This window comes from Cheilinus undulatus, linkage group 21 (genome assembly GCF_018320785.1).
Source record: "Cheilinus undulatus linkage group 21, ASM1832078v1, whole genome shotgun sequence".
NCBI classification, from domain to species: Eukaryota; Metazoa; Chordata; class Actinopteri; order Labriformes; family Labridae; genus Cheilinus; species Cheilinus undulatus.
In genome coordinates, this window is record NC_054885.1 from 9,551,751 (window position 1) to 9,656,243 (window position 104,493).

General features: G+C 39.7%; 2 protein-coding genes across 3 annotated transcripts; one reads left to right on the forward strand and one right to left on the reverse strand.

Annotated features, from left to right (window-relative positions):
- Positions 1-2,730: 2,730 nt before the first annotated feature.
- On the forward strand, positions 2,731-60,783 carry ppfia3 (PTPRF interacting protein alpha 3). Of its 2 annotated transcripts, XM_041778348.1 has the most exons (31): positions 2,731-2,856; positions 3,842-4,500; positions 17,319-17,420; positions 17,574-17,813; positions 17,901-17,960; positions 19,733-19,861; positions 19,975-20,067; positions 25,290-25,342; positions 25,435-25,528; positions 25,750-25,884; positions 30,481-30,564; positions 30,813-30,944; positions 31,947-32,009; positions 32,100-32,179; positions 34,336-34,504; positions 35,084-35,277; positions 35,838-36,075; positions 37,328-37,452; positions 37,537-37,691; positions 37,776-37,875; positions 37,965-38,046; positions 38,131-38,331; positions 42,716-42,781; positions 43,279-43,305; positions 43,466-43,641; positions 46,798-46,895; positions 50,678-50,853; positions 53,281-53,349; positions 53,459-53,621; positions 56,568-56,629; positions 56,884-60,783. In XM_041778348.1, the coding sequence occupies exons 2-30, from the start codon at positions 4,165-4,167 to the stop codon at positions 56,618-56,620; spliced, it is 3,693 nt and encodes a 1,230-aa protein (XP_041634282.1). In that variant the 5' UTR covers positions 2,731-2,856; positions 3,842-4,164; the 3' UTR covers positions 56,621-56,629; positions 56,884-60,783. The 2 variants fall into 2 exon arrangements, with proteins under 2 accessions (XP_041634282.1, XP_041634283.1); XM_041778349.1 differs by lacking the exons at positions 46,798-46,895; positions 50,678-50,853; positions 53,281-53,349; ... (1 more) ...; positions 56,568-56,629; positions 56,884-60,783 and having other exon boundaries at positions 42,983-43,305; positions 43,466-43,585.
- Positions 60,784-64,584: 3,801 nt separating this feature from the next.
- Positions 64,585-80,995, reverse strand: LOC121503525. The gene is made up of 2 exons (XM_041777984.1): positions 80,562-80,995; positions 64,585-66,626 (listed from the first exon to the last, which is right to left on the reverse strand). Exon 2 carries the CDS (start codon positions 66,605-66,607, stop codon positions 65,237-65,239), a length of 1,371 nt encoding a protein of 456 aa, XP_041633918.1. The 5' UTR covers positions 66,608-66,626; positions 80,562-80,995; the 3' UTR covers positions 64,585-65,236.
- Between the last annotated feature and the right edge of the window lie 23,498 nt (positions 80,996-104,493).

Here is a 104,493-nt window from a genome sequence, read left to right on the forward strand (position 1 = left end):
TATATAAAAGCTATGCAAATGCTTTAATGTTTCCAAAATTTAGACCTTCCAGGGGAAAATATCAATTTCCAAAATATTCAAGCAGTTTACGTAAACATTTCATAAGAACTCCAGATGTTTCCAAGAATCATCAGACAAAATTGCCATGGAAAATTTTATAGAAACTCAAATGAAAATTCCTTCAGCACTGTTTAATAATTCTTTCTTTGTGGATTCTTTCTTGATTCTTTACTCTGTTGAATCTTTCCTCAGATTTTATGAGAATGCACCTTTACTTTCACTGACGTCTGTTCTGTACGTTCACCCCCTGGATGGGAACATTACGTCACCTCCTCCTCCCTGTTCTGTGAGATACTACCTGGGGACTAAAGGCCTGCCTCCCCTGAGATGTGATTGGCTCACAGAGCAAACCTTTCACAATGGATTATCATGACTGGATCATTTTACAGACATGTTCCTCATCCTAGACATTAAATGTGTGTAAATACACTTGTATTATTTGAAATCGTCCAGATATTTGCATCCCTAAAAAACAATCTCTCACTTTGAGCACTTGGAAATTTTCACCTGCATTTAAACTTTTAAAAATTTCCTGAAATTTTACTGGGAATATCAATGAAGATCAACTCATCAGTTTTTTTCTCTGCTTAACTCTAAATATAGGCAGTTGTCTAAATTCAGGACCTTTGGCCTTAAACCTGAAGTAATGAATTGCATTTGCCTTACTTAGCCACCAGAGTGCGCCGTTGTCACATGAATACCGGTGAGTATGAGTTGGGCAAGAGTCGACACCACATAGGGAGAAATGACTGAGGATTAACGCTCTCGAGTAACTTGCAACAAAAGTGCTTTGACGTTGTTTTTAAAGGTTCAAAAGTGCAGAAAGGTGCAGATAGAGGTGAGTGGTAATATATGAGGGCTAAACTGCCGAAAGGCTGTATCTTTAAGGCTCAGGAGGAGCTATGAGAGAAGATGCACGAAGAATTGACGATGAAGTTGCACAAAACCACCACGGAAGCTCTATCTCTTCATTTCAAAATAAAAGGTATCTTAATTTTCACAGCTGCCTTTTAGAAACAGATTAAACTCTGGTACTGACAAAAAGATATATCCAGTAGCAAATTCTTCACTACTGTTTTTATGAATAATTTTCTATATTTCATGTTGACCAGTTTTCAGTCTATACAAAATTGTTTACACATTAGAGATTCTTTCTTTAGATCTTGACTCTGAACATTTTCTATTGAGGTGAATATATATTTCAATTTAAATCTCCTCAGTTGTGCATAACTCATATCTTAGCTTTCTTCGGCTTAATGATGTTGACTCAATTTTTCATGGGTTCTTTGGGATTTTGTCTTTTGTGTTGTGTTCTGTGCTTTGTTTTATCCATGCCTGAACTTATTGTCAAAGCACTTTGTTAATACTTTTTTCAGTGCTATACAAAGAAAGTTATAATTATAATATGATTTCATATCAGGGCCATTCAGAAAAATGAAACAATAAGCAGATCTTTTGATTTTCAAGGAAAAAAGTTTCAGTTTTTCAGAAAACTTGATATTTCTGATGTAAAAAGTTATACATTTTTAGTTTAAAAATACAAATGTAACCCTAACCCTCAGGTTGTGCAGTTACATATATGCATAAAAGGATGCAATATTTTTGTACTAAGAAGTTCTTGAAAGGTTTACAAAAATGCCTGCAGAAAGGCCTTTAAATTTATAATAGTACTGCTGTTGCACTCAGAAGAAGTACATTCATTTAAAAAAAAAAAAAAAGAAACCTTTTAATTTCCTGGAACTATTAAAGTATTTTGAAAACAGCACAGTAAAAACTTCACACTTTGAATGTTTTTTTTTTTTTACACTATTTGTATGTTTTGAGTTGAGACAAACACACTTCAAAACTATCTATATTCTCTGTATTTTCCTTGATAACCAAGTAAATAGACCCATGATAGCACTTTTATGTTATGTTGCAACCACAAATTAAATATTGTTCAGCATAATTGCAGTCGCACACAATATAAAAGCTGCAAATTTATGAAAAACAAAACTATTCAAAACTTTGTCCTAAAAAGGAAATGACTTTTTAATTTAACAAAAAAAAACTTTTTTTTTCTCCTCAACAAAAACTAAAAGATCATTAAATTAAAAATCAGAGTGACCCTAATACCCCTTTATGATGTTAAAACCAAAATGAACAGGGGGAAAAAAAACGAAGTGTGTATCTCTAAGAACAGTATCCATCGAAAACCGTTTCTTGAAACGGGCTCTGAACATGTTTCATTCAGTTGCAAAAATTGGCATTCAAAAGTAGGGTGTGTACGTGACTTCCGGTGCTTTTGCGAGCCATCTTTAAGTGGACAGTTGAGGTACTGCAGTTTATTGCACTTCCGGCTACATTTTATTTACTATGAAGGTTGCTGCTTTTTGCAAACAGAGCTCGAGACACCACTTTTTGACAAATTCACTGAAGGAAAACGTCATACTGTTGGAACATTAACCCTGTGGGTTGCTCGTCTGTTGACAAAGCTCCTAGATTAAACTAAAGACCACGGAAGTTTGGTAAGTTTGCGAATTTATTCGTTTTTCGTAAGCTAACACTATCAAACTGCTAACTGGCGTGTCCTTATTTTGAAAGTGCAGACCGGATGTAGCCGTTATTTTCGCGTGCACGTTCACTAAGCAGCTGAAGCCATCTTCGCTCCCTCGGCAGAGAGAGGGAGGGGATGGGGCAGGCTGGTAACCGGGCTGTAACGGGGATAAGCTGCAGCCTCCGTTTCTCAGATGCTCCGATGGAGTGAACCGGGCAACGATGCGCGTTTCTGTCCGTTCTCTGTCGATCATGGAGCGGGTAAGATTCACAAACCGTCCGGCGGCGGCTCAAATCCACGATGATGCACGGTACACGGATGTAGCCGTGCGTTAGACCATCCAGCTGTTTTTATGGGTGGGGGGGGGTAGGATGGTGTGGGGAAGGGAGGAGGGCAATGGGGTGTTGATAGGAAATAAACGCCTTGCACACGAAATAAAACCACAGCGACGCAGCGTTTTCCAACATTTAGCCTTCGTGTTTCACAGTAATTAACACAATTGTGTAATATCTTGTGTGCTTAATCTGTTAATTAGGCCTACATCATTTACAGGATGATTGGCACCTCCCACCATGATGTTATAGCGATGTGAGGCTATCCTGCACAGTCCGAGATTCTTTTAAAAATGGCTATTTCTCCCCATTTAAGCCATTTATTTTACAAAGCTAGCAATTAACCCCCATCTTAAGACCCTAAGGATAACAATTAGCCTCTTGAATCACCAGGAATATTTTAACGGATGGGTTCCGGAGCCGTAGATAGGCTACAAGAAGCCTATTTCCTCCTGGATACAGCCCGTAATTACAATTCATGATGACACCCTTTTTTTCTCACATGAATGTATGAAACAGCACCGCGGCTTTCTCCCACACCAGGCCTGCTAATTGTTCCGTGTTTGCGTGACGGTAGGCGCTAAGGTGAAGCTGCCATTCACGTTTCATTTCCGTACATCATCATGCGCCTTCATTTTCCCCCATTATGTGTGTGGACGCTGGGATACATAAAACGGAGACATGCACTGATGGATGAATTACTCCAGAGTATCGCGATGCCAGTCAGAGGAAGAGCCCAGCTGTGATAAAAGCAGTGGTTGTTCTTTCTGTGAGGTTGGAGAAATGTGCATCTGTATTTGTGCCTAAACAAGGGAGCACAACCTCCTGGAAGACTCAGTAGTAGCGTGTCTTCTGGTGTTATTGCTCATAAACAAATGTCCTTTCAATGTCTTCTTCTTGCCTTCTCTTTCAGGTTCGTCTCACGTCTCTGTGAAGCCTGGACCGGGGGTCTGAGGTGGTCCACCGAACCTGCACTTCTCCCCTCTCACCCCCTACACCCCACCCCACCCCTCCACCGACCATATCTCACATCCTTTCCCCCACTTCTCACACATCCACAGAACCACCCTTGCCCGCCCCCAGCACCTGCGTCCACCCTGTCCGCCTCACCCGAACACCTTGAGAGGAAAGCCCCCCCAAACCGACACTGTAGCCCGTTCCTGACGATCACCTGACACTGCACTCAGGTGTCTTTTACAGCTCCTCAGATAACGCCTCTCACACCCAGGCCTCAAGATGATGTGCGAGGTGATGCCCACCATCTCGGAGGATGGGCGCGGCGGCGGAGGAGGCGGCTCGTCTTCCCCTGCGGGGGGCGGCGGAGGCATGGGAGGCATGGGTGGCTATGGCGGACGGGATCCCCGTGGAGGTGGCGGTGTAGGAGGAGGCGACGAGGGTGGCAGCACAGGCAATCTGGAGTCGCTGATGGTGAACATGCTGGCGGAGAGGGAGAGGCTGCTGGAGAGCCTGAGGGAGACCCAGGAAAGCCTTGGGACAGCGCACCTACGCTTGAGAGAGTTGGGCCATGAGAAGGAGTCACTTCAGAGGCAGCTGTCCATTGCCCTGCCACAGGTATGAAGACGTTAAGACCGTGCGCTTTGTAATATTCACAGTGGAAAAGCACTCAGTTTAGCAACAGCTGTCATAAACTTCATTTCATTAGGCAGAAGCCTCAAGCAGAACTAGAATCTTGGTTGATAGTCATCTACCTTCATCGATAGAGTCAAACAGACCAATAGAATTAGGATCAATGCCATGACAGCGGTAGAAAAGCAAGAATTATAATAGAACCATGACTTATGATAGTGATAAAGAGTTAGCACAATAGTAGGGAGTCTGCTCCACCTACAAGACAAAACTCGGGGAGGGATATAAAGTTACTTGTAAATATGATATTATGCACAGAAATTGCAAGAAGCAGGAAGAAAGAGGAACACCATGTATCAGTTTCATGGGTAGACAAATTATCAGCCTGGGATAATCTGTATCCGCATTGTATTTTACTGCTAATCAAATTAATTAATCAAAAAGTGTGCTACTTTGGCTCCACAGCAAAGTGTGCCTTCCCCTCTGGCTTCATTTTCACTCTCAACAGTCACATCAAATGTCCTCTGTACAATGCATTTTAATTGGCTAGATGTCACATGGGTACACCAGCCAATCAACGCTTCAGCCTGGGTGCCACTGCCACAGTGAGCATATGGAATCACTTCCTGTTTACCTGCTGCTACTTTGTTGCTCTGTGCCATTAAGTATCCAATCCAATCCAGTCCAATCCACTTTATTTATAGAGCACATTTTATAAACTGAATGTTTCCAAAGTGCTGCAGAAAACATCATTTAAAAACAAAACAATTGGTATACCAGTGCTCAAGATAAAACCAATAAAACCAAGAGAATATATTTACAAAATAGATAGTAGCTAAAAACAATAAATATAAATACAAAATATAAAAAAAGATAAAAACAATAGAAATAAATAAAATAATAAAAGACACAGGGGACCACACAACTCACACGGTGTTAAAAGCTAAAGAATAAAAATCGGTCTTAAGACGAGACTTAAAACACTCCACTGTGGGGGGGCAGAGCATTCCATAGTTTAGGGACGACCACAGAAAACGCCCGGTCCCCCCTGGTTTTAGGTCTCGTCATAGGCACCACAAGCTAGAGCTGGCCCTCGGACCTCAAAGCGCGCGCTTGTGTATAAATCTGGATGAGGCCCGAGATGTGCTGCGGGGCCTGTCCATTCAAAGCTTTAAAAACAAACAATAAAATCTTAAAATCAATTGTAAAATTAACAGGAAGCCAGTGCAAAGACGCAAGAAGTACAGTTTGTACATCATAGTATCAGTTTTAAATATCGGTTATTGGTCTCATGAGCCAGTACACTCATGATATCGGTATCTGCCATAAAAACCAGCGTCTGTTGACAACTTATCAATTCCTCAATCGGTCTAAGCCTATAGCAGCATAACCATGAGTGGTCCTTGCTACGCCTGAACCGATCTGTACCATAAGCTCTATCAAATTAGCCCACTCTTTATGGAAGGGATCATAGCTAATATCTGCCGAACTGAATATCAGGTTCAACAGCAAGTAGATAAAGAGTTAGTAACATGTATTAATATGATATGACTTCATACCTTTTGAGACAGAAAAGAAGAAAGAGAAGCAGTGTTAATAGGTTTCTGAACCTCTCCAAGCCTGTAGCAGCAAATCTAGCCTAGACCAGTTACTTAACATAAAGTTTATTAAATAAGTCTGTTTAGAATATCTGCCCCACTGAACCAGGCTTGTAGACATTTTCACAGTATAGGTACTGATGTTTGAAGGCTCTACCTCCCATACTACTTTTGTAGATTCCAGATTCTCAAGATTTTGCAGGCTAATAACCAAGAGGGTAAAAATCTCTTTGAGGTCTTGAAGGTGTGATAATGTCAGTCTTTTTATGACTTTGCAGGTGATATTTTACACTCCTTTCTTGATATTAGAGGCATCTTATTGAGACAGGCTAATATACCTGTATTTCACACAAGTCTCTGTTATAATTAAGCGTACCGGTTCCTAATTCACATATAAAAAGCTGTTCAAGTGGAAATTAAATATTCCAGATTTCATCTTGTTAAAGTCAGACTGGAGCTTTCGGGTGAAGTAGGTTTTTACATATCAAAATATTTCACTGAAGTATCTTGAAATAACAGGTTCTATGATGTCACCAACTGTATTACATCCCCTACCAATAAATTAGGGTTGTCACAATAATGTTTGAGTTTTTTTAAGATCCAAAAAGAAAATCATGCAATATTGGTACCTGTTTCTGTGCCACAGCAACAAAACTGCAAGTCCGAGGTACCCCATATTGGGTATTTTTGTGAATTATTTCTGGAAAACCCAAGACAAAATGTCCGTATACTTTTTTTGCTCTTATACCAAAACGTTTCGAACATATCTATGTAATTACGACATTGCTTTCTCTCGTTTCTTAGTGGCAACTCTTTGTTGAAGTCGACAGAAAATGCGCAGATTTTCTAGAATTTTGGTATTTTTAATACTGTTTATCATTGAAATAACTGAGACTGTATTATTTTTAAACATCTAATTTTGACAACCTCATCTTAGATGGAGATGTGTCTGCACACTAAGCATTATTTTTCAGCTGTTACAGAGCAAATGTTTCCCAATAAGTTTATGTGCATTACACGCTTGTGTCAAAAGTGTAGTTTTTTTTTTTTCATGAAGTCCGAGTCGTGTTTGGATAGCTTATATTTTAATCGTAAATCTAACATGAGATGGTGGACTTCAATCAGTCTATCAAAGACATGCATAGATGGATCGTTACATCTCTCTCAGCCAGTATAGTAAGCAAGACTTACCTGTTAAGTTTCTTGAAAAAAAATCTAAGATATCAAAGATAATTTTGACCTTTATTGTGGCTTTTTATGTCCTGAATTAAGGTCTGGATTTGTCAGATTAATTTGGCTAACATTAAGAATATTGAGATATTTTGGCTCAAAATTAGATGAAAACAACTGGTATGGTTGATTTATGCATTTTGCAAACTAACTGGGCAGGTTACATGCTAGGTGGCTAGCTAGGATAACAAACATGGAAACTTGTAGAATAATGGCACTATTTCAACTGCAAATAGATAAATTCACTAGCTAAGATTTTTTGTTTGTTTTGTTGTTTTTGCTGTGTAGTTTGGACCTTGGGCACATGGCTTTGAATTTTCATAAACCCCAATGAAGTAAAACTTTCTGTCTCAAGTTTGCTAGCCTCAAACTCATGTATGGAAGTTGTAAACTATAAAAAACAGACTTAAATAGAAGAGAATACCTCAAAGCATAACTGCAGTTCATCATCAAAGTTTGTACAAAAAAGCTTAAAAACATATCCAGAAAAAAGCCCTTTAAGGTCTGTATCCTGCAGTTATGTTGTAAAACTGAACAACTATTATGAGGAGAATGTACTCTTGTACTCAGATGGAAAATGGTTTCCTTTCACACTGATGAATTATTGATGTGTTAACCTGTAAGAAGGATTGTAATGTTGAGTGTGACTCCTTATTATAGATCTGAGACACTGACTGAAGATTCTTTTGATAATACAGCACATTTGGATGCTAAATAAGGCTGTATGTTGAAGTCATTATGGTGAATCATGGCGGATATATGAGGCCAGTACATGTTAAGACGTAATTCTACAGAGGGACGAGTTAGGGGGTGAGGGAGCAGAGCTAGAAACACAGTCTGAGCATGGAAATCTGTGAATATAATTTTTTTTCAATTACAACGTACAGCAGTTGAATTGTGTGGGGGTTTTTTTGGTTAAAATTCAAAATTTTGATTTAGAAAATACGCCTTTTCTACCTATTGTTTGTTATTAAAGAACAGAAACAATACGTATCATTTAATTTATTTACGTCTCTGTCAGAATCAGATTACTTACATCCCCAGAGCAATTCACGCATTGCAAATGCTCTTGTACAAATTGTAATCATAAGAATATGAAAGGTAAACTTTAAGGAAAAATGTATACAAGATGACAATTCAATATACAATGCACAAGTTAAGATAAAATGCTGTGAACTGGGATCTGTAAGGTGATTTTATATAAATGCCGTAATTGTGTATGATTACATAAGAATACTGTTAAAGTAGAGCATAGTTGAGTGTGTTGTACAAAGGGACTAATAATGCCTACACTTGGCTATATATTACAAGTGTTTCTCAAAACTGAAACTTTTAAATTTCACAAAAATTTCAACAAAATAAAGCCTGAGGAAAACAGAAAAAAGACCTAGAGTTGAGCCATCTGAGAAAAAATCTCAGAAGGAGAGTATAGACAAAGTGTTTTAGGATAAAGCCTAGACGAGAGGCTAAACGTGAATGAGGATAAAACATCACAACATGCCTGTAACTCTAAACTGTTGACTCCATGTCCATAAATATTCATAATTTTAACACTGTGAGCGATCCCAGATTACTTTGCAAGTATTCCACAGTGCTTACCACTGGGACAGTTTTCAGAAAGTCATCCATGAAACAAAAAAGGTGATTTACTATTAGTAAATATGCCTTATTAAATACTATTTAATTGAACAAAGTCCGTAATTCAAAACAGGAAGTAAACAGCTCAGCTGGGTGGAGCAGCCACTATGTCCCTACTCATCTTTTTTTGTTGTTGTTTTGATGAAGGCCCTCCTAGTGTTAAAGCATGAAACCACCATTGCAAATACATCGCAAAATACATCGATAACCAACAAAGAAGACAAAAACGACCTTCAGTGTTTTAAGTAGATCGTAAAAATTTGGAGGTAAATTGGATGATTTGCTTGGTGGTTTTACAGCTTCAATTCCAAAAAAGTTGAGGCACTGTTCATAATATAAACAAAAACAGAATGCAAGTATTTTCAAATCTCATAAACTTGTATTTTTTTCACAATAGAACAACATCAGATGTTGAAACTGAGACATTTTACCATATCATGACAATATGAGCTAATTTTGAATTTGATCGCAGCAACACATCTCAGAAAAGTAGGGACAAAATCATGTTAACAGCTGGTAGCACTCCCTCTTCTTTTAACAACTGTCTGCAAACATCTGGGAAGTGAGGAGACCAGTTGCTGAAATTTTGGGAGAGGAATGTTGCCCCACCAAGCGGCAACCTTCGGTCCTGAAAAATGAAGCCAATGCGGAAATGCAAAAAATTGCTATACTGCGAGTGTCCACTTGAGGCTGGCTGCAGGAACACCAGAAGTCCCGTCTGCACACATGTTAAACAGCAGGTTTTGACACACAAAATGAACTGGTTTACAGCCTGGTTCAACACACCAAACGTAGCTCATTAGCTTGTGACTTATTGTGCTCCCACTGTATGGGGGATGGATTTTTATGTACCACGATTGTTTGGATTATATTTAGGATGAAAGCTGATTGGCACGTCTCATTTGATTGACAGATAGCTCGGCAGGCAGAGTCTCCATTTCTGTCAATTGGAATGCTAGCTAGATTCAAAGTTCGGTTGAGACCGCGATTTCAGTATGGAAGCCTCCATGAATTGGCTTCAAGAACCGTTTGAGTCCGCCTATTGTACGCAGACAACTGACGTCACACAGGGTTTGTCCAATTCTTTTTACAGTCTATGTGTCCCACTCGAATTCAAGCTGTCATAGGTCTTCTTAGCCTGAATTCTCATTTTATGATGCGCCAAATGTTTTCTATTGGTGAAAGGTCTTGACTGCAGGCAGGCCAGTTCAGCACCCAGGCTCTTTGACTATAAAGCCATGCTCTTATGATGGATGCGTTATGTGGTTTAGCATGTTCTACTTAAATATGCAAGACCTTCCCTGGAAGAGATGCTGTCTGGATGGCAGCATATGTTCCTCTGAAACTTTTATCTACTTTTCAGCATTGATAGAGCCTTACCAGATGTGTAAGATGCCCACACCATAGACACTAATGCAACCCCATGCCATTAAAGATGCAGGCTTTTGAGCTTGTGCTGATAACAAACTGGATGGTTCATCTCCTCTCTAGTCTGCAGGACATGCTGTCTGTGGTTACCAAAAAAAATTCAAATTTTGATTCATCTGACCACAGAACAGTTTTCCATTTTGCCACTTACTTTTCCAGTTTTTGTTGCCCCATCCCTACTTTTTTGAGATGTGTAGCTGACATCAAAGTCCAAATGAGCTGATATTTTCTCATGAAATGGTAAAATGTCTCAGTTACAATTTCTGTTTTTTTATGATTTATTGTGTGGAAAATATGGGAATGCAAGTCATTGCATTCTGTTTTTGTTTCATTTTGCAAAGCGCACCAGCTTTTTTGGAATTGGGGTTATACATAGGGAGCACAAATCTAAAACCTGGAGAGGATGGCAGAAATGTTGCATTTGCCCCTGCAGCACAGAAGCCAATTATTATATTATCCCACATCCCTAAGCTGGAGAGCTAATCATTTTGTAATTCCACTCAACATACAAGGGCTCCATCTCTATTTTCAGGCCAGAGTCATTGTTGGATGCCTCGGGCGGCGATGATGCCTCCCTTATTGTTAGTACCTATTTTTCTCCGTCACTACGCCTGGAAAATCAAAATGGAATAACAGATGTAGCGGTGCTGGACTGGACATTAAAGGGGGGATCAATATGGTGCACATGTGTAGAAACACTCACAGATAGAGGAACACATGGAGGGGCTGCGATACAATCTACAGTAGATGAGTTCAGCGAGTTCGTCTGTGTGTGGAGACGTTGCCAAGAGAGAAAAATAGGAGACAGGGATGGAGGGAGAGAGCGACAGCATGGCACAGAGAGAGAGGGAGAAAACCTGGTGATATGAAACACACAGAGACTAACAAATCAAGTCTATTTGCATATTGCTGCATACTAATAAGGTGGCTTCAGGAGTGTGTTTTACATGTTGTGGGTTCATGACAGAGGGAGATTGAAATGGTCAACAGTGGGAGAGAGCAGATAAGTGTGATCGTTTGTGCCACCGAAAAATGATGGCGACTGAATGAGGAGAATGTAGAAAGCGACTGGTAGCCGTGGTCCATCTTTTACATGAATTAATCCCAGAATTAGGATATCCTTTGGGCGCAGAACACACCATCTGTACGCAGCAATTTCCTCTCTGATCCTTCCTCCTCCATCTTTTCAAACCTTCCCTTCACTTCCTCCCCTATCTCAGCCCAGCAAGCACATCAGCTCCAAAGCTCGTTACATGATGTCCCTTTTTACATGCATTTTGGCTAGAAGAGGGTGTGAGGTAAGGGAGCCTGTTAGCTGCCGTCTGGGTAAACTGATCAGTGGGAACATGGAGCTCATACAACAGCAGCTGGGTGCATGCATGGGTGCACGTTCAGTGGCCTGCTTGCATTATAGCTTTTAACAAGTGTCCGAAAGACTAAAGGAACAGACTTTGACTCAAACTGCTTCATAATATCAGTTGACAACAGCATCAGAATTTTATGCTTACAATCTAGTAGCTGACCCCACAGTCAAAGCTTGAATTAACTACTCAAAATAGCAACAATTAAGTTAAAATTTAAAACATAACAAGTCTTAGGCTTATCCAGAGCCGGAGCCAGGGGTTCGCCCTGGATCACCCTTGAAATCTGACTGGTAACGCCATTGGCCAACTAGAAAATCCTTAACTCTGACTGTCTATCTGTCTTGTCTTCTTGTTTTCAGTTGTCAAAAAATGCAAGCAAACTCTTGCATACTGTCTCAATTGCACAAATGCATTGGTAAAGTTTCAGCAAAGACATGTTTCCAACATACTTTGTAAAGTTTAGACAGCTTGGAGGGCTTTGCTTGATGCATACATTCCTCTATAAGCTCCTGTCTAATGATAGCTATTTTAAAAGGGATATTTTGTATTTTTGAAGCTGGGTTGTATAAGGTGATAGTAGTGCCATTAGCCTCCAATTCATTGCCCCTTCAAACAGGATGTGCTTTTAGAAGCTAGGCTATACAGCGTAGCAGATGGGTACAGTTTCTCTGCGTAATTTAGTGAGATTTAGGTAAAAATGGGCCTAAAAAACAATGTTGGCCCATCTGTACACTACATCAAAAGCATCTGAAGTGTTTTATTAATTTTACCCAGTTGTTGCACTATTTTGCTATGCTAGCTTGGGTTACTGGTTACATGCTCTTCAGTATATCTCAGCCATAAACTTACTTGGATGACAAATTTCCTAATCAGTTCTTCTGATCAGGGTCCATTTCTCTAATTTATCTTCAGAAAGTTGAAAAATGTCAGTAAAACACTGGCATTTAGTAAGGAGGGGAACTCTGGGTGGGGAGTGATACAGGCTGCAGGAATCTATGAGCAGCTATCCTCGATCAGAAATGTCCTGAAGAAGTGTTGGAACTAAGACCCACAAATAACAACAGTAGCTCTCATGGACATGGGCTCACAGTTTCATAGGTAAGTCAAATCTGTCCTGCTAACAAGTCTCCACTAAATTTTCTTTCCCCTCTTTCTTTCCACTGAGTCTCCATTTGTAGAAATTCCTCTGTGGACTCTGGCTCATGAAAGTATCCTCTTGTATCCTCAGTAAATAGCACGCTATCATCACTTGAGTCGAAATCGCTCACTTTAGCATTGTTTTAGCTTGGTAACTTGTTCCCTCTGATGAAGTCTGAACAACTGTTCAGATACCCTGAGGTTGAAGAGCACGTAGCTGGTAGCCAAAGCTCACATTCCAAGATAGCACCAAACACAGAGGCTTACTGAGTGAAAAATATAACACTTCAAAAAAATTTTGATATAGAGTACAATTCAGCCAGCATTGTTTTTTGGTCCATTTTTACCTTCAATTTGTTAAATTATATGGAGAAACCATATCCATCTGCTACACTGTTTAGCCTAGCTTCACCAAGCATGTCCCGTTTGAAGGGGCAACACTCATTATAATCACCGAAGGCTAATGCTGCTACTATCGCCAAGTACCTTATACAACTCAACTTCAATGATACTGAAATGTCCTTTTAAAGTTTCTGCCAGTTTTGATAAGTGGATTTTTGATATTAGAAATGCACCAATTGTGAAATAAGGGCTGATACCAATTCGGATGTGTAAAAGTAAAGGTATCTTAGATTTAAGATGGCACTCTAAGACTGGCTTTACACTGTCTTGGTAGCATTGTATGATACTTTATCACCTGTCTTGGAGCTTTCCATGTTCAAATGTACGCAGTATGACTGCAATATGTTATTTACTAAAAGAAAGACGGGGAAATTCATGTTCAAGGAAAGGCTTCAAGATGAAAATTAAGGAATTAGCACTGGGAAAAAGATTATGATGCAACTTTCAAGATATGCAAAAATAGATGAATAAACTAAAATATCTAAGATTTGATGATAAGAATCAAAGTATTAACCTATTCATGATTGGGTCTCATAAAGTCTTTTTAAAAAGTTTTACATTTGATTTAAAAAAAAAAAAAAGTGCAGTATCTCTGTTTTAAGCCCTCACAGAAACAAGCCAGGAAGCTGTTACTTTGTTGTGTTACTTTTTAATGTTGAATATAAATACTGCACACAGGAATATCTGTTAGCAGTCAAAGTTGATATGTTGAGCAGGATAGAAAGAGTAGAAATTCTATTTATTCATGTATGCATGTGTTCACTTCACACTCAGGCTAACCCTGCACATGCCCATGCTCCATTTGGCCCCCCCACTGTGCCAAACTCTATTTAACCCTCATGCCTGTCTAACCCCCAGGCGTTAGTTTTAATGACAGACGACTGCACAGCCAGTCATGGTTATTGTGCAATCAAACCAATTTCAAGTGCAACATGAGCAATAAACCTGGCTGTTAAAGTTTATATGGAGGTCTGGTATGAGACTCCTGCATGTGTTAACCGTGAGCACTGTGGTAGAAAAGGCAAAGATTACACTCAAAGTATGCTCGCTCTGCCAAAATGTTGAACACAGTGAAATTCTGCTAAGGTTTAAGTTTGCAAATTAAATCAAGATTGTTAGAATTGTTGTAATTTGGGCTGTGAGGACTTACGGGAAGTATTGGCAAAACCTGCAATCATTACAATCAGCAGTGTTTGTGTTTGGATTTTTTTGATGATGGCGGTTTCTTTTCTAGGACCTGGTATTCATCGAGCTCAACAGTGAGTGCCCACTTTTTTTGATGGCTCTGGTTCCCCTTTGAAATCCTCCCCTGACATTTTACAAAATCCTTAATTCAATATTTTCATTCTGGAACCCAGCCAATCAGCTAACAGAATGCATGGACAAAAAAAATTAGAAAACAGAGATAAAGGTAAAGGTACAAGGCTGTGTAGGTACTGTTTTTTTTCCAGGAGGAACTGCTCATCCCAGAATTCACTGGGGTTCCCTTAAGTTAAAGTGAATGATAGCCTTCCAACAAGTTGCATCAAAGAAAAGTCTAGGCTGCTTCTTTCAATACATTCATGGACATTGTACATCAACCTTTACTGTAGTGTTTGTATTTTTAATAATAATGTTGTAACATATTGAAGTTTGTGTATGTCGTGTTCAGATGGTAGAACATCAGAGTTGAAGTTCACTGCGTTGGCAGACATTTCCACCAATCAGAGACATTGTCAAGAAAGTCTGGCTGCAGACCACAGATCTCAGGCAACACCCTTACAGACCACTAGGGTGAGACGCTCCCTCTGTCAGAAATACAGAGGCAAAACTAAACTTCTGAAATAAATTCAGATTAGACTTCTAGTTTAAAGTTAGGGTTGAGGTGAGGGTTAGGCTACTGAAAGTTAAACTTTTAAAAAATGACCAGGAAAACCTGATTATGAAAGTTTAATACAGCCAAGAAAACACTCTAAAACTGCCAACATAGCTAAAGCTAAAGCTCCATAAGTTACTTAAGATAATGCTATGTTTGCTAAAGCTACACCTGTTTTTAAATTAGTTACCCGAACAGTGGCTCCCTTTAGCTTTGTTAGCTTTTGCTAAAGCTATCCCAAATACATTAGTTTTCATAATAATGTTAACTATGTTGACTTGATTGACATTGATTTTAAATCTAGATCAGATGTGATCAAAAGTATTCAATATTGACTAGTTTTTAGGAATTTAACTCTTTAAATGCCAGTGCATTTAATATAAATTGTTACAATAGTAACTACATAGAAAACCAGGAAAAAGCATGCAATTACCCCTCATGCTAAGTTTGGAAAAATGGCTAATAGGGATGACAATTTTCGAAAATAATTGAAATGCAATTTTTTTTTAACCCCCAATATAATGATTGCGATTTAATATGTGATTTTTTTAAGTTCTTTATCTTGTGAATTCTTAACAAACGAGCAACAAGTCATTTGTTGTCATAAACACAATATTTCTTACAGTAAACTAAGGCTGAATCATTTGAAAATATACCTAATAGCGATTATTTTGACTAATTGCAAATCAGTATGAATTGTTATATTGAAGGGGATGATGATTTAGAAAACAAACATGCAAAGTAGAATTTTTTGCAAACTATTTTAGAAAAAAAATGACACCTATTGAATGTTTGCATGATGTGTAGAGCATAGCATCTCTGCCTCACAAAATGTATTCAGCTGGTATTTTGAAACTCATTTCTGGTCAGAGAAATATAGCTCCTCCTGCGATTTGAAAATTGCAGTCGGACATATTGCGATTTAATCTAAATTTTAATTAATTGCCCAGCCCTAGTAATGGATTTAAATGGTCACAAACACTCTGAGTGTTTACACAGAATGTGTACAGAGCTTATTATTAACCTGATGGTTCTGAGATTAAAATTTAAAAATTCGATTGAAAAGTTGTTAGCACAGTCAAAATAATAATTAAAAAAGAACAAAAAGGTTGCAAAGTTGCCTCAACACCCTTTAAGGATTAAATGAAACAACACAAATGCATGAAAAATTGAAATTAAAACATATTTAAGGTGTTGTAATAATTTTGAAGCATCTTTAAGATTTTTTTAATGTCTTGTGTGAAAGTCAGCCCTCTTTTTGCCCCCACTGTTACGCTCATGTTTGTGACCCTGCAGGATTTTTTTAAAGCAGGCTACCTGCTTCTGAATTATTTTCAGTCCACTTTACAGGACTTTCCACATGTCAGCCAAAAAGCAGATTAGTCACTTAATTACAGCTGGCTCCTTTTTGTTGTCATTAGCTTGATGAAATTATTTGAACAGCAAGTAAGGACTCACTTTACGTGAACATTTTGTGTTAATTTCAGTAGTTTATTGACTTATAATAAAGTAATTTTGATTAAAAATGTTTCTCTGCGGGGCGCAGGTGGCCGAGTGGTTTAGGCGCGCCCCATATATGCAGACGGCCCAAGTTCCAACCCAGCCTGAGGCCCTTTACTGCATGTCTCTCCCCTGCTGTCGTCCCTGTTTCCGACTCTATCCACTATCCTCCTCGATCAAATATAGGCACAAAAATTCCCAAAAATAAACCTTTAAAAAAAAATTTCTCTGCAACATAAAAATTAAACTAATCCACTTAAGTAAGCTTTTAGACCCTGAGTTTCATGAAGTTTGGTGGCATTTTTTCACTGATTTTTTTTATCATTTCATAGATTAGGAAAAAACAAGTATACTGTGCAGATTTAATGCAATGCAGTCATTAGCCCAAATGTGTAGGAGTTTTTGCTCCCATTTAGCTTTTCAGTAATCCTTCCATCTGTAAAATCAGGCAGGTAAGCTTAGTTTACAGGGAATTATCAGAAATGGAGGAAGGTACCAATGCAGGGGGAAGCTGACATATCAAGTAAAAAAAAAGGAGGCCTCTCCATGAAACAATTTCTAGATACAGTGAACCTTACAGTCTCATGAGTGTGATCATGACCTCATGCGGCAGCTTTGAGTTGTTAACAGCGCCCTCTTGTGACCCGGCAGGAGTTTGCAGTGCTGACCAAAGAGCTGAACCTCTGCCGGGAACAGCTGCTGGAGAGGGAGGAGGAGATCGCAGAGCTGAAGGCCGAGAGGAACAACACACGAGTCAGTGCTCTCATATTTCTACGCTACGTTTGTTGAACATCATGTCCTCGTATTTATTTATTTCTTTTACGCTCTGTCCAGGTTTTTCTTGCATGTGTATCCAGCTGAGATAAATTAGAGGTTCATTGTTTGAGATCAACATGTGTTTTACAGCTGCTGCTTGAACATCTGGAGTGCCTGGTGTCCCGTCACGAGCGCAGCCTGAGGATGACCGTGGTGAAAAGGCAGGCACAGTCTCCAGCCGGGGTCTCCAGCGAGGTGGAGGTCCTAAAGGCCCTCAAGTCCCTGTTTGAGCACCACAAAGCTCTGGATGAGAAGGTGAGGGAGAGGCTACGGGTGGCTTTGGAACGGGTGGCAGCCCTGGAAGAAGAGCTGCAGTCCTCCTCTCAAGAGGTAAATATGATTCCCTCTGCTTGTTTGTTTGTACACATTTAAATGTTTCTTTTGGAAAATTATGCTTCTTTCCCTGTGTTGTTGCAGGTCGTGTCTTTGAGAGATCAAATCAAACGACGGCAGCAGGGACTAGACAACGGCAAAGAGGTAAGAGGAGTGTGTTCTTTCACTAATTTTAGAAACTGCCAACTCATTTTAAAGGCCTTTGCACATCAGAAATGTTTTTCAGTGTGATTAATTTGCACATCATAATTGCTTTTTAACCTGTACTCTGTCAGCGCAAGCTGTGACACAAGCCATGTAATTTCACCAAGACATTTTGGGGCTCACTTTTTTTTTTTTAACCACAGTCAGCTTTTCCAAAGTTTCATCACCTGATAAATCAAAATGCTTGCCGTTTTAAAAACAGATCATAGTGGGACAAAACCTCCTCTCAGTAACACTTTTAGTATAATGTAAATGTTTCCTTTTCATATTGCCTTAGGGCTGTGTAATATAACAGCCAATTTTGGATTATTTTTTTTTACATATATTTATTAATCTGATAAAGTCTTAACCAATAAAAATCAACCAATAATAATGGTGTTTGTTATTTTTTTCTTGAGACTGCACATACTAAAACACTGGGTGACAGTTTATTTTCTGTCAGTGATCTGCTCTGATTAATGTGGTTTCCACACAAAATTCACAATCTGATCAGCAACATCATTAGCATACACTATTTGTCCATACCTGTTAATTATTGATTTCGGGTGTTTCAATCAGACCCGTTGTCACACGTGTACAAAATCAAGCACCTAGCCATGGAATCTCCATTTTCAAACATTTGTGACACTAGATGGTCGTTCTGAAGAGATCAGTGACTGCAACAGTGGTACTGTGGTGGATGCCACCTTTGCAATAAGACAGTCCATAGAATATAATTCCTGCTGGATATTCAACAATTACTGTACGTGATATTAATAGGAAGTGGAAGCATTTAGGAGTAACAGCAACTCAGCCACGAAGTGGAAGACCACACAAAACCACAGAATGGGGTCAATGAATGTTAAGGTGTCTGGTGTGTAAAAGTCGCCAACGCTCTGCTGATTCTATAGATGAAGAGTTCTGAACTTTTGCTGGCATAAATGTAAGCAAGAAACTGTGCAGTGCGAGCTCCGAAGGAATGGGTTGCCATTGCCGAGCAGCTGCATGCAAGCCTCACATGATGCAATAATAAAAATACAGGCAGGGCTGACAAAGAACCAGCATCAGACCAGCAGTTTTTGTCTTTCTATCAATGCTTTGTAAAATTAGACAACAATCAAAAGACATACCCTTGGCTGCTAATCGTTCACATGACAATTCCATCAACCCCACCTGCTAGCTTGCATTTCCCTGAATAGTTTCTTAGTCAAGTCTGCTCCACCTAACTTCATACTGGGAGCATACATTTTAGATGATCTTTGGAAATGTTTTAAGAGTTTTGTATGTGTTTAAAAACAGTGTATCCTGAAACACCTTATTCAACTTATGCTTATACATTAGTGCTCTGACATCCCCCTGATGCTCACATTTAATTTCAGAAGTGCTTTAAATCCTGACTTTGGACTCCTTTAATTCCTTGAGGAATTAAGCCTTGCACTCTTGTGTTGAAAAGTTCAGTATGTTTTCATGAGTTTAACATCTGTATGAGAACTTAAAGTTTTCTGCCGAAGTGGATATGATTAGCTGAGACAGAAGCGGTGAATAAATGCTCCTTATTTAAGTTGGTGTGCACACATGCTTGATAACACACCTGCATAAATCAGAGCCCCAGGTGGGCCAACCCAGCTAAAAAAGTCTGGACATGGCCTCTCCTCCAAAAACCAAAGTTTAGGCCAAAAGAAGAGAATTATGAAAAGGATGAATGTAAAGTAACCACTCGTGTCTCCATTCAGCGGCTCCCTAACGGACCTTCCTCCATCTTGGACGATGGTGACATCGACCGGCAGAGAGAGGGCGAGATCGAACGGCAGAGGTCGGAGCTGGGGCAGCTGAAAGAGAGACTGGCCCTCATGTGCAGACAGGTACTCCACTCAGAGGTGCTCTTATGGTCTACTGCCCTCACCAAAACAAACAATAGGTCTGGAGCCAGAGATGCTCGCTCAGCCTTGTATCCCACGCTGTCACTTTCTGTCAGGTCGGGGAGATCGAGGAGCAGCTGACGTCCAGCAGGAGGGAGCTGGCCCGATCGGAGGAGGCCAACCAGAAACTCCAGAGGGACGTGAAGGAGGTGAGAAAAAAAACGGCCATTGTGTGAATCTGACACAGCGGTGTCTATTCTGCTCTTACTCACATAAATTTGTAACAGTTTGCTATGGTAACAAAGTCGTTTGGCTGCTCGGCGGCTGTTACAGTACGCACAAGAGAGTCTGCACTGTAGCCATGGTAACAGGGACATGGACAGAGCTGCAGGTGCTCTCACATGGCCAATCAGATAGTGTGAGCATGCTGGTGGGTGATTGAAAGATGTGTGACAGTTTACTCAGCAGGCATTTATCACTGCAGCTCACTGAGAGCTGCCACTTAAACAGAAAACCTGGACTTAATTTTATGTTTGAAGCACAGAGAGTTAAAAAAGTTATAGACACTCTTGCTCCCTATGTGGAGCAATGGTCCCCAAACTTTTTCTGTCAAGACCCCTTTGGCACCCCTCACCATACACATCAACAAAAATACATACAGTATGGATCTTCACAGAAAAACGTATTGCCTTCAGGAAGGATGTGACAAAAGGAAGGAGTTTGTCTTACTCTTTAATACCCAACAGTGTACAGGTGGAACCACAGGTGAGACATGACTCATCAGATTTTCTTGTCTTAGTTTTGGTAGTCATGACGTCTGTGTAGATTTATTCTTAGCCTTACATTTACCTGGAAGTCCTCTCACAAAATTTGCTGAAAAAACAGTACATTATCATTTGAAGGCTCCCCCTAGAGGCCACAAGCCCTACTTTGGGAATGACCAAGTTAAGTCAGGTGTATAATGTGCGAATTTCAGCCAATTCAGACACAAAGTTGGCCCAAGTTCCAGCCTGATTGTGTGTTGTATGTCTTGCAGTATGCAGGGACCAAGGCTTGTCCAGCTGCTCCTGACTGGTCAGATGATTTTCTGTCATGTTTGTCATTTTGGTTATACAACTGCACATACCCTGCCAGTGAGAGCAGAACCACAAGCAGATTCCAAATCTTACAGGCGTATTTGTATGTGAGCTGTTGGACAGTGTCTTAGATCACCATTATAATAGCAGAAGGGTCTTTGATGTGCCCTCCCTGGCTATTATAAAGGAAATAAACAAACAGGAAGTAGGCTTATATGTGGGCACATTTGTTGCAGCTGGTTGTGTTTGCTGGGGATACTGTTTATTTTGCTTTATGTGGATACTGGTTTAGCCTAGTTGGTAGCTAAACCAACTATATGGGTCAGTTGGCGGTTGGCCCGTATACAGAGGCTATGTGCGTTAACGCACTGGTTGCAGGATGGACTCCAGGTCTTGGCGTGCATGTCTTCCCCCCCATTCTCTCCCCATACTTCCTGTCTCTTGAAACTACTGTTACAGTTTGATGAATGAATATTTCTTTAAGATGTTTACATGTTGCAGTGCCTTCTGGCTTTTTGCTTCAAGCTCTCCCAGAATACTTTGTGAGTAGCCTGTGGCCTGAAGGCATCGCCAGCAGTTATGAACCTTAAAGGTTAGCTAGCCATCAACCATGACGTTTCAGAACCAGGAGCCTTTGGTTGATTTTTTTGAGTAGCATCAATTGTAGTGAGTGCTACCACAAAGACAAGAAAAGCTGTGCTGCTTAGAATATACTACTGTTGAAAAGCATTAAAAACAGCCCTGTTTGAAATAGAAACAAGATATTATTGAGTATTTATTAGTGATGCACGATAACTATTTATCTGAACCGATACCGATAACCGATAATTTCCTACTCCTTATGGCCGATAACCGATAATAACCGATATTTTTTTCAATTGTTGATTTAACAAAAGAAGTTTATTTGATGTGTGCACATCTGGGGGTAAGAAGGGGTTAATATGTAGTGAGCAAAGATATTTATAACTCATTTTAACTAATATCACTCATGTTTTTCAAAAAACAAAGAACCATTCTGACTTTATAACTGTTATTACAGTTCACTTTTCTTGGTTAAACATCTGTGTACCAAGTACAACATACACAAACAACTGACATAGGTTTTCCCCCATAAAACCAAATGATAACAGGCTGTTATGCTTAACAAATGGAGATTTTTGGGGGTCTTTTTTTTTTTTTTTTTTTTTTTTTTTTGCTTTTTGCTTGAGCCAGAATTAAAGCAAGCTGATGTTTGACATAAAGATTAAAAATATGCACTGACATAAGTCATATCAGAGATAGGTTAAGAATGTAAAGTCCACCGTGGTCTGTGGCTAATTTCTGTTCATAACGTTGATCAGACTGAATGAAACCACATCAAACAGAGCAGGCAGGTTTACGTCTATGAAAGCAGCGATTGATCAGAAGACTGTCAGACTGATTTTGTTATTATAACGTTGCGCCTTTTGGCTCTGGCAAGCTTTCTGCAGTTTTCAATGCCTGCTAATGCCTGCGGCTGAGGCTAGCGGCTGCTGCCGCTTTGTTTTAACGTTGTTAGGATGATGACTCTTAAAGGTGCAGTGTGTAAAATTGGGACTATCAACATCTAACAGTCAATTCTGGAGTGTGATGATCATTTCTGTGGTGATAACTGTGGGAACCAGTGAAGTTTAAAAATCAATACATGCTTAGCTGTTATTTGGTTCCTTCTATGGTGCCATAGAAACAGGCAAAATGCAAAAATCCAAGATGGCAGCGTCCTTGGAGGGGACCCTCCCTATGTATGAATAAAAGGCTTATTCTGAGTTAATTTAAAACATAAATTTAAAAAATGTGTTATCAGATGTTAACACTAATTCAGATCAATCTACTTATAAATGTTATGTTTCATTTTAACCAAGCTTGTTTTGCTAAATGCTACTTGGCTAGATATTACACACTGTACCTTTAAGTGACTTATGAGATCCGTCGAGGACTTCTTTCTACTCTTTGCAACCTTCGCAGGGCAAATTCTACACACAAGGTCGTGTTATCCTCCCCGTAAATACTGAATAACGCCACTGTGTTGTTAGCATTTTAGTACAGGGGCTGCTACTTTCTCTTCTTCTTTGGAGCTTTAATAGCAGGTCGTGTACTGCGGCGCCACCTGTTGTTTCAGAATGTGTAGTCTCCTGAGAACGAAAACAAACGGCAGCACTGCCGTGCTGACAAAAATATATATGTCATCGGGGCTCTTCGTAATGATATCGGACCGATAAGAATGACGTAATAATTTCCTGTTATCGGCCTGATAACTATCGGCCTGATAGTTATCGTGCACCCCTAGTATTTATCAAAGTTGTTCTGATTCCAATACCAGTTTTGGAAATACGTCTGATACTGCTTAAAATGCAGGTACGGGTATCGGCAAGTATAGGAGTTTATGCACCAATCCGATTCTGTTTGGTTTAACTTTATATTTTGCTTCGTTTAGCGCTTTAAACTGGAAATCATTTCTTCTTCACTGCTGGAAAACACTGCATGCATTAGCTACCATTTTTAAAGCAGTGAAGAGTAACCAAAGGACCCACTGCAGCAGCAAAGAACGGTGGCTGCCTGACATTTTTTCTCTGAACATGATCGTGAAAATGCCTTTCAGACCGGTGCTGTCGTACATGACAAGAAGTAAGTTAATCAAAAGTTAAATAACCATTGAACCATAAATAGTTGCCTCTTAGTTGTTTTTCTTCTTGGAGCTAGCTGTTGTGCCTTCCCATAGATGCTATTGATGCTTTTGAATCCTGCAGCATTTTTAGCGAGTCTGGAACTTCTGTGACTTTTGGGGACTTCAATGATTAAATCCACACCAGTACACCTGAGATTGATTGATTGTCTTTTTATCCATTTTAATTGAATTGAAATCTTTCATTACCACTTGCTTGAATGCTAACAGTCATAATGTTTACCCTTTGTGAGGGTCTGTGAGCCAATGGCAGGCTGTTCCATCATCACGTCATGCTGCCCGAATCGACCATAATGGAGAGAGAGCGCCTGTGATGCAGCCCCCTGTGTTATTGTTATTTTGATATTTAGCAGGAAAACAGTAATCAGCATGAAAAACAACTTCACAGAGATGCATTTTGATTCTATTTGTTGAGCCATGTTCTGAGTCAAAAGTAGGTCTAAAATAATTTGCTAGTCTGCACAGTCAGTCAAAAAAGTTCACACTGGTATTGGATCAGTATTTGGTATCAGCTGATACTCAACACCTTGATATCAGAATTGGTATCGGGAAGGAAGAAATGGTATTGGAACATCTCGTATTTATGGTAGGGTATGTTCTCGTTCACATCTGCATCACGATGAATCTTGGAAACACCCCTTGTCTCTTGTGCATTTGTTGTTGACTCAAAGCCAAGTAGTGATAAGTAGTGCAATTAAGCTGTGGCTATAAATGGTGCAGTGTGTAGTGGAGTTGTCATGATTTTTATTTGATTTTTGTACTATCTTTAACTAAGGCTGATTAACATCCTGTTTGGATTTAGAGCTGCTTTTATTTTGGAATAATGAACTTTAAGAAGATCAAAGACAGTGACGTGAACTTAAACATGGAAAAAGGAACATGTTATGGACTGATGCGGATCCGTAAAAAGGGAAATGTTTGATCACACAAGGTGACACTTTACTGACACCACTGAGCTGTCTGTGAGTATTTTACATTGAAACAAATGATTAAGGAGCAGTGGTAGACTTGTTTTTAATCACTGTGGCTGCAGAGAGACATTGCAGTGGCTTAACCAAAGCGTGCCGAAGTGGAAAATAGAGCATGATAAAACAAAATAATGCACTAATTCTGGACCTTAATTTTTCTTGATTAATGCATTAAAGCTGACAAACCTGGATTAAAGATAACCCCCTTGCTGATAATCAAAGATACAAACCATCTTAATGAATCAAGATGCATGCATTGTGATTTTGAATTAGATTACGATACAGGCAAAGATGCACGGCTCTTCTAGAGTCAGAAAAAAACGTACAAGTAAAACAGACAGAACATTATAGGATACAAGCTACCAAACGATGAAACACTGTAAGACAGGAAGCACAAAATCATACATGACTACACAACTAAGCCCTCTTCAAAAACAGTTACTTTTCCCTTTTGTCTCCCCCTCTGTCTCTCTTGAACTTGTCCAGCTGCTTAAGTGGCTGCTTCTGAAATCTGTCAACAGCTATTAAGCTGTCATTATCATTCTTCAGTTTAAAGCTGTCCGAGCCAAGTTGAACTCCCTTTGATCGACACATGTACGTGTGAACTCAACCTTCATTCCAAGTCTGGTCGCCTTTCTTTCTATGTCTGGATCAAATCTTCACAGTCCTCCTTTTATTTTTCCCAGGCTCTCTGTCAAAGAGAAGACATGGAAGAGAGGATCACCACATTAGAGCGCAGGTTTGTGTTTCTCCTCCGGTGTCTGTGAACTCTGTTTGCCTCACTGGAAAATGTGCCTTGCTCACTTTCTGCCTGTTTGTTCTGGTTTGCAGGTACCTGAGCGCCCAGAGGGAGGCGACGTCTCTCCACGACATAAAAGACAAGCTAGAGAATGAGCTGGCCAGCAAAGACTCCCTCTATAGACAGGTGGGGAACCTCTCTTTTCATCTCTGTCTGTGTCAGTGTTTCTGCTGATGATTGGCAGCTTGGCGGCGCTTCACGCTGGCACGCTGATCGTGCCATCACTGCTTTTTCTTGTCCCCCATGGTGGCTTCAAACACGTCTGCCTCCCTCCAGCTCCTGTGTTTCACTTTCCCCCCTTCTCTCCTGTTTTTTTTTTTTTTTTTTTTTTTTTTTTAAATTCGCAGAGTGAGGAGAAGAACAGGCAGCTTCAGGAGCGTCTGGATGATGCCAAGCAGAAGCTGCAGCAGACTCTGCAGAGGGCTGAGACGCTGCCGGAGATCGAGGCCCAGCTTGCACAGAGAGTGGCTGCACTCAACAAGGTGCGTGCAAACATACCAATCATGTTAGTCCATTTTTAATCACCTGACAGGACTCAGCTCAAACAAGGAAACGATGAAAATTCAGCCCAGGCACTCTTGGATCGAATGGTTTGCAGAAGCTTTGTGATGAGGCATAAATGAACACATTGACAATTAGATGACAAATACTCACCTAAATTCCCAACTTCCAAATATTCTCATTTAGGTATTAAAGTACCAGAAATGACACCTGGTTGGGGAACAGAGTGATAGCAAATAATGCTATGACAATACTTTTTTTGCATTTTTAAACAAAATGTACTTATATTTTGACTTAGGAGTAGCTAAGAAGTCAATGTTTTGTGGAGTTAAAGTGGTGTCTGAGAACATTTAGAAACCACTCCAGATTTGCCTTAAATCACCATCTGTATATGCATGGAAGCTGTTCAATCCAGCGTCTGTTTAGTTTCAACACTTGTAGGGTTTCCATCCACCAGATTTTACACCCAATTTGCATAAAACAAAAAAAAAATGAGTACAATCTCAGTGAATTTAGAAAAAAACTAGAATGCTGCATAAATGTTTCTACCCTTTAAAGAGGTGGAAAGTTGGTGTACCAATTAAAGAAAGCAACTTTTTGCAGCGGAAATCCATTAGCAAAGATGCTGCTATGGCTGTTTGTAGAACTTTTCCTAAAGCTGAAAGTTTTGTTTGTTAAAATTCTGTTTCTTTGGATAAACTCCTCCTTTATTGTCTTTATCTTTTCTCTAGCTTCTTAGATACAGTATAGCGCCTTTCTCAATTGATTTTTTTCCCCCCTTGTGCCCATTACTTGCATCATTTTCACACATTTTAGCTTCTCCTTGATAGGAATTGAAAGAGATACATGAGGAAGAGAGACAAGGACAGAGGAGGATACTTCACCAGTCAGCCTAGTACAGTGGTTCCCAACCTTTTTTCCATTGAGTCCCCCCTTCACATATCTGAGAAGAGCTGTGGCCAACCACCACCCACAAGAAAAAAAGTGGCTTATTGCTGTCAAAAATACACATCATTTAGAGTTGTTTTCATCATTTAAAGCCAGACAAAACAGTGTTATTACTAAAAGACGTATGTATGAACCATTCATATGTTTTATCATGATTTTAGATAGCTTAAATAGCCCTTATTTTAACAACCTCAGAGCAGACAGACCCTTGTGCCCCTCCTGAAATCTCTGATGCCCCCCCGGGGGGTCCCGGACCCCATGTTGCGAACCAAGGGTCTAGGGATGGGACCGCCCCATGTACTCAGCCGGCCCGGGCTCATGTCCAGCTTGTGGCACCTTTCCCACATGTCTCTTCCCCACTTTCTTGTCCCTATTTCTGTTTCTATCCACTTTTGTCCTTTATCAATTAAGGCCAAAAAGCAAAAAAAAAAAAAAAAAATGTAAAAACAAAACAAAAAACTTCATTTTACAGTGTTGGTTAAAGCAACATCAGGTACTGATGATGATGAGACACTCAGCCTTTTAACCTCAAACCCAAGCAATTTTTAAAAATGTATTTTAAGGTCCTTGTAAATTTTTTCACCTAAATATGGTGTGAAACTTTAGTAATGAAATGTATTAAACAAGTAACAATTGTTTACATGTAGCCTTAATTGTTTAACTTATCTGATTACCAGAGGTATGACTTTGGATGATAGACTTCATCATTTAACCTTCCTTTGAATTTTCTCTCTGTATGCACTGATCCTTGCAATTAGTTCCAATAACAGAGGCTTATTAGCCTATTACTTTTGTAATCATGTTTATAGAATAGAATAGAATAGAAACTATAAACAAATGGATGCCTTATGTAATGCCGCAATACTTTGACATTTCTCCTGCATAAAGTTTTAAAGTGGACAAGGGTAGATTGGCCAAATCCCATGTCTGCCATCAGGCAAATCCATTTTGCAGAGCTCCAGTCTGACATGATTGTCCCCAGGTCTGAGAAAGGACCTGACCAATCAGTGTTATTGTGAAGAATGAGATAGTAGTCATGCTGGAAGCAGGTAGCAATGGCTTGGATGTAGCTGTAGTTTTATCGGAGCTTGACCACATTTCTTCACCAAATAAAGACCAAAGAACATCACTGAATGCTTTTCTTGATGGAAAAGATGTTCTTGCTTTTCTCCGGACCTGCTTTGTCATGAGTTTACAATTGCTAAGAGCAGGGTACAGTTATACTATGAGCTGGTAGCCGTAGTACAGCAACATTTTTATCAGAACTGGGCCATGTTGCTTTATTAAAGAGGAGCAAAAAGCCACACTCAAGGCTTCTCTTGGCACAGAAGATGTTTTTACACTTTTCCCAATTTGCCTCGGTATGCGTTTTATCCACCAACAAACTTCAATGTTTGCGGATTATGGCAGCCCCAGCCTGTTGAGCTATGTATGCTGTGCAAGCGCTTTCCAGATGAATGTGAAATATACCCATGCAATAGATAAATGAAACAGTCTAGTTATCTATCATATCAGGTTAGGGGTTTGCACCACCATGCCCTTCAACTGCATCGCACGTAGATGATTGAAAGACTCACGTAGGGCAGGACTCCCAACGCTGCAGTTGTTAGATGAGATGTGCGTAATGTGAAGGCAGCCAAGAGCAAAGCCCTCAGGACTCTTATCGCCACACTAGGAGGAAATCCCTGTGCAGCAAATGAAGGTTGAACGTTGGTGGTAGTGCTGAGGTGTCAACAACCTGTTTTCAATTTGAGGCAGCTCTTGAAACATGACTTCACTTCTCGCATTTATGTGGTCAGCTGGGAAGTTACCTGGAGGTATGGGGCATGGGCTTGGCGCAGGCCAGCACGATGACCATCAGGAGACCAGAGCAGCACAAGGACAAGCTTGACATGGCAAAGTGCTGAATCAGCATACACAACCACACCTGATCTGAGAGTTGTAAAGTGTTTCAACTGTTATGTTTTAAGCAGATCAGTGCTGAGAGAATAAACTTGTTAAAAAACAAGTAATGAACTTTTCAGAGGTTTGGCTTTTGCCTTCAAACTAACCTCCGCCAAAAGCGTCCATCCTTACCTCCTTCAGGTGCCTTTAGGATTTCCTTGAGAATTGTCCTCCCTCATGGTGGAGCGAGAACTATTTCCAGGTCATTTGAGGAGAGAGGACGCAAGAATGCGCAAAGTATTGAAATGGGAAGAAGCCACAGGCTATGGACCATAATGCAATGCAGTATTGAGCCATCTTTTCTTTCTGTGTTAAGTTAATTCTGATCTTAATCCTAGTACTCGTCTACTGGTGGCATAATTTTACATTTTCTCTTGCCAAATTTAAAAATAAATTGTCTAAATTTTTTGACAAATTTGGATGGAAACCACTCTACAGGCACACTACCTTCTTACTAAAGAGACGCTAATGGTGATTACTTGAAAAATCATCATAAAACAGAGCTTGAATTATTACATAATATCATTTAATGTCAAATATTTGCCAAGATGGAAAAAGTTGTTCCAGCAAATACTGACTTTCTCTCTTTCATGCGGTCCCTATGGTCTAAAAATATTGCATCTTTTTTTTTTTCAAAGGTGTATTTTTTTTTTAAATAAATGACTGAAATAACAGTATTTTATTTTGAGGTTGGGAGAAATTTGTTACAAAATGATAATGAATTACTAATTTTATTCAAACACAAGCCTTATATTTAGTTGAAACAGATTGAAAAAATAATTTTCACTGTTTTTTTTAATTATATTTGCACAAAATATTCCATAGTGCGGTGTTCAAAATGCACCATTATATTTTGGTGCCTCTATTTTACCTACAGTATAGGTGCAGAATCATGCTTATAGTAGAGTGGCAATAGAAAAAAGGGGAAACAGTTTGTTTAAAGCCTCACAGAGTTCAGATTAGTTCCAGTATGAGCATGCGTGTGTGCACCAATCTGTGCATGTTAGAATATGCTTCTGTGCACAGACACAATTGCATGAACGTGTATGTGTGAGTGGGCATGTGTGGGCATGCAGCCTGGTGCAAACATGAGTATAATATAAACCTATATATGAGTCTGTGCTTGTGCATTTTCATGCTTGGGGAAAATGGAACATAAGATGTCAAACGACAGATGAATACCAAATATTTCAGGCAAACGATGCCAGGGATTCATAAGCAAACAATCGGAGATGAAAGCCGGCCCAGGGCACGGAGTCAGCGCAGCTATTTGATCCTTGGGCGCTCAACACGTCAAGAGCTGTAAACGCCACATAAGTTCTTCGTGACTGACTGCTTTAATTGCTCATAGGTTAACCTCTAGCATTCCTGTAAACACTGTTTTCAGCCGTGCCAAGAAAAGGCACATTCTCTTCCCCTCGCAGTAGCCAAACTGCCTCAATGGCTACACTTATTTCTTACATGTTCAGGCAAGATGTCTTCCCTGCAAGGATAAGATTAATGCCTGATGAGACGCAGATAAACAAACTTTCCTGTTACACTCTGATCTGTACAGGCAGGTAACTAATTAGACCAAGACTGGGTCAACAAGCTGTTTCCTTTGTGTGGATTTATATTGTCGTTGCAACACGGCTCTCACTGTAACCCTCCTCTAACCCAGCTCTCCTTCCTCTCCAATCATTCAGGCGGAGGAGCGTCATGGTAACTTTGAGGAGCGACTGCGACAGATGGAGGCGCAACTGGAGGAGAAGAACCAGGAGCTACAGAGGGTGAGTCATGCTTGCTTTTCCATCTTTCTTTTTTTTTTTCATCCTCCCCCTCTTTCATGCCGTTGCTTTTGTCGGGCTTTACGCAGCACAAAGGCGCACTAATTTTCTAAACCCTCTATTTGACCGCGCACACTCAGATAGAAATCTTTGTCTCTTGCTCTCAGTCAAGCAGAATCCTTGTTATTAACTCTCCCTCCCTTTTCCTTTTCTTCTCTTTCCCTCTCACTCGTCTTGACACCCCCCCCCAGGCGAGGCAGAGGGAGAGGATGAACGATGAACACAACAAGCGTCTCTCTGACACAGTGGACAAGCTTCTGTCAGAGTCCAACGAGAGGCTGCAGCTCCATCTGAAGGAGAGGATGGCCGCCCTGGAGGAAAAGGTGACCCAATCAGAGTGAAGCGAGACCTTATGACATCTCTTTAGTTTCATTTAAACTCATTAAACAGTCACTGAACATGTCCTATTCCCCTTACCATAACTACAGAAGCCCTAAGATGACATGCAGCCATACAGCTTGTTCAGTTCCCTGAGATCATGAGTCATTTTTACTCAGTTTTGATTTCGATTTGTCTGTGTCATAATCTAAGGATAGCACTGTTGGTTCTTCTTGATAATCAGTTGGCATAAATAAGTCAGAGAAAACATCTGTAAATAATTCAGAGTCACTGGGAAGTGGAGTAAGATAAAAGATGTATGGATATTTGTCGTCTTGGGGCTTCCGTGCATAGTTGCAAACATGTACAAATAACTTCTTTATATTCAATATTCCTTTATATTTTTCTTCCCAATTCCATTCTTCTTTGCAAAACCGCTCAAGCTCTGTCAGGTTGCACCGGGATCAAGCATGCACATCCCTTTTCAAGTCCAGCCACAGATTCTCTATTTAGGTCTGGGCTTTGACTCGGCCACTCCAGAACATTCACCTTGTTGTCTCTAAATAATTTCTGTGTAGCTCTCGCTGTATGCTTCGGCTCATTGTCTTGCTGGAAAATAAATTGTTTCCCAAGCAATAGTTCTCTTGCAGACTGAATAAGATCATCCTGCAGGATTTTTCCGCATTCCTTTTACGTTCTACCTTTACGAGCCTTACAGGGCCGGCTGCCATTAAGCACCCCCACAGCATGATGCTGCCACCACTGTGCTTCACAGTGAGGATGTTGTGGTGATGTGCAGTGTTAGGCGTCTTGTCTGGTGGCCAAAAAGCACCATTTGGTCTCATCAGACCAAAGAACTTTCTTTCACTTGACCATGGAGTCTCCCACATGCCTTTTAGTGAACTCTAGTCCAGATTTTATTTGTGAGGATTTCTACAAATCACAAACTGTCACAAACTGTCAATATATTTTACACATTTTTGTGTATTTTATTCTTCTGTCTTTAGAACGCCTTGTCTGAGGAGCTGTCTAACATGAAGAAACTCCAAGATGATCTCCTGGCAAACAAGGTACCTAACCCTATTTGTTTCATTTTTATTCATAACTAATTAAATTAAAAAGCCACTTTTTCACCAGCTCTGTCTTTTTTCCATTCCCAGGATCAGCTGATAGCAGAGCTGGAGAGGCTTCAGTTGGAGTTGGATCAGCTGAGAGCCAGACCGGGGGGCTCTTACTCCAGGTTGGTGCCTTTAAGATATCTAAAGCATTGCAGTGAGGCCTAATTTATGTTGTTTTGTATCCTATCTCTTAAGACAGTGGTTCTCAAATAGGGGCACCCATACCCTGGGGGGTATGTGAAGACACTCCAGGGGGTAAATACTTTTTAAAAATATGTGTAGGCTATTTAAGAAAAATAGCGCCTTTCTATGCATGTCAGGAGAGACATGATTTTTGCGAGTATATTGTGTACATTCTAAAAACACATTCGTGCTGTGAACGTCTGCGGTGTGTTTACTCCTGTCCTCTGATAAACAGTGATATTTATGGGAGCAGAAGATAAAAGGAGGTTTCTCCCTCTCTGTCCTCAACTCCACGCGTAGCGCAGCACTTTTACGTACAGCCAGGTTGTCAGTGCCGTTTAGTTTCACTGCTTCATACACTGCGCCAGCCAAGATTGTAAGAGGAGGGACCGACTTTTCATTCATTGTATGTCAAATATTATCAATAATAGTAATAAGGGTGCAGCTGAGGTTTGCTGTTACTGTTAACTCCCCTACAGCGCACAGATTGGCTCACATGTTTGTGTCACAGACTGGTCAGAGGAGTAATTCCAGTGAGCTGATCGATCCGGAGCATTTATAAGTCTTGTGTCTGAGGTCAGAAGAGACTGTGTAGTCAAATATTTCATTGGACTAAAGTCCCGTTAGTTTGGAAACAGCTCCAGCTGTGTGAGTAGCACATTTACGCTCACATGGACATGTCGGGCTGCTGGCTGCCTGTCTCCCTCTCTACCAGGCTACATGAGGTAAAAACCAACAAGCACTGGCAACAGACAGATATGAGAAGATGACAAACATCGGGTGGTGTTAGAGAGGAGGATGTTTTTGATCCTTTGTCTGCCTTAAAACTCGGCACCAGTGAGTGTTTTGATGTGTGCTGGTTGGAGCAAACTTTGAAAAAATATCAGCTGCAATTTTCGCGACACAAAATTATGTTGTAGGAAGCTTGCATTGCCTTGCTACAGGTTTGAAAAATAAATATTTTGTGCAAATAATTTACATGAAAAATTGCATCTGGAGCATAAGGACCTTAAGTTTATAAACTGGAGTTTATATTTTGTAGGCTATTTAATTTAATTACTCTAAATCCCCCTTAGCCTCCCCCATGGCAGGATGGTTTGACCCTCACTGACACATGCCTGTAAATCACTGTATTCACAATCACTCCTTTCATAAATGGGTTTGTGATTTATTTTTTGTGAAGAAATGTTTATAACCAAGTTCCTGATTTCAGTTTGAGAAGAGGTCTCTATTATGATCCAAACAAAGGCACTAAGCTGTCTTTTTTTATAATTTGTAAATTTTTTTTTTACAGGTTTTAAGTTCTTTCTAGTTCTATGTTTTTATTTCCATATATTTCCAGAGAGACCATTGCAGCCGAGCAGTGCTTTTCACACTTTAAATGGTTTAATGCCTGTCCACTCACTGTTTTCACTACATGAGTTTAAATATCTATATTTAGTGATGAGAAGATCTGCCATGAATTTAGTCATGCATTTTTATCATTGAAAATGTTTGTAAAAAAAATGTAATATTTGTAAGTTGAAAGTGTTTATCAGTTACAAAGTTTGATAAATCAGATGGCTTTCACTGCACTGTTTAATGCCTTTCTTTTCCACTAAAAAAGCTTTGTGCTGTTTAGGGGGGACTTGGCTGAAAAAATATTTCATAGGGGGTACATCACTGAAAAAACGTTGAGAACCACTGTCTGAAGAACCTATCTATTAAAGCGCTAATCGATGCCTATTCCCTGCCCTAATCCTCTCTTGAAGGTGTTAGACTTGATATCTACTTCTGTGATTGTCTTTGGTTCTCCTTCTTGTGTTTACTCAATCACAGCAGTGCTGATACTCAGTACAACACTTCCTCTCATGTGATATTGTTTTCTTCATATTCCCTCCATGTCCTCTTTTCTGTCTGATGTTCTCTTAATTTGAGCATTTGAGTCACTCCTCTTCTACATCTTGCCTTCTTTGTTGAATATAATGCCTCACCTGTTAGTTTTTCTGCGGTTAAATGTCTCATTGTAGTTTCTGTCCCAGTCTCATTCGCCCTGCGGGGATAATTACAGTTTTATTTTATCTTGTGCCATCTCATCTTCCTCTCCACTTTCTAGTCGCTCTTTGCCAGGAAGCGCTCTGGAGTTGAGGTATTCCCACGGAGGCGGGTCCCTCCCATCGGGCTCCACCACTCACCTGGATCCCTTCGGTAACGCCTCTACAGGGGGCGTGGTCAGGCGGAGTCACCGGGCCCGTTGGAGTTCCGCCCGAGAGGACTCTACCAAGGTGAGAACTCCCAAGTTAACTGATAAGTTATGACCAGCAGTCTACCTTCTTTTGGACTACAGCATTACAATACATAATGCACAAGGACTATTTTTCTTTCATAAGGTTTTTATTTGTTGCACCTTGAAGCCTTTAGTAGCAGTTTATTACCTTCCAAGCAAACCAAAAGTTGTCCATTATTGAACAACAGCTAACATTTAGCATCTTTGTTCCCAGATGTTTTTATATTTCTCTTTCTTGTGGTAGAAATACTTGTAGCTTTTCCACTCCTTTGGCTTCTCATAAAAAGCTAGCAACAGTTAGGGGTTATAGATTGATTGATATGAAACCCAGAGAAGTATGAATGAGAACTGGAGCAACAGGAAGGTTTGCAAGTCAAGACATCCAGACAGACAGCTCCTCAACTATAGTAGTAAGTGCGTTCACAAGGATGGCCTGGTGGACAGCCCCAAGAAATTGTGCCCCTGTTCTTGGATGTCCCCAAAGCTGAATTAGTTGTCTTACAGATACAGTTGATGTATATTTGTGAGTGAGTTGATAATTGAGTAACTGGTCTTTGTTCTTTCTCTCTGTGTGCAGTATCCAGACTGGGAGAGCGGGGCGCTGCTTGGCAGCGGGTTCGAGCCAGGCCTCGATGTGGGTTGCTCTGACGAAGAAGACGAAGGGGAGCCTCGATTCGGCTCTGAGCTGCCGTCGCCCAGTGGACAGACGGACGTGCAGACACTGGCCATCATGCTGCAGGAACAGCTGGAGGCCATCAATAAGGAGATCAAGTAAGGAGGCACTCTGCGGCTGAGGAGGGAGGGAGGATGTTACAAACACCTCTCTATGGACCTCTCTCTGTCTAAAACCTTGCTACAGGACTTTTTGATAACACCACCATTAACAGTATTACATTGCAAGGAAGCCATACTTTAGCTGTGTTTCCATCAAGCAGTACAGTTCAGTTTGGTTTGTTATAGTCAGGATTCATTTGCATTTCCACCTTCAAAAGCTAAGAAAGGTACCAAAATAACTGTTATGTGTGTTCCGTCTTTTTGGTACCCTTCTGTTGGGGTACCAAGCGTACCTATCTGACCATAAAAGATGGAAATGGACACATTGCAATCCTATGGTTGATCGGAAGAATCCTTACTTCCTGTGCTATGATGTCACTCTGTTATGTAACTGACACAGCTGTGACCTTTGAGCTTACACCCCTGCCTTTAAGTTAAGGCTATGGTTGGCTGTAGAAATGCAGTATAAGGGTTTACTGTAAAACTGTACTGAACCAAACCAGATGACTGAGTGGAAATGCACCACATTTTGATTTCACTTCATTTTCCAAAACCAGACTGATCCAGGAGGAGAAGGAGAACACAGAGCTGCGAGCCGAAGAGATAGAAAGCCGGGTCAGCGTGGCGTTGGACAGCCCACCCATGCCTCCATCCACCCTGGGGAGAGACAGCACAGGCCGAGGGTTCATCCCCTCGTCCATCACTTCCTCCACCCTGGCCTCCCCCTCACCCCCCAGCTCCGGACACTCCACCCCTCGCCTGCCTCACTCCCCGGCCCGAGAGAACGACAAACAGGTATGGCTGAAGCGCAGGAGTAAACTTCTATTCCCGTCTGTACTGAACTTTTTAAATCTGGCCTCTGTATCAGCCTCGGTGTTTATGCAAACAGCTCCCCCAGACAGTGAGTCATGTAAATAAAGCATAAGTATATCATGGAGACAGGGTCAGGGGAAGTTAAGTTATTCATCAGCAGTGTGTTCGTTTCGGGCAGGACTGATTAAATACCTCGTAGATGGTGTGATGGTTGGTGCCAGACACACTGGTTCCAGGATCTTTGAAATGGGCGGATGGATTTCAAAGGATGGTGCAACAAACACAAAACATGCAGTCAGCGGTGATTGTGAAAGGGGAAATGTTGATGTGGGAGTTCAGAATGGAGTGGCAGGGATTGTTTGAATTATGGTACATCTTGGGAGTATATTTAAAGAGGAAAAAGACAGATAAGGGCAGCAACAGAGCTACAAAAACAAACAACGAAGAAAACAGAAGGGCTGCCATTGCTGTCTGAAACAGAGATGTGATGGTAGAGTTGTGTTAGTTGATGAAAATAAGACAATAGAGAATCAAAATAAGATTCCTGGTACAAGAAGTCCTTAAAAACTTGGACTGATGAAACTCTCTCATGACTGTGCATTAAATACAAAGCAAGCAGTGGTTTACCTCAAGGCAGCGACACTCCTGTCAGCCGTTAGACTCATCATTAGCCTGATTTGAATGCGATGACAGATTTGCATCACATCAGGCTCAGTTGATGACAGTTTGTTATGTGCGATACATTAAGGTAAGTATCTTAAATCTGACAGTTGAACTAATTAAGATTAAATGTATTTGATTTGTTATTCTGATATGGCAACAAATGGCAAAATCTTTTGTGTGTTTCTCAAGGGAGAGATGCAGGTAAGATTTGAACAGAAAAAACAAGATAGCAAGAATGCTTTTGGTCTGCAAGTGCACTCACATACACCAAAAATAATATTGGACAACTTTAAAACAATACAGCAGTGCTTTAACTGGCAATATGGACAATAACATCCAACTCTGAATTCATCTTCCTGTCTTTTGACTGTGTTATTGCAAACTGCTGGTTGTCATCAATATGTAAAATGTATGTGTTGGGATGTGTTTTTTTTTTAGATTCTATGACTGTCTCTTGAGCTACTTTGAAGGAAAAAAAACGCTTCTTAGCCATTTTGGGGAACTATCCACTTGCACATCATCATGAAATATTAGTTTGCTTTAATTCCCTGTTTTCAAATGTATTTTTCAGAACAACAAAGAAGATGATCGGTCCCTTGCACTCCTCGACTCCACGCCTCCTCGCGCTCTGCGCTTGGACAGGATGGCCCTCACCCACCCAGGAGCAATGCTCGATGACCCTCGAGAGTTTCGCAGGTAGGGCCGCCACTTAACAAACATAGACAATGCATCTTCTTTTCCTGGCTTTTCCCCTTTAGTCATTTATTTTGTCCCTCCCAGTCTCTCAGCAGATGGGAGCAGCTCCAACAGCAGCCAAGATTCTCTCCACAAGTCCAGTAAGAAGAAAAGCATCAAGTCTTCCATCGGTCGGCTGTTTGGGAAGAAGGAGAAGGGAAGGATGGGCCAACCTGGGCGGGATGGATCCATTTCTCTTGGTAAGGATTAAGGATAGCACAATCTACATTTTTCAAGTGTACATATCTTAAGTCATGAAATTTATCTTACTGTGTCCCTCCTAGCGTCCACACCCTCTGAAGATCTTGCTTCTGGTGATCCAATGGGGATGAACAAGACTGGGACGCTTGGTCCAGCAGACAAAGACCGCCGCAGCAAGAAAAAGTTTGTGACTTTTGCCCCCTATTTTGTTTTAAATTGGTCTTCACATTAGAATTTCAATCTCTGACTTCAGATCTTCCTTTTCTTAACAGGCATGAGCTACTAGAGGAAGCGTGTCGCCAAGGACTTCCCTTTGCATCCTGGGATGGACCGACTGTTGTTTCTTGGCTGGAGGTACTGCAGTCACAGCAACAGCAACCTAAACAACAGAGGATCATAAAAACTATATTCAAATCTATGTAACATTTTCCATTCCAGCTGTGGGTGGGAATGCCAGCCTGGTACGTCGCTGCCTGTCGTGCCAACGTGAAGAGCGGCGCCATCATGGCCAACTTGTCGGACACAGAGATCCAGAGGGAGATCGGCATCAGTAACCCGCTCCACCGTCTCAAACTGCGGCTGGCCATCCAGGAGATGGTGTCCCTGACCAGCCCCTCTGCCCCGGCCAGCACTCGCTCTGTGAGCAAACATTTATCATACCTTACAGAAAAAACACGAAGATACAACCACAAAGATGTCAGTAAAAAAAAAATCCTAGCTTGGAGAGGGATTTTAGGGGACTGTGTCTATAGACTGAGCTTTCTGTGCTGGCTGGACCCATGACCTTAGTTGAGGAGCGTTTCTCACCATCATTATCGCTAAGTTACCATAAGTACCATGTAGTATCCATAAGTTCTTTTATTAAATGGGTCTATATGCTTAATGTTTTTCTGCCAGTTCCCGGTCCTGTCACCACATTTCCTGCTTGTCATGCATAGGAACTTATTGCAATTAAAACTGGGTGTATTATGTTGGAGTTGGAGCTCATAAATATTGATCAGCAGTTGATTACACTGCAGTTATTGCGAAGAAGAAAAGAGGGAAACCATCAGAGGCGGTGCAAAGTACTGCTGCTGTATCAGCTGAGGCAGAGGATGGGGGATTGTTTGCTTTTGTTCAGACACTAAAAAAACAATGATGAGGAAATGCATGTCGGATATTTTCAGATGCCGGCAAGTAGATCGGACTATTTTTATCGTTGTCTTATCTAACACCAGGGAAGAGACAATATGCCAGCAGATGTTACTCAGAGACTGGCAGTCACCAGTGCTAACCAGCAGACCAGTCACAGGGTTTATGGTCCAATTTTTGGGACTGCACGTCAGCTAGGTGTGTAAATCTTTGTGTTTAGGGTTCAGTTGCAATGACACAAAGAATGATGTAAATTGAAAAAGACAGATAAGGTTGGGAAATCTGCAAAGCTGCAGGAGTTCTGAAGAGTAAAATCAGATGCAGGAACGTTTCAGTATATTTTTTGTGAGAAATGTTTTGGATAGCTCTTTCCCACATTTCCTCCTATAAATGAACAGAAGAGAGTGGTGTCGACACGCATCAGGAGGCCAAACCTGCTGCCAATGTGCTCAGGACTGTAGCCTCGGTATAAAGAGTTCCTGCTGTACAGGCCAAGTTAAAGTGGCGCCCCAGGAGCATATTATACACTTAAAAACATAAGAAGTATCCTGCATGTGATAAATGTCAGAAACAGTTGTCATTTTCCCCGGGAGAATGAAAGCAAAACTATATATGTGATGATAAAGTTTGACTTATGCCACTTCGAGATTAAAACAAAAAAAGCTACATTTCCCAAAGTGCAGCCTTCCCACACGGCCACAAAGACAAACCAGATGTTGAAAAGTGCAGTAAAACTCCTGCACAGAAACGCATTTCTGCTTTTTATTTCTCCATTTCCATGGAAGACAAAGTCAAATAACCAAAGCCCACAGTCTTTCTTTGGTTTGGCTTCATTTCACCTTAATTTACAGTAAAAGTCACAATAATGAGACAAATGATCAGTCACACATAACTCAGCACGTTTCAACGGCCAGATCTTATCAGTTCACACAAACCAGCTGCACCTCTCGTTCATCGAGATCACCATGGCAACGGGAAAGCAGTCTGGTGTTGTGGTCAGTTAATGCCTTCTGATGTGGCTTTTCTGGCAAAGCGGAGTTGAGTCAGTGATGTAAGAAAGGGGAAAAAGGACTGAGGAAAGTGGATTTGAGTTAAAATGTTAAATAAAATCAAGGCGGCCTGAGCCACAGTGTGTCTGACTGGATTTATCTTTCACAGGGCTGTTTTGATGTTCAGTAGTTTCACTAGTATTCAAGCTTTCTTGCCCTAAATCATGTTTAAAAGTTGTCCATAATAAAGAATAGCACACTAAAAGAAGGGATGTTGTCCTCTATGATGGCACTGCTGTGTTTCTATCAAAGTACAGTGCTGATATTCAGTACAACATTTCCATAGTCACTAGTCTGTAATCTTAAGCCCACATCCTGCCCTTTTGACTGTATTCCTTCTCTTCTTCTAAAATAAGCATTTCGTGCTGTAGGCCCAGCGTCCTCCCCATCATCAACAGTTGCCTCTCCACAGGATACCCCAGCCTAGTTCCAAACAGTTGAGCAAATTTTAGACCAATTTCCAAACTCATGTTTTTATCTTAAATCCTCAAAAAAGTAGTGTACCAGAAATAAATTCACTTTAAATTATAAATTGACTACTTTAGAAACCCCAATCTGGTTTTAGGAAGAACCATAGCACAGAAACAGCTCTTTTAAAAGTTTTTAATGATTTGTTTTTAGCAGCAGATGATCGCAACTTTTCAGTTTTAGTTCTTTTAGATTTGAGTGCAGTGTTCGCAGTAGACCACAACCCTGCTGATCTCAAGGCTTAAACATTGGGCTTGGATCCAGTGGCAAGCACTAAGTCTTTTTAAATCATATCTGGATAACATCCTCATTTATTCTCTTCCTCAGCCCTCCTTGCTTGTGGGGTTCCTCAGGGGATCTTTTTTTGCACACCTCCTGTTTTCAATGTATATGCTGCCACTTGGTGTCCTCACTGGTAAACATGACTGATTTCCAATTTTTATGCTGATGACTTACAGCTCTACGTAAAACACCACAGCTCACAGTCAAAATTACTACTCCACTGCCTTCAAGGAAAGAAGACTGTGTGGCTCAGAACTTCTTACTTTTAAATGAATAAAAAAAACAGACGCAGTCCTGTTTGCCTCTCCTGACTCCACCAGTTCTCTACAGAAAGACTGTGGCCTATTATCACCGCACCATCAACTCTGTCATGAAAGGCTGTTTTTATCATCTACCATCCTTAGCCAAGGAGAGACCGTACAAACACAGAGAAACGTAGCCATGCTTTTATCCCATCTGTAACTCCCTCTTTATGGGGGTCAGTAAGTCCTCTTTGTCTCGCCTACAATAGGTGCAGAATGCAACTGCCAGATTTTTACATGCAGAAGGGAGCACATCACCCCTGCACTCGCCTCCCTTCACTGGATCCCTGTTGATTTTAGAATACATTTTAAAATCTTATTGCTCATTTTCAAATCTCTCCATGGTTTAGCCCTTTCTATTTATCAGACCTTTTAATCCCATATACCCAAGCACTATCTCTCAGATCCTCTGAGCAGCCCCTCCTGGTCGTCTCTAGAGTCCAACAAAAAGTCAGCTAACTACTACATGGCCATCAGAGCTCAAATGGCCTTGCCACCTTCATGAACCTCCGTGCCTCTGATGAGCCCAAATGATACTGATGCATCTGTATGATCTATAAAGGCTTAGAATATTATCAGCCATAGGTGGCTTTACCATTTGGCAAAGGAAGGGAATAACCTGGAGTCTCATGCTCCAAGGGATTGCAAGATACAGCGGTAATACAATAGGTATTATGATTTGATAATATAATGGTAAATGGCTGTGCATCAAATACAGAGGCACACAGCATTTCTAAAATTAGTTAATACATACTTTGAATATAAATATATGGCCAAAGATGAATAAATATCATAAAAATAGAAATTGATTATCCAAAAAAGTCCCTGGGAGGAACCAAGGCCCATAGAGAGAGGCCCAAGCCCCTCAAAAAATACCAAAAACTACAGAAACCAGACCACACTTTTTGTTGTGGCTTTGTTGTTATAATAGACCAACGTTAAACATTGATATTATAATAAAGATTATACCCTATTATAAGAAAGACTGGCATTGAGCCATAAGGGACAACATAAACCTTCCCTTCAAGGGGCAGGAATCTTGAGCAGAACTGGACTCATGTTGACTGCTACTGATAATGTGCGCACTTATTCATGCACTGATGTAGAGGTTGTTTAAATCTGCAGCTACATCCAAATAAAGGGGTGGCATCCTTCATAACGTAAAGTTTAGACCAACTCCATCACATTGGTGCGCCATATTGCTGTCCCATTTTGAACGCCTCTTCAGATGCATTAAAAAAAATGTGTCTTTATCCCTGGTCAGTGAAAGACTCAGCCTAATGCGTCCTTTTTGGTCCAACATATCCCAAGATTCTTTGCACACCAATTCAAACAACCTCAGCGAATGTTAAATGGAATTGGAATTTATTACACAAAGTTTAATATAGTACAAAAATTGAAACAAAACAGTTTTAACGGCAAAAAAGTTGAATTAAAAGGAGAGATTAATCCTGATTAACTCCAGAAATTCTTAGATTACTTGTGATTAAAAATGTACAACCACTGCAGCGGTGATAGCCAGAATATCTTCTTTTCACACACTTCTTGATAAAGATTCTTGGTGAGCTGTATATTTGAAAGTCAAAGAAAGAAGGAAGAGCTTTTCTGTTAAGGGACCCTACTTAAATATCAGTAGGACAAAGAGGTCAAAGACAAAAGAATACTACTTTGTCCACGGAGGGCACCAAAATCAACATTATTTTGCTTTTCCAGTTTGATTTTTTTAGAGTGACTGTACAGCAGTGCATTTTGGGGTTAGTAATAGTTTGACTCTTTTTCCTGTGTCCTTAGTCCACCAGTAATGTGTGGATGACCCACGCTGAGATGGAGTCCCTAAACGCAGCCACCAAGCCTCCGGTCAGTGCCGCCTGCTGTCCAGTCTCTGTCACACAAACCCTTCTTTTTAAGTTCCTTATGATTATTTTACTCAGTTTTGAATTATTTTGAACGTCTTGTCTGGTCTGAATCATGTTGACGAGTCTCCCCTCCTTCCTTCTCCTCTCTCTGTTCCTTTTTTATAATTTCATCCTCTGTTTGTCTCTTTTTCTTTCTTTGTAGGCCCAGGCCATAGTGTTGTTCGATGTCTTTTCTCCCTCTGGTTCCTGTTTCTGTGTGAACTGCTTCCAACTAATTACCCGTTCACTAACACACTATTCCTCCCTTTTGTCCTCTTTTCCTGCTGCTGTTGTTGCTGCTGCTCCCTCCTCCTCCTCTGCTTCTCCTCTATCATCTCTCCATCCATCCACCCATCCATCCACCCTGCTCTCGACCCCTTGCTCCACTTCTTCCCTCTCCACCTCCTCGTCTTTCTCTCTCCATCTCTCTCTGTCTCTCTCTTTCTGTTGGCGCTGCAGGAGCTGAAGGAGTTCAGCTGGGATCAGGTAAGGATCAGCTGCACCTTCTTGAAAAGTCAGAATTAACACATCATGAATGTCAGTAATTTGATCTCCAGTGAGGCTAACCACAGTGAGTCATGTGCGCCATCACATATCAAGCCGAGCGTGAATCAGCGTTGATCATCTGTGGCTGTCCCCCCTCCAGATACTGGCCTATGGCGATATGAATCATGAGTGGGTGGGAAACGACTGGCTGCCCAGCCTGGGCCTGCCACAGTATCGCAGCTATTTCATGGAGTCCCTGGTGGATGCTCGCATGTTGGACCACCTGACAAAGAAGGAGCTGAGAGGACAGCTCAAAATGGTGGACAGCTTCCACAGGTAAAAGTCATCTCTTCTGCAACTTCTCCCACATCTTTCTCTGTCAGTCATTTTGCAATCCACAAAGCATGGTTTCAAAACACTGGCATTCCCCTGAAAAGATCATCTGAAGATCTTTGTCATCTCGTGAGTAAGAGTGTATCATCGGCATAAAGTAGCAGACTAACGTCACGAGAGTAAATCATTCGTAAAAAGTAGTGGACTGATCAGAATGAAAATCAAAACGTGGTTCTTTGAGAACTAGGGATGGTTAGTATTCAAGCACTTGATACGGCTGACATTACTCAAATAATGTCTCATTACTTGTGTTTGAAGACTGATTTAACATTACGTGTATTCAAACCTCCAGAGTTTGCTGAACATAATATACTTGGTAAGAAATAATAATAATTAAGCTCTGGCTTTATAAGTACACTGAGCCGGATTACAGCAGCAACAACTGCTTTACACCAGCTACAGGAACTCTTAAGGGACATGTGACTCAAAAGAGACCTGTTAGCACCAGTTAGAACATGCCGTTTTTGTTGATACCAGTCTGGAGACAGTTAATATAACTGGGAGCTTTAGAAATGCTCACATAAAGTTTAATGAAAGGAGAAGAAATAAGTCCAAAAAACATTGTTATTAATGACTGAAGTCCAGGCCCTGAAGATGGTTCGAAAACTGTAAAAGGCCTTTGATTCATAGCACTTGGAACATTAAAATTGACTTGTGCCTGCTTTAGACTGTCTTGAGTACCTGGACTTGAATGATTTCAAACAATGTCTTTTATTCTTAAGTTTTCCAACCCATGTGTGGAAAGTCCACTCACTAAAACAGCTATTATTTGAAGATATTAAAGCTCTATCTTTAACCTCTTAAAGTTTATTGTATCATATTTGAAACACACTTTTATGATACCTCTATCTAATCAACATGATCAATAAATTACTTAGAAACCTTTTCAATACAATCAGATAGATGATAAAAAAAAATTCCCTCCAGTGGATTATCGGTTACCTAAAATGCCTAATGTATCTTTTTGGTGATACAAACAAGTGAAATTTTAATGGCAATAATTATTTTTTATTTTATTTTGGTAGAAGGTTAAGTAAACATTTCATCTCCAAAAAATGTGAATTTTCTGGGGATTATTAGAGTTTTTAGGCTTTAACTGGTTAAAAATATATTTTGGGTTTTGTTATGCCTTTATTGATAGGGGAAGACAGTAGATAAAATCAGAAACAGGGACGAGAGAGCCTGACGGAGACATACAGAAAAGAAAAAAGGCCACAGACTGGACTTGAATGCAGGCCGCCCATGTACATGGGACAGGACCTAACCACTAGACCATGGGTCATCATCTACATTTGTACAAGGGCCAGCTTTTTCCTACTCTGGTTCTTTGGGGACTGAACTTTCGAATACACAAAATGAATTTTAAAAGTGGCCCAATTAACACAATTATGTTGAGGATTTTTTAGGCTCTCCCTATGAGATCAGTCCCTATTTCACAGTCAGCCACAAGGGGGCGATTGAGATAATTTAGCTGTGCAGTGATAAGTGGAAAAGCCCAAGCAGGAAAATTACACTCCCAAAATGCCTGAAGCCAAAAGTTGACATGGAAAACTGCCGCTTTTATCGAGAATAGACTGATAAATACGTGTTTAACATGCATTTTATTTGCTAGTCATGGCTGACGGGAATTTCTGAAAAAGGGATAAACATAAAACTGATAAAAGTGTTTCAATTTCAATTGTTTTTGGAGTTGTTTTAAAAGCTGGAGGGAGTTTATTAAAATAATAATAATTATATGTAATGATTTGTAAATAGTAAAAAATACATAATGATAATGTTTTGGGGGCCAGATTGAAAGATGTGGGGACCTGATGTGGTCCCCGAGCCGCCAGTTGATAATCACTGCACCAGGCCATCTGTGCCACTATAAGAAGCTTTATCTTCATGCTACCAAATGTAATTTCAGGAAAAGAAGATGTTAATTTTAACAAGAAATTTAAATGAATGTGTGTCTCAGCAATATAAAATGTAGAGAAAAACAGTTGAATTTTAATTTCTTCTGCTTGTCATTGAACTTTTCTGTATTAGAACAATATTTATAGCTGTAATAATAAGGACTCAGGTTGTTAAGGGGTATGGATAAGGGAATCGGTATCAATTAAAATTGATGCACATCCCTTCAGACTGACAGTCAAATCCTTGTGTCTGACCCCATATTTGCAAAAATTACTTGAAGAGTTAAATTATTATCACCAGCAGCATCATTATCTCATGACAATAATCTGTAACTCAATGGTTGAATCTGTCCTGACCTTTGCCATTGTTACCAGGTTTGGTAGCCTCTCATCAGGAGATAAAAAGAGGTTAGAACATATTATTAAGGTTCCCTGTTTAATCATTGGTATTAAAGTACCTGACCTGTCTCTAACTTTATACAAAAGGGTAACGTCTAAGTCTAAAGACATCCTCTTCATGCTGATTTGGAGCTCCTACCCTCTGGCAGGGGATTTAGATTACCGAAGGCAAAATCCAACCGGAGGAAAAGTTCTTTTATCACTTAAGCCATTACACAACTAAATCTGAAAAATGATCCACTATGAAGCAGTTTTGCTGCGGATGTCTGAAAATGTCTTTTGATGATGGTTTTGCCTTTAGTCACCTGTTAATGTATTTTCATATTATGTATTTCAGCGTTGTGTGTTTCCCATGTTTTTACCTGGCTGCAAAGCAAGTTCCTCTTAGGGAAAAGTTAAGTTGAAGTCAATCACTGAGGTTTTCCTTGTTTGCTCTTGCTCAAAAGTTCATGTGAAGTCAGAGTGATTCCACCAAAAAAATTACCATTCCTAGCATCAGGTTTGTCATTGAAAATAAAGGAAAAACTCAAGCTTAGAATTAAAAAAATCTTCCAGTCTCCTTCCTTTGTTGGTGCTCTTTTTCTGTGAGGAATGGGAAATATGAAGGTGTTAAAAGATGTTTCGAGTTAGCTGCTGTTGTTGTGGCACTGCTGCTCAGGTGTATTTCTCCAGGCTCTCTTTAACGTTTCTTAAAGGGTCAAAAGGAGTCGGGTGTTGTTAATGCTTTCTGAGTAGAGGTGAGAGTGGGAACACGCCCTTCAGTTAACCTGCTCTGACCTCCCTCTGTCTCTTTGACCTCTCCCAGGGTCAGCTTGCATTATGGCATCATGTGCCTGAAGCGTCTGAACTACGATCGCAAAGAGCTGGAGAGGCGGCGAGAGGAAAGTGCCCACCAGAACAAAGGTGAGCCCGACCATTATCTCATTACTCGCGCCCCTGTCCATCTGACCTTTTACACCCAGCTAATTCCTCCATTCATGCTGCGCTATTGTCATGTTCAAAGCATACCTGAGGGAATATACACCAGGATCATTACTGTTATTGATAAACCTGTTATTTTACCCTAATTTTGCACATGGTTGTAGGTTTTGTCCATCTAAATGACTTCTCAAATGTCTGAAGTTTTTATTTAGAAGTGTTTTGCTCTTATCAGTAGATGTTAAAGTCGGGTTAGGGCTGATCAGGGGGTTTCCAGGGAATCCCAATGTTTATTCAGGCTTTCAGGTGGTACTGTTTTAAAAACAGGGATGATTCTGTACTGGAAATCACTGCAAAATGGACTGAGGCCAAGAGTGCAATGACGACTCATCCAGGAGGTAACATGAGAACCTAGAACGACATCTGAAGAACTGCAGGCCTCACTGGCCTCAGTTAAGGCTAGAGCTCATGACTCAACCATAAGAAAGACATTGGGAAAAAATGGCATCCATGGGAGAGTTCCAATGCCAAAACCACTGCTGGCAAAAAAGAACACAAGGGTTTGTCTCACTTTTTCCAAAAAACATCTTGATGATCCCCAAGACTTTTGGAGAATTATTCTGTGGACTGACGAGACAAAAATTAAACTTTTTGGAAGGTGTGCGGCCCATTACATCTGGAGTAAAAATAACACAGCATTCGATAAAAAGAACATCGAGCCAACAGCAAACATGTGGGTGGCAGTGTGATGGTCTGGTGCTGTTGATGGAACAATGACTTCTGCTGTCTACCAGAAAACCCTGAAGGCCAACGTCCGGCCATCAGTTTGTGCCCTCAAGCTCAAGTGCTCTTGGGTTATGCATCAGGACAACAACTTGAAATATACCAGCCAGTTCACTGCTGAATGGCTCAAAAAAAAAAACAAAATTAAGGTTTTGGAGGTGCGAAGTCAAAGTCTGGACTTAAATCCAGTTGAGATGCTGTGGTGTGACCTTAAACAGCCAGTTCATGCTGGAAAACCCTCCAATATGGCTGAGTTAAAATAATTCTGTGAAGAAGAGTGGGCCAGAATTCCTCCACAGCGATGTGAAAGACTCATCACCAGTTATCGCAAACACTTGATTTCAGTTATCGCTGCCAACGGTGGCACAACCAGTTAATAGATTCAGAGGGCAATTACTTTATCACACAGGGCCAGATAGGTTTGGATTTTTCCCCCCTTAAAAAGTGAAATAATCAGTCAGACGCTGCATTTTCTATTTACTTGGCTTGTCTTTGTGAAATATAAAACATTTAAGTGTGATAAATATGCAAAAAAACTCAGGAATCAGAAGGGGGGAAAGAACTTTTTCACTGCACTGAACATTGTATAAATGTGGTGAGAGTGAGCCGCTCCACACCCTTTTGGCCCTTAGTAGGGCTTGACTAGCTAAACGCTGTTGCTTTTTAAACGTTGTGAAATTCACTTAAATGATACTAATGATACTGATTTGAAGTGCCTTGAGAAAAACGGTAAGGACCACTCTGTCAAGAAACACACATGATTTGCGGTTTATAGATTTTCTTTGCTGGCAGTTATTCATTTGCTGTCATGTTTAGCTGTGTGGCTGTTTCGGGACCCCCTGCCCCAAGCCTATGTAGAAAGCATCAAGCATTCCTGAGATTTCTGTGCCAACAAGGAAAGCCTGGGGAAGGTAAAGAAGCAGCACAGGGGAGCAGGCATCACTGACAACAGGATGACATTGATTAAGCCTGATACAGCATAAAGGAAGAGCTGGGGTGGAGGAGGGTTGCAGAAAGCAGCTTGTAGAGGGAGCAGCAAAGCATAGCCAGGCTAGAGCAGTTAAAATATGGCAGCATGAGTGCAGTGCCAATAGCATGCTTAGAGTGAATCAGCTGGCTGTCAGCTGATCTCAATTATGGCAGCGTTTGACTGTGCAAGCACTGAGGCTATACGCTTGATTTGTTGATGCCGCAGTACAGAAAAAAAATGCTGCTTCTGGACACAATTCCAAATAAAAAACACAATGACTGAATGTATCTATACTGCGGTCAGAGGCTGATTACACTTTCTCCTCAAAGATCTATAAAAGGAAATATAATCACAGGGATAAATATCTCGTCAGCATGTAAGGCTCTTCATTTATAGTAGCTTCATATTCTGTTTTGTTCCAAATTTCACACAAATCCAAAAAAATCTTACATTGAACATTGTGAATATTACATTGTAATCTGTGATGTGGAATATAAAAATAAAATCAATCATAGAAGATAAATATTTCACCTCTCTAATCCAGGGATGTCCTCCTTAAGGGCAGCTGTTTAGACATCCTGAAAAGTCTAATCCCAAATCGAGTGACCTCACATTTATTTATAACATTCATGGGGGGGTTCCCATCCCAAATCTCCTATGACAATGTTCTGGTTTTAGCGTCTGTAGTGAATGGGGAATTGTATTCAGAAACAGAAAACACAAAAGAGCCATACAGCGTTTTGCTGAGTGCGTCATCCCAGATCTTGACATGTGACTGACATTTTGGTCTGCAATAATCCCTGTGCTCTATCAGCAGAATGAATGCTCTCCTTAGAAGGCAAAATTATTGTATTTGTCATGAACCACTAAGAATCTGTATAGATGTCATACCTTAAAAACAATATTGTCGGTTCAAAGTCTGTATTTTAACTTGATACTTGTATACTCCTTCTTTAAAATGAATGAATGAATAAATTTAGACTCAACATTTTAAAAGATGCATTTATTAACAGAGGAATTCGTCTAGAAGCATCGTCTGTAGGTTTTTTGTGAATGCTATGAATTTAAGTATATCATCTGCATAGAGTAGAGTATGCCAGCCTCACTGTTAACAGGACTTATCCAAAGAATCTAAACTTTTTCAAAAGACTCATCTATGTCATTTTTGTTTCACACCAAATAATGACTATTTATTTTTTATTTTTTTATCCTTTATTAAAAGTGGAAGCTTTGGCTAAATTTCTGTCACGAGTTTTCACTTTTTAACGAGATCTCATAAAAGTCTGTCGACATAAAAATGGGAAGGAAAAAGCTCCCAAAACTCAGTAAACTATAAAAATAATTGGATTCTTTACATCAGATTTGGCAGTCAAACACAAAAAACTCTTTCTTACATTGGAAAACTACAGCAAACTTTACAACAGTAAACAAACGTGTTCTTTGATTCTGCTGTGTACACGCCATGTTGCTGGCTGGGAAATGTTTGGACCACCTCTTAGTTATAGCTTCTCCCCCTTCTCTCAAGAGATTATAAGCCACAGCTTTCTAGACCAATCTGGCTGGATAATGATTACATAAATGTCAACACTCTCAGTCATTAAACAAATCTCCTGCCCTCCCACCGCTCTGCCTCAGAATACACATGTTGTACATTTACAGTCCATTCATCTTGGCTGATTTCCTCCCTGAAGAATTCCCAGAGTTAGGAAATGTGTGGGTTTTTTGTTTGGCTTGACCACTGCAGACCACGTTAGAGAATACATCAGTTTAAAGGAGCTTTTCACCATTCCTCTTGATCACTCGTTAATACTTCATTGGCCATAAAGCCCCTCTGGAAGAACATTAATAAGCCAGAGCAGCCGTGCACCTTTCATCCAGCCTGAGCTTCAGGAAGCGAGCAGAATATTAAGAAACCTGATCTGGCTTATAAAAACAGAGCGCAGACAGCTTTCTGTGTGCACATGGATGCTTCATCTCCCTTCACCTCCTTCTCCTTCTTCACCTTTTCTCCCAGATGTGATGGTTTGGTCCAACGAGCGCGTGATGTGCTGGGTGCAGACTCTCGGCCTGAAGGAGTATGCAGACAACCTGCGTGAGAGCGGCGTCCATGGGGCTCTGCTGGCGCTGGACGACACCTTCGACTACACTGACCTGGCCCTGCTGCTGCAGATCCCCAATCAGAACACACAGGTAGAAGACAGGGTGTCACGGATTTTCTTCCTGAGACCTGAGCTTTTCTTTGGAATGCAATTTTTATTTCCCTGTCTTATTTGGGATAAGTAAAAGTTCTGACTTTCTTTGAAATCTTCCTGTCCAAAATTCACAGTTATTCCCTAAAATTAAAAGGAATCAAAGCCAGATTAAAGAATCGAAGAAATGAAAAGTATCTCATAATAAATACTCCCACATTTCTCCTAATATCCGCCAAAATGTTTCTGTAAAATTTGTCTTACAGCCTGAATGTGAAACTAAAAATTACCCCAAAATACCAGGTAATTTCCTGGAAAATTTTGAAGTAAATGACCCAAAATTTTAAAGCAAATTTCCCCCAGAAATTATTTTCAGAATCTCAAAAATGAACAAATTCCATGAAAGTTCTACAGAAATTTTTCAAAATTTCCCAAGCAAATCCCTCCAAAACTTCGGATAAAACTTTACAAAATATTCAAACAAATCCCAGAAGTTTTCATGAAAATTCTTGAAAATTTCTAAACAAATTCTCCAAAATATCCAAACGAACTCCTTTAAATTTCCCTGAAAATTAATAACAAATTGTCCATATAATTGGAGCAAATTATTTAACTTTAATAGGCTTGATGCATGGTGCGGGGTGACGTATTTCTGGTGGAGAATTAGGCGGCCTGCCCAACAATACTTGCTAAGCCAAAATGGAACTTACCGTCATTGTTCTCCAAAAGTAAACTGTCCTATACTGTGTTTATTTGTCAGTTTTTTAGTTTGTTTGTTTTTTCGATTGTCATTCGTGTTTGTATTTTATCATAAGGGCATCCAAACGTGCTATAATGGTGTTTCAAAGACGAGTTAATAGCACTACTCCACATCATTGCTGTGTGCAGCAATGCACGTCTTCAGCTAAATTTACCTTGTCATTGACAGTCACCTGCATACAGCAGGTAAACTGCAACGAGTCTGCCAATATACTTAATATAACTTGTTTAAAACTATTTACTTAAATTTAAATGATTGTTAGCATCAAGGAGTATGGAAGCCCTAAGAGAATACTCATCCATACTCGTACTTTTACTCAGTTTTTCTTTGATGAGTAAATTTCTGTTGTTTTCTTCAAATCTTGTCCTATTTATCTTGCTCAAACTGTGTTTTTTTCCCTGGATAACAGGATAGTTTTGAAATATTAACTCACTATCACATGAAAACCAAGCCTGCTATTGCTAGATAATGGCACAAAAGGTCAAGATCTCAAGAAAAGAACTAAAATTTACCCTCGTGTTACTGCTACTGTATGGATGTTGACTTCAGTCTTCTTCCTTTGCCTACAAGGAAAGCCTGAGGCAGGGAGGGAAGCAGCAATAAACCCAGAGCAGAGCAGGCATCAGTGACAACAGAATGACACTGATTAAGACAGAAGCAGAATAAAGAAGGAGCTTGGGTGGAGAAAGGTTGCAAAAAGTGGTTTGCAGAGGGAACAGCAAAGTGTAGCCAGGGCAGTTTAAATATGGCAGCATGAGTGCAACTAGCCAATAGCATGTTTGGAGCCAATCCCCTGGCTGTCAGCTGATGAGGGCTTGCGTGAGATCAGCCATCTCGGTTATATGGCAGTGCCTGCCTGAACTAAGGCTAACTCTAAGGGAAAGTCAGGTATCGTCAAACTTTTAAAAATGGTTCTGGATTCCCTTAGTTCCTCTTACAGCTGTGTAACAAATTATAATAGCTGCAACATCATCCATCAAAGTTCATCTAGTTAAAGCATTCATTTCTTTCTGCTGACAGTAATTCTGTTTTAATGGTTAGCAGCTGTTCTTTAGCTTCTCTTAAATGGATCTGACTCCACTGTTGGAAATAAAAATTTCCCTTTTCATAAATGAAAGTATTTGACATGTGATTTGACAGTTTTCCCAGTATAACAATAGCATCATACTGCTTTTATTGTGTTTTTTCATAACTGGGTTCTTGAAGCATTCATAACATTGTTTTATTTATTGATGATGCAAGCCTTTTTGTACAGCATACAGACTAGCACCGTAATGCTGGAGCCCTAATGATCCTGACAACAGTATGTGGTCTAAAAGTATTTTTTTGTTCTTAAACCAAAACATAACCCAGTATGTTTTGATCATCTAAAGTATGGTATGGTATAGGACCCAAAATCATTAAGTAGCTCACCAGGGTGGCCTCTTGGCTTGAAAATGTATTCCTTAACCATGAATAACACAATCCAGTGTGGCCTTTTGCATCTGTGTGCCTGTAATTTCCTGTGCGCTCTTTGCTGTCTTTAATAAAAGGCTTAAAATACCTCATCTGGTTTAAAGCAGTTCAAACATAAGCTAATGAATGCCAGCGCAGCGCAGCCGTCTTGAAAATGTGTCATCTACACAGTCCGAGTGAATCTCAGAGCTCTGCATCACCTCTCTCCTGCAGGCCAGACAGCTCCTGGAGCAAGAGTACAACTCGCTCATCTCCATGGGAACCGAGAGACGGCCCGATGAGGTCAGCATGCTAATCGTCTCGAAGAGATTTAAAAATAAAGTTTGACTGAGAGATGTGTTCTCTGAGCAGCCATGTTTTCATTCACGCTCTCTGTCTGTCTGCGTGTCAGGATGGAACGAAGACGTTCACACGCTCGCCCTCCTGGAGGAAGATGTTTAGGGAGAAAGACCTCCGGGGCGTGACCTCCGACTCCGCCGAGACCCTGCCTGCTAACTTCCGTGCCTCAGCCATCGCCACGCCCTCTGTTACCCTGAGAAAGGTTCAGAGTGATGGTGAGTATGACCTACAACCTCTGACACTTTCGCTCTCATGTTCAGCCCTTACGAGGCCCCGAAGGCGCGTCCTGAATTAGACAACGTGTGAAGAAGGACCTGTTACTCTATACGTCGTTACTCACATGATGAGCACGGCAGGAATCAGGCCAAAAGCTCTGATGTGGCTCTGCAGCAGGACAGGTTGTCATCAGGTGCTGCTGTTCTGCAGATCTGATTATAAACAAGCTGTTTTTAAGAGTTGAAACTGTAGGATTCTTTTATCATCTTTTTTAAATAATACAATATATACATTTATCAATCACCATGGGACATCGCAACAAAAAAGGAAATAAATGCTTATCCTTGTTACCTGTAATAAACTCAAGAAATACAGCAAATCCTTGCATGAAAAAGAGGAATATTTAAGCTAATATTTGATCATTATAACAAGTTGAAACATGTGAGGATTCAGGCCAAAAGCTCTGCTGTAGATAGGTAGCAGGGATCAAGAGCAACTTCTTAAGATGTGATCATAAATTGGCTACTTTCTTATAGGACCAAAGCTCAAGATTTGACATCATTGATTCATCAACTGATTATTTATATAAACAATGAATTTAATGAGCAATTCTTTAGAGGCTGAAACTCATGATTCCTGTGATTTACTCCAAAAGAATCCATTGTTTAGCCAGCATATAATCAACATTTTTCAAAAATTAAACAGTTTTTTACTCTTCCAAGAGTCCATAAAGAATGTCTGTTTTAAAAGCCACCCACCCCCAAACCCCCTTATAAATTAAAATAAGGTCAAGAACATCACAGAAATGTCACATTTTAGGAGCTAAACCTGCAAGTTTTTGCTAATTTTTGTAAAAAGCAGGGCTAGCTGTGACCAGGAACAGCTATGTTTGCAGAGACATTCATAAATTAGTGGTTCTTTTAGAACATAAAATTCTGATTTTCCCCTCTGATTACAATGCAAAATCTCAATTTCTTTAAGTTTGTTTCTATGTCCAATTACATATCTCATTCAACTAAATATAAGCTGTTTTTGACTAAAAGGTCATAAAAGTACATCTTACTTGAAGATATAAAAGGCAAAATCTTGGCCATTAGAGGAAATAAATTTTACTTCTGGTCTTCCGCTTCATGGCTAATATTATCACTAACAGTTGACTGTGGAATATTCAGCATGGATGAAATTTCACAAACTGTTATTGCAAAGGTGGCATCCATCACAGAACCACACTAGAAGTCACTGAGCTCTTCAGAACAACACATTTTGTATCACAAATGTTTGCAAATGGAGACTATATGGCTAGGTGTTTGATTTTATACACCTGTGGCAACGAGTCTGATTTAAGCTGCAAATAACAGGTGTGGACAAATACTTTTGTCCATGTAGTGCAGGGGTGTCAAACTCAATCACAGCAGAGACTGGAATTTGAATTAAGGTCTAACCTGAGAGCCTGAACAGGTCAACATTTAACCATGAACTGACAACATTTTCATCAGCATTGAGTTACAGGGGGAAAAACTAAGCACTTAAATGAGCATAAGTAATTTTGAGATAATACCAAAAGGTCAAGTGATCAATTTAAAGGCTCAAATCTGGGTTTAAAACGTCAACTTACTAGTTTAAAGGGTCAAAACACAAAATTAAAAGTCAAAATAATGTTATAAAAAGGCAATTACATGAGATAAAAATCAGAATCATGGGTTTAAAAATTCAAAATATGAGATAAATTTCAAAATCATGAGTTAAAAAGGTCAAAACATTATGTAAAATTAAAATATGAGTTCAAAAGGTCAAAATATGAGATAAAATTAAACTAATCATGAGTTTAAAAGGTCAAAATATGAGATAGAATTCAAAGTCATGAGTTTAGTATGTCAAAATATAAGTTAAATTTAAAATCATTGGTTTGAAATGTCAAAATATGAGATAAAATCAAAATAATCACAAGTATAAAAGGTCAAAATATGAGATAAAATATAAAAAATCACGAGTATAAAAGGTGAAAATATTATTTAATTTGAAATTGCAACTCTGAAAGCTCACAGTATTTGTTAAAAGTCAAAATTATGAGTTGAAGTGGTCAAAACGTTAAATAAAAAGGCAAAATCCTAAGTTTCCTAATGAAAACACTATATGTTTTTTCCCTCATTCCTGACCTGTTATCTAACTGTTTATACTCTTTTCAAATTTTGATAACTTCATGGAGGTTGTTTACATTATTATGCTGGAGGAAATCTGCAGACCTCATACTGGTGGGCCAGTTATAATAAAAACAGGATATGATCTTGTGGGCCTGGTATAACTGTACCATAAGCCGGATTTGGCCCCCGGCCTTAAGTTTGACACCCCTGATGTAGTATATCATCAGGTACTGGCAGCTGCTCAGGGCGCTACACTCAAATTATTCCAGAGTCCAGAGAAAAAATCTTACATTGCTTATTTTAGTTCAGTGATGGACCCAGAAGCCCTTATTATTTGTAACAAATGAAAGAAAAAGAGCAAATCCAAAACAAATCTTAAACATTAACAAGCGCTTTATTGAAAAAGATTGTAAAGTTGCTAATACTGTATTTTGCATAATAAAGATCTCACATCGTTATATGTGTCACCAACCTGATAAATAGAGCTGTAAAAAAGAATGAAAACAAACATTTGTTTTCATTTACCCGCTGTTATATAAGCTTTAAAGTCTGAAGTCACTGCTTAGAGCAGTTGCTTGTTTTCATGCTACTGTGCCATTACTCTGCGCTGGAATCTTCAGTCTCCTCCAGCAAAAAAAAGCCGGCAATAACAAGGAGCAGACGCTTCAAAGCACGAAGGAAGACCATTATCCCCGGTTCCCCTTCTTAATAAGGATGCCTGTGGAAGGTCAGCGCTGTTTTAGACGTTACAGTTACGATAATGACGCCGTCTGTGTGTCTGTCTCCCTCTCCGCTCTCTGACAGCCAACTCTGGAGCCCGGGGTGAATCTGCCTCAGTGAGGACGTACTCCTGTTGAAGGGCTGAGGTGAGAAACACGTTAATTAAACTGTCTGGAAATCCATCTGTGACTGGAGAAAGTCAGAGCTCTCTGCACAATCACATTGCTTTGTAGTGCCTTATTTATATTTTTATTTTGCTGTGGATTGTTCTGAGCCTGGGATTTGCCGAGTTTCCTCCTGAGGTCATTAAGCAGTGGGGTTTGATGGCGGCGATTTGGGCAAGAGTTGAATCAAGGCCGTGGACGCAGTGGCGCAGGAATAATGCTGTTTCTCTCCTCAGGGCGCTGACCGGATTGGGACTAGAGGACCCTCTCGCTCATCCACGGAGGAAGAAGCAATGAATATAACCATTTAACTAGAAAATAAACCTATCGGCCTGACCATTCTGCAATAACAGAAGCTACGAAAAAAGACGGGAAAAGGACATGAAGAATGTAATGAATGTATTTTTCCGAGCTGACAAGGGAAGTAGAAAAGGATCAGCTGTTTTCTTTCTCTCTCTCTCTCTTAGTGAGACTCTGTGGCAGGGTTATCGGAGGACAAACGCTGGTGTTGGTTAGGTTTTAGCCGGTCGCGCCGGTTTCCTCTCTCTTCATTCCTGTCTGCACACAGTCAGCACAGTCGGTAATATCAGGGCTCATTTTCCTACCTTCAGAGGAAACCACTTGCCGCCGTTTAGCTCTCCCACAAAACGACTTGACGCACCGCCTTAGAACTTCTGCTCGACAACAGGTGTTTGTAATGAGAGAGAAGTTAACCTCAGAGTAAATGTTAGGGTTTGAAACAACAGGAATGGATGGAAAAGTGGGAGAAATGGCTGCTTGGAGGTAAACTGGTTTTAGCTCTAAACAACACAGGCATTCGCCTTTCCACTAATGACTCGGCGGGTGTTTAGTGTCAGCCAATCAGGGGCGTCTACGTGTTCCCAATTGGTCGAACATGTCCAACGTTTAGCCCCGGCCACATCAGAGAGGACCCTCTTGGTGCTTTGTCTATTGGCACCTTGAAAGCTGATAGGCAGGGTAATCTCTTTTGAAGGGACCCCATTATAAAGATCAAAGGCAAAGAGGTGGAGGGGACGGGGTGGAGCGGGGCCACAGAGCCATTGTGTTCAGTGATTTTTATGATGCTGACAGCAGGAACTCCATACAGCTAGTGTCGGTACCACTTTCTGAAAAGATATACTTTAAAGGAGTTTAAGGAGGATGACAGTGAGAGAAATCTCCACAAGCTCAAAAACTCTAAGGGGGGGTTCAGGATGCCATTTCAAACCCCTTTGACTGGTTTTGAAGTCTGGATTTCGACCTGATTGTGCGCTGTTTTTCTTGCAGTGTTCCTCTCCAGTCAAATCAGGGTCCTCTGACTTTGAATATACAGATACTGGGCTTTTCTCAAACCATTTCCTCCTCACAGCTCTGTCTGATGTCTTGTGCACAAATGACTGCAACACCCAATTTAGAGAGTTGGAAGATTTAAAAACAGACGCAAATGTCAGGAAGAACTCCCCTCACTGCCACAGAACCTTTATGCAACCCTGGTTTATGATGCTCAAATATAACTTGTCCATACAAGGCAAAATTTCTACAGTCATGTGGTATGATCCCTACACTTTACAAAAAAAGTGATTTTTTTCCACAGGGAGACCAATTTTCCTGGCATGGAGGAAACTGATATCACAAATGACTGAGTACTGCAGATCCAGATGAAGGGAGACAAGATCCTTAAGGAGTCTAGCACTGAGCTAAGAGGCTAGCTATCTCCATTGTTTCAACATAAACATGCTTTTAGTTGAAACACTGATAGTTAACCAAATAACTCTTCTGAGGTAGGAGACATGTGAGTAATGATGTGCCGTTCACGAACGAGATTGTTCTACAAAACGGCTCTTTAATGTGTACCACAGAAGCCAGTTTTCTTTCCTCTATTTTTTGTTGTGATTTGATACACATTTAAAAAGACAAACTGTTACCAAATGAAGAGCTGTTTGGGAGCCTTAGAACAAAGCTGAATGATCCAGATCTCTTAAATAGAGATGGATTTCCCATCACAAAGAGCAAGCCTAGATGGACATGGGTTGTGGAAACATAGGTAAGATCAGGGTGTCTTGTGACAAACTGTACTGGACCAAACCAAACTTGGTGAAAGGGACCTAAAGAACAAGTTTTTTTCTATTTTTAGTCAGCCATGGTCTGCAATTCTGTTCAAGTTATCAGGTTATTCTGGCTTCCTTTGATTAAGTAGTTATATGGCCATTCTCAAACCCCTCCCTCCTCTATCGCACTCCCACATGGTGTGAACTCTGTCCAACGTCAAACCACATCACAGCTGACGGAAGCACCCTATGTTAAGGTGGAAGGTTTAAAAACAGGAGCAAGCTTTGGGAAGGATTACCCTCACTGCCACAGAAATAGGGCTTTTATGCAACCAAGACTTTATGTCACTCAATTCCAAAGTTGTTAATACAAATAACATCACACAGACCCATTAAAATCACTTCATAGTACACTGCAAAACTGAACAAAGTGAAATACTAAAGGTAATTTTGTAACTCATTACAAAACAGTTTTTAGTTGTGGAAATACATTTTTTGAGTTTGACTCAAGTCAAAATATATAATTTACATTTTTTATGTCTTTCACATATTTTGATTTTGATCAATCATGCTCTCAAAGTAAGCAAATAAGTATCAAAGACTGAAAGCTGCTCTTTGACCCAGAAAGTGCTTTTCTAGAGTTTAGTTAATCCTCTTTGCAATGTTGAACTCAGTCCCCACAGGCAGGATTTTTCTAACAGTGGGCAACTTCACCCATGGTGCAAAAGTGTTTAATACCCAAAGGCATTCTGGGAAAACTATGCAGATTAAGGGATGATGGTCAATAATTTGATTATAATGTCAAAAAGCGATCAATTACTATTTGCTTAACACTTAAAATGTGTTAAATCAACTCAGAAAAATAGAGCTGAAATAGCTATTTCGGATTTCTAATTTAACACAACTCGTTTATCAACAAAGCTTTACTGTTTGGTCTTACAGTGTATTTGAAAAAAAACCTACATAACCATTTGGATTCTTCTATTTTAGCATCTTACTGTTTTAATCTGATGTGTAGCTGAGATTACTAATTTTGCAGGTCCTTGTAAACATAAGACATTTCAATGTTTATCACTTTTAGGACTTGGAAATGAGTGAATATTTTTTTATTTTTTTGACTAGTGTGTAAATTTATAGGGGCAAACACTCAGAACTTTAATGCAACAAAGCTTTCTGTTGACGAACAACAAAAGGAGTTTGACTTGGTCAATATGGCTGGCCACACAAGAGATGATTTTCAAATCTTGAACAATTTTAGAAACATGGAAGACCACAAATATAGGGACAGTTTCAACCAACTTTTTATCTTACAATCCTTCAGAAGCACACACTAAATGATCTCACAGTAAACGTTCCCCACTCAAGAGATCTCACAGAAACTTGTGGTCAAATATGACTTCAGAAGAAAAACAAACATGGAGGACAACTGAAATCCTCTGCTTCCTGTTACAGGCAAAGAATGAAGGTGAAATCCTGGCTGAGACTCTGATAGGGTAGTGAGCTGTAAAATGATCTTTTTGGAACCCCGCCCTTGAGGATTTCTTTGACAAATATGTATTTGCAATGAGCCTCAATTCAGGATGCCTCCTACAATCGTCTGGGGGGCAAATCAGGCCTTACGTTGGGCTTAAACTGCGTGGGCAGCTCAGGTCATATTGTGCAGACTCGCTGTTGGAGGGTTTAATGACATACTCTTGAGGTTTTGGGCAGTGGAGGAGAGGTTGTATGGAGTGGTTTGAGACAAGCCCGTAGGAGATTGTGGAGACTGTAGCCACTCGAGCAGCTGACCTAAACCTGCCCCCGTGTCCTGTTTAAAGTGTAAAAATAGGCTGTTACACATTGAAAGCTCCCTCTTAAAGCACATTTCATTAGAAAGTGGTACCAAGGAATCTGGTATATTTTTAGAACAGCTGGACATTTCGGTCTGTCTGTTCAGGATGTTGTCGTGCCGTTTCTGACTTGTAATCATCCGCTCAGGGTCGGGGGTAATCCTGGTAATGGGGGGAGGTGACAGGGAGACAAAACAGTGACTCACAAGGAGGAATGAAAAAAAAAACTAAAAAGGATGGACAGAAGCCGGTCATTTTACTGCACACACAAGCCATAACAGAAACCAAGAGCTCTCTGGAGGGAGGGGGTGTTCAGGGGGGAGGGATTGGAGCGAGGTGCGAAAAGAGGGCGAGCCCGAGGAAGCCCAGGAAACAAAACCTTTAGCCTCTGTGCTTACGTTGCATGTCAAACAAACAACAATGACCTAAAAACATTTTTTGGTGGTGAAGATGATATAAGGTGTCTTTAAAAATATATATCTGTATGATAAACCTACAGGGGGACGGGAGCCTGGGGATCAATTTGTAAAATGTGTGTATTTTTTTCAGTTGTATTTTTTATTTTTTACGATATCTATTTATTTTTCTTTAGGTATGTATTGGATAAATGTATGTACATGTTGCGTTCCTTCTCGACTTCATTTGAACTAGTTTTCAAAGTCAAAATATGAAAATGGTCATTCAAATATGCTACTGTATGTGTACATTTTGAGAACAAATTGTGCAATGATTTATCAGATTTCCATGATTAAAGTGATAGTAATACAAATTGAAAATATCATCTGGAAAATAAACAATAATGATGATTAAAATGGTGATGTAAAAGAAAAAAATAAAGCGACCCAGGTGGATCTGCTGATCATAGCAAACTTTCTCCAATTTTGTTTTGTTCTTTTTTCCTGCAGGTGTGAAGAGGGGAAAATTTGTCTTTCACCTCATTTTAGTCCCATTTTTCCTACAAGAGAACCCATATTTCATGTATTTTATTCCATTTTTGCTTCAGGCTTTACTGCATAAAACCCAACTATAATCACCTACTTCTTTTGTCCTTAATAGTGAATGGAAACAGCATTAGCTTCCCTACAACCTCCCTAATATTCTCTAGAAATAACGACTCTTTGTTCCAGTTTTTCAGCACACCTTTGTGACCCACTGGAAAGTCTTGCAACCCACTTTTGGTTCCCTATATTCTGGAGGTCAAAAGATGAAGTCGTGGCATTTGTTCATCCCTTCTGCATAAGATTTCTACTCAAAATTCGCCAACAGAAACCACCCCAGTCCCTTCATTTTTTCCCACCACTATACTTTAGTTCAGGGGCGTAGAACTCAATCACAGCAGGGGCCAGATTCTAGATTTAGGTCAAACCTAAGAGCCTAACAGGGTTAATTATTAGGAAGGGAAAACTTAGCACTGATGTTAATTTTGAATTGTTTTGAGATTGAAACAGGTCAAAATTAAGTTTAAAGTCTAAAAATCTGAGAAAAAAACCTCAAACTTATTAGTTCAACAGGTGAAAACGTGAAATAGAAAGTCCATATAATGATTTTAGAAGGAAAATATATGAGATAGAAGGTCGAAATAATGAGTTTAAAAGGTCAAAGTGAGATAAAATTCAAAATCATGATTTTTAAATGACAAAATATGAAACGATTCATTTTAAAGGTCTTAATATTAAAACAGTGAATCTATAAGGTCAAAATATTAAACATAGAGTAAAAAATAATAAGTTTAAGTCGAAACTGTGAGATGTGAAATTGAAAATCTGAAATGAAAATACACATTTCCTTTTCCCACATTCCTGACTTTTTTCTAATTACTTTTTCATATTTTTATTTCTTATAAAGAATATTTTAAATCTTAATGGTTAAATTTACAGTTTTATACTTGAGGAAATCTGCAGACCTCATACTTGGTGGGCCAGTTCTAATAAAAATATGATACCATTATGCGGGCTGGATATAACTGTACTATGGGCTGGATTTGGCCCGGGGGCCTTGAGTTTGACACCCCTGCTTTAGTTGTGTACCTCAAAGAGGCATAAAACCAACAGGAAGGCATTCTAGTTCATATATGTATTTGATATCTATATACACTTTTAATGCATAGGACAATTACAATGCTTGTAGTTGCTTTGTTTTTTTTTTATTTTGCACCCAAATATGCAGGACTCTTACTCTTTCTGTACTTTAGGTTTATGTTGTTGCGGTACTAGGATTTCTATGGCTTTGTTACAGAGAAGGACAGTGGAGAGAGTCTGAAATACGGACGAGAGAGTGGAGAGGGACATGCAGAAAAGGAGCCACAAGCCAGACTTGAACCCAGACAGCCTACAGCCAGTGATGTAAAGCGTGGTATGTCTACTTAGGTATACCCACTTACTTTTTGGTCTCTATGGAGTATACCAACTTCTTAACCCCCTCTGATGCACATCATTTAGTTTGCATGCATTATTTTTTTCCTAGGATGGCGAAGACGTGACTTGCCTTGCTCTGCTGGCAATCGGCTATGCATAGAACTTGCAACTTTACTTTCTAATCAAGATTTGGGATTAACATGCCACAAAGGGACAAATTTGTCTCAGGTTCTTCACCCATGCTGGAGCCATAAAAGACTACATTAAACATTAAATATAAGCTTGATTCCCTCTCCATAATTTCATCTTGATCTTAACTATTTGAAGTCAGGCAACAGATGCTGAATATCAGAAAGGCAAATACAAAAGTTCACAAAATACAGAAGAGCAGTTGATGACAAGCTGGTTATGCTTTGCAGGATGGATGCTGACAAAATAAGGGGCATAACTTAGAAGTATACCCAGTTTTGCAGGCTTCACTGAGCCATCTGCACCCTCTACTATTTCAAAAGTTTTTAATCCACAACTATGTTGTATAAAGTTGTAACTATGATGTGGGTAATATCACTGCAGGACAGACTTTCACAAAAAGCTAATCAAAATGATATGAATATTTTATCAATATGATCAGGTTCATATCCATTTTGGTTGCCCAAATTTTAAAAAACTGCACAACTTTTTAACTTCACGTTCTTAAATGATATAATCTTGTATTTACTTATTGATTTAGATCATTCAAAAGTAAGGCTATGAAAAATCTTGAGTTTCTCAGTCATATTATTAACCAAAAGCAAAATAAAAAACACTAACTTCCCTGTACAAATACCTTAGCAATGAATTCACAATTAAGACCAGTTGTTCCCAACCTTTTTCCTTTCCAGCCCCCCACTTGAATTTAAGAAAAGCTTAAGCTCCCCTCAAGACCCACATGAACAAAGGTATACATGGCGATCAAAAATCAACATAAATTTTAATCATTTCACTGATCAATTCCTACAAAAATAAGTCTACACAAGATGTGCAAATGTAATCCATTTGAGATTGTTTGCATTGTTCCAGACCCCAGGATGGGAGCCAGTAATTTAGGCAGTGTGCAGAATTTTTCTTTCAGGTTTTTTTTTAGTATTTAAAACAAGACATTACTAAAGATTTTTAAATTTTGTTGCTGTTCTTTCAAGGTGTCTTAATCTTACATTTTTACGAGTGCTATATCAAAGTGTAAAGCTCTTGTATCTTGAAAACTCTTTAACCATTTGTTGAATTATTATTCTTCCAAATATGTGCACATATCCCCTAAATAACCAGGACAATACACGCCAAGGACTCTTTTCTATACCACTGATTTTAAAATTAAACCATCTGCATTATTTTATAGACCGGTGGCAGACCAGAACGTTGACTATTTTGAGTGTGTGCTTGAGTTTCCTGCAGTTTTAGTAATTAAAAAAAAACATGAAACGGCCCATTACTGAGGCTTAGGACTTGTATTTTTGTTACCTTTGAATTGAAAAGGTGTATGTCTTGTTGTATCTTATAGAAACAAGTAAAACTTAAAGAATTCTGGTGTCATGACAGTGCAATATCAGTTAATCTCATCTGATTTTGTACAGTTCTAAGACAGCTTTTCTAAATCCATCCCAGCTTTTTGAACCCACATCTGCATATTTCAATCAGTAAAGGATGCGCTGAGTACAAAGATCCTTTATTACCAAATTTGGCAGGAAAACTGAACAAACCAGCAGGTGTGAAAATTAGTTTTGGTGTCATATATGATTTAAAAACCACATGGTTTTTACATTCATGAACGAGTTTCACAGATGGAGATGTATCAGCCTGTTTCAGTGTGCCCACGCTGTAGATTCTGTATCGAATACATCCTCCTTTCATGAGACTGTTACAATATTCATGGTAATCCATATGGGAGCAATTGTGGAGCAGTAAAATAGAGCCTCAGTAGGTGGCGCTCCTTCCTCTCACAACCAAAGTGGAGCAGAGAGGCTGGAATTATCATCAGACACTGGAGAGACCTACCACTCCATGAAGACTTCTTCTATAAATACACTCAGATAAACATAGCTTCATACATAAAGGTATACTGGTGTCATATTGTACACATATATTTATATATAAAGGAATATATTAATATCAAAGACATACACATGCTTACGTACTAGTCAAAAATAACTTAGATTATGAAAGATAAGACATACAAAAACAGTACTTTTCAGTTAAATCTCTATATTTCCCTAAGATCTAGTGTTGAGGTCGTCTTGTGTTTTCAGAAGTCTTTGGAGTCATCGCGGAAAGGAAGGCAGACGGGAGAGATGTCACAGCTGTCTCTTTCTCACTCCTCCTCTCTCAGCCCCCCCTCCCCTTCCTAATCAAGGCCTCTCTCGCCAGCGCCTGATTGGTTCTGGACAGCAGCACACAAACGCAGGACGAGTCGATTCGGATCCACCTCCAGCCGGTTCTGTTGTTTGCGTCTCTGGTGAGCGCTCGGACGTACGACTGCTTGGCTTTGCACTCGCTCACCCATTGTTTTTTATCCACACCCAAGCAGCTAGCCCCAGCAACGCCAGTCCCCAGTGGTTTCGCCGGCGCACCTTTCGACCTTCCGGGACTACTCTGCTGCTCAGCTTGGCGGCAGCGGGTCTCGTAGAAGTACTGCCTGAGCGGTCCGGTTTGGGTCTGGATTTCCTGCAGGATAGTGACTCTCTGACCCTGGGAGTCGATGGCAGTCGTCTTGTTTGTGACCCAAACGCTTTCCGACTCGCACACCGACTTTTCCCCTCTCCGTCTGTCCATCAAGTGCGAGCGTTTATCCCTTCTAATAGCACGGGGAATGTCGACGGTCGCTCTGGAAGAGTCCACCCAGCTAAGAGTCCTCTCCAGTGCTCGATCCCCATGACCCTCGATGTGTCCGTCTATGTCCTCCTGCTCCTCCCTGTCGCCGCCGTCCTCCTCCAGCAGGCCACTCTCCAGCATGAGCAGATGAGGAGGGTGTTCTGGAGGCAATGGTGACGGCGAGAACAGGACTCGAGGATGTGCGTCCAGAAACATCTCGTCTCCGTCTAGGTCTTGCCCAGGCCCGAGTCCCAGCCCTGCCTCCAGGTTTAGACTCTCCTGAGTCGGATGTCTTCCAGCCAAAGTTGTCCCAAAGGTAGATGCTGTTGGTTGTGGTCCTGTTTGCGTCTTCAGATCATTAGCAGGACTTTGAGATCCAGCTGGAGAAACCAGCGACAGTTTCTCTGTAGAGTCCTGAAGGGTTTCCTTCTTGGAAAAGTCTGTAAAAGTTGAGTATTCCTGCCTGTTTGTGTCTGTGTTGTACTCCTTTGGTAGAGAATTATCCTCAGGAACACCCTTAATCCCGGGCGCTCCTCCTTCTGTGAGAACATCCAAACCAACTCCTGAATTACTATTCGACTGGTAAGTTTCTTGATTCGCCATATTGGCGTCTGAGGATTTCACGTATTCCTTAGAGTTCTGGAGGTTTTGTCGGCTGGTTTGTTGGCTAACAGGGTCAGCCATGTTGTAGTCCATTTGTGAGGCATTTCCATGGAAATTGTAGTCCAAGGGGTCAGCTGCCATGCGAGCAGCCTGGTCATGACGGCGCTCTCTGCGGTTGTCAAACCCAGGCTGGATGGTCGTGGCTGCAATCCTGGACACAGGGTTGTGAGGGAAGGGCAGGGCCGAGGCAATCACCATGGCAACCAGGGGAAGCCAGTGCATCACTCCCAAGACGTATCAGCTGGCAGAAGACAGAGAGGAAGACATTTTAAACAATGCAAACCAGGGCTTCTTCTGTTAACCTAAGTGGGTCAATTAAAACGTAAAAGGAGAGGTTTTACTGGTGGCCCACAGCTTTATGACTCTGCTGCTTTAACCACGGAGGTATGGCTTTAAAATCTTGGCACATCTAGTGGAAAAAAGCGGACCAAGCAGGGTCGCCCTCTGCTTCGCCCTTCTTCATGTGAGAAGATGGAGTTCAGCTTTAGATTCTGTCAACCTTCAAATGAAGACTCTGACAACCTATTATGTCCAAACTTAACAGCCAAAGGAAGTGGATTAAAAAGACATCTGCAGTCCGAGAAAACAAATCTTTCCTTTCAGCTTTTAAGGGCAGGATTTTTCCTTTTTTCTCCTGTTACAGCTTTCTTTGGGGGGGGGGATCTCTATAAATCTGTGGTAACAAATATGGCTTACCTCAGGCCGACACAAAAAACACACCAATTAGATGAAGCATTGTATACTTACTGAGGTAAACCTCAGGTATTCTACCTGATCAAACCTGGGAATCTGTCCATGAATCTGTTTTCTTTGCACACACATGATACAATACATCTGCTGCTTCAGATTTCCAAAGTTTATTTAGTGCTTTGATTCCATAAAGCCCTTTGAATTGAATCGAGCTGATGACGTTCAATCATCACTTTTGTAAACATCCTGCCTTTCATAACTTGCAATACTTAAACTTTGTACAGCTTGTGATCACAAAAGGATTCACGGTTGATTTTGTGCAGCAGGAAATATGAAACAAATGCAGCAGGATCTTTGTAGTAAATCCTCTTTTGGCTCTAAAGTGTAGCACTTGGTGACATTTAAGGCACAGTTTGTTATTAGAAAGTGTTGAACACAGTGCTGTAAGGACATTTGAACATTATTTTGCTGCTGCAGTGATAGTTATCGAGAAAATCTTTCACAATTGTTTAGGTTTAAGGTAGAAATGCTGAACATGCAAGACATATCCGGAACAAAAAACTACTGTTTTCTAATGTTTTATGGTAGAACTTGGCTGATATATTTAAGACTGATATGGCAATGATATGGTAAGTTTTTAAGTTGGAGTGGGAATAAACCTCTTCATGGATTGGGCAATATTTTTCAATCATATGGCTACAGAGAAATACTCAAATTGCCAGTTTCATACAGACTTAGTAAAGGGAATATCGCCTCAATATTCCGACAAATTGTCAAAACTTTGATGCTTTGTTTTGAAATGACTCTAATTTGCTCTAATTCTAATGTACTTCAGTCCCTATTTATTGATCAATGCAGTTGAAAATTAGCAAAACCTTTAAAAACTTAAGATGTTTTGTCACATTTCTAACCAACAGCAGTCACAAGCAAAAGGAGTCAACACTACCTAAATCATGCAAGTAGATAAACAATGATTTTTGTAATGATATATTGAGAGTGTATTTGAGTAATTTAGACTTGTGGAAGTCTATTTAATTTAGACTTGTGGAAGATTTGGCCCACGTTTTCACGATTCCTAACTAGAAATTTCCAGGTAATTCATGCCTAGAAACAGGTATCAGAGTTGTTTGAGTTTTACTTTAATCATATCGAACTCGAAAATTATAGTACCTTGACAACCTTGTGATGCATACCAGTGTATACAGTGCTTAACAAATGTATTAGACCACCCTAACCCTAACCCTAACCAAAGTAAGTTAATCCACAGCTGCCCTAAATTAAGAGCATTGGTAATTACCAAAATCATTTTTTTATGTTTCTGCAATGGTTAATATATCAATATGTAGAAGCTCTTTAACCCAAATGATATTTTGATTGCTAAAATAGAATTATCATTGTTATCCATGAATTTTCAAATTTACTGATTTACAAAAACTGAAAAAATAGAAAAAAAAACATTGTTTGAGTATTTATTAGTATTTATTCATTAATATGTCAAATTATAGTTATTTACTTGCATTCCTGAACAGAAAAAAATTAGTTTTAGTGTTGAATGTTATGCTTGATTCATTTTGGACTTTTCAGAGAAGCCCAGTGAGCTGGTTCAAATTTGGGTGAATTCAGTTTGAAATTCCTCATTCCTGTTCAAAATGGTAAAACGTGGAGACCTCACTGAAAATGAAGGAGTCCGCATTAAAGCGCTTCATGATGCTGGATGGTCTCTGAGACAAATATGACAGGTGGTCTAAAAAAATTTCTCAAGCACTGTATATTTAACCAACTCCAGTATGGGCCTTAACCTTCTTATCTGTGATGCTCTGCTGCCTTTGCTTCAGAAAGTACAGAGGGTGTTGTAATCATCATCAGACGGACGACAAACAAGGGATGGGCAGTTGATCACAAATGACATTAAATCACAATTGACCTGAAATGTGTCAAAACAACAGTTTGATACAATTTTTTTGCAGCAGAGATTTTATGATCTGTACATTATGCATACATTCAAATGATTTTCTTCATCAGTATGACAATAACATAAAAAGATCATCCCCTTCAGTATTGAAATTGATGTAAAATTTGCTATAAATGCCAAAATTGCAATTAGGTATGTTTTCAAATCTTTTATCCATAGTTTAATTTATCTAGCATTGTGCTGGTTGTAGTATAGAATGGTTTATTGCTTGTGTTTGCTGAACAGTCCATAAGATGAGGAACCTAAAATTTTCGCAAATTTTCTGCCCTACGACAAACTACAGGATATAAGCTGACCAATATACTGTCTTATTCATAGACGAGAAGTTTGTTTCAGCAAAGCAGCAAACTTGCAAAGTGCAAAAAAACTGCAGTTCACTTAGTGTCCACTAGAGGCTGTCTCCAAAATGCACAATCCCCCATTAAGGCCCATTTTAAAAAGCACATTTTTACGGACAAAATAAGTTCAGAGCCTGGAAATAAAAAATAAAGACTAAAATAAAGATCTGATCTCTGTAGCGTGTGTATATATTTTTTAAAATCATACTGTTACAGCCTCATAGAAAAAATGCTTCATCATTTTTTTTGCATAATTCTACTTTCCTAACACTGCTGATTCACTGTGCCTTACTGTCTATATCCTCAGCCAATCAGAGTGCTTGTCCATAATCACTATATGCCTAAGTCATCTAATTAATAAATTACTGTTTATCATCTATTAAGTCATTTTCATTTGTTCTGCAGTCCTTGTTCTGGCTTTTCTTTTTTAAGAAACTTGTTTACACATCTGGTAGAACTTACTGTTACAGTATAAATAAAAATCGTATGTTCGCCAAAATGTGTTTTTCCTTTTGTCTGAAAACCTGTTTTTTGCCACTATGCTCTCAAAACATTTCAGCTTTTGGAACACACTTGCCTCGCCAATGTAATTTCTCTCTCACTGGCCAATAAAAACAAAGTTTCCAGGTGTGCATCTGCTGCCAGCATCAGGACAGGATTCCTTTACCTTGTTTTTGTTTTCTTGGGGGAAGGAAATATATATAGCACACAAAGCTATTTAAAAGTAATGCTGTGCATATAACCATGGAAGGCAGAGGCAAACTTTCGTATTCTAGCAACAACAAACACCAGTGAGAGGGTTAGGGGCTGTGCAAGTGCTAAAAGCTGTGGACACAGGCCTTAAATTGGCAAAACTAGTGGTGTGGCTGAATTTACCTCCTAGCTTAATTGATTGATAGTTAGTAAGATTCAGAATTCTAATATGGTGACCGCCATCATTGGGTTTAAGAATGCCTCCTCAGAAACCAGTTAGTGGCATCATTGAGACATTGTCCATCCATGCAGTCTGTTGCTTTGGCACCACACATTATATTGGAGAAAAAAGTTAACAGTTGCCAAACTAATGCAAAAGGCTTGTATCAGCTCAAAAACATCAGAGAACCATTATGGCAGCTGTTTGAGACTGGTTGGGCGGCGGATGCGCAACGTCTGTCATAGCTTGAGTTTCATTTTGGTGTGCATGTATCACGGAAGTTGAGAAGCTTAAGAATAGTAGGCTTGCCGATTTTTAAAGCAAGCAATGCCTGCCTCTCTGTTGGCCAAAATAGACAGAAAAATATAACTAGAGAGCCATATTTACCTTGTTTAGCAGATTTGTACGTCCACTTTGTTAAAATGTGTCCTAGAGAAGATAAACACGGTATGTTGCGCTTTAAGCTTCTGCTTTTCCAAGTAAACCTGGTTGGAATTTATGTGGAGAAACTCTTCTTGTTTGTAAAGTATGTTTTCATTCTGAAATTTTCCTGCCTCAGCCATACAATGAATCAAGTTACTTGTAGGGAAATTATATTAAAACTTCTGTAGAAGGCAGTGTTGATTTTGACAGTTGTTTTAAATTTAGTCTTAGTCTTTAGATGTAAATACCTTTTAGTTTTAGTCACATTTTGTTAATTTGCAATATTTAATATTTTAGTCCAGTATTGGCAAAGACAAGTCTGGTAACTACGTAGAAATAATTTAGAATTTTACCAAGTAATAACCTTTAAATACAGCCATATTAAGTAATTATTTACCTAGTAATAATGTATATTAATCATTGAGTAATTCCCATAAATATTGTGGCAATTCTATAGCAATTAGGTGGTGTTTTATCAAGTAATTTCTTAGTGATAATATGATGGTTTTCTATGTAAGTTCCTTGAAAATTGCCTGGTAATTTTTTTTATTGTGGCCCACTTAATTAAAGGGAGTCCTTCCTGGATCTTTTCATGTAATTTTATGGTATATTCAGAATGACTTCATTCATTATTTCTTAAAAAACATCCTTCATAACTCATAAGTAATTTTAAGGTAATTTCTACATATTTGTGTTTTTTTTTAAATTACAGAACATTTCTTGGGAATTATGGAAGAAGGGCTGATTATAATTTAGTGGGCCAAAATAAAGAAAGCTGGGAATTACCAAGCAACTTTTACAGAAAATAATCATCTTATGTCCAAGAAATTACTTGATGAAATAACACCTAATTATTATAGAATTGCCAAAATACATATGAGAAAGAACTTGATTACTAATACATAATTACTAGGTTAATAATTACTTAATTTTACCATATTTACGAGTCATTATATGGCAAAACTCCATCCCAATTACTAGGTAATTACCACCTTATTCATGCAAAATTACTAGATAATTATACTTATTATTATAAAATTACTTTGTAATTACTCTAAATTTACTAGGTAGCACTAGGTAATTAGGGCCCACTAAAATAAAGGCAGTACATTTTAGTCTATATTTTTGGTCCACTTTTACTTTCATTCAGCTAACTTGTTAGCCCATATTGTTTGAATAACATAAATGTAAAACACTCATATTAATGCACTACCAATACCTAAACTGATTTCAAATAGACTTTTCAACATCTAACAGTCCAGCTGTCTGTAACAAAAAACAAAATTTATCTTTTCAGTGTCAGTTTTTGTCATCAACCATCTATTTTAGCTGGTCTTCCTCATGGAAAAAAGTAGTTTAAGAACATTTTTAGTAATAGTTTTAGTCAACAAAATTTACCCTATAAGGACAGGGCAGCGAGACATAGCTAACGTGCTGGGTATGGAACTGGAATAGCTCAAACCAAAGCTGACACACGCTGCAGCTGTCCCGCAGCCAACACGCACCCACTGCTGTCATCTGCCTGGCTCTGATAAAAACACAAACCGCTTTAGGTATGAAAAAAGATTAAAAAAACACACAAAACAATAAAGTGTTTAAATTACAAATCAAACTTTCTCAAGGAAGTTAAAATGGTGCTAGAATGATCTTATTTGCCAGATTTTCTTTCTTTTTCTCAATAAGAGCTCCAGGATTATGTCTGACTAAGTATAATGCTATGTGATGTCGTAATAAGTCATCTAAACAGCTGTTCACTGACAAAACTGTATATAACTCAAATAAAACCAAGTAAGCCAAATGTAAACACTCTCTGTTATGCAGATGACTTTTGATGTTTATTCCTCTGATGGATCACAAACCATGTGTCAAGTTCGACGTGATTCATTCAGATTTCAAAGCAGGCTCATCTCCGACTAACTGGTAAAATATTCCAGTCACCCAACCATGTGGCGAGCACTGTGAGATGGCAAACAGCCAGTACACAGTAGCCAAGACGTCAGAGGTGAATATCAGTCTGTTGAAAGCAGGGAGGAGGTCACTTGGAAAGAGTTAAAATAGGTGGAATGATCAGAATGCCAGTGATGCAGCTTTACTGGCGAGGCTCCTTCAAGGCAGCGAGGAGGGAGAAAAAAACTCGCAGGGCAACAAGAAGTGTGAAGGAGTGGACAACATGACTGTTTGCTTACTTGTGCCGTGTTTGTATGAATAGATGCATCATCAGTGACCATCTGTGAGTGAATGAGCATGTGAATGAGTGACAAAATCTTTTCAGTGACGGGACATGCAGTGAGCAGGGGGCCACACCCTGGACACAATGCAACAGGGAGCAATAAGGATCAGTCGACGCATCACTCACACAGCCGCCCCGGGCACTGGCAGTCCCTGCCTGTCATGCTGATGATAAAACACTTCAAAGTGCGGTGAGCTTCCTGTTTTCTCTTGCTGCTGATCGACGCGCTGGGTCTCGACAAATAAACCCAGGTGTTCTGTGTGAGGAAAGACACTTAAGTGGTTGGACACACCTCTCAAACATGGAGAGCAGCAATTACAGGTGAAAACAAAGTGCGTGCCGCTCAGGTGAACCGTGTCTAGTGACTCTAATATGAGGATCATTTCAAAATCAGCCGACTGTGGAGCGGAGGCAGAGCAGGGTGTATATTTATGGAGGATTTGTCTAATTTAAGTGTATTCTGTTGCACCAGCAGCTTCTTAAAGACTTTTTCTGGAGACGCCACACGCAAGGCAGGCAGGCCGTCCCTCTAAGTAGTTTCTTTGTAAAACAGCAGCAGCAGCACTTCATCACCATGCTCCATTTGCTACAATGACACGCATCATTTGCACTCCCTGGAAGGCTAGACAAGGACCACAGCGTTCTTCCGCCCTCTGGACCAGACCCAAGCACTCTAAATCCCCCCGTTTTCCTCCCAGACGAACACACACGCAGAAAGAATATCCCAGTCTCTTGAAATCTAAACCTCAAACCCCCCCTAATCAACGCCACACACTTATGCTAATCCTAATCTCTGTAGCCTGAAATTCTTCCAAAACGATCACAGGAAGAACACCCTGAAACCGCAGGACGGGGCCTAAACAAACAGGCAGCAGGCGACCACGTCACCGAGCAATTATCCGTGAGTAAACACAATGAACGCTGACTTTATGTGAGAGGCCTGCATGAAAAACAGTAGCATCCTGTGTATAAGTTAACATTGATTACATCAGTTTAACAGCTCTGATGTGAACCAGTCCACATGAACACTGACATTTTGTTTCATATTCCTTTATTTTCTGCAGAATGTGGTTTGTTGGAAGCATAAAACCTGCAGATGCAGCCATTTTCAACTATGAAATACTGTGTCATTCCCAAAGGAGCTTCGAGAGCATATTTAAGTGACAGCCTTACATGCATTTGTTTCACTTTTCTGTCAACGTTAACACGCAACATGCAGCAACAGTAGGAAAACGTGTTCTTTCAGAGACATCTGTTATATGTGTTATATCTGTTATAAATAGGCTGTTATGACGTTTTTTTTTTTTTTACAATTGCAATGAGAGAAATACTCTTCAAATAACCTGAGACAGACCGTCCTATGGTGCTACAGAATGCAATAGTTTACAAAAAGCATGCAAGAGTTTATATTTCTGAAGCTAGAGCATTGCAGCGTCTTCTTTTATTCACTTCTGTAGTGTAAATGAATAGCAGGTGTCATGGTACGCCTCTTTGATTTACTGGCTTAAATTAATTCAGCCCACAGACCACCGACTTTTCACCACCGACATAAATTTAGCAAAACAGACTGTAGAGATGCTGAGAAACTAAGCCACAGTTTCCACATGATCTCTGTCTGCAGAGATTTTGTGATGCAGGTGGGAGCAGAACTGGGTCTGATTTGAAAGTGGAAGGAGTTCAGCTCAGTTCGGCACAGGGCAGCTGGATCTGGAGATCATAAATTCACGCAGGAGTTAAGAGTCAGCATACAAACATTCTACTTTGCCTGTCCGACATTGATTTATTGTTTATTTGCTTCCTGTTTTGATGTATTACTGATGAGATAACTGATTAGCACTTTGCACCTGGTGTTTTATTTTGAAATTGAGTGGATACCCTCTTCATTCCCAGGTGTCTTTTCCAGTTTCCAGGTCAGTTTGCTCTGTGCAGGACAGCACCTGCCAGGGGTGTGCTCTGTAAACCAACCTGTTACGGTGCAAAGTTGGTTAACAGAATGTGGCTAAAGTAAGCAGCCCGAACACCGTCAGACTTCATTCTTTTAGCAGGAGTTACAAGTTAGGTAGGGGTGAGTACTGAATTCTAGTACCAACATGGTACTGGTACCAACACATCCGATACCTACTGTACCGAATTACATCACAGATTTCGGTACTTCATTTTGGTACCCCAGCCAACCTCCTTCCACTCCAAATGAAAGGCACAAAGAAAAGTATGTGATTTATATGAACTTGTGTGTACTTCTGGTCATTTTTCTGTCCAGAGAAGTGTCTCTGCTCTGTTTGTGATTGACACATTTACTTTATTGTTTCACTCTGACACAACACCTTATGAATCATGTTCAAGCATTTGGTAAAAAAAAAAAAAAAAAAAAAGTTATTAATCAAATTGCCATACTTTTTCTCTGAAAACAACCCATTCAGGCACCACTTAGGCCCAGGGATCTATTTAAAAATGATTGATTTAGCGGTGTTTGGCTAAGATTGTGTGCCTGAACTGATAAAAAGTATTAAGAAATAGTTGAAATGACTTCTATTTCTGGTGCCAACTACCAAGGGATCCAACTTTAACTGTTTAGCGGGCTAGTCATGTGCATCCAAGTTTACATACAACTTCATCTCCATTTTCAAGACCAAAATACAGCCAAGCTGCTCCATGCTAGAAGATACAATTCAACCACTAAATATCATCACCCATTGCTTTGGTTATATGTGAGTATAGCCTGACTGAGGGTCTCCAGATCAAAATAGTACTTAACTATGCTGCTCTCACAAGATGCTATCGATGCTATCACTTCACTGCTGTTTACATTGTATTAAAGAGCATTGTGGCAGCATGGCAGTAATTATTGGGAACAGCTGCATTGGCTATGAGCGATTACAGTGTAGACAGAGCTTTCCTGGGACTGTAGGCCAGAGCTGCTAAAAAATATCCATGATTTTCGGCTGACTTCTAAGGAATCCACCATTTTTACCTTTTGAGCCTAAATATGCTTTTTGTTTGAAACGCATATGGACACAGATAAACCCTTCTGCCCATATTCTGCATTCATTTTGTCCATTTTTCGTCCGTTCTCTTAAAGCTAACTGATATGGACCAAACCTTGCAATACCACTGCAATTTATGGGGGCAGTGTTGAGCAATGCAGCCAACAGTTCAACCCAGAGAAGCAAAACACAAAGAAAAAGAATCATTTTTAAAAAAGCAAAAATGTATCCAGTTTTTTTTTTGGAAATATTGCTGAATACTGAGTGAGCTGTAAAAAAAACAAACAAATCAGTGATGCCAGCTCAACCTGGCACAAAGATAGACAACCACAAGAGCACAGCTGAGCAGAGGACAGACTGTTCCTTTGCCAGTTTAGGGCAGTGGTTCCCAACCATTTTTCCTTGGAGCCCCCCCTACTTGTTTCAAAGTTAAGCTGAGCCTCCCCCAAGATCTTTTACAAAAAAACCTATATTTGCCAAAATCAACATCCCTTTAATTGTTTCACTGATAAAACCCTAAGTAAGTTGCTCTTCACAGATTTTTCTTACCAAAACACCATTGAATAAACTGTTTATTAAGTGCTTTATCATGATTTTACTTAATATTTGCAAATCTAATTTTGACCACCTCCGAGCAGACACCCCCCCCCCAAGATCTTCGGCACCTCTCCTAGGGGGTCCCGGGCCCCAGGTTGGTAACCACTGGTCTAGGGGACGGACAGAGAAGCTTCAAAGTAGCTCCACTATAGATGGCGACCTTTAGTGGATTAATTTTTCAGTGTCCACTCCAACATGACAGATGCACATCAGTATGAGGGCGATGGCGGTCGTAAAGTTTAAAATGTATGGATTGCTTTCACAAGAGCTTAAATGAGCCTTAAATTTTAAGTTAAAAAAACACTTCATGACACATAAGTATTCAAAAGTTGCTGATAATTTTTCCATCTCCAACGTATTGATTAAATCAGTGGTTCTTCACTGATGGGTCAGAACCAAAGTGGGTTGTGAAGGTGAGCTTGGTTAACAAAAGACAGTGCCATTAAGGCTATGAAATGCTTTAAAAACAAGATTGTTGTTTGTGTTTTGTTGTGTATTTTTTACCTTCTGAATTCCAACCTTTTTCCCATCAAACACATCTGATTGGTTTAGAATTTTCAGAAATTGGGTCCTGAGGCAGGAGCAGATGAGAACCACTCGATCAAATGATTAGAGCCTGACTGACATATCTATTGGACCATGCACCGATTCTAAAAACAGGCCGATACTAATGTTTAAAATAAAGACTAAGCTCTTGCCCAATACAAATGCCATATATTTTTTTTAAATTTTTCCTCTTTTGGTGTCCCACATTGCCAACATTTTCTCTCATGTTTGACCATCAAAGTTGGCCCCAAAGGTCACATCATCTTCCCATTAATAAACCTCTTCTCTGAATCAGCAGTCAGCTGTGCTTTACACTAGTATTAAATTGATGCAACAAAACAACTAGACACCTGCAGGTGACATCTGTTCATGCTCACATTAATTGCCGTGGCTGATGTCTGTCAAAAGGGCTGATTAAAGCCAATACGTATTTTATACTACTGTATCTGTGCATCCTTAAAGAAAACTGCTTGAGATGATTTAGAGATAGTCTCACTATGCAATTTCTATTTCAGCCTCATCTGCAATGCATGTAGCAGAGCAGCAGAACTGGGCACATTTTCCTCAGATCTATGGGTTACAACGTGATGAATAATGTTATATACTCTTTAATAAATGGGTTTTCTAAGAGAGCAACCCTCTGAGTATTTTTGCTTCATCATGCTGGTATAATTTCTGTTAACCCCTTAAAGGCTGCTGTATCATATTTGATACAGACTATTACACCTCTATCTAATCAAAATGATCATAAATTACAAAAGACCTTCTGAATATAATCTGAAAAATGATAAAAATTAACTGAGGGTTATCAGTTAACAAAAACAACTAATGTATTAAATAAGATACATCTATATGTTAAATTTTATGGAAATTTTGATTTTTTTGGATTTCAGTAGAAAGTGAAATAAACATTTCAGTTCCAAAAAAATTGAATTTTCTGGCTATAATTTGTGTTTCCAGGCTTTAATGGGTTAATGACTACCTTAAGAAATCAAAGGTATCGGTCTCCGAATCCAATACTTGAGTTGACAGGACTTAAAATTACATAACACACGTCTCAATAACTAAGAAAAAATAAAAATGCACATGAAAAAAGTGTTGTTCATGCACCAGCTGAGGAAGTTATTGACCAAAAATGTGAAACAAATAAAGAAAATTGTTTCTTCACTGAGTTTGACAACTGTAAAATCGGTTTGACTGCCGTTCTTAGGGCTGCCAGTGTGAACCGCGGGGGTTTCTTCCAGATGAGACAGCGTAAGTGAAAGAGGAATCCAGGGGAATTATGGCACAGAGGGGGGCCTCAGGCTGTGAATCCCTCACCAGGAAGCAGATGCCATAATGTAAATCCACACCTGGCAGCAGCTACTGCGCTATTATCTAGTTAACAAAGTAACCCCCCTTAAAACCACCAACCCCTAATGTGTGGCTTATGTCAGACACGTCCCTCTGACACAAGGATAATGCATTCTGTGTTAGTGTTAGAACCAGACCCCGTCCCATGCTAATCCGGCCTCTTTGAAGTAACCCAAAGAGCAACAGGGCTAGGAGATGTCTGCAGGCCTGAGGTTTCCATTGAGACTGTATGCACCTCACTTCCCATCTTTCAGCATGTTTTACGACAGACGCGGGCTGACTAATCAGTCAGAAACGTGTCTGAGTGTAAGAATAGTGACAGCAGGAGTGGCTGTGACAGCATGTGACACGGAAAACACATGCAGGTAAATGTTTGTCCTCCCTCTCTCGCTCGTCCTCTCTGTAGGAGCGGAGTAAAAGCCTTGGCCCCACATGTGCTCAATTACAAAGCCTGGCTGTCCCACTGTGCAAACAGCCCATTAATTCCAGGTCTGTGATTGTTTCATACCACGCTCAGCCTGCAGGATCCAGCCTCCTCCTCCTCCTCTCTAACCTTGGCTCCAAATGAACAGCTCTATCAGTGACATCTCTCCGGATCTGTCTTTTTTACACACAGACACACTTCTGATAAGATGTTGTACAAGCACTGGAGCAGAAATAAAGCATGCAAATACCTTAATCTTTTTAAAGCTTCACCTGGCATCATTTATTAAAGTGTGGTGAAACATTTGAAACATATAACAGCTTTAATACTGCATGAATTTATGATCTGCACCCTCCCACAGAGCCCTTTCAGACCCTGATCTCTCCATAATATCGGATCAAGACATCAGCTGCAGTTGGTATGCTTTTTTTCCTTTTTTTCTATTGCAACTTGTGTGATCTACCTGCGGGTTTGTGTTGTGAGACGGTAGCTCTCACCTCAACTGACTGCCTGCCAGTGAAAACAAAATGTGAAATAGGCTACAACTGCAGGGCTGCCAAGGGAAATAAAAGCTAAGCAGGACTGACGTGTTAGACATGCCTTTGTTTAATGCAAAGAGCAAGTAAAGGATTTTCATTACTTATGCAAAACATTAAAAACTTACAAAAAGATGCACTTAAGTTAAAAAGAGAGCTGGTGAGACGAACGTATGCAAAAATACAATACTAGAACTTATATTAAGACTGGAAAATATGGACCAAGAATCATATTTTTAAATTTTACTTATGCAAAAGGTAGAATATTAATACAAAGATGCTCATAAGAGAAATTCATGCAGAAATAAAATACTAGAATATTAGGTAGGTTAGGAACTATAGATGAAACGTCATATTTTGAAATTTTACTCGTGCAAAAGATAGAATATTTACAAAAAGATACATTTAAGTAAGAAATGATTGCAGGTAAGAAAAATCCATGCAAAAATAGATACTAAATTATAAGTAAAGGGTGGGAAATATGGACCGAAATTCATATTTTGATACTTTTAGCTAGAAGGAGTCATGAAATATATCTCTAAGCTTTTTCTTATATATAAACAATAAACTAAAGGAGGTTTTTAAGACAAATTTACAATTGCCAATGCAAACCAGGCACTTTTATTGACAGATAGCTGCACAATGTCAGCATTTTCATGCAAAATTACACAAAAATAAACAATGTTCTTGTGGAAAAAATAATTTTAAGACAGGAAATGCTCTTTAAATTAAATGGAATTAGTAAATGTATAATTCTTTACTTAGGATAAACATTTTAAAAGGGCAATAAGCACTTTTCATGAAGTGTTTTTTTAATGTAAACAATCTTTCTACTGACTATTAGGGCCAGGAATCTCATCTTATTTAAATCATCATCAGTTTATTGTTTATTGATACAAATAATACAGTTCCCCCTCTTTATTTGTTTTAAAAATAGCTTGATATATCTTAAAAACAGGATATATTGCCCAACCCTAACTTATATAAGAACATATGGCTGATTAAATTGACCCAATTAAAAAACTTAGTGGCATTATGTAACTTGTAGTCCATCTAACAACTAATTTACGTTATCAAGGTAGTAAATATGTACTTATATTAATCCTAAAACACAGTAAAATGCTGTAAAAGTTGAATTTAGAGGCCTACGTGAGTGATTTAAAGCCATACCGTTTAGGTGAGATCCGGACCCCTCGTCCTTCCAGCTGACACCACATTGATTATAGAGTCCTGTCGCCAGTCACTCAACTGGTTTCAAAAAAATAAACTCAAAAAACACCTTCGTACGGCAACCACGCAGCTTAAAACAAACATTTCTTTCTCCTTTTAATAGTCCGTGACATCGCATGTAAACCCCAAAAACTCCGACGAGTGAAAAAAGAAAAATAAAGTTACAAACCACAAGGAGCGCTTCTTCCACTTGAGGGGGGAGAGGAAAGTGTAATAAGCCCAAAAAGGAATCAAAAACTTGTCACAAACTTTGCATATTCCATGAGTTGTAACTCCTCCAAGGCAGGCCAAAAAGGGGGAAGGTGTCTGAGTTCAAATATGTGAACGAAGAAGTGAAGAGGTGAAGAAGTTGGCCAAATGTTTTAAGATCTGAACTCCGCCTGAAACGCGTTAAGTCGGACAACCTGTGAAGCCGGCGCGAGCGAGGATCACGGCTTTAGCTGCGCTCCTTCAAAGTAAAAGCAACTGCGAGGGTTTTCTATAAGGATGGAGCGTGCAACGAGCAGCGCTGCTTTTATTTTGAAGGCATATGTTGCCGCTTTAAGGCGCTTTTTCTTAACTCGGCTGCTAGCTTAACGCAGCTAACTCCGGTTTCTCTTGGGAAGCGCAAGACAAGACGAAGTATTTTTTTCCCCAGGAGGTTCGTATATTTAAAAGAGACCCATAACATTCAACGAATACCACATGTTGGAGCACACGAAGCCAGAAAATGATTTCTAAACACATGTATATAATGTATAACACGACTTCAACGGACAAAATTAGCCAAAAGTCACATTTCCTCGCTAGCTTAATTTGGTACATTCACATAAACATTGTGTGGTGAATTCGGGCTGTACATGTGCGTGACAAAACATGGGCTTTACCTGTGCCTTCCCCTCTTTTTCATCCCCGCCCCGCTTTTCCCAAGAAAACACTTGACTAAATTACCAGCAAGGTATTGGCGTTGATCCATATAATGAGGTGATCTTATTATGGGGTTGTTGGTAACAGTGCAAATTATTGCAAACAGGCCGTAGTGAAACGGATGGTTTCATACGTAAGAGTCTGCAAATGCAGGGTGCAACTTCATCCCATTTGGCTCAATCAAACTGAAGAAGCAGCGTGGGTTTCAATGCCAAATACGAGTCTTCTTTCAGATTGCTTCCGTTGCCTTGTGCCAGATTTTTTGGCACTAGCGAGTTGTCTTCTTTGACAACTAAGTGCCTCGCTCACGGGCAAAAGCAAGGCCATTTAGGCTTTATCTTGATTGTCTCATGACCTCTAAAGTTTCATACATTATGAATGCAGGATGGAAAATTATGTAAGGCATCTTAAGAATGTGTTTATGTTTCAAACTGTAAGCAAGACTTGCAAAATCATGCAAACTTCTTATATTACTATGCAATGCATTCTTTACACAACATTTATATTTATATATTTATATTTCAACAGGGGTGGACTTGTTGAATTTGGGGCCCTGGGGCAATGTCAACCCATGGTCCCCATGAATCCCACCCTCAATCATTTTCAATCCATGAAGTTTTTTTTTCAAATTCTTCACCCTAAAACAACCTTCAAGCCATGTTTCCTCTGCAAAATCTTCACAAGGGACCAGAAACCCTTGGGAAAAGTTCCACTGGAGTTACCAGGACATAAATCAAGTTTGAGGCTGGCTTTGTTACCCTTGCTCAGGGATTTTACTTGCGACCAATTTTAAGGTTGGGGTTAGGGATCTTTCTTGATGACTAATTTCAGATTTGCTTAACCCTCTGAGATCAACATTGTCATATACGACAAAAAGAGGTTATGAAAATTTAACTTTTTAAAATATATGTTTATATATCCATTTGTTTTTTATTTAGTCTTTATATTCCCATAATTTCTTAAAATTGAACTAACAGTGCTGTAGCCAGCATATTCCTAAAGCCCAGATTCTGAAAAAGGGTTGTTTTAAGCTTGACTGTGCATCACAGGGTTGATGTTTTACAAGCTTTTAAAGATAACAAGTCCAGGTGAGACAAAATGGTTAAAAAAATAGCTTATGGCTAGAAGGATTAGAAAGCATAAGATTAAATTCAGAGAAGCCAGCTAGTCCAAAAATAAGAAAACGCTGAGAAATGTTCAATCAGTTGAGTTGGTGTTAGCCTCCTGGTTAACAGTTCCCTTCTTTTGGTGCTGAAAAGTATAATAGCAGTTTTTTATTGGGTTCAAATGTTTGCTTGAAAGTTGCCTCAGCTTCATCTCTGGTGTCCTGATGTTTTGTAGCTCATGGCTTGGCCGTGAAGTCATATACTAGTGGCTAAATGGTTTAGTTTGATAAGAATAACAGCACTAAAAAAGGTCCATTCTGGTATTAGAAAAAGAGGTTTATATTTTTGTGTATTTAGTTGCTTTGATAAGATGGTTAAGGTTTAGGTAAGAGGTAACTCTGGATGCATGATATCCGTAATGACAGCTTGAAAAGTTCATCGTTGTATCAGTAGATATGAAAATTTCTGCTGATATTTAAAACCGATGTATCGGCTGTACAAATGAATATGTTTGTTCAGTTTTAGGCTGGACCAACAGATCTACATCAGCTGAAGTCTTTTTTTGTTCATCCTCATTCATAAACTTTAAGGTGTGTGTACAAAGTAGTTCTGAGTTTCACTTACGACTATGATTTAAGCTTCCCATGATCATAAAAACAAGCTAATCAAAAGTTAACGATTTCTTTTAGTGCCGTGATGGGCTCCTTTTATAAATGGAGCACACACACCCTTCCTTTAAAGTACAGCAAGTGCTCGCAGCTTTGTGCTAAATGTTCGTATTTCTGGCTTACATTTAGACATTTCATTGAAACATCATGCAAGGCAGTGGTTTAGTTAGGGCGGTCACTGATCCTTTTTTGGGTCCCTGCTAAACTTTCTTCAGAAAAAAGATAGATAAATCACAAAGCCCTTTTTACACATGCTATGTTTTAATTATTTTAATCATCAAGTCACAGGGGATAGTCATTAATTTAAGATCACACTCTCTACCTCCCTTTCTGACTGGTGAAGTGCATGTAGGGATTAAAACATATTTCGCTGATGTGCATTAATTTCAATTTAGTTTGCTACACATCTCCAAGGTCGCCCATAAGGGGGGATAGAGGGGAGAGCTTTCTGGAGCCCAAGGAGGTCAGGAGAATCATGGTCCACTGTAAAGTGAAGCTATGATAACCATTTTTAATTTTTAATCTGAATAATCACCACTCTTACCTAAACAACAAAAGATACTTTAATTTATTTATGCTGAAGTACAATATAGCCTTTTTTTTAAATGTCAACCTCATTTCTTAAAAACAGAATTACCTTTTATTAATGTTAATAATGTGGGTGGGCACACTGAACTAAACAATTTGGAAAGTAATGTCAGACTAAGCCATGTTGTGCACAAACAACAGGATGCCAGAAAGTAAAGCAAGACAACCTAAGACAACTTACATTGAAAATTGTTGTATTATAGCTAAAAGAGGGCAAAATTGGCAAAAAGTGGCTTAAAGGGCCAGGAAGCAGCAAAAATGGGTTAAAACTGGCGAACAGGAGTGATGTACCTGTGTTAAATGTGTTGAAAACGGGAAAAAGTGCTTTAAAAAAGTTTCAAAAATGGGCGGATGTTGCAAAAGTGTGCTAAAACAGACGTGGCATACATTGGCCAAAAGTAATAATGGGTGAAAAGCAGTAAAAATGGGTTTAAAGTGGCAAAAAAATTGTTAAATGGGCAGAGATTGGCCAAAACAGAAGGCTTGAGAGTGGCAAAAAAGTGGCGTAAAACAGTGAAAATGGGATAAAAGATCCCAAATAAATGTCAAAAGTGGGAGTAAAGTGACAAAACAATGGCAAACATAGACAAAAAGTGACAAGGTGTGGCAAAAATGTGTTAAAAGTGACAGAAAAGAGTGACAATCATCAAAAAGGGCATGAAGAAGTAGAAAAAAATTTGTGGAAATATAACTCCAACATCAGAACCCAGCAACAGTGCTCCTGATCCAACACATGCATTGACATAATCATGAAATCATGACTGGAGGGCCCATTTTCTGTGTTTTTCAGGGGCCAAGCCAATTCTGTGTGCAGGCCTGCACATCACTTTGGCCTTTCCTGTGTAAAATCAGTCCTAATGAACTCTAAAAAACCAAGAAATGTTAACAAATCCATCCATCCATCTTCTTCCACTTATCCGGGGCCGAGTCGCAGGGGTAGCAGGCTAAGTAAGTCCAACCAGTAAGTCCAACTAAGTAAGACCAACCGTTCCCCAGCAACGCTTTCCAAATTCTTCTGGGGGATCCCGAGGTGCTCCCAGACCAGATAGGATATGTAATCTCTCCAGTGCATTCTGGGTCTTCCCTGAGGTCTCCTCTCAGCTGAACGTGCCCGGAATACCTCCATGAGGAGGCGACCAGGAGGCATCCTGATCAGATGCCCAAACCACCTCAACTGGCTCCTTTTGATGCAAAAGAGCAGCAGCTCTACTCCTAGCTCCCTCCGGATGTCTGATCTCCTCACTTTTACTTTGAGGCTGAGCCCAGCCACCCTCTGGGGAAAAACTAATTTTGGCCGCTTTTATCAGATAAGATTAATTTTTAAATATCAGCATGTCTGTTATGGGCAAAAATACAATATTGTGCATTCCTATAAATCTTATATATGATTATAACAGCGTACCTTTACAATGGAACATGTTTTTGCCCCCCTCCATGGGCCCCCAGTGCTCCTGAAAGCTCCCCTGTTTTGCCCGTGTGGGTGGCCTTGCCAAGTGCTAAGGGTGTAAATGGGACTTTTTATAAAACCGACAAGCTCTCCCAGTCTCTAAGAAATATTTCCTGACATTTAATTTAGATGTCAGCACTGATCTTTTTATTATTTAGAATAATGGAAAGTGATCACTGTTTACTTGCAAAACATTGAAATATTTATTGACACCGCAGGCAAAGAAAGAAGTGATTAGTTTTTGGTGCGGCTCCAAAATCGGGATCCTTTAGAAGATCTGTGGATGTTGCCACACAACATTTATCAGAGTTTGTTGCTATGATTTAAAACTGCAGTAACGCAAACAAAAAAAGCCTGGCACATGTAAGCCATGGTTGTTTACCACTGTATTTGTCTTGATTCATTTTTCAGCACTTTGATTTTATGAACAAAATGACATGCTTGTGGAGGCTGAATGGATAAATAGTATTTTAAATTCTTTATACTTTGTCTTAACTTGCTGCAGATATTTGTTATATGAAGGCGTCATGACTGTTTCACGGTTAAATGCTGCAGTGTAATTTGGCGTAATTAGAAGTCTGTAAACTCTGTCTGTATGTGTTGAAGGGGTGAGTGCGGGCGGTTTCCTGTAAAGTTGAAAGGATGCAAACAGGACCTGTTGACTGGCTGCTCCGTCCACTCACAGGTCTTTAGGGGGGAAGCCGACGAAAGACCCAGAGGAGACACAATGGAGATCCACGGGGGACGTGCAGGCCAACAGACAGTTCAACGGGTCCTTGGTGCAGATAAGTCATCCCAGGGTAGACCAGACGAGAGTTTGGTGCTATTGACCCACGAGAACAGCTCATCTACTGAAACTCTCCACCTTGAATGGCCTTGTTGAAAAGGAGAGCCATAAATTGGCGGATGAACAGAGCCGGGGGAAGACTCTGCCTCACCCCCTGGCCTCCCCCCTTCTCTCACATGCTATCTCTTTCTTTCCTTTACCAAGTTGTGGTTTCCATCTCCACCAAACCCCTTTCCCTCTGAATGTTTAAAAAGATGAAAGGATAAGGAGAAGAATGGAGACAAAAGAGGGGAGGGTTACGTTACAACCCTGCCCCTGAGAGACTGCTCATGAAAGAGTTTGGGGATGGGAGAGATAGGAGACTGGAGAGGAGACACAGAAAGAGAAGGGGGGATAATGAAAAGGGGGTTTTCAAACTCAAAGCCGCTAAAACGGGTCACTTCTGTATAGAGAGGCAGACTAAAGTGCAGTCTTCACTCAGGGACGGAGACATTTAACACTGTCAATACCTGCAGATGGAAGGGAGCGTTGATGTACTTGCACTCACTGACTGATAATGCACACGCCCTCTTTCGAAATTCTTTCAGTTTCTCTTAGAACACCGCGGCAGCACAAATACATTTCAAGGAATTATCCACCATACCATCTGTACCATTAACACGCTCACTGTGTGGTGTCTCCCTCGCCACGTTCCTCCCTCTTAGCGTTTAGTGTCAGTCATTCAAAATCCTCTCAACCCTCCCACCATTCTCTCCATCTCTGTCTTTGTCTGAACTTGCCCTGCGTGCACTTAGATATTTCCACCTCAGGGTGCATCAGTGAGAGTCTAAGAGAGAGGCACTAAGAGAGCGAGAGAAAGTTGTTAGCAGAGTGTGGACAGAGGGTCAAAGAAGTTGACAACTGAAGGAAACGGTGTGAAAAAATAGGATTTTCCTATGCTCTTGCCCTTCGTTTCTCCTTTTCTCCATGTATACATTCAGACATGCAAATCTAACCACAACCATCCACAATGAAGGAAATGCAGAGGTTTATTCAGACACTCACTCACAGAACAAGTTCTCCTTCATACTCTTGCACTAACATAAAAAGATTTCCTAAATCCGAGTCAAGCCTTTAAGGTTAGGTCGCAATATGTGGCACAACACTCTGCAGCTGTTTGTCTTTTTGGGATTTTGTGCCCCAGCAGATTGTCTGACTCTTATGAAAAGACAAAATCTGATCCCTTTTACAGTTCAGCTCTGCCTTGTAGACATGCAAAGCCCACGGCAACATCACACGCTTTGTCTCATTGCTGTGATATCAGTTTCTCTGCAGTTATTCTCTTCTTGTTTTGCTCCACCTTTTTTGATTTTCAACCAATTCCTTATAAAAAAAAAAGACATTTTGAAGTTTCCAGATGTCCCTACCTTCTCTGAAATCTTCCCACACGCAGCGCCATGAGGCATCAGCTCACTGCCTTCATGTTGGACATCCTCCCTCATTTGAAACTCATATCTGAGCGTAATTGGGAGGTAGCTATTATGCCAATTATTGCAAATAGCAGAGCTGAGCTGAGCTGTCAGGGCGAGGCTAACAGTCTGTCCATCCACGACCAAGTCAGACCTCAATTACGAAGACTCAGACCTCCTCAAGGAACACAGCATCAGTCCCCTTATTGTCTTCCTTTTGCTTCTTATTATTTCTCTATCCTTTGCATTGTCCTGCCCATGATGCATCACACAAACATGACCTCTCCATCAATTTTTCCCTCTTAGAAGCAAACCTCGCTCCAGTAGAAGCTGTTCTACCACTGCAACCATCACCACACATTGCACACTGAGCCATTGCTGCATATGTTTCCAATTTGCGGCATAATGCTCCCCGCTCTCCGCAATCTGACCCAATTAGCCGAAACCTCCTGGAAATGCCCCAGTCGCCGGCCGTGGTGGTAAGAAGGCAAAAAGTCAAAGGTGAGCCTGCTCACAAAGGGGAGTCAGATTATGATGAAACATCACCTGCTGTCCGTCTGTCTGTTTGCCTGTCTGGCTCACAGTCTTTCTTCAACATCCCCTGCTGTGGCGCTTTACATCCTGTAGCTCTATCTTCCCAGCAGACACATTTGGCACAGGTGTAGGTTGCTGCAGAAAAAAGCAACCCAAGCCTGAAATTTAATTTCACAGCTTACGAGAGGTCAACGAGGATGATGAGTGACGGGGTTCAGGAGCCAGACCACACGAGAAAAACATGAAAAAAGTCAGCATTTGAGTATTTTTAGTGAATGATAGTGTCATAAAATCCAAAGCATGAAGAAAAATTAGGGATCTTGCGTCATTTTTAAGCCAAAAGCTGCCATGAGCAGAAGAGAAAGCCCTGTCTAAATTGCTTAAAGAAATTTACAATCTTTATGCTACAGTGTGCAGTATGCTTGCAACTTTTGGTAATGAAAAAACCTGAGAGAAAGGGGGCTTTGTGCTAATATTTTTGTTGCAGTAATATCTTTATGATATTTTAGATTTTCACCTGCATTATCTAAGTTTAATTCTGTTATTGCAGCCCTCAAACGGAAGGAATGCTTGCTTAAATTTCACAGCTTGCTCAGGGTTATTAGGATGATGAGTAACCTGTGTTGGGAGCCAAACCAGACATGAAAAATGCCTAAAATCCAATGAGTCAATACTTGTGGATACCACATGTTCTAAAATGATGCGTTCTCTATGTTTAAAAGGTCAATACTACAGAGAAGAAGCACAGTTTTAAGAAAATCAGATCAACATTTTTAACCAAAAATTGTTTTGAGCAAAACAGAAAGAGCATTCTGGAGATATGCCAAAATATTTGAGCATATTTAGATAGTGAGCAAGAGTTTGCCTGCACTTTTAGTGATTTTAAACAAGGAATTACTCAAGATAGGTGTCTAGAAATTTTACTTTTGGTTGCTGTGGTATCAAACTAGGTACCAGTCCCATCTAGTTTTTGCCAGAATCATATTGGAGTTTAAGATTCAAGTATTGTGACGACCCCAAATTATAAATCTTCCCTATATTGCTTAGTCATTGGCATTGTATTTTTGCATTTTAAACAATCTGCAGGGCTTTGCTGGCAACCTTTGATAATATATCCAAGAAATACCCAAGATTAGGTGCCTTGTGCTTTTTCTGTCTTGGTATTGTATGAGGTTGTGAGAAATTGAAAATTTTTATTGGTATTAAATCTAAGTCTAAAATTCTGTTATTGTGTGGCCTATTAAACAGCATCTGTCCTTAAATTAATTGAAAAGTAACTACAGCGTGAAGTGCAGAAACTTTAAGAAAAGCACATATCAGATTTTTTTAACCTCAAGCTGCTGCAAGAAAAACATTGCCAAAGTATCCGTGCAAATTTAGACAGTACAAGAGTTTGCCTGCATATTTTTTTTAATCTAAAACCTTTTTATAATATGGCAACTCTCTGAGTTGCAAGTCTTATGCTGTTATATTAAAAAAGGTATCAGTATTCTTCGATTATTGCCAGAGTCATATTTTATGAATAGCAGAACCCCTAAATTCTAAATGCAGCCAACAAAGCAAAAACTGGAGTGTTAAATTCTCAGTGTTAAATATTTCAGTGTTGATTTTAACACTCAGAGTGTAATTTTAACTCCATTCAGAGTAAATGGCCTTCAGTGTTGGAGTTATTTGACAGTGTTAAAGCACCAGTGTTAGTCCAACACTGTAGAGGGTCAGTTGATCTTAGCCCTGCTTACTGCAATTTCAAATCGGGGGTTAGAGTTTTCTCATAATGCCTTTGTGCATGGTGTTTAGATGTGTTTTAGATATTTTAGATTTATTCAGATGTTTTGCTGTGTTTAGATGTTGTTTGTTGTAAAGGGATCACTGCTGGGATTCACTTGCACATGTTTCTTGAATTATCTTGAGTTCTTAAGTTTTTGTCGTTTAACATTTTTGCACCATGAGTGTAGTTGTCTGCTAGGTTGGTCATTTCCTGACTGTGGAAATGGTTTTCTCAAAAAATGAGAGAGAGTGCCGTCTGCTAACTCAGAGTATGTTCCAGCTCTGAGTCTGCCTCATTGATTCACGATTGCCATAACATACCACACTTTGCTTCAATTATACAATGTGAGGTGGCAATCAATGATGTCAGGTGGACCTGATTTTCAATATACATTTTTTGTGAAACGTGCGTGTCTTGTTTCTTTTATATTATATAATATTGTACACCCACTGGAGTTAATTGTAATACACTCAGTGTTATCACACCAGAGTTACATGTAGTCCGGTAGAGATGATTTTTTTAACACTGACACAAGTGTAGAGTACTATCAACATGACTCGGTGTTTAACACCATACAGTGCTGGAGTAACACTGGTTCAGTGTATGAAAAGTAACACTTTAAATAGTGTTAAATTAACACATATAAACACTTTTCCTGTGTTAGATTCAACACTCTCAGTGTTAATCTAACACTGATGATTTTGCTGTGAACTTTGCTAAAATGTTGCCAATGTACTGTATTTGTACCCTTTGGATTTGGAGTTTGCTTGCAACTTTTGGCAACTAAATGTAAGACATTAGTAGGGATGCACAATACTGGATTTTGCTGGTATTTACAAATGTATATTTACTGATACAGTTATCAATATTTAAATGTAGCTAATATCAATTATGCATTGTTATTGCACATCCCTAGATATTAGTGACACACATCATTTGCTGTCATAAATAGTTTTCTTTATTTGAAGTTTTTAATTTGAACTTATTTACAGCATATTTGGCGGTGTGACTGTTCTGGGATCCCCCTCCCTTCCACAAGCCTATGTGGAAGCAGGGACAGCATCGATCCTGCCTATAAGGAAAGCCTGAGGCAGGAATAGAAGCAGCAGAAACCCAGAGCAGAGCAGGCAGCAGTAACAGAAGAATGGCATTGATTAAGTGTAACATCCAGTTAGATTGCATTTCTTTCAGTAGTTTTTTGCATTTCCTGTTTTATTTTGTAATCTAAACTATCCTGTCATTTCAGTGCCTGCCGTCAGGTGTGTCTCAGCTCCCTGATTACCAGCAGCTGCTCTCAGTACTCACCTGCCTTTAATCAGCTTGTTAGCCAGCCACTATATATACTCCTTTGTTTCCCCTCCTCAGTTGCTAGATTATCTCTGTTATCTCAGTAAATTCCTTGCCCTCAAGCCATATGTTAGTTTTTGGATCTCCTTAGTTAACCTTGGCCTATGTATTTGAGTTGGATTGTTTCACCAGACTGCCTTTTTGTTATCTACCCAGTTTTGAAAGTAAAGGACCAAGAGAACTTTTGAACTACTGCTGTGTCAGCTCATTTCTGCATCTGAGTCTATTTGGTACATGAAACCTTTCATTAAGTCAGAGGCAGAATGGAGGAGGAGCTGGGGTGGAGGAGGATTTCAAACAGCAGCTTGCAGAGAGAGTCGCATGATTAAAGCAAATCAGCTGGCTGTTAAGATTGGCTAATCTCAGTTATATGGCAGCTCCTGATTCCGTGATCTATCTGAACTAACACGCTAAGCTTGATTTGTAGCTGTGGTATTTCTATTGGTAATTCTGTTACTGTGATAACCTTACAAACAATAAGAATGTTTCCTCAAATTTGACAGATTTCTACACAGTGCTTTCAGTACTTTTTGCTACCATGTGTTCCCAAATCATTCAGTCCCTGTTGACAAAATGAGTTAAAAGCTGCCACAGCAACACAAAAAGAACATTTCCAATGTATTTGTGTTATTCAGACAATATTGAAACATTTACCTGCCCTTTTAGTTATTCAAAACAAGAAATTACACAAGACTGGGAGCCTGGAATTACATGTTTATGCTGTGGTACCACAACAGGTATTAATATTGTTTGATTTTGCAAGAGTTTTCTTACAGTTTAAAAATTTGGTGTTTTGCCAGGCCTAAATCATAAAGTTTCTTAAATACTGCCTAAATGTTGCCATGAGATATGTGCAAAATAATGGTGTACAGGTGTTTGCTTCCAACTTTTGGTAATCCAAGAAACTGCCTAAGAATGGGTGCTTTATGCTTACATTTTTGTTGCAATTTAAGTATTGCTCAGAAGTTTGCCTGCAGCTTTCAGTCATCAATAACAAGATATTTTCCAACTTTAGGAGTCTTTTTTATTGGAATGGTACTTAAACAGGTGCGGATATTGTTAAATTCTTATAGTATCATATGGAAGCTTAAACTCTGGTATCATGACAGCTTAACAGACAACACATGCTCTCTTAGGAAAGAATGCACACATACACGTACACAGAAGCATCCCCTCTGACAAACAAACAACACATGTGCCTACACGTCTTTCCTGCGTGAAACTGAAATTAGTGTAAGGAATGTTCACCTTCGGGAAAACTGATTGGGAGGGCGAGGGAATATGAGAGCATCGGAGGCGCACAGCACAGCCCTCATTAGGGGAATGGAGGTCTTAGTTCTGTAATTCTGTTTAATGCTTAATGAGAAACAGGTTGGAATGGGTGCAAAAATGCAGACTGGCGCTGGCCTTGCATTACCTGGCAGTCTGCCCCCGTCCTCAGTCTGTCTGTTTAGATTATGCACAAAGTGTGATGTCCGTCCTTGTCAGTTTTTGAAGCAGATTCAGACGCCGACGCACAGCCGTCTGAAGCCTCATGCACGTCTTGTTTACATCGTCTGCCCCTCTCTTCTTACATTAGCCTGCTCTCTCTCTCCCCGGATCACCTCTCAATCACTCCTCCTTGCCTCCTTATCTGTCCCCCTTCAGTGTCTCCTTACAAGCTTTGGTCCACCTACAGCGGCTACACTTTCATTCACTTGCCACTTGCAGTCTGGCTACCCTGGATTAGACATGCAGCCTAAATAGTGAATGATCTATTTACAGTTACGTCTTCCTTCTCGCCAACATGATCCACACTTCTTTCTTTCTGTGGTTTTTGCACCCCGCTGTCCTCCCTCTCCCCTCTACATCCCCTCCACGTCCCCTCTCCCACCTCTTCCATTAGCCGTGTTTTGTCCCTTTTCATGCCAGAAGAAAAATGTTACACATTGTAAACTTTACTCACTGTACAACACCCCGCAGGATTGGATTTCAGAGGCAGACTTTGTGTTTGAACTGCTCTGGCAATTAGTAGAGGATAGACTTACAGCGCACCCACTGCACAATGGGGGCACAGGCCCAGTTGTACAAGCCACTGTTCCCATCCTGCCCCTCTCCATCTGTCACTCCAGAGGGACTGTGTTGGTTTGTGACAGTGTGTGGCTCTGCGTGTGCATGGCGGTTTGTGTTTGAATTGCTGTGCTTATGCTTGCATGTCTGTATGAAGTGAATGTACACAAGGTGCAAAAGTTATTTGTACATTTTATGAAACCACGTAGGGCTGTACAGCTTGGAGCTGTGCATCTGTTGCTCTGGCAGCACCCACATCTACAGTTTCAGAGTATTTCTCACTGATGCTTATTGCTGCTAAGCCACAAACGTTGACTTTCTCTTTCCCTGGTGGTGACGGTCTCCTTTAAATAGCTCCTGTTTGCTCAATATTCTATGTTTAAAGTAATTCGTGACCTGGCACTAACAGCAGCTCTAGACTTAGAAGTTGAACATTTGACTTGTCAACACTGTCAACAAAATTCCACATAATTTGCCACAGATGGATTTGATTGTTAAAGATTCTCTGGTTTTGCAATAGTCTGCATTTTTATGTAGTAAAATTCCATGTCATTGTTTTCCATTGATTCAACTGACATTGATTGATAAGTTGCCAGCCATTTCACATTCTTACAATCTTTGTTGAGAGTTGTATGCATATCGGTGACGATGCCAAAACAAAACATAGCATAACAGCGGTGGCCAGTGCAACCCTGCCCCATCCTAAGACTTCTGAACTAGAAGAGAACCTTCCAAAGCAGCTGGATTGGCCAGATTCCATGTCTGTCATCAGGCAAAGCCATCTTTCTAAGCTCCTGTCTGAAACTATTGTGCCAGGTCTGAGAATGAACCTGACCAATCAGTGCTATTTGAGAACAACAAGGCAGTAGCTTTGGGTGGTGTTTAGCTATACAGGAGTTCAATAGCCATAGCTGCTGCCACTGTAGCAATTAGTTCAGTTGTAACTTTAGTTTGTGCTTCAGTTGTAACAGCAGTTTTATCAGAACTGGCCACTTTTCTTTGTCAAAGAGCCAAGCGAAAAGCTTCTCTTGGCTGAGACAATGTTTTTCATTCCGGAAGTAAAAATCCCATTCATTTTCTCCGTAGTGGATTTGATTATTAGTCATATAAAACATAAAGAAAACCGCAGTTTATGTATAATCTCAGGCAAAAATACTTCAATACCCATAATCCTTAAGTGTCAGGGCAGAGTCTTTGATTGGTGGGGACTCCTAACCTGACACGCCAGATGGATGTGTTTCACACATACAAGATGAATTTCTCCAGTGAGAAACACGCAAACAGGCGGATCCATTTGCTTTGCAGGGTTAGGGGACTCCAGCTACCATGGAAATGTCTACCAAGCCTGTGATCGAAAGCTATTAACTGTTGATAACACACGTTGCCACAGTATGAAGCAATAAATATGCAAAGTATTACAAAATACATCATCATACAGTAAAGATAAGCATTGAAAAAAGTTTCCGATATGGTTTTAAGGCTTCCTAAACAACAAACGAAATGGATCAGGGGACACGTAGTTCCATCCTCCTTGTAAAGAAATATGTTCACTGTCTTGTACCTTTGCTGTTTTTCATTTTGGAGTTTTAAGAATTGTATGCATTATATACATTGAATAAATACTAAACACACTATAATACAATTATACAAACATATTTCTAAATCACATGCTACCATGAGTGAATACTCAATCCAAGTACTGTACGTTTTAGTTGGAAAGATATTAAAAGTGTCAAAATATGAAAAGTTTTAAACAAAAACTAGCGCCATTGAACACTTTCATTTGTATTCAATAGCCACATTATAAAGTTTTAAGCCAACTAAGAGATGTGTTCATGCAGATTAGTCTGGCTAAACCACTTTATATGATTTGGACACTATAGATCAGGGTTTCTCAGAGGCAAGTCTAGGTGTGCCTTGGGAATTTGTACAATGTTATTACTATAATTTTATAAAAAGTACTGTGACCAGTTAGCTGAGCCACAGAAAACCCAATGAATAGGCCCTCCCCGGTAGTGATTTGTTGATGATATGAGTGCAAGTGTACTGGATCAGTAGCATTGGTGCTAGCGTCCTGGCTAACGGTTCCTTGATTTTGGAACTGAAAAGTGTGGCAAACTATCATTGGGTTCGGATGTTGAAATTATTTACCTATCTACTTTTAACTAACTTAACCACTTTAACTACCAATTTCTCCAAATTCCTTTGACATCATTTACTTATTTTTGCTATTTTTTGCCACTTCTTTTAGTCATTTAAGTTTATTTAGTCATTTAACACGTTTTTGTCCCGTTTCCTCACTTTTTCCCCAATTGTGGCCCGTTTTTGACTCTTCTCTTTGCCATTTTTATCCCATTTTTCTTGATTTTCTCTTAATCTGCCACTTTTAACTCAATATATTTTTGCCCAATTGCACTATTTCTTTTATATTACTTTAAACCCATTTTTGCCTCTTTTTTGCCCATTTTTGCCATTGTTGGGCTACTTTTTGACCATTTTTGCCATTGTTGGGCTACTTTTTGACCATTTTTGCCATTGTTGGGCTACTTTTTGAGCAATATTGCCGCATCAGCCCATTTTTGCCAATTGTCACCCATTTGTTGTCTCTTTTCACTATTATTTAATTCTTCTTAATTAAAGATGTCTCCATTTCTTCTGCTTTATTTTCTATCATACTAATATTTACAAGTATACACACATAGCGCCCTAGCTATGAAGTCAACATTATTTTCCTAATCATTTAGTTCAATGTGCCCATCCACACCGTTGTTTTGATAAGAGTGTCTATTCTTAGGGTTAAATATATTGGTTATCACAGCTTAACTTAACAATGGACCATGGTTTTCCTGACCTCCATGATCCCCCAGTTGGTTGGGACTCAGAAAGCTCTTCCCTTTATCCCCCCTTGACTGTAACATTATTTAAAGAGGCTATTTCATATGGATATGAATATGGTGTGCCTTGAGATTTATGCTTAACCTTAGGTGTGCCTTGGCAAAAAAAAGAAGAAGCTTGAAAACCACTGCTATGGATGGCCTAAAAGACAAGGTTGTTATCATCCAGCCTTAGTTGGTGTGTTCCTTATGTGCCAAGACGCTTTTCAGGTTTCATACCATCCAAAGGTGTGCTTGTATATTAGCATCAAGTAAAGTCATGACTTTTATAACCTGGTTTGTTGTTTAACAGCCTGAATAGCAAATAGCAGCTTATTTCTGTTAACTGTCTTTCACACTAACAGAAGATTTCAGGGAAGAACCTCAGGACAGCAACAAAGGATGGATTGCTCTTCAGGATCGACTGACAAGTGTTTGAACAGATGCACAATGTGGACCATCGGGATGATAAAATATACATGATGAATATGGACGCTGGAGGATGAGGAGCGTCTTATAGAGTTACCAAACAAACTTGACTCTCTCTCCACAACAGAGACCTGGAGGAGGACATGCAAGATCCAAATTCAACCACAAGATTCAAAGAGAGAAGAGGACGCAAGGCAGATGACAAAGAGAAGACAAAGAGTTGAAACTTGTATAGGATGAAGATCCAGCCATCTGGAATGATGCATCAAAATGACAAACATGTAGGACAAGGACCAAGCCTAAAAGCTTAATTTAGACAGAGACTGACACACCGGATGGACAGTAATAGCAGCTACAAAGCCTGAAGTGATCAAATTTTAAGTTGAGCAGCCAAAAGATTAGTTGAAAGTTTGGCATTAAAATCCCCAGGAGAGTCAGCCTGTCTCACGTCTGCAAAGTCACATCGTTACACAACGTCATGTTTGATAGCTGAGAACCTTGACTCATAAATCAATCCTGACCTCCTCATAAAGCTCAATCATAGCCCTACATTCTTCCCCTGAGCATCTCTGGTATGACAAACCTGAGACTCCTCCACTTCTTTTACAGTATATTTCTAATTCTGTGTATTGATGAAGTGTCACGGTTCATGGAAACTGCCGGATGGCTGCATGTATGCACAGTATGTAGCAACTCCACCCTATGGGCCTCCGTGCACTTTGAGGCCTCGCTGACTGACACTGATACCTGTCAAAGGATCCCTGCTGCACTCATTTCCTCACACTGGGAAGTGTCATAGCACCCTCCTGTGGAAGGGAGGGTACTCATGATACCCCTAAAAGTCTTAACTCCTTTTGCAATTTTAAACATTTTTGTAAAATAGTTGAAATCTTGCTTTGAATACGACAGCATGATATGCATGTGATGGAGAGGAAGTGAGTGAATGAGGGAGGAAAAAAAAGGAGGGAGGGAGGTTGTGACGGGGGATTGGGGCACCAAGCTGTTGTATTAATCTGCAAATTTTCTCAGATGACGCAAAAGACCGTGCCTTCGCCTCCCTCTTCATCTCCACATCCCTCCTCTTGCCTGTGTCTCTCCCGATGCCTCGCTCTTCTCGGATGGGTGACAGTGACGCGCAGCAGGTAAGCCAGATTTTCACCTTATTATCTCTCCACACTGCATGCTCCTATTCATTCCCTGCAGACACTCTTTATATCTCTTTCTCTGGTTGTTTTTAGAGTGTTTTGCATGTTTTTTCCTCCAAAAGGATTGTATGACATTTACCATTTTTTGATTATTGATGAGCATGTTTGTTCAACAAAGTTATCTGGAAAGTTCATTTCCACTGTTTAAAGCCTTCTCTTCCAACATACTGGATATTGAAATTTAACGCCAGTTGTAGCCTTATTTCCACCCACTTATAGCAATGACGGGTCCAAAAGGTGAGAAAGAGGGGAAACAAGAGGAGAAAGAGAAAGTGTATAAATAGCGGAGCTGTACAAGGGGTGAAGAGAGCAGATGTGATAGACAGTCTGTGCTTAAGGAGTTCAAACATCAGATTAATACACTCAGATTATCATCTAAGAGGAGAGGAGGAGGGGGAGGCATGTGTTTGACATGTGTGGATCTACACACAGATGCAAACAGGATCACATTCACACAAGTTCAAGTGGTTTCTGTCACTTAAACTCCGAGTTAACCCAGCATTTGATACTCAGAAATCATTATCTGAAGGTTTCTGGTTGTATTTCTTGCTAGAAATGTTTAAATGTCTAAGCCAATCAGCTCTTCTTTTGCTGAAAATAGCATAGATTTGGTAGGGTTTTTATTTATTTATTGTTTAGGATATTTATAAAGCAAATCTAAAGCATTTAAGGCTTTAACAAATAAAAATCAGTAGGGTTGTCACAATACAAGAATTTTAAACTTCAGTACTGTACTAGAAAAACATCAAATTATTGATAACTGTTTTAATAAGACACAGACAGAAATGGAATAAAATAATTTCCTGTTTTTAGTTGTCAAATATTAAAAGCAAAATCTTGCAGGCTGTCCAAATTGCATTAAATGTTGAAAAAAACACAATGATAGTATCCTTTTTATAATTTTCTAAATAGACTCTTTATTTTTTATAGCACCAATTTATATCTAACATTAACTAGACTGTCCTCTTTCTAATACTGTATTATTTACAGAGACCAAACACTGATCCACCAGGAGCTTAGCACTTGGAAATGACAATATTTTGTAAATTAATAGCCATTTACAAGTCATGATCACACTCATTCTTACTGTCAGCCAAGACTTTTCCACTGACAGCTACACAAAAAATCCCAAAGTCTTAAAAGTTGGATTTCCTACTAGAAAATCAAATGCCAAAGTTTAGAATTATATAAATCTTTTTTTTTTTAATGTTTGTTCTTTAGGGATGCACAGTATTATCAACATTATACTGCTTTCAGTAGATGTAAGCTTAAAGAGTTGGTTCTGTTTTGGCATATATGCAAATTTGTGCTTAAATTTTACAGTAAATGTAGAAAACTACTTAATACATTTGTGGAGTTTCTAGCAGAACCAGCAGCCATACCTCTGCCGGAGTTTTTGTATTTTTTTCTTCCTCATACCTTATAGGTGGGCACAACCCCTGCCACCACCCCTGGAGGTGGATGCATGATGCTTTGTGCACTGTTGTATGTTGCACAAAGCATCATGCAACAATTTAGATTTTAAGGAGATTTTTACACATTGCTGACATTTTGACACAAGTGTCACCTAATAATGTTGTTTTTATTTTAAAAGGGAGTAGAAGTGGGATGTAGAGGGTTTGTAGCAAGGTCAGCTGTTTCATTACTTTGAGAGGTTGGAGTGCAGGGACAGAATTAGCAAAAGACAGGTAAGGAGATGACAGAAAGCGCAGTTCTGGCCAGTCAGTGGATTTGGATGAGGGGTAACGCCAGCTGGGGCAAAAATAAAGGTTGACAAAACCCCTAACTCCTCTATCAGCTAGTTTTTTAGTTTAATCTGTTCTCTCTCCTCTCCTCTCATGAAAATGAGGGAGTAGGGGGAGGTAGAGCACAAAGCCCCATCAGGCAGGGGTGTGTTAGCCCATGTCAGGGCACCACACCCTGAGCTCTGCCTCCCCCACCCTATTGCTAATCTTGCTCTCTCTCTCCCTCTCTCTCTCTCTCTCTATTCTAATCTTTCTCATTTTCTCTTTTTTACTCTTAGTCATGTGTCATTTTTGTGTTCTAATTGTTGCACTGTAATCATGAGTGGTGTTAAGAAAGGTAGTATCAGCATTGTCACTACCTGGAACTTGCATGTACGGAGCCTGGGTCTGTTGAAGGTGGCATGCTGTTGAGGCTATGTGAGCCATGCAGAAAGGTGGGTAAGATGATGTCTCCATGTTGGCATGGTGGTTGGTGAGAGCTGGCATGGAGGGGGGGGGCTCTGGGATGCTGGAGATCATTGTTCAGCCCTCTGGAGGTGTTGTGGGACTACAGTAACTGGACGAAACACTGAAGAAGGAGGATTCCCACTTGACAACCCCGGTGAAGTGCAGGTTTCTTACTGCCCATGGGTCTGCATGGTTAACTTGGGGAGGCAGATAGTAATGGATTAGGGATTTCTTTACTGAGCACTGATCCTCTTTATAGGACACACGTAACTTGTGCTTTACTCAGAACTCATTTAAATATATTTTCACAATAATTGATAAAATACACCACTTTAAGTCATTTTAAATTTCACTGCTTTTTCGAAAGAGTGGGTAGTGAGGCTGAAATCCATTAAAAAATCTGAATAACTTTGGTCTTTGGTACCACTTTTTGAGTACTATTTCTACATTTGCTCTATTGATTCCTTGGGTTTTATCTGATCATAGAGTGTATAAAAATGGACACAACCCCAGTGACATCACTGGTTTCTGAAAGTCTCAGGTGCTGCAACAGGTGTTCCCCGTGTTTGTTTGCAGGGGCTAAAAGTGACCTTATTTGGAGAGTAGCAATTGGCTGGCAAATGACAAGTTCTTACATGTTAAGGTCAACACCAGTGGCTATTTGTTGACTTGTTAATGAGCCAGTTAACCTTTGTGGTCTTTGCAGAGTGAGATTTTATCTGTGGTGGGTTCTGATGCTGAGGCTAGCGGCTAACAGAGACTGGAATGTAACAGAACTGCCATTTGAGCCATCTAACTTCCATTAAAAACCATGTAACGTAGCTGTAAACGAGTTTATTTGTGGTGCTAAAATGGGAGTTCTAATTTAGAGCCATATGGAGATTCCTCAGATTTAGGAGCCAGCCTTAAAGAATAGCAGTTTTTACAATTCTACTATAGTTTACATTACAATACTATAATTTTTTTTACTGGATTGATTGAAGTTGGAATGATGTCAGCTTTGTTGTTATCTTGTTTAAATCTAAAAGCCTCTAGGCAAAACAAATCAGAGGAATAAAACCGTACAAGGCTAGGGGACTAGCTCCGACATCTGATTCGTTTGGAGTAAAGGTAATAGACATAACTTTTCACATTATTTAAAGGCTAACACATAATGTGGACTGCAGTCGTTTGGTGACTTAAATGTGCCCAGTGTTCCACAGAGGTTTGTGATTTGCCAAGTGAATGAGATCAGTTGGAAATCTGTCAGAACAGGAAGGAGCCAAATGCATCAGTCACAGATAATAACCACGAAATCTTGTATTCCACTGCACCGCAGGCTAACTAATTTGTTTCTCTTTCTTTTGCCTTGGTAAATATTAACTCACTGTTGTGACAGTCAGCCAGTATTGCGACTTATATCTGAGAGCGTGCCCAAAGTTTATTTAACAAATTTAGCAGACGATAGTGACTATAGAAATTAAATGGCATTACTACTTGAAATATTAAAGAGACATAACAGGCTAAGTCATTGGATCCGTTGCAGTCAAAAGTAGCACTACAAACACCTTTCAATGGTGTAAATTTTCCTGCTCGGACATATATCAACTGGTGTGTAAGCGTTGCCACATGTGATTGACTCTGACCTTCGGAGAGGGGGTTAATACACACAGGTTCAGTCCCTCCCCGCTGTGGAGATCTGCTAAAGCCATGCACCAGACACGTGTTCGATGGCAGCTGTGCATATGTTGAAGGAATTAGGTACAACTCTGCTTTGAACTACATAGACACCCAGATGTGACTGTCTGTGTTTGACAGGAAGAGAAAAAAGGAAGGAGACAGAGTCTACCTATATCCCATTACTGGTGTTTACTTAATGATAACACCATTGTATGAGGAGAGGGAAGAGTTGCACAACCCTGATGTAGCTAGTAGCAGTTGAGCTTCTTCTTATCTAATTGGTTACTTATATTGTTTGCTGTCAGCAATATTGCTGTCATTGACAGCTAACATGAGAAGCCACACTTGCAATAGCACTGAAGTTTGACTATTTTTTTAGAGATTATACTATGCAAATGTACACTTTTTTACAGAGAACAAACAACAGAAATAAACAGATGTTTTTCACATTTATCATGTTGGAAACACTAAATCTTGGGCCAACATTAAGTTGTTTTTTTACACTAATTTTCTTGTTCCTTGTCAATTTATTATTTTTAAGTGACATACATTTTAAATAAGCTGAGAATTCGACCCAGCAGCTACTTCTGATGACTTTCTTGAGAGTCCATTAGAAGCTAGCTTCAAAAGCCTAGAAATCTCCATTAGGTCCGTGACAGTCTGGCTGTAAACCATCCTTTTCTGACATCCACTCTCATGACTGTTCATCTAAGATGTCGTGAATCTCAGAACGGGAATGTGTGCTAAATCTTTCAAAACAAAATTAAATCAAACTGTCTATGATTAGGGTAAGGGTTAAGATAACAGTTAGGATACCAAAAGTTAAATGTCAAAAACTTGACCTACAAAACCCAACTGACTGTACTGTACCCAGCTGTACTGACTGTATCTATAGTGGCTAATCTAGCACCTCTTATAAGTTAGTGCAATATCTGATAATAGTTTGGCATTTTCAGTTTTTAAAATATTTGTATACTTAAAAACTAAAGGGGAGAATGACTTGTTTTAGCACAGTTTGATAATCCACGAGTTCAACTTAGGAAAGCCAAAGATCTCTGATAGGTATAAAACTGTTACTTCATCCCCTTTGTCTGCATACTTTACATGTCAGATTTGTTATTATTGCTGTTGTCATAAGTGGAAATCCATTGCAAAAATATATGGGTTCAACTTCAGGCCATGCTACACTTTTCCACCAAAACTCATGAGAATTAAGCCAGTAGTTTTTCAGTAATCCTGTTGACAATCGGAAACAAACAGCATTAAAAGGAATGAAAAAAAACATAGCCCCTTTAAATAAAAGCTCAGGAACATTAGAAAATGTTGCAAGCAACAAAACAGTCAAGGCTTTGGGTGGGAAACATCGTCAAGTCATGAAATAGGATGAAAAGAGAAGTTCAATGTCAGTATCTGTAACTAAAAGCCTCCATAAATAAAAACTAGTTAGTGAAGATGGATGCCTATCCTTGTACCTACATGTCTAATACATTTTTGGTTGATTTTATGTTTAACCTTTATTTAACAAGCAGTATCCCCAGATACATCAGTCTCTTTCTGACCAAGACACAGAAGTTTCACTCATGACTAAAAACAACTATAACAAATAATAGCAACAGCATGAAAACACACTGTTAAAACACACACCGAGTAGCACATCCCAAAGAGAACCATAAACAATATTATTTGGCATTATTAAATCGTAATCACATACATGGGATTTGCATAGGGAATATGATAACAAAATATGACAGTGAGAGAAAAAAATGGGTAACAGATAAAGAAAAAGAAAGAAAACACCATGACATTACTGCACATCTCATAAGGCCTCAAGAAACATTACAAAATATTAATCAAGCAGAGCACAAACGACTTTTTTAACCATTTCAGAGTACATCTAGAGACTATGTTTCATCTTCCAGACACTGAAAGCTCATGCTCAGAGTGGAGGATGCACAAGGATATACAAGAAAACGTGCTGTAGGGCATCATCGTAGAGCAGCCGTGACCATCCTCATTTGCCTCTGTAGTACGAGGGGAGGATGAAGGGGCGGAGAGGGGGGATTATATCTCGATCCCTTTGCAAAGCTCACACCAAACAATCAACCATTGGATATAATCCTGTGAGACGCGCACACATCCACACACAGTTACAAACACACATACAGAGATGCCCTTTAAATAAAACACTTCAGTGTTCAGTGTTATCTCTTCTGGTTGGAATTTGTAAGTATTATAATTTATTGACACCCCAAGATAATTCAAAAGTTATTTTTGTCATATTGATGCCCAAAAATCATTACAAAATGTAGAAAACATAGTTTTAGCTGCAAATTATACATATTTTCATAATTTTTTTTAATTTGATTCATTGATTATTCAATAAAACTTATATCTTTTGAAATGGAATATCTTAACAACTTCATTCCCCAATGTTAAAACATAAGATTTCATTTTTCAGTAAGACTTCGATTTTAATAGATGAAACAACTACAAATTTTAAAAGCCCAGGGCAGAAACCCTGCAAGATTTTTTTTTTTTTTTTGTAACTAAAGGGCTAAATTTAGTGGCATCTTGCATACACACATTTACATTTTTTGTCAATTAGATTTCTTTGATTCATTGATTGTTCAATAAAACATGCCTTAAAAAATAATTGAAACAACTTTAAATGTTTTGTACCAAAAACCTAAACTAAATGACATTCTATTGATATATTTTATTTTTTTGCCATTTATTTATTATTTTTTGATGTATTGATTATTTACTTAAACTATTCTTTTTAATGATCATCCAAAACAAATGCATAGCCCAAGGTTAAAATATAACATACTTTCTTTTGTAAGCAAAATCCTAAACTTAAGAACAG

Bases quoted from the DNA above. Each gene is read 5' to 3' on its own strand.
- ppfia3 (XM_041778348.1), top strand. From the start codon at position 4,165: ATGATGTGCGAGGTGATGCCCACCATCTCGGAGGATGGGCGCGGCGGC. The intron at 25,343-25,434 runs GTTTGTGTTTCT...TCTGGTTTGCAG, and splicing joins ATCACCACATTAGAGCGCAG to GTACCTGAGCGCCCAGAGGG. The intron at 34,505-35,083 runs GTGAGAACTCCC...CTCTGTGTGCAG, and splicing joins CCCGAGAGGACTCTACCAAG to TATCCAGACTGGGAGAGCGG.
- LOC121503525 (XM_041777984.1), bottom strand. From the start codon at position 66,607: ATGCACTGGCTTCCCCTGGTTGCCATGGTGATTGCCTCGGCCCTGCCC.